A 138,994-nucleotide genomic window follows, 5' to 3' on the forward strand; every position below is an offset into this window, starting at 1 on the left:
GATAAACAATACTCGGCGAGGTTTTCATTGCATTCGTGTTTTCCCTGGATATATTAGTCCAGGTGAGATTGTACGATGATTAGGCCTTACAAATACCGAATTTCCTATCTAAATTTCTAACACATTTTCCATTTAGTTAAACCACAAGCAATTAATTGCATTAAGTAACTACATAACGAATCAAAATCTAGTAACAGATGTATAACCAATTAAACTGCAATTAAACGTATCAAACTACAACGGGTAAGGGATTTCTAATCTGTTGAAACACAAGCAATTAATTATAAATATGAATTCCTAATCAATTAAACTACATAACAATTCAAACTTTAATAACGAATTTATAATCAATCAAACGTATCAAACAGTGATGGGTAAGGATTTTGTAAATTGAAGCACAAAACACGTCATAGTGCAATAGCAATTTGAAGGAAACAGGATTTTTCCGGACATTTGCCATCGTTAAGTGAAACAAGAAAACAGTAACACTACGTTTCGAGATCTGCAATCTGATCTCTTCTTCAGGTAAAGAACTAACCTAATACATAATTACAAACTAGGTTAAAATAAACAAATCTTACTAAAGCGTTGTGGCACGCCTGAGTCAGGAATCACAACCTACATGTTGTATGTCAACTTCACTAACACTAAAGACATGCACTTAATAAAAAACTATACAAAACACCAATCATTAAACTAAACTACGGAATACAGGTCACAATATGTCTTCACTCGTTTACTAACCATTTACGACTGACCAGAGGGGGTAGCCAATGGTAATCGTGACGGCCGGCTAAAACAAGATGGCGGAAATACAAGGGAAGGGGAACAGGAATGGGCCCTTTTCGTTATTATTGGTTCATGCGAGATGAACTTCTTAAAACCATATTGTGACTCCGCATTGGTTTATTGCAAATATCCGATCCGTTGATACTTTTGGTATTCTCTTTAGTTCATTTTTTTAGAAATTGGCAACCAAAGCGGCCTAATCTCGACTGATGGTTGACTGATTGGTTGGTCTGCCAATTTAATGTATGTTGCCTCAATTAATTTCCTTTTGAAGAAATGTGGTTCCCGATGTATTATGTGGGCTTCATCCCAATTTTCATATGATGGGTCTTCGGACCAACAATGGTGTGCAATTTTTGACTTTTCTGTGAACCCTTTCTCGTGTTTTCTTTGTGTTCTTTTATTCCTTATGTTTAGTGGTCTTTTTGTCTCGCCTATGTATTCCCTATTGCAGCTACATTTTATACTGTAAACACAGTTTTTGGAATCCTGTGTGCCATTTTTTGGTTTTGTTTTTACGAGACTTTGTCTAAGAGTGTTGTGTTGTTTTAAACGCGGTTCTAATGTTGTACTTTCTACCTACTCTTCTAATTTTCTCCGATAATCCCGGCACATAAGGGATTGACATAAACGCAAATTTATCACAATTCTGTTTTTTTCTGACTCAGGAATGATTCTTCTGGTTCGTTTGCACTTATTAATTACTAATTGAGGGTATCCATTGCTTCTGAGATCCGATTCAATTTTCTTAAATTCTTCTTTTAGTCCATCTTTATCTGAGCACAAGCTCTTTGCTCTATCAAACAACGAGTAGGCTACTCCTTCTTTGACAGATTTTTGATGGTTGGATTGATAATTTAAATATTTTCCTGTGTGTGTTATCTTTCGAAAAACAGTTTGTCTTAAGGACATCCCTATCTCTTAATACACACACATCCAAAAAGGGAAGCTTGTTTTGGACTTCCACTTCCATTGTGAGGCGGATGGAAGGAGAAATACTATTAATGTGATTCAAAAAATTATTTAATTCAATGTCTCCATGAGAAAAAATAACAAAAGGTATCATCCACATACCTCCAACCAAATCTTCGGTTTGAACTGAGCTGAAGCCAAAGCTTTTCGCTCGAATTCCTCCATAAAGATATTGGCGAAAATAGGAGACAGTGGAGAACCCATTGCCATCCCCTCATCTTGACGGTAAATTTTACCCTCTAACTCAAAATAATTGCATTGAGTGCATAGTTCTAACAGTTCCATAATTACTGGCACGGGAAGTTTAGTTCTATCCTTTAATGTTTGGTCTTCTTTGAGACGTGATTTAATAATTCCGAGAGTTTCTGGAACTGGTACATTTGTAAATAGACTTTCGACATCAAAACTTACCAGTTTGTCAGTTTCAGTCAACTTTAGGGATTTTGACTTCTCTACGAAATCCCTGGAATTTTTGATGAAAGAGTCAGTTTTTTTCCTACCAATGGTGTTAAGATGTCCAAGAGGACTTTAGACAATTCCCTGCAAGGTGAATCACGAGAACTAATGATGGGCCGGAGAGGGATGGTAGGTTTGTGGATTTTGGGAAGGCCATACATATGGGGGATTTTGGAGTGGTTTAGTTCCGTAGTTTAGTTTAATGATTGGTGTTTTGTATAGTTTTTTTATTAAGTGCATGTCTTTAGTGTTAGTGAAGTTGACATAACAACATGTAGGTTGTGATTCCTGACTCAGGCGTGCCACAACGCTTTAGTAAGATTTGTTTATTTTAACCTAGTTTGTAATTATGTATTAGGTTAGTTCTTTACCTGAAGAAGAGATCAGATTGCAGATCTCGAAACGTAGTGTTACTGTTTTCTTGTTTCACTTAACGATGGCAAATGTCCGGAAAAATCCTGTTTCCTTCACAATCCTTCCATCGTCAAAAATAACCTTCAAACAAAGAATAGCAATTTTCTAACGATTAAAGCATGATATGAATAAAACAGCAAAAATGACTCCATATTCAATTAAACCACAAAAAGAATCAAACTGCAGTAACGAATTTACGGTCAGGTAAATCACATAACAAATTAAATTGCAATCGCGAATTTATAAATCAGATAAGCCACTTGCAGAAATCGAACTGCAAGGCACAGCACTAGCGAAACTGTGGGTACCAGCTAACCTTTTTATATAAACCTCTGTTCGTTATCAAGCAACGTTATTTTTAATCTGCATAATACGTATGACGTACTCGTACCCATAAATTACTTCAAGCACGTGAACTCAACGATTAAAAATATTTAACGACCTACGGGGTTTTCAATTAACCGGTCACGTGATGCCGAGGCTGTATGCATGGACATTCTCGGTATAGGACTGAGGAGAAGCAAAAACAAACCAATGACAAAGACAAAGTGCATTGATGGGCTGATGTCACTAATTTTTACGTATGAGTTGTTTTGATTACGGTGCATTTTAAGTGATTGATTATATTTTAATCGTGACTGGAAAGATTCAAACTAGAAAACTTGATTAGCTGCATAGATCTCGACATTTAGTTAGTTTGAACGGTAACCTATTTACAAATATAGTAACAAAATGTCACATATAAAACTTAGATTTTAGAATCTTTATATCCTAATGCCTCACATACACTCTCACGTGGACTTCAGGTTATAATATATATTTAACTCTGGAAGATGTTCTGGTTTTTTTGTGATACAATAAATCTAGCTACTTTCTTTTGAGATGTTATAATATTCATAATTTTACTGTAGTCGGTTTTAATATGCACTCACATCAGGATTGTACATAGGCTACATTGTGTTTACCAAAACTCCATACATAATCAAGTTTAGACAGATTGCAAGCAAGTTTAAAAACTAATTCCTTCTGTTACCTATTTTACTTTGACGATCATTAAATAATGGACATTTATGTCACAAACTTATAACCTCCACACGATAGACATAATCAAGGACGTAGCTAGCGAGGGGGTCCAAGGGGGTGCGGACCCCTCTCAAATTTACAAATTTTTCAACGACATTTTTGGTAAACGATTATTATTATTTCAATAATTCAGTATTACTTACGTGTACTGCTGAAAGACCGTTCTCAACAACGAAACTGGTCAAAAACTTTTTCAGGAACAAAATGGGGCCTTACTGTCTGTCCACTACCGGAAAATATCAGTTGTCTGGACCCGCAACAAAATTTTCCTGGCTACTTTCTTGGATATAATTGTATTTCGTCCACCAGGCATCATTTATACACCACCGGGCATCATTTAGACACCACCAGGCATCATTTAGACACCACCAGGCATCATTTAGACACCAACAGGCATTTCCCATAACGTGCCATAATTGTTTAAATGACATTTTTATCTAGATAGATTTATTTCAATGTATTTTATTATTTACACTGAATATACTATACATAGTGATAGATAATAAAACCAATTCCAGTAAGCATATTGTGTCTTTGGTAGCTTGTAGTGCAATTTCGCACGTTAAGAATAAAATAATAAAATTAGTCTTTGAATAAATAACAACATTTAAGGATTACACCAAAGATAATTATACTCAAACAGGCATCACGTTTAGAGCAATGTTTTCTAATTGTAACTTCCTGACTTAATCGTGTACGCGTGTTAAATTTAGGCAAACAAGGTCTAATTTACAAAGGTTCGTCATAAGCAAATAGTCAAGACTGTCGTAATTCAGACAACACTATGATATATATTTCTGACATTGTTTCTTAGATGAAAAACTCAAGGTCAATTTACTATAGCCGACTCTTAACAGACTACCGGTGGAAATCGCCTCAGTTGAGGTTGGTCGTACGTTGAAGAGTAAATTGAGGAGTTAACTACTTCAAAAGGTGTACTACTCTTTGGAGGAGTTCATTACTGATTCCTAAATATATCAGCTTCGATTTTATATGTTCCCACAGTAACTTTTTGTATTTAATAGCATTGTGCTGTAATGATGAAAATTATTATGATTAACATGATAAATCTGTGTATCCTAAATCCAAAATTATTTATATAGGTCTTTAAATATGGTTTCCCTGGGGAAAATAGCAAACTCCAATATGGTGGAAATATAGTTAATTGGACTAAGAAATGTTCTGAAAAGCGGAAAACCTGAAATAAGAAATACTTGTCATTCGCATAATATCTGATCTTCTTAACCATGAACACTGAAAAATGGGTACCTGGTGAATGATATATGACTAATTCCATTTCAAAAATCATAGGACACTATCGTATTACATCATAAGTGCTTTCAATAAGAAAATGAAGTTCAACTTAGGAGTTACTCCACACTGGTCTCAAATAGGTCTAATAGTGTTATTAAAATCGTGGGAGCTAATCAATATAAAAACACGGAATGTTGCATAGAAATTGCGGACGAAGACGTGGGTATGTGCTAGGAATATAGAACTATTATAGCTTATGATAGACGAGTGATGTTAATCATGCATTACCTTTTGAACCGTACATGGCGTGTATCCGAGCTCGCTTTGCTTGTTCGCTTTTTACTTGCCATTTCTATAATACACATAATATAATACCTTGTGGTGAATAATTGTTTGGAAGGAGTATGCTAATTTAATATAAACACTTAACTAACTAAATTACGAGAGCCGAGGCTGGCCAATGAATGGAGTATGGATGTCTTAAAGGATGTTTTAAAGTATCCGTATAGCATTAATTAATTGTCCTGACGCACATAATGTTTGATAATTTGTGAAATAGACCGTAGATAATATAGCGTTGTAAAAGTAGACATGCAAAGATAATTAATTGGTCTGACACAAATATACCAACCAACTCTATCGGCATCTCTTCGAGTTCCTTGTACCAAGCATAGCCTTATGGCCAACAACCAGCACGATCTAGGATTGACAAGCCGAACCCACTCGGTTAGATCCAAACATGTCACAGTTATATCTATACATAGCAAGGCGACACTGTCCATAACGAAATTTACATATTATAGAGTATTTACGAACTTTGCGGTAGTAGTTTGCAATCACGGCAAACAAATGTGTAATATAAAATGGGTCAGAAATGTTACTTTATCATCTGCCTGTCTATAGCCTATGTTTTTTTTTTTTTTTTTTTTTTTTTTTTTTTTTTTTTTTTTTTTTTTTTTTTTTTTTTAATTTTAGGGTTTACTTCATAAGCAAGCAAGGATCACAATTCAAATTTGACAGTTATTGTTTTTACAATATAACATTAAGAGACAAATTACTATGTATTATCTTATTACATTCCAAGATGGCGGACAGTTGAACTTTTTATAGTGTAATGCCTTAAAACAATTGAGATTAAGAACATGGTTTTTAACGATAAAAGTTACTCAATATAAATATACAAATTTACTCTTAGATCATAAAAATCGAATAGTAAATAATGAATATATAAGCTCTATGTTGTAACGTACGGCTAATGATGCTGTAAACACGTACTGTAATCATTGAACAACTTTTCGTGCTTAAAAACGGCTAAAAGAAAAGTTTACAAAGTTTTTATTTCGTGACCGATTTTTTGGTTAAGATGTGAACACTTTTGTATTTAAATTGAGCAACTTTTATTATTCTTACAAGCTTCTATAATATTATGAGTTTTACAGACACACATACGATAAAGTAAGCATGTCTGACCCACGATTATGTTAAATGTTTTTACTGTCTTGGCACAATAACCACCACAATAATACCGTGAGATTTCGTGAGCACTCAGTATATTTAATGCTATATTATACATTTAAAGAATACAATGCAAATTAAATTTGGAGAGTAATTTAACATTTGAAATAATAAACCCCCATCGTGACGCTGTTGGTGGGGCAGTCCAGGTGAGACAATCAAGGTTGTAATGACACCAGACCGTGGCAGTGGTTACATTTACATCAAGGTGTAATTTGTTGTAATCTCTGTCTTATGACGACATCACTGCCAGTTACTTCAGACCCGGATCGTTCGAGAATGTCAAAACAGTCAAGACTAATGTAATAAAGTCAGTAGAAACTTGTTTGTTTGTTTTACAAATGAAATTCTTCATTTTCCGACCATAGTAGGCCTATACGTATTCTAGTTTTACCATTTACGTTTTGTTTTAAATAATTTCTTGTTACTCATTTTAAATCGTCATTTAATATATTTTCTCTAATGAAAAATAATAAGAAAATACAATTTAAATTAAAACATATGTACAAGTTATAGGTTGCATTAATTACTTCCACCTAACATTAAGGCCATATTTATGCACGCGTTTTATCTTACATCACATTTATCAAATTAAAATGTTCAAAAACGCGTACATTATTACATCAGACGTTTGTTGTATTACCAACAGTATATCCCACCTCCACGGCATCCTAGAAAATGCATAAGCGTTAAGTAAATTATTATTTTCCGCAATGAGTCGACCAATTCCAAAACTCACTAACTCCACTTTCCTAAATTTTACAGGATGAGCAAAAAACTATAGTGGTTAAAGTATAACACTCAAAGTAATTATTTTTATTGTTATGAATAATAAATCCTACAACTAATTGGTTAAACAGTAAGAAATTAAATGTATTTCTTTGTTGAACTAGAAAACAACAGTTAAATATTGGAGTTAGAGAGTTTTGGAAATGGAGATTGGTATTAGACAGTTTTGTTGCAGTACGGTTTTGATTTAGGGTAGTTTTGTTGCAACATTGTGTTTTAGGGGCAACAAGGTTGGGTAAATATTATAAAACTTGTAATAATGAAAAAATATGTATTTAAATTAAACAATTTTGTATGCAATTAAACTTAAATACATTTTTGTTGTTTTAAATTCATTTTTTACAATGCAAAGTTGCCCTCTAAGATTAAAAACTTCATCCTCCATTGGATCTTCATGTTCATTAGGATCATCTTGATTAAGTTCCAGGTTTTCCCCATCATTGGTAGTAAATAGATCAGCGTAGTACCTAAGAAACTCCAGTTGATCCCATTGTTTCCCCATAATGTTTTCGTAGTAGTGTTTTTTACATCCTTAACTTTTGCAGGATTAACCTGAACAGAATTTGGTTTCATCTGGGGTTTATGTTTCTCAGACTACAGCCTTTCTTGGCTATTTCCTCTGGACGCTCCTATATCGTTTTTATAGGCTACTTCACCCCTTACTAATCCATTTCCTTTTTTGCCTCTTGTTAATATGAATCGTTTACAAGTGGAAAACTTAAAGTGCCATTGACCTGGCTTCTTTACTGTTGATCTGCATACTTCCATCCAGTTTTCAACATCAAAGTCCCAAACCTAATCTATTGACCGTTCCACTTTCTCTAAAAATGTCAAAGTATGTGTTTGGATGGGTGATGCTTTCAACTTTTCTGACTTTTCTCTCTATTACCCCAAAAACTCTATCGGGTGGGATGTAAGAATGTCCCTGGAACCGGATAGTGAATTACAATTGTCTTAATGTGCTGAGGTGCTTTAGTCAATAACCAGTTTAGTAAAGCTGTAATAAGAATGGTATTTTTATTTTGTCCCTCCAGCACCATCTGCAAACAATCTAATTGTATGTACATTTTCTGGATAGACTGTTTCTGATAATCGATGGCGAACACAAGAAGCTATTTCGCTTGAACCTTTCGCACCTTCCATTTCAAGCCCAAGCATAAATGAAAGTGTTTTCAACTGTCTGCTTTGACAGAGAAGAACCGAGACACATTGTAAAATTATATACATAAAACTGTCGTAAGAAATAAGCAGCTTGATCAGTCAACTTAGGAAAAATTAGATTTTTTTGGCAGTCGAATGAAAACGTGATTGTCCCAGCCTCTTCAGATTGCAATAGCTCAAAAAACATCTTACCTCTTTTTTTGTGAACTTGTAATTCTATTTTCAGTTTCCCCTTTTCTTCAAAATCTACCACAGATAGAATCTTCTCTTTCAGCTTAAGACATTGAGAACACTGGTCTGTTGCTGGTGACCCAAACCCTACATTATAATTCTCTACAAATATTTTCCTAAAGTACTCATACTTGACTTTAAACTCATTTTCAGTAGTGTTTGTTGTACGATTTCCACAGACTAGAGATACTTAAATGACTTGCTAGGTACTGCCGTCTGGATTTCCCTCGGCAATAATGTGACTCTACAGGTTGTAGAGCCTCAATAAAGGTTTTTTACTTTGGATAGTTTTTCCTCAGACTTTTTAGAACAATGGTCTCCACCTCGAAGTTCTTTTGGCGATTCGCCAGTTTTGAAAACACAAGACGGCACAATCTTTGTACTCTAAATTTTGAAATATTTAAAATATCTAAAAAAAGCCTTTTGGCAAACTTTTACCAATTCACTTCCTCCTTCATTGCGGTATGATGGTATGAAATATTCAATAGCCATACCTCTTTTCAGAAGAATGAGGACCTTGAAGCCGATGTCTTTTTGGAACTTTTCCTTTGGCGTACCTCAGTATAAATTTGATCTTGGTCAATTTTATTGCAAGATTTGTAGAACCCCTGATGAAAAACGTCTTATGTCCTGCATATTAAGACGGGAACAGTCATAACAGTGCTTGGATCCGTTAGCTCTTTCACGATGTCCACAAGTTGGAATATTTGGGAATCCTTGAGCGGAGTGTCTGAAACAAATCATATTCCGTAAGCTAATTAAATAACCAGTATTTAAAACAGAAATAAAATACAAGCCGATATCATAAAAACAATCAATGCTGTGAAAATGTTTAGTGTACAGTTAAAGGGTTTTAGGTTATGTCATCATTGGATAAACATACAAATTTTAATTATGTTGTCCTGTAATAAAATATAGTTTAGCTTACCTCTTCTTTTTGTCCTTGGTTTTCTTCCAGTTATCTACTCTTCTTTTTCTCTTTCTCGTGGAATTGTCAGGCATTGGTTCAACATTACCGCTTTGTAATAAGGTTACCTCTGGATCAGCCATATTGTACAAAACAGAAATAACTAATGAAGTAAACAAACAATTTCCCAAGATGCACTGCTGCTGTACAGTGTAGCCAATATATAAACACAAAATAATAACTATTTTGAAGGAACTGCCCACTTTCTGTTTGAAGAATATGTTGCCAATGACTATCATATGATTAGGAATTAGTCAGTTTTGTTGCAGTACTGCCTTGAAGTGTGCTAGTTGAAGCCTGGAGTTAGAGAGTTTTGAAAACAGTAATGGAGGAAGATGAATTAGCGAGTTTTATTTCAGTAAAGGGATTGGATTTAGAGAGTTTTGTTGCAGTTGCAGTTTTTTACATTGATATTTCCATAAGAATTAGAGAGTTTTTGGAACAAGATCTTTTGCTACCTTATAAAACTCCCCAAATACTGCCAAATACTATAAAAACCTCAATTTCAAAAATTTTGGAGTTAGTGAGTTTTGGAATTGGTCGACTCGAAATGTTGATATAAATGTTCTCTGAACAATTCCCAAACTAAAGTCAATTGAATTTTTGCTCCATATTTATTTATTTATTTCACAGTCCCAATTTAATTTTTATTCTTGATGCATAGATTCTTCAAGTTTGAAGGAATCCATTACAGGCAAAAGGATTTACAGAATCGAATACTCACACAGCATTAACACGAATGATCATCAAGGTCTGACAAATTAATATGCAACAAGACTATTGGCTCAAGCAAGGATGGAGCATTGTCTCATCAGGAGCACAACTAAGTGCATGAAGATATTTTAAAAACAATCAACAAATGTAGAGGAATCTCTCATGCTTATGGAAATACATTTAACCATTTCTTGAAATTTTCGTTAACATTTTCTAAACATACAGCAGCTTTAAAAAATATTATTCAAAAACATGAATGATCTATTAACCCTATCATGCATTCCCAATGAAATATGAGATAATTGGTTTGACTCACTACCCCAAAACTTACACCCTGGATGCCCAATGCGCTATCGATTTAAACATGGTCCATAACCAATTTTAACAAGCATGACACCTTAATTCCGCTTTCCTAAAGGAACCCTAGAAAGCGAGAAATTATTTAATACCCATACGATTTGTGTAGTTGATGTCTTTTGTGGTATGCCACAGGGATCCATTCTTGGATCTCTGTTATTCTTCATTCGTTATTACGAATAACCATTATAATAACCATTATTATGGTTATCTTACTGTAATGTATGCCATTACCTTACCAATGCCATTACCTTAATAATAAGGCCTAATAGTAATTTAAGCAGAACTTGAAATAAATCTACTTCAAAAATATTGCATTACTATCTGCACAAAATAAACTGGCCTGAAATGTATTATTCTAATTTAGGTATTAATGATAAGTTTAAACTTTTTTATTACTTGTTGTGGGCTGTAGATTTTTCGATCCCCCTGAAACGTAGCTGAATAAAAAAAAGAAATCCTAATTCAAAATGGTATCATGAGGGTCTGGTCTTAATAAAATATGATCTTGATAAGCTTTATTATCTTCTTAAACAACTCTAGTGATCCAAATGGAATGATTAGAGAATTGTATAAGTCATCAAAAACACAGTATAGGTTAGAGATTCAAAGAGCCAAGCTGGCTTTCAACAATGAAATTGTAAATAGTTCAAATAATAAAACCAAAGCTGCTTGGTCAATTATAAATGAAAACAGAGGGTCAAATAGTAGGCTTCTTACTCTGCCAAGCATATTATCTCCTGACACGTTGAATAATATTATTTTGTTGAATCTGTGCAGGAGATCAGTAATAAATAATGTTACTGTAAGTACTATTGACCATAAGTTTTACTTAAATAGATTTAACTTAAAAAGTGAGATAAATTATTTTTTGTCTAAGCATAGTTTTACCATTAGAAAATCCTCAGTAGAAGCATTGTATAAAGCTATTAACAATTTAAGCAGTAGTTCATCTCTTGATTTTTATGGTTTAAATTCTAAGATTTTAAAACTTTGTTCTGTGTATATTTGTGAGGTTTTAACTTGTCTTTTAAATATGTGTGTTGCTCAAGGGGTATTTCCTGATATTTTAAAAATTATTAAGGTTGTGCCTATTCATAAGAGAGGTCCAAAACATGTTTGTGCTAATTATAGGCCTATTTCAATTATTCCTATAGTGTCAAAGGTCTTTGAACGCCTGATTCATATACAATTAACTGATTACCTTGAATTAAATGGACTCTTGTCTAAAAGTCAATTTGGTTTTCGACCAAAACACAGCACAGTTAATGCAATTTCGTCTTTGATTAGTGATTGTTACAAAGGCTTGGAACGTCATGAAAAAGTAGTTTTTAGATCTTTTGATATGTCCAAGGCCTTTGACACTGTAGACCACTGTGTTTTAGTAAATAAGCTGGATTTTTATTTGTCTGAAAACTTAGCTGTTAATTTTTTAATTCTACCTAGAGGGTAGACATCAGGCTGTATGTACTGATGGAACATTTTCTAAGACTCTCTCAGTCCCTCGTCGTGTACCACAGGGATCTATCTTGGGGCCTACGCTGTTTATTTTATATATTAATGACTTTCCTAGCAACTTAGCTAATTCCAATGTAAATGGTTTTTTTATTCGCAGATGACTTCGGTTTAAATGTTAGGGAAATTAGTACTATGGAGGCCCATAACACCCTAAAAGATAAGACAAAAATAGTTGTAGACTGGTGCTGTGCTAATAAGTTAAGTCTGAATGCTGGGAAGGTGCAGGACTTAGCACTTAGTTTGTCACCAAAAAGGAAAGAAATCTGTGCTTTGAAGTTCCTGGGCATATTTTTACAAACTGACTTAAAATGGGGTAATCATATTGACAATGTAGCCACCAAACTAGCAAAGGGGTTCTTTTTGTTGAGATCTCTAAAGAGCAGTGTTACTCCTGACATCCTTATGAGCATATACTACTATGCTTATATTCAAAGCCATCTTAGCTACGGTATCTCCTTATGGGATAATTCCGGATGGTGTAAAACAGTTTTTACGTTACAGAAGAGGGCAGTCAGGTTAATATGTGGCGCTCCGGATCAAACCCATTGTAAACCTTTATTCATACGCCTAGGAGTAATTTCATTGCCATCACTGTACGTCTTATCAACCTTGTTGCATATTAAAGAAAGTATTAATATTAATAGATAGATAGATATCTTTATTGATCTTTAAACATTTACATGCAATGGATCTCGTCACAATATGATGCAATTACAACTTGCAAGTTGCAAGTAAAACAGATCAAGAATTACAGTCAAATAAATATACATTACATATAAACAATGGTAATCAATCGTGCCGTAAATTCATAGTTAAATCACGGGCATAATACCGTTGAATCAAAGCGATAGCTAAAAGCAATAGTTAATAAGTTAAAAAGTGGTTTATAATAATATTAAGTTAAAAAGTTAAGTAGACTAATAGCAATGTAAAAAACAAACAAAAAGTGCAACCCAGTGCAAGAAATTAATTTAACTTAACATGTGAACGTACGTAACATGGAAAAATTATAATTTTAAAATTGTAACATAGGCAAAGGGATAATCAAAATAAGCTACAGTTTAGGTAAAAATTAAAATACACATGTAACTTATATCTACTCAAACATTAACATGCTAATGTCAGAACTGTAAAATTCATCAAGTTTGTAAAAAGGGTTTTCAATAAGCCAGTCATGCATGACTTTCTTAAATCGTTTTTACACTGACATTCTGAGCACTTAATTAGTGAGCAAATAAATTTAATGACTCAACCAGTATTCACGGCTTTAACACAAGATATAAAAATAATTTAAACACGAAATGATGTATGTATACTAGTACACAAAATAGTTTTGAATATATGAGTATAAAAATGTACAATGTTTTACCAAATAATATCAAGATATTGCCGTACAATAAATTTAAATCAGCAGTTAAGAGCCTCCTAGTCGAAAACTGTTTCTATGAGGTCTGTGAGTATTTTGACGTAGTTAAATCTAACTTTAACTGGAAAATATTCTAGCCTTAGTGACTTTTGACCACTGTTATGCTGTACAGTCTACAATAAAACATAAAACATAACAATAAAAATATTGAATCTTGAATGTTGATGTCGATGAAACCAATTTAATCGTCCCACAAAACAATATTTATTAAAAAGTTAAAATTAAAAGTTTCTGACTTGAAACCTTTTTGAGCTAAACATTTTTGGTCCAAAATAAATAGGCTAAGTTAAGGTTGCTGTAAAGATACGTACACAATTTATATATCTATAGTTTTAGATCGTCAAAGAAATCTAAGTAAATCGAATATAAAAACATCATCTAACTTGCAATTTAGCAAATTCGTACTGGTCAAGGAACATTCACTATAACCTGGGATAGGCTACTATTTGCTGCACGCCTTTATGCTATTACGGAAGCCAAATATTAGGTGCACAAGGAGCAAGAGACGGGATGAGTTCGGTGTTTAGTCAGGGCGGGGCAGCAGAGATGGGCTCTGAGAGAAAGTAAGGACGTACTTCCCAGTTCCGTTTAAATTCGGCGGCATCGGGCGGATCTGAAGGCGTGTGACGCATGTCGTAATCGAGGCCTTGGGTCAGTCAAGGCTGGTCTGTGACTCGAAGAATGATCGCGCGTGCAAGGTGCATCTTGGACATCTCGCCGCTACGCCGCGCCGCAACCGCGCCGCGCCCGCACCGCACCGCTACTTCACCATTGTCAACTGCCGCTGCAGCAGCACAGTGCCTGCGTCTGCCCCCGCATTGATAAACGTGAGTACATCACTGTCGCCACATCCTTGTCCAGCCGTTCATAGCGTTGCGTTTGTTATCTAATTTTTATTTTTTCTAGATTTAAGTGATATACTGATACATACAGTTTCTTTATAAAAGCTAAAAGGTGTGGGAGGTTTGACATAAAGAATGAATCCTACTAGAATTTCAATTCTTAACCAAGAATACATTGAAAAATGGTATATTTCTAACAAGGAATATTTTTTTCTGTGAATCAGGTTCATTTACAACTCAATGTAGATAAACTTATTGGTTGAATATTAATCAATATAAAGTTTCTGAAATGCGTGTTTTTGTCCTTATAAATAATTATGTTATAAGATAAAACTAAAATATCCCCCTCTCTATAAATTCTCTTTGTTCCTTTAACTAATAATTTTCATGAAAAGACTATACACAGTTTGTTTCGAAGTATTTTTTTTTATTTGCCGTTTTCTTAAAGTAGAGAGCCCTCTACCGTTTGTAAAGCACTCAAATAAAAAACTTGTACCAATCCATAGCATTAATTGAAAAATTAAGTATACATTAAAAATACTGCCATTTAAAGATTTTAAATTTCAAATTTGTGTGTTTTTTTTAATATTTTGGCTATTAATTTAGGACTCATAAAACTATTGACATTTTTATAATAGCAAAAGTATCGTTTTACCAAGTAATTTATCATAAAGTACGGGCCAACTCAATAAAATTGATTTCTGAGCTATTAATAATGGCTGCTCCCACATCTATTTCATCATTTAAATGTTAACACTATAATATGTTGTACAGGTAAATATTGGTATTATGGCAATAACTCTCAGAGAACCGGTGTTGGGTATTCGATAACACATTATGTAGGCCTGCAATAGACATAATAATTATTCATTTTAGAAAGCTAATAATACAAAATATAAAAAATACTGCAATATATTCTACACAATACATTTTTGAAATACAAACTTTTAGAATTTTAGCTTTTTATTTTCATTCTTAAAACCAATATGTATGCCGAGTATTTGTTTTAAATATTCTTAGCTTTAATTCAGTGTAATATGTATTTATCAGTATGTGGTTAACTAAGAAATATCAAAAAACCTTATTATTCTAAACTTGATAGACAGTGTAACTTATTTTTAATAATTCAACTTGTTAAAGTATAGTAAAAATCAAATTTTTGATGTTTCATATGATATGTTATAATACAGAAATAAATAGAAAAGAAAAACTATAGTAAAAATGTTTTGGATAAATCTGCCAACATAGTGGTAATTTAAACTGTTTGGCTGTTAAATAAACCAACTTGTGTTATTTATGTAATAAAAATGGCATTACAATAATTGTACTAGCTAATTTGAATCTATAAGATCAAATAATACATTTTTGGTATCCCTTGCACTTTTATCCTCCATTATGCTTAATTGATTTTTAGTCCGTTTTTGTGAACCTGAAGAATGAATTATAATGGATCCATATAATCACCAGTATTACGCAAAATACCATATAAGTAACTTTACATTTACGTAAATGTTATCAGAATTAACAAAATGTCATGTTTATATCATTATTAACATTGTTTAATCAAAACCTTAAAAATGATGTTCAACTCTACCTGCACTTAAATTTCAGATTTCCCTCTTAACTTCTCTTTGGCTATCCCGTGAAGAGATAAACATTTCATAATAAAATAGAGTTTTGTCTACTATTGGTCTTCATATTTATTAGTTGTACTGATCTCTGATATTCATGCAAACTGAGAAATACTTATAGGCAAATACGCGAAATTGATTGACAAACTTGATAAATTTCATGGTATCGGAGGTGTCTCTCCAATGGCTTAGTTCATTTCCTAACCATAGAACACAGGTCGTCCAAATTCCAGGTAAATTTTCTAGACCGATTCATCTGAGTTATGGGGTCCTTCAAGGATCAATACTCAGTACAATTATTTTCATGTGACTGTGTGACCGCTCAATTAGAAAACACAACCGGGACTGGAAGTGGGATATTGGTAAGAACAAACGTGGTATGAGTTGGATTGCTGTATAGATGTGACGTGTTTATTCAGTATTTCAAACTGTAATCTTGATGAGTGCTGTATATTTTGTAATGTTCTGGCAATAACATATTTTATTCGATCTGGTTTGAAAATTTAATCAGTGATTCTTCAGTTACCCTGAGGAAAGACAACCAATAATAGTGAACATATTTCTAAAAGTTAGATAAACCGTAAGTATTAATTTTAAATGCCATTATAAGACAGATAGCCTACATTCTCATAACAAAATGAAATTTTGATAAAAAAATAAATTGATCATATTTATTGGCTAAATTGCTCTGGCCCTTGAAACAAAACACTCCCCGATCCAGGCGCTCTACTGTACATTCACTCCTTTTAACCATCGAATTTGTTCTCGATGTGCAATAGCCAGTTTGATTAATTTTCACTTAATTCAGATTTTTATTAATATTTAATCTTCATACCAAAGTAAATAAAACAAGTACAAACACGACGTAAACTTATGAAATATAAAAGATGTTTAGGGCTACATTAAAATCATAATTTCACTGCCAAAATACATCACATTTATGATGTGTTGAAACTTTTATAAAATCATTTCAGTACGTTAGAAAATTAAAAAGATGTTTTTGTACAGCGTGCATATAGCGTTGCGAATCAGTGAGGGAGTGTGTGTTTAGTGTGAGAGTTATAATCCTTTAGGACCAAAGCCCGCCGCCGCGTTGCATAGTATAGCCTATTATAGGCCTAAGGCGTATTAATACCACATTTTTTGTTATGGTTTTGGCAAACAAATTATACAAAATGCTACGTTATGTATGCTATTTTTTGAAATTTTAAGACAAATCCTGAGATTTCCATGACATTGTCGTAACAAAAAGTACGTTATTTAATATGTTTTGTTTTAATAATATGTGCTTTTTCACGGTCAATAATCAATTTATCTATTTACAAATCAATAATCAAGGGTGCAACTCATCTTTAATGTTATGGATTCATTAAGACCTTCAAACCTGCATACAATAATATGCTCATGTCTCGTATCTAGACTTGCATTTAAATATTTTTTACAATATCTTGGTATCATAAATAGACATTTAGACTCCATATGATTATGTATAGCTACACATTGTTAGTTATATTATCACGAAAATGTTAGGCTACTAAATATTTTATCATTTATTCTTAAACAAAACTATTACTATGGCACGTGCCATGTATAGATAATTGTCATTATTTTCTTCAATTCTAGACCACACAATGAAAACATTTTAATTTTTCATTTGTTTTGTAGAAAGCTGTTGCATGTTGACTCTTTCCTAGAACTCCATTAATCACATACTGAGTCAGTAAAGTGAAAGTAAGGTGTGTCCTATAGTACTCACTCTAACACACAGCTCATAATGGACCACAAAGAGTGGCTAAACAATAACACTCTCTAGAATGACTGTTAGGTAACATCCTCATTCATATTTTCAAATCAAAACTCATAACCAGCAGTGCAGATCTGTGTGGGCGGAGCCGGCTCCAAGAACTTTTACTTTCTTGGTAACAAAACATAGTACCCGATCTTGTTAATCGTATACTTTTACTTTTACACAATCTTTTTTTAATTAAAAATGGCAATCAGAGATAACTCTTTAACAACAAGGTTAGATTTCAACATTTATAAAAAATAACACAGTACCTATTTGGGTAAGGTGTAAAGGGTACTTTGTTATTAACCTATACGGATGGCACTATTATACAACGCGCTTTGGTGCATAAGTTAGATTAGGCTATCGTAAATATGTTACAAGTTGTACCAAAGTTAAAGTTAACCTTTACGAGCGCTCACGTGATCCAAGCTTTGATTACTATCAGGGATGGTTTTTTCACCACCAGAAGTGCGGGATGGCGCCGAACACCGATGTCCGCACTGGTGGGTGGTCTCCACGGGCATTTCCGATCGGTATTTTCCAGACCTCAGATCACGTGCCGGGTCGTCCAACGTGATCTGATGTAGAAAAAAGTACCAATCGGAAATACCGGTGGCCATCCATCAGTGTAGGCTTCGGTTGTGCCTTCGGCGAGACTTCTAACTTCTAACGAAAGAATAAAAACATCGTTCGAGATAGTGCTTAAATTGAAGCTCAGATCACGTGAGCGTTCGTAAATATTAACGTTAACTTTTTTTTATAACACGTACAAATTTATTTATCTATTTATAACGCGTAACAACAAATAGTACTGTGTTTAAAAATTTGTTTTTGACAAAGGAAGGATTGTGAAGGAAACAGAATTTTTTCGGACATTTCCCATCGTTTAGTGACACAAAACAATCAGTAACACTTATTGTTATATTGGCAAATGTCCGGAAAAATCCTGTTTCCTCAAGAAGTAGTAGATAGGGATAGAGTATAGTAGTGACCTCTGTATAACACCGTGTACACGAAATTACAAAAAAATACACGCCTTGTAGGCTTACACACTGTATTTTCATAGTGGCGTAGATCTTATAGGTGGCGTTCAAAGTTTCTATCGCTCTTTTCCTTTCTCCGTAAATATGAGAGATTTGTAAGTATGATGTTGTTATATTAATGCAATGTATCTGGGTGGAATCGAATTCTATTTCACTTCCTAGGACTCATTCAGACAGAAGCAGCTAGAAAAATTCTGAATGTGCAAAAAAAAAGAGTAGATGGTAATATAGATGGAGAACATTAGACCAAATCAAGAGAAAATTAACTTAATGAAAATTACGTACACACTGTTTTTTTTTATGGGCCACCATTACCATCTTGGAAACTATAAATCTGAAAGCAAAATTTAGAAAGGAAACCTTTCTTTGTTTTTGGAGACAAAACAAATTTTGTATTTCAAATATGAATTTAAAAACAGCTGTTATTTCTTTTTTTCTTATGAAACACCTACTTTTCTTATACAGAACAAGCAATTTTAATACTCTTACTGTATATGGCATTTTTTTAAAATTTCCATTAATAACGAGATATGTGAGCTCAGAGTGTTGAGATTCTTATGGAGTTTAACATTAAAAAAACTTAAATAGGGGTCCAATTGAATATTCTAAACTGTAAATTTAAATTTTAAATTTGGTAATTTGCCCTTTTTTAAATATCTTTAAATGTGCATTCAAAAATTTATTTTTTGTCTAACACAACCTTATAGTAGCTGTATATGTTTAGTATAAATAAAAAGCTTTAATTCAGCATAGAATCAATTTCTACTTAGACACTTTGAACAAAAATTTGCTCTAACCATGAATAAATCTCCTTTCCCGTTTAAACACTTAGACGGACAAAAATCCAAAAAAAGTAAAATTTCCTAATTTAATATCTTAGATTTGCAGTTTAGAACATTCACATGGACCCCTAACATTAAAACACAACAAGGAGCCTGGGATGAAAATAAATTATAGTAACTAGACAATTTTTACAAAATATGTACCTTAAATATAACAAACTTTCAGTCCTTGTTGGTTTTTAAGTTAAATCTACAAACCGAAAAGGATATGTACTTATTTGAATGTTTGATACTTTTATTACATTACTTTAAGAACACTGCTTGACAATAAATTTATTCTTTGCATCAGAAAATTCTGTGAAAATAAATAAAATATTAAATACAGTTTAGATTAAAGTAAACATATCGTAATTTTATTAGCATATCTATCTAATATGAAAATGGAAGTAAAACATATTTTATTAGTTCAAAACTTTAATGAAATAATACTAGCAAAATTAACTTTCAGATCAGAATATTATTACGTTTTATACAAAAAATCACTGTTAATGTAAATAATGGTACCTATCTAAAATATTTTATTTATTAAATCAACTTTCTTTTTTTATAATAATGATTTTAGATGGAACTCAGACACTATTTGACATTACTATGTAATTTCTATTCCATTCTAACATTAAAACTGAATTTATAAATGAGATAAAATAAGCTATTTTTTGTACTATATCGAGTTTTGACAAATTTGGTGCTGAAATTTCTTAACTACTCCTATTTTGCTCAGCAAAACAAATTGAAATTAACAACTAAGAAAATAAATATAAATAGGCAACATTTCTTGTTTGATAATTATGGAATCACATGGACTTCAGGAATAATAAAAAATGATTGATCATTGTTATTTTCATTTTAATATAAGGATTTAAGTTATTTCGTAAATATGATTAATTTAATAAATCTCTTAATTATTCATCCTGTAATAAATAGGAGTTTGATAAATTTGGTGCTGAAGTTTGTTAATAAGGTACTCCATAATACCAAATTAAATGAATTTTTATGGATTTTCATCCAAGCTAATCTACTAAAACATATAAGGAAAATTACTCTCCCTATTAAAAAAAAGCGTTAATCAGATTGTTTTTGAGACATTGTTTGGAAAAGACAGGTTCACACAGAGAAAACTGAACGTTTTGGTGACCTAATCCTATGAAGTTTTGGACCACTGAAACAAATATCATATATAATTCAGTATTAATGTTACAGCATACAGTTAATGTTTAATTGTTCTTTCCAGGTCAACTAACAACGATGGAATTATTCCTTTGGGTGCTTACGGTCATTAAAATTGCGCTGTGTAGAATTTTGGATCCATTCTATTGGCTTCTTTCGAAATTGGAGACCACAGTTCCTCTTCAGCCGATAAGGAACAACATTCTGACTATGAGTGCTTCACAGTTAGCTGCGAAAATACGGACCGGTGAGGTAATCAGTTTATTACAAACACTTATTGTTGTTTATTACATTGTTAACATATAGATCAAATCATAATGAGTCCTGCAACATGATGACTAAGTGATAATGGAATTTTTAATAAGGAAAACCCCGACTATAATACATGATTAGCAATTCATATGACATATGGCAATGCACGTTGTGATAACCTTGTTGTTGTTGCTTGGCTGATGTTAACTAATACTAAAATGATGTACCTATTACAATTAATGGAGAATGTCCAATGACACCTAATATTTAACTCATTCATAAAATGAAAATCCTTTCCCTTATGATAAAGTAAGCAAAATGGTAAGGTGTCTAAATTTTGTTAAGGACAGTAGTAAATAATAGTAATAATGTTACCAAAGTGGTAATAATTTTATTAATAAATAATTTTAAGATTAAATCCTGAAAAATACACTTTTTCCTTAACTTTTTAGATTTATTGTCCATGGAGTTTCAAATAATACCACTTTTCAATATTTCCCTCATCATTTCCAAGTAAGTTAAATAACATAACTGTTACCAATAAGGTTTTAACTGTCTCTTGCAATTTAATATTTTGTCTAGAAAAGTAAAGTTTTCATGGAAGATGTAAATTTAAATTGGATATAATTCCATTTTTTAGGATTCTTATGTAGGCTTTTCTTTTGGCGTTTTACCACCTTTGGCTCCTTTAAATTACCACAAAACTAAATATATTGAAATGTGAATGCATTATTGTTTCGTTTTAATTGGGTGCAAGCAAAATATAAATTCTGCACAATCACGAGAAATACAAGAAATGGCAATAAATAGATTAGTCAGTATTTCAAGGTATAACAACTTCATTATAACACAGATGTCAAATTTCAGATCAGCTGTGAAGAAGTGATGCAGCTTTATATTTTCCGATGCAGAAGAGTAGATATGAAGTTGAATGCAGTTGTCGAGAACAGATATGCTGCAGCAGTAGAAGAGGCTGAGAAAGTCGATGCTCTGATTGCTTCAAATACAAAGACCATTAAGGAATTGGAAGAAGAACTGCCTTTACTTGGTGTGCCAATATCAGTTAAGGAGTGCTGTAAACTGAAAGGTATATAAAATTTTGTTGACAACTTTCTTATTGTAATCAACTCAACTGACCTATATATACCTAATCAATTCACTGAGTGTTGAGAGTGATAATGGCTCACCAATGCCAAGACATGTGACAGGCTGGTCCACATGTGATCATCAGCAGCGTCAACTCAACTGCTTGAGCCTTAACATAGTTAATAAGCGTTTCATCACGGTTCTGAATGGTGGATCGCTTATAATAACCTCCTCAATATAAATCAACCTCTTCCACCATGCCTGGGTTCACTCTTTTTATAAGAAAAAGAACAAAACTAAAGTAACCAGCTGTGATCTAGATGCACCAAATTTTTGGGAATCTGCAAGATCACATGGACTTGCCCAGCTTTCTCTCCTCAATTCATTACAACCTCAGAGGCTCTTTATGCTGTGAGTGTTGAGCTGGTCTATTCATCACGCTCAACACTTGATGAATAGACTGCAATTTAATCTGATCTTTAATGTAGTATTCATAGGGTTAGAGAGTATTAGTAACATTTAGAGTTTATTAAAGTAAACTAACTTTGTATGTCTAATTGATTTTAAATTATCGACAGGTATGAGCTATTCAGTGGGATGCCGGATCAGGGTTGGAAAGAAAGCAGATAAGGATGGAACAGCAGTAGAGCTGCTGCGGAAATCAGGAGCGATCCCTATAGCTGTGACCAACCAGTCGGAGATGTGCCTCTCCACGGAGACATACAACTCTGTCTGTGGCCTTACGAGAAACCCTTACAACATACAGCGTACTGTGGGTGGTGCTTCGGGTGGAGAGGTAAACAAATATGTAGTTTGTGTAACAACAAATAAGTTTTTAGCAGAAACACTTTTTTACTGATTATGTGCTTTAATGTCTCACTGAGAGAGAAAACAAGAATTGTGGATATTAGCAATGGTAATAAGACCTACAATAAACATGATCATGTTTCAGAGTAGTAAAATTAGGTCAGAGTTGTTACTCTAATAAAAATTACAAATTACACCAAATCCTATTAGCAAGTCTGTTGTAAGTGAGTGCATTGAGATTGATGGTGATTTATGTAAATTCGTTGTTCCAATTGGGTATTGTTGTTTGTGAATTAATTCACAACTTGTTGTTATGTAATGTTTGAATGCTATATGCCTTGTCCTTCCAACTCAATATTACTATTACTAGTAATATTATTTTTAACTTGAAACAATTATATTATTACAAAACATGATTACTGATATGAATAATGTGATAAAAAAGGTCAACATATAAGGATAATTACTGTATAAAATATTGGAATAGCAGATAATGATACCAATGATTTTAGAGTGACTTTATAATTATAATTATGATTGTAATCTTCTTTAAGAAGCACTGTCCTTTGGAGTGGAAGTATTCCTAGAGATTCAATTTGATTTGTTCAAATTTAAATTAAATTTACTTTACTAATAGCGGAGATCTGAGTAAAAGATTAATCAGTTTTATAAGAGTTCCTGAACTACTTTAATAAATTTCTTGTCATTTGTTTTGCTCTTTCTGGTACATAACTATATAATTATTCACAGGTTACATATAACGTAATGTGAAATTTAAAGTATACTCATTTTTTAAGTTTTCAAAATGAACTAGAATATACCTGTTGTAATGATAGGTATGTTATTGGTGGTATTATTAGTATGTTATACTTTAACAATGCATCAGTGTGTTTTACAGTATTCATCATGTGAAACTTTTGTCCAATAAAGAAGTAACATGTTATTAATTGATTCTCTAGGGATTTACATGTAGCCTACTCAATACCTCAAAAACAATATTTGAGTAATTGCAGTTACTCAAATTGTGTTACTTCATTCTAAAGCAGTAAAGAACTTTGTTAGAAGTTTGAAGTTTGTTAATGGTAAAACTGAGCTACTCCTATATATAGAACAGTACTCCTGTATTTTAACAACAATACTTTATTTTTACTTCATTCAACACCTTATAATACTCATAAACTGGAATAAAGTAATGAAGGTCATCTGCAACGTGTGTGAATGTATAGTACTGTTTAAGGCAGCCCTGGTGAGCTCAGCAGGAACGGTGGCTGGGATTGGTTGTGACCTGTTTGGTTCTGTCCGCTGCCCTGCCATGTTCACCAGCATCTACGGCCACAGGCCTACACCAGGTGAGTGCACAATCAATACGAGTCATCTGTTACACAAAAGGCAGCAACGGTAGGGTGATTTCTGATTCGATCCAGATGTGAGTTTTAGCTTTCCATCCTCAATAAATCTCTTTCCAGAATTTCAAGATTACTTTGGTATTTTTGTAATTGTTTTGTGTTGTTGGATTTACTGACATTTGCCATCAGTATATGTAACAAAAATATAGAAATTGTTACCCTTAATGATTTAATGGTAAATATATAACATTCCTGTTAGTTTTTCTAATCATCCTTTTATAAATGATAAACTTTGAAAAAAATTACATTATTTATTATATTACGGTAATTATTTTTATGATAATATACAGTTTCTGTTCTAGGCTGTAAGAATATGAATAGCTCCGGCAAACTTGTTATAGAGAGCAAAACTAAATTCCACTTAACATGACGAATTTGATGTTTTTTTTTTATTTTGGAATACATCAAGCTCAATAGCATTGATACTTGATATTTTCAAGAGTCTTAAATATATAGTGTTATCAGTGTACACAAAATCTATTATACACTTTTTAGCTCACCATTAATGTAGTATTGTCCCGTTACAATGTGTTCATTCTCCTCCTTGCTCATCTCTTTTGATTTAAATTTTAAACTATATCATGTTTAGGTATTTTTTGTCAAAAACAAAGATAAACATACAGTTTTTTGCTTTCTACAGGTTTTCACCAACACCCCCAATTTCTCACAATGTACTGTCTCAGAGCTGTATACTTTAAAATATATACTTTCCAAAATGTAACAAAGGATACAACTGATGAAATGAATGGCCTAATATGATTTTTAAACTCTGTAGAACTTCAAATAATGTATGTTTTGGTTTGTAACTATTCAATATTAATTTGTTTAATCGATTTTGAAGATGTGTATTTGTGTAGCTGCTACAACAGTTTCTCTGATCAAACTTGGATGTAAAATTACAAAAAGAATGCTACAGAGCATGAACCATTTGTCACTTACAAGTAACTTATAATTTTGAAGTTACAAAATGTCAATACAAATTCCAATATGTATTGAATGTCATGCTCAGAGTGATATCTGTATTCAAATGGTTTATCATTTAAGGGCTGATAATACTATTATTCTCTGTAATGAATCGTACTCACTGTACAATGTCCAGGGATCGTATCTGTGGAGGGTCATTACCCAGAAGAGAGCAGTGAACAGCTGACAGACCACCTTGTGTTGGGCCCCATCACTCGGTACTCAGAAGACTTGCCACTGATGATGACAGTGATGGCTGGCAACCAAGCAGCCAAACTTAAACTTCATCAAAAGGTTACTGACAATGCCACTGATAATTTATCTATTTTATTCAATACATTAAAATCTATATTATTACCTAAATATTTTAATTATTTTGCAATAGAAGTTTTGTATAGAAAGTTTAATTTCTGTTTAATTCTTTAACACTTGAGAAAATATAAAAAACATATCAAAAAATTAAAAAATTAACGTTTTAAAAATTAAATTTGTTTACAAAAAAACCATATTGAATTATTTTTAAGTTTATACTAGGAGTAAAAGTCATTTGATTTTGTAAAATATTTTCATATATATTTGTAAAAAAGCTTTTATTTTTTATATAAAGGGCAAATGGTCATTCTTAAAATCGTGTCCAAGTCTGTGTCTGTCTGTCTTTACGATAACTCTGGATAGAAAGGTCCAAGATGCTTGAAACTTGGTAGATAGATTCCTTTTGGTACAAAGAAGAACTTGGTCAAAATGTCAAAGGGTAGCAAAATTTACAAATAATTCTGTAAAACATGTTGTCAAGACTTTGAAATGTTTTTGTTGCGTACTTTGGTACTTATTTGTATCAGTTTAATTGGAATTCAATTGGCATATTGAGGACACAATATTGTGATATACAATACCGTAATATACTGTTATTTTACATACTAATCTAAAACCACCTCTAAGATTTAGCAAAATATAGATAGGATTACACCTATATCAGGATCATACCCAAGCAGATATGGGAATAACTTCACTCTCTATTTGGAGATAATTTAATTATGTTGAAGAATTAATTAGTATACATTTTATAGATATGCTTTTAGTTTGCAATAATATTTATTAGTGCATGGATTTCCTAGGTAATAATACGAACTAACAATATACACTGCAATCTATGTACACAAGTGAGTATGCCTCTGGCGTGTACAGAATATAACTGAGCCAAGAAAAAACCTTCTATGATTACAACTTTTGGGTGTAAAACTTTTTTCCAAAAGACGTATCGTTTGTAGATAGAACTTGTGTATGTTTTAAAATTGACTACTTTTCACCCAGCCCAACAGTAACAGGCTAAAAACCCCACCTTCAAACTCAATTTTCTTGAACAGTGAAAAATGGTGAGAAATCAAATTTGTACACTCTTATCATGTAATCAAAATATTTGTTGTTAAATATTTGTTGCCCATCTTAATAAATGGGGATTAATCACACTCCACTCCATTGCAATTCTTAGGTAACTATTGTAGGTTCAGAAATAACTGGTGTACTGAAAATACAGAGTAATTTATGGCGTTGGTACCTAACCATTTAACTAATTGAAAAGCTGCCTTTGAACATTATTTGTATGCATACTTTAAGAACTTTACAATGCAAACTCTACTTCCTAAAAGTTTTTCTCATTGGTTAGATACATTTTGAATTCCTTGAAATATATTAAGAATTAAAAAATGTGAAAGAATTGCATAGAAATTTTATTGAGGATTTAATTACAATATTTTGCTGCTTTACACAGTACTATTATTATCTATATTTTACAATACTAATTTTGATCAGAACTTTCTATATTCCTATTTTGTTGATAATGTTTCAAAATTCTTGGGTGAGCTGTCATGAATTCATAGTTGATTGGGCTCTATTGGGTTCTGTCTTAAAAAATATGAAGCTAGTACACTGAATTACCGATAAATTGTTTTCTTTTTCAGGTCAACCTGAAGGATCTGAAAGTATTTTACATGACAGAAGCAGGATCTTCCCTGAATCTCCCATCTGTGGATGAGGAGATCAAACTTGCCATACAAAAAGCTGTCGACTACTTACAGACAACGTGCAAATGTGGTGTTCAAAAGGTGAAATTAATCAGAAGTAAAAAACTGAACTACTGTACTTATTTATGCTATCCTTTGTAGCTGGGTGGTTAAAGTATCAACTTATCACTATGGCGGTCCCCAGTGTTACACCTAAATGATGCAGCTATTTAACACTATGAATACTTTATTTAAATAATTTTTCACCGCAGTTGTTAACAAAACCAAAAATAATCCGACAATTAAATAACCCACACTCAATCTTGAGTTGGTACAAGTTGTTTATTGAAAAGATAGTGTCATTTCCATTTACAAGCAAAGGGCATAAAACATTAAACAGAACTATTACAGATTACCATCATAATATTGTCGCAGGAGCAGATTAAGCAGCCATTATAACAATCGAGCATGAAATTCAAACCTTAAATTTAGAATTTTTATACTTAACTCTTGTGCAATTATAAAAGTATAAAAACATATAGGAAACATTTTAAAATCATTCAATATAAACTATTATACATTAAAGTATTGTTTTTTGAAGTGAAAACTTCTTTAGGCGCGTTGAGCGTTTTGGTAGAGGGTAAAATCCTCGGTTCGCGTCACCGACATGCTAATGATACTAACCTGCATGAAAAAGTCAGTCTCGCTGTGTTTTTTAACCGTAGACTTGGCCGCGGACTACTAACCTGCATGAAAAAGTCAGTCTCGCTGTGTTAAAACTGTCCCGGCGGAGTATGAAAACAGACTGCGAAAATCAGTGACCTTTACGGCTTCCTCTCGCGATTTAAAAGTGAAGCCAATGTCGTACAATTCTGTAAGATGCGTCAAATTAAAGCTCTTAATATTGGCAATCTATTGGTTACATTTTTAAATATTAAAAAAATTTCAAAATAATTTTGATTATTGTTTACATTTTACATAGCGTTTACAATGACAAGAAAAAAGTAGTAAGCGAGGATTTTTTTTATTTTTTGGTCAGACAAAATTTGTTAGCGAGAAAGTTGTGTGAAAATAGATGAATATTTTTTTTGTAATTTATCATTTTTTTATTGGAAGTTTAGTTTAGCCTGTAGTAGCGTATGAAGTGATGAGTGAACGTTTCTGCCGGAACTGTAGTTGGCGCATTGGCTCACTGATACCGTATTAACTCAATAAATTAGTTTATTGTGCAATAAAAATACCTTTACGAAAGAACCAAGTTAATTTAACTAATTTATTAGTTTTAAAAATATTGTGGGTTTAATTGTTATTGCAATTATATACTTTATCCGTAGCAATAACTGTATTATTTACAACGGTGTTCAACTCACTGTTGTTCACTCGGTGTTTACTCACTTGTATTCTATGTTTAACTAACTATTAATTTTTTTCAAATCTTAGATCAAACTTGTACGTTTTATCACATGATTTGTTTCATTTAAAACTATACAGCGTACAGTAAGTTATTTTTCATAATATGATAATTGAAACAAGTTAAAATATTACGTAAACAAATGTTAAAAATTGGTGTATATTTTTTTAAAGAGGATGTACAGTTTTTGTTTATGACATGAACAATATAGGGATAGCAATATAAGATAATCAATGTTATGATTATTTAAACACTCTTGTCCAATAAAAGTGTTTTGTTTTAATTAAGTTAATTGTTTATTTTTTTATTCCAGGCCGAATTCACCGAATTCAAGAACTCACAAGAAATTAGTAGAGCTGTATTGTTTAATTTAAAGAACATTCCAGATGTCTTAAATGAGAACAAAAGTATATATTACAAGGTATAGTTTAAAGTATGTTTTAATATATATTTACATTCATTTTAGTGGTCAAAGTTAGAAATATAAAATAAATACTATCTCTGTAACTTTTAACCAAAAGGTTATTGGATCTTGTTATAAATACAGTATAACTCTTTTGTTATTATTTGAATAGAGTTATTTTAATAATATATTTCTTCTGATTTTAAAACCTCAGGGTTGGTCAAAATAACTGTTCAAGAATTAATATTTAATAAAGTACAAACATTTTATGTTAGAACTTATTAATTTCTTTAAACTCATCAAGCCCCTTAAATTCACTGCAATTTATCAAATACTTTAAATTTTATTTTAACTTATTCTCAACAAAATACTGTAAATTACCAATCTAATCGTCATTGTGGTTTTTGTTACAATTGCAAGTTAAGCCAGTGCCAAAAATTGTAACATTCTTTCTTTTTAGAAAAGCCAAGATTTGTGGAATGAAATATTGAAAAGTTTTATTGGACAATCTGCATTTTCCTTGATGGCTCTCACACACAGTTTTATGAATATGATCTACAAAAAGATACCTGCAGAAAAAACTCAGTTATACATTCGGCAAAACGAAAATCTCAAGGAAAAACTTATTGTAAGTATCAATTTACTTTAACTGTCAATAATTGAAGAGCTCTCTTTCATACCCATTTTGGTACATTGTGACCAGTACTTTAGGTTTTAGTCAAAACAATGATGAAAATAGTATTTCTCATTATTTTTGCAACCATCTCATGGTTAGATTTAGATAATGTTAAGATTATAGCATTGCTAAGCTAGCCAAATGAGCAAGAAACCAACTTGAGTAAACATAGGTTTATGAAAATAAGCATGATCCAGGAAAATTGAATAGATAATTTTAAATCTTTAAATACATTGAGAATTTTTCCAAACATATAAATGTGTGTCCAAAGTAAATAACATACTCAAAATTATCACTAGTCCTCTACTCCTATTAATGTAAAATTTAACTTGTCTGTCAGGAGGATTGGCTAAAACAGATTCCTTGTTTCATTCCAGGATGATAACTGGCCAATTAATAGATACAACTTTTTATATGGCCACAACATTATTTTCCCTAACATTTATGTTTACCATGTTTTAAAGAGAATTAAAATGTGTGCGTGCATGTTTTATTACATTTTAGGGAGAAAATAAATTGTTTAATCCTGATTCATGCCAATGAAATAAGACTAACATCATGATATAATCCAATCACTTCAATCAATTTCTTTTGAAAATAAATTATGATCATACAACCAATACAAATCTTTTATTCTATTGCCTCTTTGAAATCTATAATTATTTTTCTACTCATCCTCTCTGACAAAACATAGCCAATTTATTAGGACCTCCATCTTTAGACCATCATAGGATCTCCATGCTGTAGTTTATCTTTGAGAGATAAACTACAGCATCTCTCATAACTGAAAGATCCTATATGGATATTGTTCTTCCTCATATTCCTCTTCACAGCCAAACAAAAAATGTTTGACTACATTGTTCCCAAAATTATTAAACTACAATAGTTAATAAAAACTTTTTGGATATTGTATGGAAAGATTTCCCAAAGAAAATAGTGTTTTCAAGATAACATTCCAATATGATCTTTAGTTGTTGTAGTAAGAGACATAACATTGCAAACCTGGCCATGTAAATTTGCTGACCTCACCCCACCACCCCCCCACCACCTTGTGGCGTGTCACATTGTCATATTAGCTGGTTCTCAGTATGAGGTGACACGATGACATCTCGAGTCATTCCATTTGTTTACATCTGTTTTGCATTCTATTATTCTGCATGTTTTTATTTTAGTATTATTTTTCCTCATGTTATGTGTCATAGTGTAAACACATGTTGATTTAAATTGTGAAAGTAAAGGATTCATGATGAGAAGTACAGATGAATAGTAACGATCACTCGATTGTTGAATTCAATTGATTATCTTGTTGCATATAATATATTATTGATATGTCTCGTACTATAGTATCAATTTAAATTTATTGTGTATTATTATATTATTAATAAACTTTAAAGTAATAAAATCTCAATTAATACAAATAATGTCATACTTACAAGAATGTATTACTATTTATCAGAATAATTTCATACTTTAATTTTTGTAACAAACTTTAAATTTTTTATTTTCACTATACAGTCTTAAAATAATAATCATTATGTTTGAACCCTCTATAACATAATTCATCATTAGTCATATTCTTGCTTGGGCCTCATCCAGAATATCCTGACACTCCGGAAGTAGCGCAAAGGTTCTCTTAGGATGAATTTTTCACCTTGACCTAAGAGAACGAAAAAAAACCCCTTTGCACCACAGGATCATGTATTGCAGGGGGAGGGAGAATCTGAAAGCAGAAAGAGAGCTGGAGGGACTGGTAGTCTTCCTAGCATCGCATGATTGGGGATTCTTCTACCTGAAAAAAACGAAATGTCTAGCACTTCTAGTGAAAGTGAGACATCCCAAAGCTAAATACTAACCGGAGGGAGGACTAGGTTGTAGAAGTTATGCTTTCTCAACCAAGCATCTGCAACTTGGTTCTAAAGGTAACAGAGTTGGCAACTGGTGTACAATGATGGTTTCATATTTGTCAATTGTTTATGAAAAATATGTAATTTGGCAACCCTTTCCAGATTTCTTCTTTCCTGTTTCCCATTCTTCAGGCTTTGCAGACAACTCAATACCCAGTAACGTCCATGATAATCTTTTATTTCCAAAGGGCATAATACTTTAAATGCTAAATTAAGAAAATCCTTGTTAGTTATTAAAAATTAGTACTTGCATTTGTTTACAGTAAGAATTTTTGGAATGTTATAAACTGGAAAACTGATATGTGTTACTGGTAGGAAGCCCTTGGAGAAGATGGAGTACTTATTTTACCCACGTATCCTACAGCAGCACACTATCACTACCAGTCACTCATACGGAAGCCAGGTGACTGTTACTGTACGATCATCACTAGTCTCGGCTTACCGGCAACCAATATTCCGATGGGTCTTAATAAAAAGGGATTACCTATTGGATTTCAGGTATACATAGTCTTATCCATGTAACATAGGTTATTATCTAACAACAGGAAATAAGAACTAAACCATCCTTAAATTTCCATGATTTTTGAACCCTTTAGCAAGATCTGAGATTCTGGATGCTGTAAAACTATTCTTATACTAAAAACATCCAAAGTTTTGAATTAAAAAATTAATCTTTCAGTGCCCAAAATTTAGTAAATATTAAATCAATGAAATACAACTATAAAAATATACATAAATGCTTTAATTGTGAAGGATGCGTTTAGAACAAAATAAATAACATGTAACATATAAAAAGTAATATTCCACAAGTAGGAAGTTGATTTTATCAGCCAGTAGAATTCATTCCTTGTTTGTAATGAATAATTCAAAACTTGTATAACATTTTTGTTCTTTCACATTGATATGGATTTTTTATTTCTTTGAATAGAATTTATTCAGAAAATAAACTCTTTTTTTATAGGATACTAGCGGGCCCGGCGCGCTTTGCTGCGCATTTCAATAATTTTTTGCAAAAGTTGCCCGCGGCTTCGCACGCAATTTCCCGTTGAAAACAGTACACTATATTCACTTATTCTTTTTCTATCACATTCTAAACATTGCTGAGATAATTGATAGTCGTTCCATCGTGAGCCTCTTGGGCGTATTATGAAGGTATGTACCATATTCCTGCCTCTATCTAGCTGTTACCCACGGCTTCGCACGCAAATCCTAAGAACCGAAGTCCTTATATTACTTAGTAATTTTTTTTTTTTTACTATAATAAATTTTAGATTAAATTAGTTATATCTCCGATGCCACGATTGAGCTTGCTTTGTTGTCTCGATCGAGAGAATATGTACACACGGAGTTTTGAGAACCATACTTCTGTCAAAAAAAACAACTAAGGTTGATTTTATAACATTCTTTATATTTGTAGCCAACGTAAGATAGTAATTATGATATCTGCATTACTCTTCTGATCAAGCATGAGCATGGTTTATATTAAATAAATATTGCAGTTAAAGGTGAATTTTTACGTCAAATTTGAATTGTATTATCTGGATAGTAAAGTCTATGTTTAACAGTGATTGCAAAAACAGTTTAAACAAAATTTGTCGTTTCTCTTAAGCTTACTCTATGCTTTAAAACTATAAGTGTAATATATGTTTACAAAGAACAGCTGATTAAAAATTTGAAAAGACGTTAACATATGTTTGCTGCAATGCATTTCTTATGGGTATTTCTGTAACCAGTGGGGCGGAATCCTGAATAGGGAAAGGGATGGGCATAGCTTATAAACCTTCTCCGTGGAAAAATACATATACGTACAAATTTTCATCATGATCGGTCCAATAGTTCACGATTCCATAAAGGACAAACATACAAACATTCATTTTTATATATATAGATTTGTTAGTGGGGTTTTCAACTTTGTAAATTAAATGAAAGAAAGAAACAATTTACAAACGTAAATTACAAGTAGTTGTATACAATTTTAAAAGAGCAAATTTTTACTTTATTACTTTCTTTTAAGGAACCTTATTTTAGCTTTCATAAATAATACCTAAGTTATAAATTGCTATGTCGAAAAATGGGCTGGTAGTCTACTTGTGCTCAACAGGCTGACAACTGCATATGTTGTAAACTTATTGCAGTGAAAGAGCTAAATTTTTTATTTGTTTTTTATTAAGTACAAATTGAAAATTGCAGAACATAACTCCCTTTTATTATTATAACATTTTTGAAAATAGATGAAAACTTTGATTAAAAAAAGTAATATTATTTTATTTTGCTTAACAATGGGTCAGTCAGATGTAAATTAAGTAATGTTTCTATGGTTGAAGTACGAGTATTTGTGAAGCACGTATCCCACCTCATATAAATGAAAGAAATTTTGGAAGATAATGAATGCAGTAGAGTTGAGTTGTGTATAATCGTTCTGGTTACAGTGATTGTAACAAGTTAACAACAACTGTGGGATGTTCTTTTTCTATTTTCCATTGGAATGGAACATATATTCAATTTGAGATTCAGAATAAAACCCAAAACTTATTGCGGATTTGTTGCAACCAGAATGGAAGCCAGAAAAGTCTGTCTGTTTAAATTGCAGCATGTTTGTATTGTAGCAGTAGGAATTGTTTGAGTGAATTTTCACTTAACTGCTACAGACTGGTGTTCCACAAGATGTATACTGTTACAAAAATGTCAAGTTAAACTGTCCATTATTTTGCTGCAGTTACGAAACCGATTTGCGTACAATTTACAAAAGATACCTTCATTTAATAAAGAACTGAAGGAAAATAAATATTGCTTTTCAAATTTGATCAGATGAGAATGTTTGTAACTTATAATCATTGTGCTTCACATGTTTTGTTCTTTTAAATCTGAATGAAAAGTAGGAGTCTCTTGGATAGGGTCAGATCCTGCCTGGAGAGGAGTACTCATTATCAAAGCTGTTCGGTTTGTACTGAACTAAATCCTCCATTCTTTGCTTATTAAGTTCCCAAGACAGAGCAATAGTCTTTGTGGAATGGGTTGAACAAGGTTAAAAGGGGGAATGTCCTTGCCTTAAATAAATAATAGAATAGTCAACAACCGGTGCAATCTCTTCCTTTACTGTGCTGGTGATGTGTGTGTGTTTTAATACAACCAGAGAATTTGAAGAGCAGGTTACTCTTACTATATGAAGCTCTATTTCTCTTCTTGACATTAAAATAGAAAGCTCTCGATTGGGAAAGTGCCCAGTGAGCATAAAACAAATTAGTATTTGTGTTCTCTTTAATATCTTAATGTTAAGAAGAATATAAATAAATATGTTTCGTCTTATAAAAGTCTTACTTATACATTTTTATGCCTGCAAAATAGAAGTGATAATCGAAATAAAAAATGAAAAATTTTAGTAAGTATCTCAGTTAATTAATCAATACACAACTATTTTGTCCTAACTGTGATATTTTGTATTATTCAGTACAATTTTATATCTACAGGTAGTAATAAATGGGGAAACACTTAAATAAATCAATTATGATCTGTAATTGAGAATTATTTACAGGACAATAAGTCAAGGAAGATAGTATAGAAGTTTTTAACATTACTTTCTTTTGTTGCAAAAATAACTAGTAACTTCTACTAATGTAAAAAAATGTTATCAATTGTTTCAGTATATGATTATAATTTGTATAGAGAATGTGTAATGTATTTGTATGCTCCAGGTGATTGCTGCTCCATACCAAGATCGTTTGTGTTTTGCTGTTGCCCAAGAGTTGGAGAGAGCGTTTGGTGGTTGGGTCCAGCCACCTTGCCTGCAGACACCCACAGACAGCTGATAATGTGCCACTGCTATATTCTTATTTACCTGTCTCCTACAACATCATTTCCATACTGGAAAATAATAAAAATATAATGATAACAACCTGAATTTTAATGAAAATCCAGTTTTTATACAATCATTTGTACAAACTAGTTAAAATATGATGTTTGAATTCAACTAGTTTTAAACAAGGCATTAACATCAGCTGGACAAATGCAATATGACATTACTTGTTCAACAAAATTTCTTTGTCAAGTAAAATTCTAGATCTGCTTACATAACTTCTACTTATTATTAGTTATAAATACATAGATTCTACTTATAAAAGGTACTAGTTTTTTGGTGCTTTTCAAGTAAATTTTAACTTTTAAATTCGTACCTCAGAAACTTGAGATCTGATTAGGACCAAATTGTCATAAAAGACAGTTACAAGTGTAGTTTTGATAGTATGTAATTTTGTAAACCACCATTACAAACTTTTAACGCCGGTTTCATTGAATAGATTTTTTAAATTTACTGCAGCCGGCCTTGTACCTATGTTGAAACGTGTAAATCGTAAGACTGCCGTAGGCAGTTTTGCAACAATCGTGCATGACCTGCTCGTGCCTTGGACACATGAAGTCATGATAACTGTTGTTTTAATTTATTTGACCATTTCTTATGAGGGCTTTGGACCTATAGTGGCAGGTTTAAAAATAATTACTTGCTAAGAAGCAGTTTTCAAATATTTATGACATTTGCATTGAATCAGACGTAACAAACAGTCTGTTTGGAGGAAGTAATTGACAATTTTGCCCTTAGGGAAACTAAGAGAATAGGTAAAAAATATATTTTTTCTATTTTCATATTTTTTTAGCTTAGTTTTAAAGAAAAATCACATAGAACTTTTAATTGCTTAACAATTTTGGTTTCATGTAATGAGGCATGTAGTCATTGGTCCTAATTAAAAAAAAACAGCTCTTATAGAGATGGATCACTATTGCATTAAATTCTGTAAGTGGAAAATATACCGGTTTTGCAATAGGTATATTGCATTCATGGTATAATTTTTATAAAGCATTAGATATTATATATTTTAAGTTTTAACATTGCCATTGTGAATCCGATATTTTATCTCTAAATGTCTTAAAGATCAAAATAAAATTTTGAAAAAGATAGTGGACACCTAGGGATTTTTTCAACTCATTAACAAGTTTTAGTATAATTTTTTACTTATAGTGTAATATTCAGGCATGAGTTCACTGAAGAGAAAACTTATTTTTCTGCAGTATGCAATTTTGCAATTACTACTATTACAGTAAATTATATTAAAATAAATTAACATCCGTAATAGTTGAGATAAATAATTTTTTATATAGATAACCGATGACAGTCTGAATATTACTTAAGTGCCTGAATGACAGGATTTATTGCCATGATATAATTTTCTTGCAACTGTTTCTCCTCTTACAATTGCTTTTTATTCAAATAAAATATATTTCTTTAGACAGCCAAGATGTATTTTTATCATTTCATTAATTGCCTCAAATGTCAATAGAACATGAATAACTGTAATAACATGTGTAGGAAACAGGATGCTTTAATACATTACTAGAGCATGAAAATCTGACTACAAAATATCTTTAACTAAGTGTTACAGCAGTGGACAAGTAAGTGAATGGTTCTAGATTATATATTGTGTTATCTGCCATGAGAATGAGAATATCTTTATTATTATAAAATTTAGATGAGATTATAAATAGTGTCAAAAAAGAAAAATTAAGTATTTAAAGTTTTTTGAAGAAACTCCTCCAGCGAATAGAATGGTCCATTTAGAAGCCATTTGTGTAGAGCAGTCTTCAGCTCCTTTCTTCTTTTGGATAGCAGGTTGCACAGCTCCATTCCCAAGTATGAAGGTTACCGCTTGTATGGCTTCAGACAATGTGCTGAGAGGTTGTAGAGTGCAACATTTCTGGTGTTGTAGGGTTGTACATCACAAGAATGTAGCCAGGATAAAATTTGGAAGGGATCCAGACAACTGATATTTTTCCGTAGTGGTCAGAGAGTAGGGCCCCATTTTGTTCCTTAAAAAGTTCTTGTCCCGTTTCTTTGTTGAGAACGATCTCTCAGCAGTATGTGTCAGAAGTACTGAATTATTTAAATAATAATAATAGTTTACTAAAAAAGTAATTGAAAAATTGAACATTTGACAGGGAAGGTCTGGACCCCTTGGACTCCTTCGCTGGCTACGTCCTTGGTACATCGGTGTCCCTTTGAAAATTTTCCCTATCAGCATACAATATCACTTCTTGAATGTAAAGTGAAATAATAGTGAGAATCTTCAGAGATATGAAGGCTTCTCTACAGGTTTTAAGAGTTTGGAAGCCAAAAAGTATCATAATACATTTTTTTTGTATGATAAGTATTTGAAGTAGCAGTAAAACCATATCACAGGTGGGATTTGAAAAGGTTATTTTTGCTGTTTCTAGGTTACTGAGGGAAATTATTTTTTATAGCAAAGCAATTAGTGTTAATTCCATTCGTAGGCCAGAACATTGTTATGTTGGCCAGAACTTTTAAGGCTGGCCGTCGCTTATAGGTTGACCAGATATTGTCACTGGTTTTTTTTTACTTTTTCATAACTATTGCTGTTCGACATTTGAGTTATTCGACACTTCGGACTTCTATTTTTGTAAAGTGCATACTACTTTGATCTTTACTTATAATACAAAAGGCACTCACTATCCATGATATTTTGGTCTATTGTTTATATGTGTGGAATAAAAATTACTTTTCATCAGTTAGATATTTTATTTTATATTCTACAAATTATTACCTATAAACATAAACAAAATATTTTAAAAGAATATATAGTGTCTTTTGGAATTATTAACTTTCCTTTGCAAAAATAAAAAATATTGTAGAAAAATGTATTGAAAACATTTGGTTTGTATAATATAAAAAAAACATAGCAGAAAATAAATACGACTTGGGTGTGATTTTTAATGAGACCTCAAAGGGTTAACAACTTTTTGTAAACCTGCTACAAATAGCAAACACCGACCCCCACTGTAGACAAACACATATGTGATACATACATATGTGATATGAACATCTGTATGTGTGTGACACTGCTACTCAGTTTTTAGATAAAAATACTGACTGGAAGACTGATTTTAATTTGGCCCAGCCTAGCTGAAATATTGTTTATCCAGAATAGGCTTGGTTCCATCGACTCCAAATACAGTAACTGTATCCATAGTGTGAACTTATTTATGCTCACTGTTTATATATTTGGGTCAGGAATACTCACCTCGTCTATCTAGAGGCTTCTATGGTTTAATTTTAACCTAGGTTAAGAGTAGTTGGAAACTCAAAAATGGTACTATAAAATGGACAAATAACATAATTTTTTCATAAACCATTGATGTTGCCTAAACCCATTAATTCATATTTCGTGAAGAGATTTTATCTACTAGGAAGCAATCTGATAACTTTTTCAACCAAAATTGACTGGTAGAAAATTACTGTTTTTATTAGTTGTAAATTAAGTTTACTATTTAATAACTATATATTGACGATTTACTGTCCGATAAAATTTTATACTTCTGAGGATACTCTTCAAAAATTAAAACTGTTATCAAACCAAAATGTATATTTAAACAATTTCACAACTACTACAGTGTAAATATAGGAATATTAAAGAAAAAAACATCACTAAAATGATCAATAAAAGTAATATATAAACTAAAACATTGCTTAAACATAAGGAAAATGTCTAATTACAACAAACGTCGAAAAGAAAAACACTACATTTTATTGCACAAACTGAAACATCTTCAATAAGTTCTCAACTTTCATGTTCTAAGGCTAACTTAAATAAAGTATATTACTCAAATTTGAGTATAAAATTTAAATTAAAACTTAATAAAGTGAATATAAATAAATACAATTATATTTATCACAGTGAGTTTAACATAAGATATAGGACATCCTCACTTTATCTGGTCTTACAAATATACGGAGTGTTACAAAAATACTATTTTATGCCTGTATTTAAAAAATATTATTTAATGTACCCTCAGTTACAGAAATATATAGTATAATATAATACTTAGTATACTTATTTTTGTAGTAGTTTTATGTTTGTGTTGTGTGTTATAATAGAAAATATGTTACTTGTTGTCTATAAATTTGAATGTAAGATTCAGGGTGCTATGATTGAGAATGTAACGAAAACAGATAAATTAATATATACAAATAATTCTACATTGAATAAGCACACATCTTTGGAATAAATTAATTTAAAAATAGAAGAAACAATGTAAACATATAATTTTTTTTTAATTAGTGAGAATTGAAAAAATTAATTTACTGCGTAATAATGAAACACAGAAATTGATAACTTAAAATTTGTGATTGAAATGTGAATTTAATTGCATTAAACATATCACAATCAATAAATTTGAAACATCTCCTTATAAAAGACAATTTTATCATGGAGTTATGTATTTAATTACATAAATAGGCAACTTATTCAACACACTTCCTTATTACAATGTATAGACCGTACTGGAAAAATCAATACCAAGAAGGGTAAGTAGCAACTAATTTTAGCTACAACTAAAATTATTAGTAGATAGACCACTGAATGCTCTTTGGTATATGCAACCAAAGATTAAATCAAAATAATACTTTTTATGGAATATTAGAATGAAAATGGAATGTTTTTCCTACAAAATACGCACACTGGGCAATTTATCTGGCTGGTTTGTCTGGTCCCGTTTTATTCTATTCAGTTAACAATGGACAGAATAAAATTTCCCTTAATATTAACAGTATGTATAATATACTACTAAAATTTAAAATATAAGAGTTTTGAAAACTACAAAAATATTCTATTTATATATACCGTATATTTTTTCTGACATTAACAATAGTGTTAAAGAAAAATATTACCCCAATAAAAAAGAAATAAGGGGTAGACCAACAAATTCAAAATTAATATTTCTATATCAATTGGCATAACCATAGATAACCACTGGTTTATATGACTGAAGTTTTCTCTCATAGAATAGTTACCACTTTGTTCCTAAAAGACTGATGAGACATAACCTTATGCTTGATGTAAGAAACTTAATGATCAAAGACTTCTTGGGTGAATTACTGTTTGATATGGAGTCAATCTTTAGGAGGGTGTTACTTTTTGGGAAAAGGGTTAAACGGATTGGGAAGGAGTTTCTTTTTTGAGAGAGGTTAAGCTGCTTGGGAAAGAGTTTTTTGGAGAGGAGGTTAAGCTGATTGTATGGGAGTTACTTTTTGGGAAGGGATTTGTTGTTTTTGGTGGGAATCAATACTTTGTTGGCAGTATCTTGATGCAAATGATACTTAAGCTATAGCTTGCAGTTTTTGGTTTCACTACACAGTTTTTGCTACTGAGGTATTATGAAACCTCAGAATATCTTTTAACCTTCTGAAACAAAGCGTTTTTTTGCGTTTTTAACACATAATATCTTGCTTTAGTATATCTACATCATCCAGTATTAATTTTTTAACTCATATTATCACTACATTTAGTTATACTGTAAGAATTATGAATAAAGTGAAGAATATACAATACTATTTATTATCTCTCTTTAGTTAATGCCGACCCTGTCACAATACTTTGTATTTAACTTTCTGATACCATTTTTGAAAAATAAACATCTACTTTAGTAGGCATATTTAAAACATGTATTAACATTTTATCACGTAATATTCTGCTTTAATGTATGTACATAAATCCAGTTTTAATTGTTTAACTCATATTGATTTATCACTACATTTATGTTGTTTAATTATACTGCAAGAATTATGAATAAAGTGAAGAATATACAATACTATTTATTATCTCTCTTTAGTTAAAGCCAACCCTGTCACAATACTTTGTATTCAACTTTCTGATACCATTTTTGAAAAATAACATCTACTTTAGTAGTGCATATTTCAAAATTGCATTAACATTTTAATCATTAGCTCTGTATGATATATTTATGTTATCACTTTGGACACGATGCGCTCTGAGGGGCGTTTGTAAGGCTTCCCTCCATGCCTCTCCCATTCCCGGGCAAACTCGTGTTCCAGGATCTCTGCTCCTCGCTTCCGGGTAAGTCCAGTCTCCTCCAAGCTCAACTCACACATCTGCATGTCGTCTATACCTGTTTAACATTAAGCATTATTGTTTACTGAAACTTGCACTTGTAATGGTACATTACATTTTGCTTTCAAGCTATTCTTAACAGTTATTGTTATTAATTTACCAACACACTCATGCAGTTTCCATTGACTGTTCAAACCCATTATTGACTATTGTCAGGCTTATGATATTTTCAATTGTTATACAGCAGAATTGTTAGTATATTTAAAATTGACTAATTTTATAACAATCTGTAAATGAATTGCCATCAAGAAGCTTCATAAAACGTTTCAGAGTTTCAAGTCAATATATAGCTTAACCCTAGAATGGTAACGCGTAGTCTCTCAGACGACGCAAGCTACAAAAACCGGTCCAGGTGGCATGTGCATGACGTGACCAACCCCCCATCACCAATACCTTCCCCCTGCCAGCCAAGGTTAATGCTGGATAGGGTTCCATTTTGTTTCATTCACTCAGTTCATTTCAGTGAGCCCATAGTCGTCTGGTAGACTACGCGTTACCGTTTATGTTACTTTTTTGTTCCTGAGTAAATATATGAAAAGTTATTTTGTGCGAATGTAGTGTTAGTTTTTCTGATAATTTTTACCGTGGATGGTCAAGTAACCATGGCTGATCCACTGAACACTAGTTTTGAAATAAGAGGAATACTATCTGAACTTGAACGAAGTGATTGTGATGAACAAGAAAGTGATCATGATGAAACGGGTTTTTGATCAACACATTTGTTATTTATGTCCATCAGGCATTGTCAACAAAAATTAAACCTATGACAAGAAGGGCATTTGCTAAAGAAATATGTGTTGAACTAACAACTCCGCACATTCAGGGAAGACAAAAACTGCCAAATTTATCAAGGAATCTCAAACGAAACATTGAAGATGTCGTTGGCCCATCAACATCTGAGGCTCAAAATGTTATTGAAGAAGCAGGAACAAGGAAGATTTGTGCAGTTTGCCCAGCGATAAAAAGGAGAATGACTCGATTCCAGTGCACAAAATGTCATAAGCATATTTGCTTGGAGCACCGAGGAATGCTGTGTGTAAAGTGTTCCAATAAAGACTGAAATCAACAAAAATCAGGAAACATGACCTCTAAGATGTAAATAACGTCATTTGTAAATAAATTTAATTTAAATTATATTTTTATAAATTTTTATTCATTTTTCCCTAAAGTAGTCTGAGAGACTACGCGTTACCATTTATGTGTGGCAAATAGGCGTTACCATTCTAGGGTTAATACTTATATATATATATATATATATATATTTTTTTTTTTGGAAAATATCGAATTCTGTGTTTCATTCTGGACACTTTAATAGACAATAGACAATATCTTTATTTGCATAATCTTGGAGATCAGTATGGCGTCACAACTGTTACAGAGAAATGAGAAAGTAGTATAGTATCGTCCGTGGGCTGTGGAACGAAGTCAGGTATAGTGTGGGAAGTCCTTCCATCTTAAATATTCTTCTATGGAGTAGAAAGGTCTTTTCAGCAGCCAGTCCTTTAGATGCCGTTTCAGCTGTTGGGGGTTGTGGTTTTTCATGTCATCTGGCAATAGGTTGAAGAACTTGGCTCCGGCGTAAGTGGGTTTCTTGCTGTAGAGTGTCAAGTGGTGGGGTGGCAAGACAAAGTCTGTAGAGCTCTTTGTTCCGTACTTGTGGACATCTTGATTTCTGAGCTGCGAAGTTGAGATTGTGTGGAGGATGACTTCTTGTATGTAGATTGCCACAACGGTAAGAATTTTTAGCTCAACAAAGGCCGTTCTGCAGCTGTCCCGGTAGCCAAGTCCTGTTAGGTGTCTGACCGCTTTTTTTTTGTCGGATGACGACCTTTTCTAGGTCAGAGGCAGTTCCCCCCCATGTAGCTATGCCGTATCTCAGATGAGATTCCAGCAGAGCAAAGTAAGCAGTTCATAATACATAATATGATACAATTAGAGTATTGGTTCAGGTTAATACACATTTTTTTAATTAACCACTATAATCAGGCCTAAAATACTACTTCAGTGTAGGAAATGCCCAAACCGGTTCTAGGATTAAATAAAGACTAACTGATCTGCAGTTAAAAATATAACGATAAAATAAAATGCACTTCTGTTCATTCAAAAGAAATGAACTGAAGAAATGACCAGCAGTAGTAAATCTTGTCCACATGAAGACAATAAATGACAAATAAGAATACTTCATAAGAGCTGTTTAGTTTAAACCATTAAACACATACTCTGACCAATTCAATTTGGCAGTAAATTCTCAAAGAATTACAGACAATACTAACCAGCCACCAGCAGTATAGCAGGCTTGTCAGGGTGCAGCTCCATCTGGCGGGCCACGTACTGACCGTCAAAGTGGGCGTACCACCAGCCGCGTCGGTTGTTGTTGTTGTCTGCTAACACGTCTGCATTGCCGTTGCTCATGGCTGCTGGCCGGATGAAGGGGATCCGGAAATACCGTTGGGAGTTCGACGTGATTGATGCTTTCATAGGTATTCTCGGCGTCTTGGATGCTGCAACATTTTAGGCTCAACTAATCATCACTAAAGTGAATGTAAAGAAAACATGGTTTATTGTACATCGTAAAAGACCACAAAAAACATGTGTTATGAATGGGAGTTAGTTATAATTTATTGGGACCGGCTTATTCACAAGCCTTTAAATAAAACTGTAGCAATTCCAGAGCTTTTCAATACCAATAGTGTCATTTTGATTTTGATCATGTATTTTAAGTACCAGTACAGTAATACTTTCTTGTTTCAAAATAATTATTGAAAACGGATAAGTAGAAAGATTAATAAGACTGTTTAGCAAGACACTTACACATCTTTATATAAATATACATTTCGTGTCACAGTGTTAGTTGCCATACTCCTCCGAAACGGCTTAAGTGATTTTGATTAAATTTTATATGTACACTTGGTAGGTTTGAGATAAGTTATCATCTATTTTTCATACCCCTAAGTGATAAGGGTGGTCCATTAATTAAATTTAGAAGATCCTGCACATTGTAAACTGCAATTACGAGACAGATACGTTTATTAAATAGCCGAACACTATTTGAAGGCACTAAGTTAAGATGTATATTTGCATTTAAAATCAGTTTCTGGTTGAACTTAATTCATTTTAAGGTCTGGTTAATTTATTTTTCTGGTATGGTCTAAATGGGTGTTTGGAAAGTCTCACTCCCTCCCACCTTAACTTTTTGAACAGACGAGAATGTTCAAATCTCATTTTGGAATATGGAAGGACATAACTTGGGGCATGGATTTCAAAGTTGCCCCTGACTTCCACAAAATGGTGATAGGGATCGACATAATATAGCATGATAATTTTAATTAGCATAATTGAGTCATCATTAAATTTGAGTGATCATGTAAATTTTAAATAAATTTGGTTTTTGACATTTTTCATTGATTCTCAATGTATTTGATTTATTAAGAATTACTCTCATTTACAATAGTTGTACAAATAAACTAACATAATTTTTACTGCTAGCTATCTTATATCAACTACATCATATCTAAAATCAACTACATTATAGATCTATATAACTTTTTTTATTAATACCTGCATCCATAACAGAACGAGGTGCACGTTCATTTTCCTCCATTGTTGTTCGTCTCCGGTTCTTTGCTTTCCAAGCGTGGTACACCTTCAGTCTTCTGTGGAATTCAATCCTACATGCCTGAAAATGGAGTATATCAATTTGTTTGCTTTTAAAAAGTTACAAAAATTGACAAATTATTATATCACAAATTGTGTTCATCATTTGTTGATATCACATTTGAGCATCTTTCTTATTCAAATTCTTATTTCCTTCAAGAGCGTTAGATTAATATATCTGCATACAATATTTCCTTGGTGAGCGGTGACGAAAATATTTGCTACTCAATTGGAAACCAACAAGCATTGGATGAATTTATCAGCCAAAACTTCTAAACCTAATTTGTTGATATAAAGTTATTTCTGATATGTAAATGTAGTTTTTATTACATGATCTTGAGGAAGCTATACAAATTACAAAACAAGTGTCCACTGATTTGCAAAATGCCTATAAACAAATAGATGCAACACATAATGAGCCTGAACTCATTACTCCTGTGAATATCAGATTAAGACTCATTCTTGGTCCAGGAAGACACACCGCGTGCGGTGGCAGAGTCACCAAGGACAAGCACTCGGCAAAAGACTGCTTGCCGATTCTAGCTCCGGATTCACCAGATGGCTGATGGGGCTGGGCAGGGATCGGGTTAAGCAAGTGATTGCCTTGATCACTGGACACGGCCACTTCAGGAAACACCTAAACACTCTAGGTTTACGAAATGAGGCCTCGGAGTGTAGACTCTGCAATAAGTCTGAAGAGACTGCAAAACACATAATACTGGACTGTGAGAGACTGGGAGCAAGGAGAAGGGCTCTTTTCGGTGACAAACAACCAGGCGACGAACCAGATGCTAGTATCGGGGAAAAGCTTCTTAGCCTAATTAAGGGCACGAAGATAGGCTTACCCCTCTAACATCAAAGGGGCACACAATAAGCTCAGGTTGACGTGTGAGGATCTATGAATCCACCCCAATATCCCAAAGGAAAAAAAAAAAAAAAAAAAGACTCATTCTAAAGATACAAGTTCTCTTTTCATTTCACCAAAAAGTCAAGTTTAGAACACCCTTTGAAGTAAGTATCACAAGGAATACATTGTCAATACACTACAAATAATTTGTTCCATAAAATAATTCTTTTCATTATAACAGCTGAACTGTTCCTCTAACCATCACTATTGATATTAAACAGATATCACAATAAACGTGTTAAAAATGATTTTAGGGCTTACTGTACCTCTAGCAATTCTATATCACACGACGTGTTGATCGTGTCTCGAAGTTCCGAATACTTCCATTTTGACAAATCATATTTAGAGTTGTTAGGAACCGCTTGCTTTCCAGACCTGTACAACAAGACAGATGGAAATTGTAAATCAGTATTTACAAAATTTAAAAAATCTTGGATTCATAATTCATTTTTAGATTCTACACCAAATCTAGATAAAATAAAGTTTAGTATTCTTAGTTGTTAAACTTAACATGGCCTGAGTCATAATTAACACCTGAATTTTCCAGTTCTCACAACATAGAAAGATTGCTTGCACAATTACATTTTAATATTAAAATAATTAAAGATGGTTCTTCTAGAATATTATTTCGAAAATTTAATTAAATGTAATGTTTTTACATTGCGTATATTGAAAAACTTAGGTATTATTAATGTTTTGTATTTTTTTTATACACTTGGTGTAGCAGTTAGTGATCCTATTTATTTTATTATAAGTTATACAATGACATTTATAAGAAGAGAATGGATTGGAATATATCCTCTTCTTTAGGCATAACATTGAGAAGTTATTCACAACATATTGCTTAGTTTTTGTGTATGCTTAATGCTTGTTATGCGTATACTTTTGGTTTTTTTTTATAACTGAAGGAGAGGATAGATTCATATCCATGAAACATAGTGTTCTATTTTTGTAAAATTAACTGTTGCAAGGTCTAAAAAAAATCTGATATCTTTTCAAGTTATGCATCACTAATAAAAAAACTTTAAACAATGAACTAATTTTAACATGCACCTCAAAATCATATTGGAACTATCAATGAAAGAAAAAAACTAGTGATATATATATATATATTAATCATAGTAGTTTATATTTTGTTGTTAAATTCATTAGAATGGATATTTATATTTTAAGTGATTTGATGAGGGTTCCATAATGTAATTTATGTATGCAATAACTTACTGCTTTCATTTAGTAGTAATATAATAATTTATGAATCTTGACATTTACATGACAGAAACATAAGGAAAAGAGTTTGGAAAAAAGATTTTTTCTTCAGAAAGGTTTTTTATAAACGAAAACATTTGTTCAATAACAGTAGACACAGAAAAGTAATTAAACCAACTTTTGAAATATTATAAATAACAGCTCAAAACAAGACAAGACATCATGCACATTTGCAAAATTTGTAGCCACAAAGTAGATTATTTATGTTTTAAGATACCACATGCATTACAAATGCAAATGTGTGAATTCCAAAAATCAAAGTACGAGTAAACATAATGTCAATGGTATTTCGTGAAATAAATATTTATATAATTTGGAACTATCTTATTTGATAAAATTAGTAGTGTAGCATAATCAATTTTCAAGCACATAATTGCTAATGTAACCTAATCGTTTAGTTCTTTGTCACACAATTGTCTAATTGATATTAAAACCCTATAACTACGAGGGTCGTCCATAAAGTAACCGCCGTTTGGGCGTGGCGCGATAAGTAGTGGGGGTAGCGCCGCCATTCTCACATCGGTGTGCGCAGCCGTTCAGTACGCTTCTAACTGTGCAAGGGAGAGCATCGTGCGATCGCGCGTTCTTTTGTTACAATGCAAAAACATGAGCGCCGTGATAGAAAATTCCGCCAAGTGTGAAGTTCGTGGTGTAAAAACATTTCTGTGGTCGAAAAGTTACACAGCAGCTGAAATTCATCGTGAATTGAGTGCGGTGTATGGCCCAAACATTATGAGTGAAGGTGTAGTCCGTCAATGGGTTCGTTTTTTTTAAAATGGTAGAACGAACGTTCACAATGAAGACCGGAGTGGGAGGCCATCTCTCGTCAGTGATGACTTGGTGAACAAAGTGGATGGGAAAATTCGCAAGAACTGTCGCTTCACAATCTCGGAACTTTCGGATCATTTTCCTGAAACCTTAAAATGGCTACGACGATTCAAAACAAGCGTCATGGTCTTCTGACATCTGGTGTTGTGTTTGTCCATGACAACACCCGTCTTCATACAGCTCAAAGAACAACAGAACTTTTGGAAAAGTTCAAATGGGACGTTTTTGACCCACCCCCCCTACAGCCCGGACCTGGCTCCCAGTGATTTCTATCTTTTCCCGTACATGAAGCGGTGGCTTGCATCTCAGAGGTTTGCGAGTGATGAAGAGCTTCAAAACGCTGTGACAGGTTGGCTACGTTCTCAGGCGGCAGATTTTTTTAAAGACGGAATTTCAAAAAACTGTTAAAAGATATGATAAGTGCTTGAATCTGTATGGTGAATATGTAGGAAAAGTAGAGAAAAGCTGTAGTTTTAACATTTATATAATAAACTTTTTGTATCTCAACTGGTTTATTTTTTATTTCAAAACGGAGGTTAATTTGTGGACGACCCTCGTATTATAGAATTAACTCACATAAATTTATTCATAATGAGGATTATTTAAAATTTAGACTAGGTTATATTTTTAAAACAGTTCAGTGATTAAGCCTTGAATTTATATAATTCTTTTATATCATGTGATATGGATTATGAATATACTTGATTAGTCCATATGATGAATATGGATTATGGATATGAAGAAAATGAATGAAATGTGAACAAGTTTTTTTACACTGAGAAATCAAATCATTTTGTACATTATATTTACTGTGATGAACAGAAAATATTGAATTTAAACATACTTTCTGGCATTATTTACGTAAAACAATTAAACCTACAACATTGATCTACAACTATCAAACTAAAACACATATTGAGCATTTTCTATCACTATTTGAGGACTTGTATCACTATTTACACACTAATAGAGTTTTAAATGTTTTTGGTAATCCATGTACTAAAAATGTAATATTGCATATGAATAAAATTTGAATAAACTTTAATAATAGCCTACACACTGATCAGAACAAACAAAAATGGAAAATATGGAAAAATATTGTATTTAAACATTACTGATTCGTCACCTGTTTAGTTTAAAAAAAGAACAACCAAATAAAATAAAAAATAATTGTTAGTAATGAAAAAATGATTTGTCATCTATAAAGTGAATTGGACGGTCTAGCTACGCTGTACCATCAGAAACACTGATGACATCTTGCGGTTCTCCAATTGACATCGCTGAATAACGAGCTGCTGATACAATTTCAATCAAATTTTCGTAGGCCAACTACAATACTGTTAATTTGTTATAATATTGTAGACATTATTCTGAACACTGAGTATATGTTAACAGTAAACAAAATTACGCTGTTAATTCACAAAAACTGTGTATTCTTCAAACATTTGAATCCCTCCACTCCATAACAGTAATCCAGATAAGAGACACAAAATTTAAAACAATTGGATGTTCACATGTTTGCAGCAAACAGGTAAGGGCGGATTCACTCGAATCACGAGATATGGACATATAGTCACCATTGGAAGTAACTACCACGTATAATTGTAAAATGAGTTTAAAATGTATAAAATTAAATAAATTTATATTGAAATGGATTTAAATAATTAAATTATAAAGAATACTAAGAAAATTCGTATTTTATAACGAGATATATTAGATTGTGACCATATTGGTACGGGTTCGAGGTTATAAGGGGAACGAAAAGGGAACTTCTTCCGCCCTGCTCTACCTTCCTTGGACTCATTCTTGATTAGCATCTTGTAATAACTGTTCACTGGATGTGTGGTTGGAAAACCATGTAAATCGTGCTAATTATTTAAACTTTTATAAGTTAAAGTAGGGAAATTATATGTTTGATTCGATATTATAAATAATGAAATAAGCTCAAAATATTGGAGTATTTATCAACTAAATTACAGATTAATAGTGAAGACTGAGTGAAAACGTGTTGCATAAACCTAATTAGAATCATACATAAGTTTATAAACTAAAATTCAATAGTGTGAAGTTTATCATGATGTGAAGGAAATTAATTAAAAATAAATATATAAATGTTTATATAGTTTTTCAATATATAAATGGAGTGAGTGATTTAATGCTCTTGGTATTTTAATTTTAAAAGTACTCTAGTTCTCTTGTATACTCATACAACAAATTTCATTTAAATTCCTTTTCTGGGGAATACTACTCCAATTCCACTTTAGTAGTACTGATATACAAGACATAGTACATAACAATTGAATAAAAAAAATATACAAGGCGATATAGCAATAAATATTATTTATTATAATCTTTTTAAATCAATTATGTACAAAATGTCTATTTTTTTTAAAGTCAGTGACCTTGCTAGTCAGTATCCAAAAGGCCTTGATATCCAATATGCAATAAATGGAGTTTCTGTTATATATTTATTAATACAATATATGCAATATTTAGACCTAAAATTTAAACTGCAAGCAGGAAAATTATTTTATGAATGGTTTGTCTTTCTAAATACTCAATAAATGGTAACGAGTACTTTAGAAAGTATATGGCAAATTGGTTTCTAAGAATATCAATTTATTGTATTTTGTGTCCCGAGTGTTTGTTATATTCAGTTCTAAAAACATTAGTTGTGTTTATTTTCTAAATTAAATGATACATGCCATGCAATACAAAGGAACATAAATTGTAAAGAACTCAAGCATCTATAACATCTCTAACATTGAAGATACCTGGTCAGTTTACTATTGGAGGCAGAATTTATCACCTGCACACCAGTTAACCTGATAAGTCATAAAATACATGAAAATATGTTCATAATACTTACAGATAATCATAAAACTGTATAAATAGAACCAACAAATATGCACATGTCATTAGGAGTGTGTGGACAATGAAACTTAAATATAAATTTTAACTTAGGTTTTTTAACCCAAAAATTAAAAAAAAAAACATAGAAAATTAATCTACAAAAAACACAAAACAGAATTTAGCCCTATTTGAAAACTATACAAATTATTTTTTTTTACCATAAAGACCAAATATACAAGATGCTCCAATGTATGTAAGTTATAAATAAATTGAAAATAATATTTACATTTATTGGTATAACTAATTTCTCAATGTTCTGCAAGCGGTTAATGTTACATAAAGATGCTCATTGCACAGTTCCCACACGAAGTCTGTAGTAAAATTACCATGATTTTTACACCAAACTAACAAAATTAAACTTCAAACACTTTTACACCATTCTTTTTTTTAATGACATCATCATGAACATAAGTATCGTGTCACAGTAATAATGAATTGTTAAAGAGTGTAGTTGTACAAATCGTAGTCAAAGAATTCATTTATGATATAAAAGGGTCGATCTTGTAGTCACTATTCTTTAGGTCTCGGGTAAATTCCTGCTTGTTTCTATCTTTTAGTACATCCAACAAGGTATTTCACATCTTGGCACCGATATAGCTTGTTTTTTGTTTGTTTGCAGAACTAAATCAATACGCAATTAGGCAGTAGTTGTTTGCGTGCCTGGTGTTGTAATGGTGAACGTGCAATCCAATTCTAGTCTCTAAATGTGGACATAAGTTTTGTGTCCATGAAGTCCAAGTTGATAAAATATGAGAATCTTCGATTCTTTAAAGACTCTTCAACACATTTCTCAGGGCTGTAGATTATACAGAACCCCAATTGCTCGTTTTTGTAGAACAAGAAAGCGTTGCATATTTCTAGCTGTACGCTGCCCCAGACTGCGATCCCATATTGAAGGTGTGACTCAAACAACGCTTGATACGCTATTTTAGCTGTCATCATGTCACTTACATCGTTCATTTGCCTTGTTCTTAATTTATTGCGGAGAGAGTTGATGTGTCCTGTCCATAAGAATTTGTCAACCAGTGTTACGCCAAACTGTTCTGTAATTGTGATTTCTTCCGGTACAGGTAATCTTCCAATGTTCTTGGATGGCCTACCTAGGACTAGCAGCTTGGTTTTACTTTCATTAACATCAAGATCATTGTTTTGGCAGTGTTGTATTGCCTTGTTTAAAGCAATGGAGCTGTCTATTTCAAATTTATCAGCTCTTTGTGTACCAAGCAAAAGTACTTTGACATCCACCCACATAAGTGCTTCATTGTAGTCTTGCATGTATGCTGGGAAATCATTTGTAAATAGTACGAAAAGAACAGGTCCCAGGACCAACCCTTGAGGGACTTCTTGTGAGATTTGTTTAGGTTTCAAATTGGTCTTTTCTGTTTTTCCATTCATTATATGTGTACGTTTAACCAGGTGGTTTCTGTTAGATAGGTAGTTGGAGAACCATGACTTTTCCATATATTTTTAGGCAAGGCAATTTTAGTAAGTGATCAAAGCAATGAAAAGCTTTGCTATAGTCTAAGAATACAGCATTTGATATGTACAAGTATTTCCTTCTTCTTGATGATATAATAGAAAGTTCTCAATAGTCTGATTAATATAATAATTGTATGTTTGAAATGTCTATCATACCTTTATGATCAAAAGTTAGGGTGAAAAATGTGTTTGACATTAAGCATTGTTTCAATGGAGTTAAAAACAAGATTTCACAATAAACCAGTTAAAACGAAAAAGTGCAAAATATAGGTTTTACTGTTATTGCTATTATTTATTTCATATTTTATAAAATAAACATTGGAAATGTGACTGATCTTATGTTGAAATATTTAAGTGAACGATTAAAGAATAATATATTAATTAACAGTGAAAAACTCGTTGTTTATTCACATCAAGTATCAATAAACAAATCATATTTTAATAAAAAGAAACTTAAACAACATAGAGACTAAGCAAAAGGGTCATGACTACTTTAAAAATGGATGTTTAAAAGGTTTTTAGAGCAATACATCAAAATAGTTGGAAATTTGGTGAAACATGCATTCTATTTTCATTGATATTAAATAAGAATTTCAACTTACGACATTAATATCTATTCATCGATAACAAAAACCTCATAAACAATGTACATTATGACTGATTGCTTAACTACCATCTCCTTATATGTAACCAAATTCTATTAAAGATCTGGGTTTTTATTTTTTATTAAATATTGATTTTAGTATGTAAAAATGTGTAAATGACCACAACTACATGGATTAAACTAGTAACGATTCCAGACCAAGTTACTTATATTTAAATTTGTATTTACATTCCATTAGATTCATTTACACTGGCAAACATCTCTCAATATATCGTAGTTTAACATCTACATTTGTCATGTCACTCTGCTTGTTAGGTTCACTTCGCAGGTCTGTGGAAATCGATGGAGTAAGGCTAAAAGGAGATCAGCCTATCCTAACGTTTTTTTTAAGTTTACCTGCGAGTGGGAGGAGAAAGATCCTCGACCTGGCCGTTGGTCTCCTGAGCCAACCGTAGTGCTAACTCATGGTCCCGACGCTCCTGCTCCAGTTGTTCCCGGAACTGTGTATTTAACACGGTCTCTTTCTCCATCTGTTCCTGAACAACAATAAAAATATAATTAGTATAATAAAAGTATGATAATAAGGCTTCAAAACTTAAAATGGCGCCCTTAATCTAGCTGTGTCCACCTGCTCCTCTGCCTTGGCGTCCTATAGAGACATAAGCAAATAAATCCGTTGTCTGTCTAGATTATAGGATAATAGAACTTATCTATAAACCCTTAGATAATAAAATGCTCTAATAATTAGTAGTTTATATAATATTTCAGTTTTATTAGATGTACCATGAATTTGAATTTAGGTCAAATTAACAGTATGCTAAATAGTTATTTTTATCAATAAATATGCTAATTTTAACTCAAATGCCCTGTTTTTATATATTTTTTTTTGTTTACCTCTTAATGTGTATGTACAATAATAATTAGCTTGGAACTTAAAAAAATATATATTTTATAGATGTATTGGTGTTAAAGAAAAAATATGGAAATAATTAGCAGCATGAAAAGGGTTAATAAATATGATCTAAAATTGTAAAACTCTGACGAGAACAAAATGCACAACTGACTGCCATTTAGAAACAAAACTAATGTAATAAACCATTTGAACTCATTCTACTAGATAATTATTGTATTACTGTAACAAATTTTAAAAACATCAAATCTAGCTGCAAGCATCCAAATGCAATCTAGTGGAAATGTCAAGAAAAAGAATGGTTATTGCTAAACGCAGAACGGAGGAAATAGCATATGTGCCTTCCAGCCTTATGTCCGCTGAGCGATAGGACATATGCTGTGCTTTTCGCCCACAATAGGTTAGTTTCCAGAATTAAGCTTGGATTCAAAATTGTTCATTTATTCCTGCTGGATCATTGGACATGCTATGAGTTAGCATTTTAAAAATAGTTAATGCGTATTTTGGATACAGTTTTACAGGTGACTCTAGATAAAACTGTATATGTTGTAGATCAATTCATTAGGAATATTGAGTGAGTAAAAAAGCTCCATTACCTGTAATGCCTTTGCAGTTCTTTTATCTTGTTCTTCTTGTCTCTTGCGGATCTCTTCTTCCTGTCTCCTTCTTGCCTCAATTTCCAGTTTCCTGACAAATCAGAATGAATTATATGACTAGGTTCAATAAATCTAATTAATTATAAAATGATAAAGAGGCAAATCTATACCCTGTCCTAAGGTCCGTTGACATGTTGAAGGTCCCAGAAGAATTACACGCCCTAGCCAACCCAAGTGCGTTCACATGCACATTCATAGCCCGAATGGTCAGGTTGCCCTGTGTATATATAAATAATTTAGCTTTATTATGGCATAAGTACATCAAATACAAACTAATTTTCTTTATTTTGTTATGAAGTTTGCGTAATTAATAAAGTAGATTGAATTAATAAGAATAATAATATATATAAAGGCTGTATTAAAATTATCATTCAATCAATTAGCCACTTTTAGCCGTGTTTAGATTTCTTTCTTTTTTTCATGTAGATAATATTTATTTTGCAAAGTAGTTTCTGTACACCATGGTACCAGTCGATGATTCAGGACAAATTTTATCCTTACAATGTATTCGGTTCTGTTTTATCCATTACATAGCACTAAAGGAAAGGCCTTGAGTTTCTAAGCCCCCTCGCTTCGATCCGCTGTAACCTCAATAATGGATCACTGGACTGTCATTTAATGCTATATATGTAATATTCCCCAATGAAATAGCATTATGACAGCAGCTGACAAAATCAAACATCTAGGTGTCATACTTGATGAAAATTTATCCTGGAATAATCAAGTGGACAATCTTTGCCTAAAACTCGGGTCAGCTCTCTATGCCATAAAACGAATCAAGGCAACTAGTACCCCTGAGGCAACAAGGACTGCATACTATGCATTGTTTGAAAGCCATTTACACTATGGTATTACTGTCTGGGGTGGATCCACTATGGGCAATCTCAACCGCGTCCTGGGTATGCAGAAAAGGGCAATCAGAGTAATAGCAGGCTTAAGTCCAAGACAAAGCTGTAGAGATGTTTTCAAGAACCTGAACATCCTGACGGTCACTTCCATCTACATCCTAGATACTGTCCTTTACTGTGTGACCAAAGACCCCCTTAAACAAAGTGACATGCATGAATACAACACCAGATATGCAGGAAACTATGTGCTGCCAGGTCACAGAACAGCCATGTATGAAAGGAAACCATTGTATGCAGGAGTGAAGATGCTAAACAAGATACCAGACCACTTGAAGGCCCTGTGCTGATGAAGAGGAAGCTACAGAGATGGCTGCTAGACAAGGCTTTCTACACCCTAAATGAATTCTTTACTTGGGGAGACCCCACATAACACTGAAGAAGCTTTGTACCTATTATACTAATTTGACTTAAATTTGACGCTGTAACATTTCATGAAGAAATTGTAATAAAGGATATTGTCTATTGTCTATGTGGAGAAAATAATTTAATAGTTCAGCTCCTTTAAATGCATTTTACGGGAATAAAAATCCATTCAAAATATAATCAATGAAAGATTGTTTAAATAGAAATAATTACTGGTATGCTAAAGTGTCCCAGTTGTTTTTTTTTACATTGTTGCATAAAATAGAAAAACTGTAATTTAATGAAAAATTATTACACTTGACATAACAAGTTTTATAATTCATCAGCAGGTAAAATAACATTTCTTAATTCTTTTGAATCATCATTATGAAACTGAAAATCAAAATCTATAACAATTAAAGAAAATCATAAATGTTTCATACTTTCTTTTATTCTCCTCTTCTTCTCTATTTCGCCTTTCTTCTTCTTCTTTCTGTTTTTTCTGCTTCTCCATCTCTAATTGTATTTTCCTGAGCCTCTCCTGTTCCTCAGCATTTTTCTGTGCCTCCAGTTTCTTCTTCAGAGTTCCCATCTGGCTGTTGGCCTTATTCATCAGTTGAGTATACAGAGAGTTGATTTCTTCTACTTTTATTGATTCATTTTTCTGCGAACAAATAAAATGTTAAGTACAGATTTATAAGAGGGAACCTCTGGGTAGGGTACGATAAGCGGACCCTGTTTTTTATATCAAAATTGGCAAACAATATTACTTAATCATAACCACCGATATAATCAATCGATAATGATTAATTATTTCGAACAAATAACTTAAATAATCTATATCAACAACTGTAAATACTTTCAAATAATACGCGTAAGGTAATATTTCAAATTTACATATAAGTAACATTTGATTAATAAAAATGGCAGTCAATTTTAGAAAACTACACAATGTTGCTTTGAAAGATGATAAGACATGTTTTACGTGGCTTCAACATGTTGGACTCATACCGAAAAATCCATTATGTGTAATTTGTGGAAAAGAAACAACTGTAACTGTGAGAGGAGCAAATATGGTCGTCTTCAGTTTTCCTAATATTGCTTATAATAGTTATTTGTTTCATCACTGTAAATATTAAGTCCATATTTTAATTTAAAACATACGATTGTTATTGAGGACTATAGATACTCTTATATCGTCTAGGATTTGAGATGCGAATATTAGGTATCGATGATTACATTTTTCGATATAAAAAAACCGGGTCCGCTTATCGTACTCTACCCGAACCTCTAAATATTTATCATTTATCATCAGTAAAAGAAAATCTAGTGTATTTATAAACTATTTATGTAAAAAATCTCAAATGAAGTTTTTCTCTTTCAAACAAGATAACGGATGGCACAACGTATTTCACACTTGGCAGGAGATTGGATTGACATTTTTCGTGAAAGGTTTTGTCGCGTCGACAAGTTCTCAACGTACTGACCTTGAACTGATCTTGTTGCAGAGGAGAGGAATCAGAAAATTACACAGTGTAGCCAGCATGTCAAAAAATCCCTCTAGTCATGAGAGCCTTAGTACACACTTACTTTCTGGATATGCCTCTTATCAAAGGATGAAGAACTGGCTTCGTGAGAAAATAGTTTTAAACATGTCTCTAACTATAACATCAACTCTATACTTCTTAGGATTTGATGTAAAATTGTATAAAAAGACACATGAATAACATGTTTGTAGAGAACTTTACATAACTTGGATATTTTTAATCCTCCAACTGGCACACAATTTCACCCCAACAGGGAGGCTGTTTTTTGGTTATTCGCATAGTATTTTTATAAAATCCGAATAAAATATTTTTTCAATGTTAAACTATCTAAATATATGTGGTATCATTTTGTTCACAACGAACTAGAACATTTTGATATACAATACTTATCAAAATATAAAAAATGTCTACTATACGTCAAAATTGAAAATTTGTGAAATAAAATAAAAGGTGGGGTGTACCTAGAAAAGATAATTAGGTAAACAAATGCAAAAATTAGAGTTAGCCAAAACGTCTCAAATTTAGTCTAGTTTTATCAAATGTATACGGTAGTTTGTTTATTGGTTAATGGTATTCTCCCCTATTAACAATACAATTGTACATTGACTCGTTTGTTTAGTAGCCTATATGCTATAGTTTTTGTCATTTACAAATTTTCTATTTTCACAAGTACATTCTGATTCAAAAATGTTTGTATACTTGAAGTTACATAATTTACACAACTGACTTGTACCTTTAACTCACCTTTATCTTGCTGACAGCACCTTGCATACTACTCTGCAACGCCCTGACTTCATTGATACTTGCTTCCTTGTCTTTCTTGAGCTGTCCAGTTATGCTTTCCATGCGGCTCAACATTGACTGTTGGAAATCAAAATAAACAGTTCAGATCAATACTACATGTTAGTAAGCAATAAATGTTCAACTTTTTTTTATTTAATTTCCAAACAATTGCAATTGACACCACTGATAATATTTTAAAAACCATATATTGAATGAATTATGAATGTAAAATACGGATTTAATTAATGCATAAGTAATTATGCAGATTTAAAATTATTTTCTTATAACAAAACTTGTCTCTCCTCCTTAATATGTGATGATTAAAATTTCTCAAACTTATCTTTAATTCTATCTTTACTTTAAGAAATATTCATCAGCTCACCTGTAGACTGTTTATCTTTGCTATTCCCTTGTAACGTGGACGGTGTTTCTTTTTAGCCAAGTACATTCTAATATTTTTCTGGATTGTAATGTGGCACTGTCTTCTGTACAAAATTTTGTTGCGCACTGGAAAAATTATTTATAATAATTATTTACTCTTTCAACTCTATAAATACAGTAGTAAATTTCTATACACAATGGACAAGTGATATATCTAAGATTTGAACTTGGAAAGTTCAAATTATGGAGATTATGGCATCTCATAATTCATTATAACAGAGAGGAAAATTGACTTTGTCTGTTTTCTATTTAGTATTATGTATTAACCCTTTAAGGAGTGTGTGTAAACGCTACATAATGAGTAAGGACGTCATATGACATATATTCTTATAGTGGCCCAAAGGAGTACGGACGTCATATGACGTTTAGTCTCTGTTTTTTGTATTATTGTAAATGAATTGCTATTACTGATTGCCTTTAGGTAGATTAGTCTGTAAAGTGTTTCCATCTATCGGCAACATACTTAACTTCCATGTGCTCGCATTCACAATCTCATTTTACCACCAGATCGCAGTAGACACCTGGTAGAAGCCACTGACTCAAGGTCGCGTAGCACGCGCATCGCTTTGCTGTCAGAATATGCCGCCACATTATACTAGCCATTCCTTGTATACTGCATACTGTGGCCATATTTATCTTGTGGGAGTAACATTTGTTAAACAACCATCTAGTTTGTTACTGTTGTCCAAATGGCAGATAATACTGATTGAGTATGCCGTAGCGAGGAAATAAGACATTTGATTTTGAAAAAGTACTGAAATCTTGACAAGTAGAAAACATAGTCCTTTTTTATTAAGCTTTCAGATGTAAATAAACATTTTTTAAGAGATTTTAATTTTTTACTCCTTTTGTATTTTTTTGGATTTCATCCATTACTCATTTTAGACTATCAAAGGAAGACATCATATGACGTCCATACTTCTTAAAGAGTTAATGATATAGTGTGTTTAGAAAATTTGGACCACAACACAGTGAAAAATGTTAATACCAATAAATTTCCAGGAATAGAGTGAACAATGATTACTTAACGTTAATTTTGTTTAATTGACAGGTGTTAGCTGTAATAATACATTTAATTGAATTAAAACATTAAATTAAACAAATGAATTAAAATATTAAATAAATCAAAGAGATTAAAAAAAGTATTAAAATGCATGTTCAAATATATCAGTCAAAATTTATGTTTACAGAATGTAAATTCTGATGATTGTTCAACCATTCGGCTAATTTCTGGAAGTTGCAGATGCGGCTAGCATTCTAGTATTTAAATTATTGAAATAGACAGGCAAAGCCATAAACTGCAATAGTCTACAAGAAATAGAGTGTAAATTACATTACTGATTGGTGGGAGCAGCACCAATCAATAATGTAATTTACACTCTGTTTCTTGTAGATTATTGCAATATATATATATATATATATATATATATATATATATATATATATATATATATATATATAGTATATATATATACTGTTACATAGTCTATATTAAAACTAAAGAACTGTTTACTAAACAAAAGCAGTACACACAACTGGAAATATAAAATTTAAAACTTTAAAATTTGTATATTTTATGACATAAAAAGTCATACACAACCATATTGCTCTCAGCTAGCAATATAAATCATCTTTAAAAATTTAAAGAGAGAAGAAATGTATATTTGTGTTTTTTTTAGTAAAAATTATTTTTTACAAAATGTCTATAGCAGTTTACATAAACAAATGCTTTTCATTCTAAAAAAGTTGTATTTTAAGTTTATCTAATAATCTGTCATCATAAGTAAATCATTTAGGCATAGTTTTAAATTCAGATAATGCAAAGGGGGAGAGGGAGCCACACAAACATTTTGGCCTAGGACCTCAAAATCTGTAAATCCGGCACTGGGTGGGGGGATGATGTTCTATCCCCATAAATACAGCATGCAGTTCACTTTTCACTTAAGAGTTCAGTCCTCAATCTAAACTCATGTAGAGTATTCCCTCATTTCCCACCCAAAATTCTCCCACTGGCTAGTATTCAACCAGTAACGTTCTATAATTACAAATGTGTATAATAGTCTCCTTGGATTATCTGAAGAAGCAACATACGTCCTATTCAGAGATACCTATCTCAATCAGGTGGTAGTTAAGTGGGCAATGTCCAATCAACAGACTAAAGAATAATGTAATGTCCGATCAAGCCAGTCCAAGAATACCTTCGCTCTCTATCGATAGAAGGTTTTGGACTTTTCTAATATGTAGGAGGCATTTCGCAAAGAGAGCTCTCTGCAGCCGCCCATTTCATAACAGCATTTTTAACTTGACATTTAGCCAAGCCATAACAGAGTTCCGGACGTATGATTTGTGACATAGATCCAGATCTCGCTATCCTGTCCACTGTCTCATTCCTTGCAATTATATCATGCCCCAGGAACAAAATTAGTGTTACAATCCCAGACCAACATTACCAGGTTACACAATCCAACAATAAGGATGTTCCCTCAGAGGTTCTCCCAAACATAACGTATAACCTGAATCTCTTAGACCACTATTGTAGCACAACAATAAAAGTAGGATAAATACTTACACTTAATCACTGACAATGCACACCACTGAGTCTTCTTCCAATGAGATTGCAAAAGCCATTTCTTCACCTTGGCCACCATCTTGGCCAGGTTATCAGGATCAGATTTCATAATCGCATCAAACTCTGCAAATTTTCCTGGCCGAAAGAAGACCTTTGAGACACCGAATTTGTAATCATTTTCATTCATGCCTAAAGCTCTGAACAGGGCTTTGCAGAACAGGCGAGGGTCAAGCCGAGCCAGTTCTGGAGGAAGGTATCGTCGGTACATCTCATACAGGTCAATGAATCCGGTCCTAGATGGGAATCCTTGCTGCCATCAGTTCCAGAACACTGGTCATGCCGGAGCATTGCAGCTGCGACAAGATTGAGCCTCCTTCAAACTGGTGATCCACCATCTTCTGGTTGGGCTTTATACACCTCACAAAGTTGGTTCCCTGTACAAGAAGAAAACAAAAATCACATCAATCTCACATTTCTGAGAATAACAAGTACATTCAGGAGAAAACACGCAAACTTTTTGACCAAAACTTTGAGAGAATTTAATTCCGAGAATAACGTAAAATAGGCTAATAATAAAAAATCACAGTTTAAAAACTAATGTTTAATTAAATCAACACTTATGAAAAATAAGAGATAATGCAAAATCTGTTCTTTGTAAACATTTTGTAAACAAAACATTTTAATTGCTGATTATTGCTAATCTTTTATTCCAATTTCCATACCTTATAAATGGTGTTCAAAATGATTTCCTTGATAATTTATGTACAATCTGGTGCGATAACGAAACCATGTGTAGCTTTTCTGATAGCTTGGTCGTTCTTGAGTAGTTCACAAAATTCGGTTCAATAATTATTCTTTGCAATTAACTGATTCTGTGTATACAAGTAGCTTTAAATGACCCCAAAGGTAGCAATCCAAGGGCCAATTAATTGGTCCACCTCAACTGCTCCATCTCTGTCTAGAAAACTTATCTGCAAGTGCTCTCTAACAGTTTGTCAATAATGTGCTGGTGCGCCATCATGTTGGAATATCATTTGATGTCTACTTTCAAATGGTACATCTTCAAGTAGAACTGGCAGTTGATTCTCTAAAGTCTTTGTACAGAAGACCTGTATGGCAGTTTTCAAAAATAAATGGACCAATTAACTGGTCCGTATTTGAATGTTTGACTCTACAACTGCTTTTGGATTTTCAGTTGACTATCAGTGACTACTTTTCAAATTTAGAATTCCGTATCTAGTAAACATTGATTCGTCCGTAGATAAAAGACAAATTACATTATTTCGATTTTCTAACACCCATTGAAAAAATTGTAATCTTAATGCACTGCTTCCTGGATGAAGATTTTGAACTCTTTGTAAATAATATGGATAAAAGTTGTTTTCTTTCAATATTCTCCAGATTGTAGTACGATATATGTTTAATCTATTTGAAAGACTGTGAGTGCTAAGTTGAGGAGTGCGTTGCATCATGTCAATAATATTATCTTGTTTGCGTACAGGCTGTATTACAGGACGTTCTCTCAAACAATTAATGGTTGGAAAAGATCAATTTGTTTGTAAGTTATTGAAAACCGATGCAAATGTTACGTGAGTAGCTGTTCTTCTATTTGGAAATCGTCTTTCATATTCACGTTTAGCTGCACACTATTTCCATTGGCAAAAACATAGACAAAAACAATATCTGCAAATTGTTATAAACTTATAAATATAAACTATAAACTTACTGTACTCTTCAGTTTGTCCATAAGCTCTCCCAGTTGAGTCTTGAACTTGGAGCCCACACTGATGAAGGTCAGTTTGCCCTTCAGTGTGCCTGAGGTGCCAGACGCAAACAGACTCTGCAGGAACGGGTTCTGACTCTCTTGCACCAAACCCTCCAGGGAGGCGTGGAGAGCATCATTGTTTTTTTCGATAAATTGGTCCTGGTACAAAGATAAAACACTTAATTGAATTCTCTGCTCTTCTTCCTCACTGCATCTTGCGTTAGAACTATACTTTTAGTGGTGAAGTTTCACTTGTGTTCCTTTTAAACTTGGCCAGAAGAATGTTAAACACATTGTCTGCAGCGTGGTCCCCGGCGATGGCTACAGACCACCACTGGGAAGTGCATTGGTCACCAGCAACCGTGCGCACCATTGTATGTTTAAGGGTTCAGTGGTTCAGCCATTCTCATATTCGGTAAAGTATTTTTACAGCAGTCAATGTGTTAAAAGAGAAACTTTAAGGTGCATATTTGTTTTTGTGACTTACTATTACTTTGTTATTAATTTTGTTTTACATGTATTCAAGTTTTAGACAACTTGAAGAAGACAAAAAATACCTGTTATTCAAAACACAACAGTTTTTTTAGTATATGACGATTACAAAAGCACATAGTTTTAATATTCGTACATATTAGTTGACATCAACTTACTGATAGGTATATTGCAGCATTCTAAAATATTTACAATAATATAAAATTGTATGGGCATATAGATGTTTTCATAATGATATTTGTGCACTGGAATAATTGCAGAACAAAAACAATTTGAAAGCTATAAAACTGTATAATTTTTATAAGTGCACAAACTTTTAACTTTACCATGTTTATTTATTCTAGAAAATATGGTAACCGATACAAAACCCATATACCACCATAGAGGCATAAGATATTCTAAAGCTGCCGTTTATAGAATTTTTGCATTGTTGGCTATTCGCTGAAAACCTCAAAGTGGGCCGTGTCTTTATCACAGGAAATACGCTGTAAATCAGTTATTTATTATACAATTTAAACAATTTTGATGACAATATATTTTTTTATAAAATCCAAAAAAATGTTATTCTTGTGATTTTGTAAAATTGCTGGTTTTGAAGACGTTCAAACTAAAAAAATTGTAATGGCCGCCATTTTGGAATTATGAAAGATATCATATTTTTTAGTAACTGACCTTGTTACCATAAACCAAACAGGATTTAATTTCATACTTATTAAAAAATTAATTTTTCATGAAAAACACATACAGACAGATAAATGGGAGACACACACACATTTTTACATTGCATCATCTCCATTAATTAATTTAACAATATAGTAAAAATAAGTTAAAAATGTAGAAATAAGTTGTTTTCAAATGAACTAAACATTATAACAGAAAGAAGGATCAACAGATATTATCTACATTTGCCATATTATCTATCTGCATTTGCCTTACATGTGACAACAGTTAATAGGATACTTGCATGTCAATAATTGACAGTACAATTACATTAAACTTACAGTTTGGTAGCACACTGCTCCGGCAAAGTGACGGACAAGAAATCCTTCATCATCTCGGATTTCCCGGTGAGCCTTGAGTCTAGAGTTCCTGGGTAAAGCGAGGCGGAAGTGAGAACTCCAAGTGCGGTGAACCTCTGTCGTGAAGTGAACAGAACTGCTCTGTGGTAGCTTGGACTCCTCGTCCAACAGACTGAATATGCCGTTTCCCTTGGACTCGATCAAATCTATCAATGAGACAACAATCTATCAGTAACATAATTTAATAGAATAAATTAAGTTACTGCTATCAAATAAATTTCATTGTATTATTTTACAATTGAATTAGAAATTAAAAGTAGTTATAAACTCAGTTATGGTCAACCTCCAATACGAATAATCTCAAGAGCTGGATGAATTGGCAGCCTTTTGATTTTAGCCTTATAAGAACAATGATAACTTAAAACACATCTACAACCTTATTCTTAGCAATAGAATTATGGGAAATGTCTTATTATAAATATATAATCAATACACAAATTAAAGCGTTTGTAAATTTTTGTAAATATTTTCAAAACATATTTATTGTTTTTTATTGTTTAAATACTAAAAAAGTTATAAACAAGAATAACACAAAAGCGATTGGATGGTATTAATATACATTCCTTAAACTAAGTGTACTCCCATAGTTCTATAACCAAAAACATGGTTTTATAAGTGTTTGAAGTTTAACATTGTTCTTAAGGAGTAAAACCCAAGGCCATTTCACTACAGCCAGTTCTTCAATTTCCAATTCAGTGTTACCTGCTCCCCTCAACTACTACCTGCCAAAAACAGGCCTTCCTTTTATTCGATACACTTCTTATTCGGCTTTTAGAATAAAAGTGTTTTCAATACACTTACCAATGCAGTCTTGATTGTCCACAAACTCTATCTTCCTCACTGCCAGTCCCTCCCTTTGATATAGTTCTTGTTCATCTTTTAGAATCCTCTCATTGAAAAACTGCTGAAGTTTCTCGTTGCAATAGTTGATGCAAAACTGCTCGAAACTGTTGACTTGGAAGTATTCTGCAAATCATGAACCAATGAAAAATATTTTGAACATTCCATGCAATCCTTGAAGTTAAATAATTGGAATACAAATAACAGCAACACTTTCCAATGGCGTGTTCATCATGTAATGTACAACTCTTTTCAGACAATTTAATTTACATTTACACTGAAGATGTTGGCCTTCCATTAGGCACACTAGGCACAGCCTTTGATCACGGCAGGCCAGCCGGAGGTATTATTTTGCCGGTTAATTTTAAAATCAGTAGTACGCTACACAGTTGAACCAGTATTAACTAAACAGTGAGAGTCGTATTTTTCTGAAATCGAGGTTTATTCCATTTCTTGTTGTCAGCAATGATGAAGAATCACATTCCATCAACATCAGTGATTGTTGAGGACAATCCTGTGATAGCAAAAGTAGTGTATCTGGAATTTACTTTAGCCTACAAGCTAAAGTAGGCTAAAGTAAAGAACCCAACCCAACGCTCTTTACGCTCAATGTGCTGTTGCACGTTTTTTACTTTAATACAAAAAATATATAATTTCTTCACTGGTTCTACAGAACATTGAGAGAAATTAAGGCAGCACCCAGGTACATAACTGTAAAGGGTTAATCTTATAAAAGTGGTATGTGCATGATGACGAACGAAGTGCATAACCAAGCATTATGACCGATAAAATTGTTTCTAAAGTTGATGAGAAGATTAAATAGGACCGCCGATTCACAATAACAGAACTCCCATTTAGATTTTCCCAATTTTCAAGGAGTTTGTTACACGAAAATATTACTCAGAAGTTAGGTTTACCATAAATTTTGTGCAAGATGGGTTCTGAAAATCTTAACAGAAACCCATAATATTTTTATGTGCTGTTTCATTGACATTTTTGTACACTTACAAAAAAGATGGTGACTCGCTGTTTGGTCGAATCATTAAAGGAGACTTGGGTAAAACATATGAATTGCAAAGTCAAATTACAGGCTAGGGAAAGGGGGCACACGCAACCCCCAAAAACTAAGGAAATGCATTCAAACATTGTTGGTATGGAAGATTATGGCAAATTGTTTTGGGACAGGAAAGTTCTTCTTATTGATTTCTAAGGATGTGCCAAAATCATAAATTCTATGAGGCATTTTGAAACCTTGCAAAAGTTAAGAAGAGCAAAACAAAACATATGCAGAGGAAAATTATGTTTTTGCATCTCAACGTCCGACCCACACGTGGTATCGAGAAGGTCTGGATGCTTTTAAGTATGGACCATATCCGCTTTAGAGTCTGGACCTTGCATCCAGCGATTACCACCAGTTGCCAGCAATGAAGACTTGCCTTGTGACGAAGCGCTTTGATGACGACGTGGAACTGCAGGAGGGTGTGACTACCTAGTTCAAGTCGTAGTAGGCAGAATTTTATAACGCTGGGATTTCAAAACTAGCTCACTGCTATGATAAGTCCCTAAATTTTTATGGTGATCATGTTGCAAAATAGTATATTAGTGTCACTTTCAAATGTATATAATACAATTTTTTGTTTATATCAAAACGTAATATACTTTCTAGATAGCCCTCGTGTACAACACAGATTGAAGGTTTACTGAAGCCTTACACATTTTATACTCCCTTCAATATTTTTTTTAATACCACAACAGTGATGTCTATTGTGACATGTTAAGAGGAGATAATTTCTGTAATTAATTGTGAAGTTTAAAAAATGTATATAACACTGTAAAAAATGTCCTAATGGTAAAGTGCCTGATTGCTTGACTAAATATAGTTCAGAATGGCAGTATGACTTACCAAAACCAGCAATGTCCAGGACACCAATGTAATAGCTTGATGCTTGGAAGGGAATACTTTTGTTGATGCGGTGTACCACATGGTCAAACAGCCGGCTGTAGATGGCTTTGGCAAGAGCATCACGGGCATTGTTAGCTTCATACACCTTGAGTGGGACCCTAGAAAATGCAATAACAAATTACGTTGATATTTAAGACATGAAAATTAGTAATTACTTGTAATTATGAAATGTTATTAAATGTACTGGTTCTGTTCGAGCTTCGGGTAAGGTACCAATCAAAATCATATCATATTTATATTTTTTTAATGTATGCCAGAAAAACTTATGTAATTTTTAAATGTAATACTGACAAACACGATGACGATACCAGAAATAAATTGAAGTAGAGGACTGCCTTGCAGCACTGCCCAGAATAGCTTTAGGTACACAGCAATAAAACGGAACCAACTGCCTACCTATTGGTTTTAAGAATTTAGATTTTAATAGTTTACAGTCTAAGGGTCATCTTGTACAATGTTTTTTTTTTACAAAGTAGATGATTTTTATAAATCTAAGGTAGAATAGCTGAACTATATTTTTAAATACATTTTTTTTGAGATAAACTGTACAAATTTTTGTGTATTATTATTATTTATTTGTATATATATATATTGATAATATATATATATATATATATATATATACAGTAGAGTCCCGCCGATCCGAACCCCCCCCGCCAATCCGAAAATCCCGCCTAATCCGAACACGGCTAGGAGAAAATATAAAATTGCTAAAAAAGGCAGGAAAATAAATTAAAACCAGTTATTATAGTAAAACGTAAGTTTTATTTCTCAAAGCATTTACTTACTGACATATAGAAACTGAAATTACATTTGAAACGTTAGATGATACAATACATTGTACGGAATTTATACTGTTAATAATGAAACATAGTACTGTACTGTACTGTATTTATAATGTACAAACCCCTACGCAAGGCTTAGCAATTAATTTGTACTTTAACTTGGACACAATAAGGGATAAAAACGTAAAACAAAACAATGCAAAAACCCAACACTTTCTTAAGACCTAAAGTCAGTGATCTTCTTTTGACGCAACACACTAAAACGACTGGACGATGCAATGTTTCGCCAACGCCGAATGAACATTACGGTCATTGGGAGTAGCAGCGGCATGTTGCTCGACGTACGTAGAGCGAGGTCAAAGGCACTTGCAGCTGCGCTGTGTGGAACAATATCGGTAGTTTGGGCGTCTCCCTCATCCTCACTGCTACATGAGTCATCAGCTGGGACTCCTTGCACCTGTGCCACGATGTCTTCATCTGTGTACTCCTCGAAGCCTTTGTCATCTACAGCCGTCCACTCATCAACACTCTCCTTCTCTACATTTTCGCATCCCGGTATTTTTTTTTTACAAGAGGAAGAAGTTCGCATTCATTTACCGGTGGAACAACCTCTTCAACAAACTGCAGATCAGGCCAAAGATTTTTCCAAGATTTCTGCAGAGCTCCTACGCTTGTGTTCTCCCAAGCCTCCGCCACCCAGAAAATTACATCTTTGATCGTGATTTTCTAAGCTTTTGGAGAAATTGTGAGGTCTTCATTTTCCTCAAGCAGGCTTCGGAGCAGCTTTTTCCGATAATTTTGCTTCAACGCTTGTAGAACTCCTTGGTCCATTGGTTGTATGATCGAAGTAACGTTCGGTGGTAGAAAAATGGCTTTTATATCACCAATAACCAGCTCTAAGTCATCCGGAATGGGACGGAGCGTTATCTATGAGTAACAACGCTCTATCAGGCAGTCCATTTTCTTCATTGTAGGCTCTCACGTTGGGCACAAATTGTTTCTCAAACCATTCTTGAAACAAAGCACGATCCATCCAAGCTTTCTTTTGGTTTTTATAGTAAACCGGCAGAGCGTTCATATTCATGTTTTTAAAACATCGAGGTTTTTTTGGATTTACCGATAACCATCAAAGGTATCTTATTGGTGGCGGAAGCGTTGCTGCTGCATGCTAATACGGTTAGTCGTTGCTTATCCATTTTAAATCCTGGAGCGGCTTTTTCTTCTCTTGAAGCTAGGCTCTTTGTTGGCAACGCTTTGGAATTTAGCCCCGTTTTATCAGCGTGTGTACACTTTGCTGGGGTGAGTAGGAGGATGTAATTTCTTTGAACTCCTGAAGATACTCTGCGGCTGCGTTGCTGTCTGCAGACATCTTTTCGCCAGTTACAGTCAGTTGCCTGATACCGTGCCTTTTTTTCCACTGATCTAAAAAACTGTGCAACTAGCCGAAAATGACGGATCGCCTCCCATAAGGATGTTTAGTAGAAAGCGCCTTTTTCTTTAATAAAGAGGGCCGGTAATGGGAATGCCTTTTTGTCTCTCTTGAGAAAACCACAAGTAAAGTGCTCCATCGAGTTTGTCATACGATGACACAGTAGTATAGTTTGACGTTTTTCTAGAGTGTTTTCACTTGTAACAGAGCAAAATTGTTCGATTTTTGCCCGCTTCTTTTTCCAGTCACTGATCGTCGCTTTAAAAAAACCGACACCAAATTCAATTGAAAGTTGAGTAGCACTTTCACCATTGTCTAGTCTTTTGAGAACTTCGAGTTTTTCTTTTAACGTAACACGAGTTGTGTTTACGTTTACTAGCCATAATGATATCGGATATACGCACAGAGCAGAGCAAAGAACAAACAAAACTGCAAACCACAAACTACAGAATACACAGTAAGAAAACGTGCTGCGCGTATGGAAGATTGCACTAAACTGTCGTCTCGCCACTCGTCACCGGGGTGGGTGGTGGAGGGGGATAGGGGTGAGGTAGTGGCAGTCCAATAGTTTTGCGCGCCACACTGTTTCAAGGTCACCGACCAACTCGCCCCGCCCACCACAGACAGGTGGCTTCTACTAGATTTCATTACGCACAAACAATGGCACTCAGTTTCGACCACGCGATGTTTACCGTACAAAGACAGGAAGCTGTAATATTATTATTAAGTTTAATACGTACTTACTATTGTTTATTGCATTTGATTATTGTATGCATTTAATTGTTTTAAAACCACGTAAATTGCACTTGAAAGTTGATAAATGGTACTATTTAACAAAAATCCGCCTAGTCCGAATTTCCCGTCAATCCGAACAAGGTTCGGTCCCAATTAGTTCGGATTGGCGGGACTCTACTGTATATATAATTTGATATGGATGATATCTCATTTATTTTGTGTAATATCATAAATTTGGCATACTTTTTAACTCTTAAGTATATGCCATTATTCAGTTATAATCAGGTGAAATGCGTAGTAACATTTAATTAACCCTCTCCTAGACACAAAGCATGGACAGGCATGAGTGGCACATTGTCACTGTGATTCAAATAGCACAGATTGCCACGCCCTACTTTCAGGACTTGAAACGATAAGTGCTGTAATCTGGTGGCAATATCTTAAACTACTACGGTACAGGAGACCCTTCTCATTGCCTCAACATTAGTTTCTTAACGTTATTTTGCTATTTATTTTAGTAATATTAAAACAATAATTTTAGTACAGCCTCTAAAATAGATTCTTGTATCTCAATTCCAATTTAGACATAACTCCAAAGGTCAGAATTTACATTATAAACTGATCTGCAATTAATGTTCATTAAGCCAAACCAATTATAGTTCTGAACGCTGTAAAATGAGAAAAATACGCCTACATACATAATATAATTGATATAATAAATATAATTTGGCTAAAATTAGTCCAAAACTGAATCTACTACTTTTTTGTGTGTAAAAACAAGTCTACTTTGCATGATAATGAGAATCCATCACAATGAAGACAGTTTACAAACCAACAGTACCAATAATAGTCATCTGTAACTATGATCTACCGACATTCAGAGACACCAAAATGAACACTTGTAAGCCAAACAATATGGAAAATTTAGAAAACATTGTTCTTGATCTAATTTATCAAGTCATAATAAAATTTCTAATTTATCTGTTACATCACATGAAAAAAATGCATAAACATAGTAATAATGTGAAATCCTTAACAATTTGTTATCCCTTAACACATAGGTAATGGACAATGAATGACTTGTCATGTTGAATCATTTTCAAAGGCTAATAATGATCATGACCAAATACATATAAATGGTAAATAGTATTACTCACAAAATTACAGTTCCCTTGAGTCCTCCACGGTTGGTCATCATGACTTTGGTGACTAGGGCCTGTCGCAGCTCATCGGGATCAACGCCCATGAGTCCTGCTGTGATCTTGAGAGTCGTTTCCGATCCTGGACAAACCTTTGAGCCACCCTTGCTACCCTCCGTGTTCTCCTCGAACTGAACGTTGCCCAGATGTAACACTGTTGCCACTGTTGAGTATAGCTCATATCTCTCCCCGCTTGACAGCCCTAGCCTGTTCAGAGCCTGTCAACATTACAATGGTAAATTTCAAATTAGAATTGTATTATTTCTTTGAATTTCAAGAACGTTCCAAGAAAAAAGGTGGTGAACACGTTAAATTTCTAATCAAAATCTATTAATGTAATGTCTATAGAATAATCTATAGAACACATAAAAGACAATGTTAATCATTTTACAATAATCTGCATAAAAATATCCCACCGTACACCTTATATTAAGGGGGAACGCAAGTTACCTGCCATTTGCACATATTAGGCTCCGTTTTTTTTTAACATGGGATTTAAGTTTAAAACTGCATTATGAATAGAAATTGTCTCAAATCTACAAATGTTTAGCTAAAATCTTAGATTTTAGTGTTTTGATGCTACTGAACTGATAATAATATCATATCTGTTAATAAAACTTACAATCTAACAAACTACATACCTCGTCCATATTTTTGAAATCGGTGACATCATCGAGCATGGGATCCCTTAAGCTCCCCTTTTTCCTGTGCATTTCACTCTTTTGGTTGATATTTAGACTTTTCTCAGTGCTGTTGTTTGTAAAGTACTGTGTGCACCCTTTCCTCAAATACTGAAAACAAGAAATATACAATAGAGAGTAATACTATTCAACGAATACCATCTGTTTCCAATATCACTGATGTGGATTAATTACAAAAACACAATCTTTTTAGTGCTGTTACTAGGAAGGTAGATTTTATGTGGAATCACCATCTTGAAATCTTGGATTATTTTAGATGTTAGTTATGTTATTTTGTCATTTATTTAGTAGTGTAGTGTAAGTAATAATAATTTAATAAATGTTAAGTTGACCTTTCAGCATGGGAATTAACAAGCTCAGCTGCCGGAGTGGGTCAATCTGCCATTAATAACATTGAGTCATTGTTACTACAATTTTTCCAGGTTTATTTTTTAATATATTAAAAATAACTGTCTAAAAATTATATGAAAATTAATTACATGACTATTATTAATTTAAAACAAACACTCCAATAATATATTTTTTTTATTTCTGTGAAAAATATTATTTTCATAGAATAACAAATTTTTATTTTTATTTGCATTTTTTATTTTTAATAAAAAATATATTTATTTATTTCTCCAATTATATATATATATATATATATATATATAATTATTGGAGTGTTTGTTTTAAATTAATAACTAATTTCAATAAGAACAAAGCTTCTAGAAAGTGTACATAACTATCGTTTTACAACGTTTACATTACAAAAGTACAAACAAAGTTCTCATAGTTAGGCACAAAAACAGTTAAACATTTCTTTTCATACAACTTCAATATCTGAATCAGTTTTTTTAGTGGTGAAACGATATAAAACACTTTATTTTTAAGGATTTGATCTGGTAAATTAATTTATTTTATGTAAACAAACACATTGTTCACATCAAGTTCGAAAAAATTATAAATATATAATCATATGTTATATATACTTCAACTATCTAATAAATTATATTCATAAAAAAACTTATTTTATTCAGTTACGCTTATCCAAATATTTAATTCTATGAAGGATTTTGTAAAATGGGACATTTTAAAAACCCATAAGATGTTAGCTGAGTAGTTTAAATTAATCAACAGATTTTCTACATCTATTTCTACACTCATTTTGTTAGGGTTTTCTATTTAGTAGTACAGTACTGATAGCAAAATAATTTCATAATGTGGATATTTGGGACAGTCCCATGGCCATTATGAAACCATTCCACAATAAGACCTCAGTGGGTTAACTTATGAAGAAGCATATTAACAAAAATCCTAACTGAACTAGATCATTTTCAGCAGATTTCTCCTCGTGCCAGACAGAATCAGGTGAATTAGCTGCTTGGTGGCATGTTCTATCAGGTGAAAACTTTTGGTTCTTTACTTTCTGAATGGCCTCATACGATGAGGATTTAAAATTACCTTTTCTCTACAGCAGTTTACAAACATTTAAAGATTAATATATAATATTACACTTCTATGAATGTTTAAAATCACTTTTTAATTTGTTCCTGGATGGATGATAGTCAACATGGGAGATTTAAAAAATATAAACAGCTAATTTAATAATGTCTCTTAGACAAGAATATTGTTTATTGATAACTTGTTACTTACATGATAGTCATCCGGCTTGGAGAGATTCAGTTTTGACCTGAGAGCATCAGGCGCCCCTGCACACAGTAGATAGAACACGTGATAGTTACGCTCCTCCGGTCCCTGCGTGCAGATGCGGGATTTTTCCAGCAGATAATGCGAGATGTAACCACCCACAACTGTGCACTTGGAGTCAAAGTGCACTTCCATAAACTTGCCGAACCTCGAAGAATTGTTGTTCCTCGTGGTCTTTGCATTTCCGAAGGCTTCCAAGACAGGATTGGCTGAATAACATTAAAAATAGTTAACGTACTGTAATAATTGAAGATTATAGAAAAACTATCTGAAAAAACCATCAGATGCTATTTAACTCATGCAGTGAAAGATAAAATTAATTATTCCCTGCACTAATTTGGAGTAAGAATTATTTTATAAACGTACAGTATTCCTAAATCATTAAATCAAGTTGTAGTAATATACAGTACCCAAAATAATTATCTTTCTTTGTGGTAGTATAGCTAGTAATTGTTTCTGTTCATTTTCATGCATCCAAGTATTAATTTACATCATTACCCTATTTATAGTTACCTAACCATATGTACCATTATAATTATTTAAAACCATTATTTTACTGCAAAAAATCTATGATCATGTCCAAAATATTAATCACAGTTTTAACAAAGAAACTAAAAAATGTATTAGTATATATAATAAGATCTTTATTTTTCACAATAATTATTTTATAAACCTATTTTGTGAATATGTAATACAAATGGAAAGCAACTTCCTTTAACACATTACATCTGCTTGCACAATTAATGAAATGAAAAACTATGTCAGCCATTAATAGACAACACAAAAGATAAAGATAAATATACATATTTCATCCAGGCTGACAATATTCTAGACAATCCAATTCAAAAGTTAGATTAGCATAAACTATCACACGTGGCGATAAGTTATCAAAGTCATTGTGAAAGATTAGTCATTACCAGATATCATATGTCATTCCCACTGGTGTATATGCCTTTGGTAATGTAACCTTCAATGTAATATTACCTGAACCACAATTTTTTTAAACTTTTTTTATCCCTACACCTTATGATCCTTAAACAGATACCAGACCACGAGGCTCCAACCCAAGATTGCAACATCTGACAATAATTGATGTCTTATATAAAAAAGGTGAGTATATGACTAAGTCATTACCAAAGCTATAGCTAGATAGTGATTTTTATTTGATATAAATACTGATCAAGTCTCTACACATTTACAATATGGAATACTGTATTTGTCCAAAAAAGCTAAAACTCTGCATTTTACTGCTGGTTGGATTGGAATAATAATTAGTGTCCTTCTAGTACTTTTACCTTCTACAAATATCTTACTGTACATCCTAATCCTAATAATATTATAACTGCTGAAGTGCTATTGTTTGTTTTGATTTGACTGTACACTATCCAACCTATTGTACTGAAATTTTACATGGACATTCTTAGTTAGGGTCATTGGTATGAATATAGACCCATTCTTATTTTGAACATGGGTTAAACCCCACTGGTCTCTAAAGTGTCGAAAAAGCCCATCTTGGTCTCTAAAGTATCGAAAAATCCTATCTTGGTCTCTAAAGTTGCAAAATTTTAACTGAAAGAGCCTGTTGAATATTATCAACTGTTCTGTGTAAACGTTGTTTTATGACTGCACAACAATATGTTCTTTAATTTAACCTCTACTTTCAATTTGTTTACATTTATAGTGTGAAAGCATAGAGTAAGATAGATAGTAACAACACTTATATTCATTTATAGTGTGAAAGCATAGAGTAAGATAGATAGTAACAACACTTCTTAATTAAACATTTTCTATGACAGCTGTTGAGCACACAGTAAGAAAATATTCCAATAAGAAAATGAAAAGCTTTACTAGAAATATACTTTTAACTGTACGTTTCTAGCAAATATTAAGTATTAGATATAAAAGACATAGTTACTAACTTTTACTATGAATTTACTGACTGTTATAAACCCATCTTAGTTGTCTTTTGACAGAAGTATGCTTCTCAGGCCTGTCTATGTATGTATTTATTTTCTTGATCGGGAAAAAAGGCAAAATCAACTATAGAACAAAAAATAATAAGACCGAATTAAATTAAAATAGTCATAAATATACACTTTTCAACATTTGTTCTTGATTGCAGCAACGAGACAAACTCAACATCAGTGTCGGAACTTTAATTCACTTTCGAACGAAATTGCGTGCAAAGCTGCGGGTAACTGCTAGTATACAATATTTGTGTTATACCATCCAGGATCTTCTGCTCGATGGGCCCAGCCGTGTGTCCCCACAGCTCGCAGAGATAGCGCAGTAGGTACTTAGTGGACTCGGTCTTCCCAGCACCGGACTCGCCTGACACAATGATAGATTGTGACTGCTTCAACACCTTCATGTCACGGAAACTCTTGTCAGCTAGAAACAAAAGTCAACAGGAGCACAATTATTAAAAGGTTCTTATTTTGAAACAGTAAACTGATAATGAAAATAACTTACTAAATGAGAGTTAATGAATTTTATACCATGTTGAAATATTAATAAAATAATACATACAGGGTAATAGGGCTTTAAATTTAAAAGGCCTTTCAATATACATTTATTTATTATTAATATACTGTTATGTTATGTTAGTTAATGTAGTATATCATTACTGATCAGTATGAGAAGAATTGTGCAATACGAGGTGGTACCTTAGGTAAAAATAAACCCATTAGAGGAAAACATTCAACTTGTGAAACAGACGAAACATCTAACACTTTGGTGCTAACTTCATAAAAATTTCAATTTGACGCTTAAGAAAAATAATTGTCTTTCTCAAACATTCAGGAAGTAACAAAATAAGTATTGAAAACCCTCAGCATTACAAAAACTTTTAAAATAAATATACAGTAAAAACTTCTATAGAAATTGCAAGCTCTCAAAAGAAATATAAAAGGCTTTCAATGTGTCAAAATGGAAATTCTTACATGAAACATCTATAGAAAAATAATCAGCCAAAATGCTTGGATTTATGCTCCCTATCCAAAGCGAAGTTTTGGTACTTGAATATGGGGTTCTATTCAGAAAGCATCTCCTAAATATCTAACACACCAATGAGTATATAGACCTAAACATTTTCTCCAAGCTATCATTTTTATTTTGTTTCTATTAACATTGCAATATAATTATAAATATTTGTGAAATATAAACATAAATTGAACGTAATTAATTATCATATTAAATCATAAAAGGATAGTAATTAGCAGATGGCAATAAGATATTACATCATCTCACCACGTTATATAGAATACACACATGTACGCATACATCCTCTTCAAACTAAAAATTACATGATAAACTTATTAGAACACTAGATTGATAATAAAACTGTGTTTCATAATATCTATGTTATGACAAAACCTCAGTTTAAATACTATAACAAACAATTTAATAAAACCTAAATTGCTAAATTTTAAACTGAAATTATACCAATAACTAACATACAAACAAGTTTTTGAACACTAAGTAGATTTCTAGCTTTTTTTCTTGATGATAAGATATAAGTAAATAAAAGTATTGCATTTTAATTATTATATTTTTGTTGAATTATTAAGCCCAAAACTATGTTGTAAAATTATTGAAATGGAAAGACTTCAATTACTTGTATGTCTTATCCTATGTATGTCCTTGTTAAAATTATTTTTTTAACTCAGCAGGTAAAACTATAATTTTATTACACTTTTTATGTGACTACTTAAATGTTTCCTTACCTATTGCAAATACATGAGGTGACATTACGCCAAGGGACTTTCCTTGGTAGCTTTTGATAGTTCTTGAAGAGTATAGATCTTTTATTTCAAAATATGGATTTACAGCTATCAAAATGTTAGCCACATAAGTCTGAAACAAGAAAGAAAACATTATAACGGCAATTTGGTCGATTGTTTTAACTACATAATAATAAAGAATAATTTCACTCTGTTACACAATAAAACCCAACTGATAGCACGGAATCTTCTTCTGCAGTAGTTTAATTGTTATATGGCTCATTCACACTTAACATCTTCATTTCTCTCAAATACATAATAATCCCTCCCCCCCCTCAATTGCTACCCTGTCAAGTATTAAATAAGTGATTAGGACAAATACATGATACTTCTCTGAAAGAGAAATTATAGTTTATTAGTATCCTCAGATACTTATAGTTTTAAAACCTTGGAAAAATGTTATACTACTTGTGTAATCTCTGAGAAAAGCTCAATTGCTGACAAGAAAGATTGCATTGCCTTAATTTGCACTATTATTAAGTGTTACACATGACAGATCACTTAACAACTTCTGTGTAAAATATGAATTAGTGGCTCCAAAATGCATTTGCTGAAGTATTACTACATGTCAGCTCTCATTTTTAACTCAACAGTTTTTCTTTGTCACATACAGTTATCAGAATTTAATAAAACACACTAAAACCATGCACTTTAATTTTCCAGTTCTTTGAAATTAAATTTGACTAATTTAAAGTGCTGATATAGCCAAGAGAAATTACAAACACTTACATTTCTATTGACTATAGTAGTAATCAAAGTAGACTTGAGCCAAATTTTGTTTTAAAAAAATTATAACTAACAGGTGACAAAAGAAATTTCCCTGACTGACAAAATATCAGCCCGTAGTAACAAAAAAACATACATTAAAATATTGAGGCAGGAGAGGAGATTCTAGAACTCATATAGAAAATGAAGATTGCAGACTACCAACCCAAATGTGTCCCAACCCATGACATAACACACATTAAAAACACAGGATTAAGGATATTGGTTATGTGTAAGCAAGTAATATTTACCAAGGCTCTTAAATCATTAGTTTTCTTTAGGCAAATCCCATGCCTCTTTGCAGCTTTCTTTATGGGGCAACAAGTACATTTAACTTAAAAAAATGTATGAATAATAGCACTAAGATAATAAACAGAAAAAATATGGAAAAAAGGCTTTCAATGAAAAACAGTTTATTACATTTGTGTGTTTACTCTTTCTTAATAAAAATGTACAGTTATACAAATTATATCCTCATAAATCGTAAAACTAAGGATGTTTGATTCCAATAACAGCTTGAATTAATATTGAGAATTGTGTATTATACATATTATGTACATGCATACTTAAAAGAAATTGAAATACCATTACCCAAAAATCTTTATTTTTTTAACTGCTCAAGAGAGTATGATGCAAGTAGAAACAGGTCATCCTTAAATAATGAGTCATTTGATTGGTCTAAGAAAAATGACAAATTGATCAATTAAATTTAAGCATCGATGGTTGCATAAAATGTGTAATACGTAATGTTCCAATAACAACATAAACAGTATCATTTTTACATTAAAACTAGATAAATTTATAGATATTGCAATACTCACATATATTTTATCTTTTGTGTACCGTATCCTTATATTGTTTAGTAGTGTTGCCTCATTCAGGTACATCAGTGCACCTGCAACATAATATTAATGATGAGAGCTATATGCCTGATTATAACAACTAATTATAATTTTATAATAGTGGTTACTGAATGGTTTTAGTGTAAAATGATAAATATAGAGTTCCCTGGTTATGTAACAAAATTTTTTGGGGAAAAACCAAAATAGCAAAAAGGTACAGAGTTTATTACTTAATAATAAAGAATAATAACACAATGTAAAAATATAAAAAGTGTAAACATATACAAAAAAGTAGCAAATTAAAAAAATGCAATTTGGTTTTTTGATAGGTCAATATAAAAATATTGCTTTACATACAGACATAACAAATGTTATATCATATTTAATTTATCTTATATTAGGTAAAAATAAATTAAGGAAAATACACAAATTTTAAACGTACAAAATTATAACAAGTATGGTAAAAAACTGTTATATTTATTTTGATATTTTTTTAAATTGTTCAAAAATTTTTAATTAGCGTAAAATCTAAGTTTTTTATTGATATATACAAAAAACAAAAATCCTTGCAGTATACATGAAAATATAGGTAGTTTTTTACCCCTCTCACAGCTGTGAGACTGGCACTAAATACACAACTACTTTATAAGTTGTTAAAATCAAGCGATGAGGTTTAATAGAAATGTTAATACCTATTTGGGATAGTTTAGTCAATTAGGAACCCATAGTTATCATATTTGTTGGATGAAAGCCCCATTTGATGGTTATATAAATGGTTTGATGGTCATAGAAGCGGAGATGACACAGCAACTCAATACGAGGTGTTGGGCATTACAAAGTGAACCTAGAGAATCTCAAAAAGAGTTGCTGGCCACTATAAGAGTTAAGTAACATAGTTTTCAGTTCTTTTTAGAGATCCTTTTTTGTTTACTAAGTCTGTCAAAGAAGTATACATTTCTTAAATAAAAGTAAAATGACCAGTTGTATAAGACCAAAATTACTCAAATGACGGATCAACCTTACGTAATAGGCCATGCGCAAGATGAAAGGTTCCATAAAGTAAAAAATATCAATTACGAGCACATCACAAAAACTCAACTATTTGGAAGACGAAAAGTAGCATAATATTAATCTTAATTCAAATAAATGTTTCCAACATACAAACATATATATAAAACACATGTAATTGTTTATGTTGGGTTTCTATACATAAATAATATACAACCACATAATTAGGATGGAAGAAAAGATTACAAATTTATTCTGAGTACTCATCATGGACCTATTTGGTGAGAAGGTTTAGGGACCTCTGTAGCCATTACGGAATCAATCCATGATAAGCGCTGAATGGGATGATTGCCCATTGCCTAATTGCAACCAATAGAAGTTAATAATTCCATATGAGTCCAAATTACAGGGACTCGCACCTTAAATTATTTCTAAACCTGAATTACAAGTACCAGGATTACTGCACCATTGCAACTTGATTGAAAAACCCAATTGAACAGCCTTATGTGTGTTAAAGAATTTCAGGAACTCTGTGTAAGTCTGAAAAATAAAATTACCTGAAATCTCCAAATTGTATCTGTTACTAGTTCCTTTGCACAAATCTATTAATCCTGGATTACTACTTAACAATTTAAAAATGAGTTATGTTCACCAACAATGATTACTGAATCATTTGTTATGTTCTCAACCATAATTTGTACACATAACATAGTTACGGTAGGAAGGGTTGATTCAATTGAATTTTGAGTTTAGCTCCAGTTCACCTTCCTTTTATAGCAGCATTTGTTATCTGACACTGTCTCAGGCTTTACAACTGGAATCTGGAGTCATGTTCATCTGAAGAGATCCAAAGAAAGTCAAGGACGAAGAAGCTCAAAATTAAACATTTACATTGTTTCAACATCAGGGACACCTATTTATAGGTGAAGTGGTACAGTCGACTCTCGATAACTCGAACCTCGATAAGTCAAATTCTTTGATAACTCGAATTTTTTTTCCGTTCCCTTGAGAAAACCTGCCTAAGTCGAAAAAAAAACCATGCGTAACTCGAATTAATTTTGCACCCGAATTTTACCTCTATAACTCGAAGTTCAGTAGATAAGTCGAAGTCTTTAAATACATTACCTCTACAACTCGAAATTTTCAGATCAACCCTCGCTAACTCGAAGCTGTGCTGTGTTTACAGCGAACCTGTGTTAGGTCATAGACCTAGCCGAACAGTTCTGGACATGTCGCTGAATTGCCCGACTGTCTACCAAACGTCAGTGCCGTGTGCAGTCAGTTCCCACGCATTTAGTCAATAGAGTGGCACGTTCTCGTTCCCGGTCTAACCCTGTTTTGCGTTTAGTGAATGTGAGTGACTACAGTATCGGACCAAGACATCATCGCAACTGTAACAAGTGAATACGTCCTCTCTGATGACAATGACGACGGCATGGAGCAGCCACCGGACATCACAACCAAGGAAGCCAAGGCTGCAGTGAACACTTTACATAGCTACTTAGAACAATCGAGTGACGTACCAGACAACGTGTTCTCTGCTGTTGTTTTTATTGAGAACATTATAGACTTAAATTCTGAAAAAAGCCTTAGGCAGAAGAAGATTACGGATTATTTTCAAATTTGAATTGTATGTACGTATGAATTGTAGGCATACATTGCAGTGTGACAATAAGTACAAATGCTGTATGTAGTTACAGTACATACATTAGTTTTGTAAAGGATGTAGGGAATAAAAAACATAGTTTATTTGTACCTCTATAACTTGAATTTTATTTTGTTTACCTCTGTAAGTCGAATTACCTCTGTAAGTCGAATTACCTCTGTAAGTCGAATTACCTCTGTAAGTCGAATTACCTCTGTAAGTCGAATTACCTCTGTAAGTCGAATTTAGTGAAATATTACCTCTATAACTCGAACTATTCTTAAGTCGAACTATACGTAACTCAAAGAAAACAGCCGTTCCCTTGAAATTCGAGTTATCGAGAGTCGACTGTAGTCTCATTGCCTCATCAGGTACACAATCAGACAGGTTTTTTCAGACAATTTTACTGAGGCCCGGACCCTCAGGGGGCCTGGGGCAGCCCCGCCACACTTGTACAGAGACGGGTGGCGGGACATGCCGGGAACCGCCAAAGCTGCGAATGGCTATGGTAATAGCTGGTTGTGTTCATTGCAGTCAATCTGTTAAACTGTGATACCTATGTAGCAATAGATGTTGTTAAATAAATTCTTAGCACAAAATGAATATTTTTGATAGATATCATAGAAATCTGCCTGCTACAATCAATCTCAAATGGAATTTTTTCGAGGGCTTTTTGCATTTTCTCAAATCATGACCCTTAGAATCCAAAAGCTTCAAAACCTGAATATTATATAAATAAATATCAGCAAACAGCTTGGATGAGTTCATTAGTCAGACTTAACAATGTAAACTTTTCAAGATAGTGGGCATTCATATTTGTACAAAAATTCTAACAACAATTAGACCAAAAACAATAATTTTTTAAAGATGTTAGGTAATAACAAACAACTTTTGTTCTTTTACTTTCTTCAACAACTCTTAGAGTTTCAAGATGGTGGCCGTTCAAAGTTTTATAAGTATACAATTGAACCGTTACAAGTAAATATGTTTACAAACATAAATTCACATTAAATAAATCAAGTTCAAGATTTTACAAAAAACTATTATGTACTAAAACGATTTTTGTTTTGTAAGGTTTAAAGATTATGTAGTTTTTAAAATTTTGTAAGTGTTATGATTATACTAACATGTCAACATTGAGAGTTACTTTCCCATCGGTGTTGGACAAATTAAACATCTGAACTAATAATGCATCTTCAGTTTGATATTTCAAAATGACAGCCAGATGTGAAATATACTTTTTTTCCGTTTGAGTCCGTAAAGATATTTTATCTAGTGGTATTAGTAAATGGTACTAATTGTTGACTATTACAATAAAGAAATAATTGTAGCTTATCAAGACATTTTTGTGTTTCATACAAATTTCATTATTAAATTTGAGATAACAATAAATCAAATCTGCTAGTTATGGCAAATAATATGGAGCAAAACACTATAATCTTAAAAGTAGTACTAAAACACACTCACAGTTGTCATCCACATCCTTGTTGTCGTGTTCCTCGGCAGTGTAGAGCCGGTCCAGGCTGCAGGTCTGCTTGTGCTTTCTGCCTTCATTAGGCTGGACAGTGACCTCATCCAGCCCGATGTCGACGATACGTCCCAGGACAAACCCTTCCTCCGGGTCTGGTACCCACACACGTTGCTGCTCCATCTCCTCACCTACAACAATCAAAATGGATTTTTTTCAACAACACAAATGGAAACAATTAAGGAAACATGAGGAGAAAGGAATAATTGGAAGTGTCTTGGTACTCAAAATACTGAACCCTTCCCATGAATAAAGTAGAAGGAAAGATACCCCACAAAGGTCTTTTGCCTCTGGTGGTCACCTTGATTCACCTAAAGAAATTTATAGAGCTGCTTCGTGGAAGCTGAGTCATGAAAACCCCCTGCAGCTAAGACATGAAACCAAATTTATGAATTCTAGTAAAATGTTCCACTGAATTCAAAGCCCTCCAGCAGCTAGAAGAGGATAAGCACATGTCCAAGCAAGATCCTTGCTCAGCCTTACAAAAACACAAATCCTGAGAACAAAGAGCCAGCGTCATTACCTGACTCTGCTTCATTAGTCTCAACAGTGACCCTACATAGCCTGAAGTCAACATCCAGCCCAATCAATCCCTCCTGTCCTTCTGGGAAAAGACTACACTGCTAGATTGGCTTTGTGGCGTCTGAACTTGAATATTTTTTAGTATAACTTTAATATTTTTGATAATATGACCGCTTACTAAACAATTATCGGTTTTACTTAATAGTTTCGATTATTTTGTATATTTCCTTTTTCGGAATTTTAACATTTCTTTATAGCAAAAACTAATGTTTGGTACATATAAACATTCACAGAAGAAAGTCTCTTCATTTCCATAGGTTAAACAAAGAGAAGTGGCACTTTTGGTGTATTTATAAAGTTTTACCCCTCCCATAAAATATGGGTTTTGTATGAGTAAGAGTTTGAAAAAAGTACTGTCACACTATCTAGTGAAAACTTCATTTTAAAGGTTTTGATAAAAGAAGGTGTATAGTGAAAATTAAATCTCTATTTTGACTCCGATCAACATAGTTAAAGCCCAATAGAAGTAAACATTTTATCTTAATTTTAAAACATTACCATTTTGGATACAGTGATGAGAATTCCGGTTTTATATAATTACAATAAAATTAATGGTTTGTCATCTAATAATATCTTTGGATTATCATGCACTTTGGGGACAGACCAGATAATTGAAAATAATCAAAGTGTTCTCATTTCCATGTCACTGAAGGAGATTTTATAATCAACCATTCAAGAATTAAGGTGGATTTTTGGGACACTTGATATACAAAAGGATCTTTAATCCTTACTGTTGCTAGTGAATACCCTACATTCGCTTTGGAATGTTCTGGTTGGCAGATCATACACATAAAACATCAGCAGTAAGCATTATAATTTAGAACCAGTTCACTTTATGCAGTGAGAAAGTAGATTGGCACTGGCCAAGATCAGCTTTCTACTGGACTGTACAACAGGTGGATGTTCATTTAGCCTGATTATACACTGTGTCGTTTATGTCCCTGCTTCGCATTTCACCGCATCAAGACATTACGCTGCAGGCCTACAGTATTCTACATGGTTCCAACTATGTAACAATTGTATGTCCTGGCATATCCTTGGATGTATTAAAAGGCAAACATTCTTGAAGGATGGATAAGTGCAAAAACCGAGTGATGAGCAATCTAGATAAAATAAACTGATCGTAATAAAATTGAAATTACGTCTAAAACAAAAATAAACCTGTGATTGCTTTTTTTCACCTTCAATAGGGTGTAAGGGAGGGAAAGCAAAGGATCTCACATCAGAATAACATTTGAAGGAACTTTTCTTTAACTTATTTCTTACTCTTCATTTTGTTACAATTCCAATATTAGTGTTTTGATTGAAATTGTGTTCTCATAGCAGTGGTATAACTGGAACTTGGTTTTAGGGAGGGAATGAATCTGATTTAAGGGTACTCCACACAGAGGGATATGAAATAAATATGAATAAACGTAAATTTCAATAAACAGCCCTAATTCAAAATAAAACATGTAACTGTTATATTTTAAACAAGTTAGATTGTCATCATATATGTATTTTAACGATTTTAGAGGTTTGGAGGGGGTTGTATCTCTTTCAACCCCCACCACCATAGTACTGTTGTTTAATACAGATGTTTTTAATACACACTTAATATTATTTCCAAATATGAGTTCAGTTTGACCTACTGTTTAAAATTCCATTTATGTAAAATCAATAAAACATGTAATAATTTGTATAAATAAATAAAATCCATCGCATTTAAACTGTCTACATATACAGGGGGAATAGCTTTTTTAATGTACATCTTATAACCAATTTGGTTTTAAATTGGTACTTAACTCTTTTCTTTTTACATAGAGGTGATATTAAATTATTTTGTAAACTAGTTTATCTACAGATGTACAACCCTTACCAATAGATATTTCAACCATTTCATATTTCATATAATGTTTAAATATTATAAAAATAAATATTAAACTGAATAAATAAGGCCCAAGATTTTAATGCTATGTTTAAATTATTTTGAGAAAAACATTACAGCAAGTATATTATATTTTTACATTTCCTTTGGAAAACTCAGCTTAAATGTTGAAATGTTCAATTACAATATAGTTTACCACCAAATAATTTCACTGATAAAAATTTCACTCTGAATAATTGTAAACAATAGTTAGTTGGACTACACTACTTTCACTTAAAATTGGCGAGGAAACATGTGAAACAAATAATGGTAAATAAAACAATAAGCTATTGATGGAAATGAAAATTTATAGAATTAATTATAACTTTCAATGTGAAATGTGTAATAAAATCATTTATATGATCAAAAGAATAGTATTTGCCAACAACGAATCTAACAAAACAATCAAAAAAAGAACAATACAATTTTAACCAATAATTAGTTATTTACATAATAATAATTCATAACATTTTAAAATATACACTAATTGACTATGAGGTTTGTTCGTTTATGCATTAATTGGAGGCGACAATCTGTTATAATTTTACCAGATTCTTGTCTACACTGGAACACTTTATTAGTGCTGATGTGGCTCACAACATATCTGTATCGACTTTGAAACCAAGTACTGAACATTGTTTGATGAGTAGTTAGCATTTCAATGGTGTGGTCAGTGGCTTATTCAGGGGAGTGTCCCTCCTCCTAACCATACGTGAAAACAATAACCAAAATCCTCTAATAACGTTAGTATTAAATCAAATTGCACATTTCTTTACATTTCAGTGTAAAGTCATTTAAATGAAGACAATAATTTGATTTGGGAATGTTAAATTTTCATAAATTAACTATTTTAGGATCTTGACAAAATCTCGATTCAGCTCTTAATTCAATCAAAGTGCACAATTCTCTCCATTTTAGTGTCAGTAATTTTAATGAAAACATGGGAGGGATGAATTTCTATTATTTACCAACTTTAGAATCCTGACAAAATCTCGGCTGGTTCTTAATTACATCAAATTGCACATTTCTTTACATTTTAGGGTCATTAATTTAATTGAAAACATAATGATTTGATTTGAAAGGGATGAATTTCCATTATTTACCAACTTTGGGACCTTGACAAAACTCGGCGACTAACAATCTCGGCGAGGCGCGGCCGGTTTAAATCGCGTGGATATGTGATATCTATAAATTGTCTGAGGGTAACCGTGATGTAGATTTGTATTATACACAGTAGCGTAGCCAGAAATTTCGTTCGGGGGGGGGCCCAAAACCGGGGATCCGGGGGACGTTTTGTGTGTTATTTGTCAATGAGTTCACTGGTGAAAAAAGGTAAATACCAAAAATATGGGCTTTAGTAACTACGCTTTATAGAAAGTGGAAAGATTTAATAGGCAAATTCAACTCTCACAGCAACTCTAGTACCACAAATTTTTTTGTATAGCTACGGAAACTTTACGAAGTTCGATTCTGGCCGAGTAGGAGGCACCAAAGTGATGTTGGATTCACTGGATAGAAAGAAATAGAACAAAACAGAGCTCTTCACTCAAGCGTATAATTAATTGACACAACAATATTCTGTGGAGAAAATTAAATACCCCTTCGGGGACATTAGGCCACTGACGGCCGAAAACCCTTTAGAAAAGGAGGGCAATTTTCGAGCGTTGCTTGGGTACAGACCAAACTAACGGTCGGAAAATCCACCAGAAAAACTACTGATTAGAAGTTCGGCTACTTTGGATTTCACTGATTTAGGTATTTATGAATGAGTTATAATGACGATTTTTTTTGTATCATTACACTGTAGACGAGTATATAATTATCGGGGGGGGGGGGGGGGAAATCACTTTCGGCCAGAAATAAAATACATCTGAAAAACTCTAATGATTAGAACTTCAACTACTTCGGACTTCAGTTATTGATGTAAACGTGGTATTTTTTATTGAGTTAGGACTACGATTTTTTGTTATCATTAAACTGTACTCGACTACCTATATAACTATCGAGAAAGAAATCACTTCCGGTCGGTAAATACCGAAGAAAAGCTCTCTACAGATTCAAGTTTTGACGATTTTGGATTTCACTGGTTGAGTAGTTGAGGTAAAAGTGGTACTTATAATTTTGTTAGGACATTGATTTTAGGTATTAATTCAACGCCGACTAATAAATATATAATTATCGAGAAAAAAAATAAAAATAATCACTTCCGATCGGAATATACTAAGGAAAATGAAATAATACCTCAGTCAGTGAAATCCAAAGAAGTCCGAACTTCTTATCAGTAGAGCTTTTCCTCGGTATTTTCCGACCGGAAGTGATTTTATTGTTTTGTTTCTCGATAATTATATATGTATTAGTCGGCGTTGAATTAATACCTAAAATCAATGCCCTAACAAAATTACAAGTACCACTTTTACCTCAACCACTCAACCAGTGAAATCCAAAATCGTCAAAACTTGAATCTGTAGAGAGCTTTTCTTCAGTATTTACCGACCGGAAGTGATTTTTTTTCTCGATAATTATATAGGTAGTCGAGTAAAGTTTAATGATAACAAAAATCATCGTCCTAACTCAATCGAAAACACCACGTTTACCTCAATCACTGAAGTCCAAATTAGTTGAAGTTCTAATCAGTAGAGTTTTTCAAGTGTATTTTCCGACCGAAAGTGATTTTTTATATTTTTTTTCGATAATTATATACACGTCTACAGTTTAATGACACTAAAATCAACGTCGTAACTTAATTCTAAGCAGTCATTTTAAGTCTCCCAAGACGAATTTGAACGAAGTGGTCGCTACTTTAAACTGTTCGCCGTATTACGGTTCAGGTTACTTTGCGACGTCACGTGACCGCGCCCTATAGAAATACCGTAATTACACTACACTACGTATCCGAAAGGCCGAGCCCAAAAGTATCGTTTGATACTTTATGATTTAAACGAAAGAACAATTATATTTTTAACAACGGTCACTTTAATCAATTAATTTAAGGTTTGTAGACAAGAGTAATGATAACTCTCCTTTTTCTCCTGCTCCATGCTTTATTTTTTAATATGTCTTAAATTTTCGGGGGGGGGGGTGTCTGTTTTTTATACATATCTAACAAGATTTAGTTCGGGAAATTTGTTAAAGACAGGAACTTGATATGGAGGTTTTCCCAGACAATACCATCAGTTACATAAGATGAAGGAAAACAAATATGGCGACTAGACCCAACGCTAAATGGTAGATAAGGACATACCTTAATGTACGTTAACAATCGGCGATGAGGATTATATATGATACTTGCTGTAAACTTCCTCAAACAATAGGATAAATAGTAATAATTAATTAATTTTCATTTCAGTTATATCTCTTTGCAGGAGATTGCTTATCAACTACAATGAGCACTTCAATGAAATCACTGGCATTATCCAACCTGTGTTCTAGGAAGTTGCGATACCTAGTAGGCCTACTAAAGTAAATTGTTAGACTAAATTGGTGATTATTTGTTCTTATAATACAAGTTCTTCGCATATAAGCCATTATCACTTCTGCAATGCTGGTTTAGGTATTTAATAATAGAAGTATTTGAAATCTTTCATTGCCAATTTTTTGGAAAATGGGTTTGATAAAAAATTGTTTTATAGCCATAAATAGAATTAAACAGATCTCATACAAAAGACATTTAGATAGTTTGAGCAGCAACGAATTTATTTCTTCAACCTAATTAGACGCTAAGATTCATAAATATTTGGGATTTGTGTCTTTTTACAATATAACAAACAGGCAGACAAACTCATATATATCTGTTTGTTAAGGACACCACGACACTGATTTTGTTTTAATACCTAAGTTAACTTACATTTTGTGATTAGATATCAGTTCTCATAAATTCAAGAATTATGTACTGTCTTTAGGCTGTACAAAGTGTTTGCTCTGAATATTCTTGGGAAATATGGAAATCAGAGATGGAAACGTGTTGTTACACTAAATTGATATGTGAGAATTAATTTCAAAGACGCCATTATTAAACATTGAACTAACTAATTAGTTATTAGCGAGATAATGTTTAAATACGTCGAACTATGTTGCAACACTGACACAATTCACGGTAAAACGTTATCTACAATAAAATTACATTACACTAATTATTGTTTTATGTAATGCATCACAATGTTTGCGTGTGTACAAGCAAACACGTGTGTGCCGGTGGGCAGTGACTTTTGCGCCTACTGAAGGTCACAAGACGATGACGTCACGATCAGCTGTTCACACGTAGCGCAGTGACAGGCAGCGTCCCGTCTGTCATAACCTTAAAAGTCACTACGCCGAGCGCCCCACTACACTCCCAAATTATAAATCACCATCCTTCTGTTGTTGTTTTAAATTCTGGACTGAACTATACTCTAAAGGCGTACTTGACCTTGTGTAGGTGGGGCGGAACTTCTCCAAACAAGAACGCGTCAACACGGAGAAAGAACCCTGAAAATATTAAATGTTTCCCTGCCATAGGTCCTCCTAAGATAATAGTCTAGACCTTAAGATTATATGGTGCAATCAATTTGAAGTTTAAGAAATATATGTAACGGTAAATTCGTAGCTTTTTAAGATAATTTCCCTGAACACAAGGAAAATGTAAAAAAAAAAAAACTTTTTGACCACTCTGTGTTATTAATTATAGGAATTTTAAGTTTGAAGTTCATTCTATTTTGTAATCAGACCCAAATAAAAGTTGCTCAACATATAGATGTGAATTTATACAGTATATGCATGATTATATAGGAGTGACGATTTTTATTAATTTATGACTTAGGAAATTGTGTTTTTGTTATAAATAAAAATAGTCACTCTATGAAGCTATATATACATATAAATAAGTTATTCATAACTCATGTATTTGCTGTAAAAACTACACATTTTGATATTCAGCCAGTTGTTTTTGTTTTGTACCTGATTACAAAATGCCTAAATTTACTATTGTAAATACCTGTAATTTCACTTGGAGTCTTCAAAAATAATTTCTACTTGTTCTATATTCAGTTATGTACATTTATTCATATTTTCCAATACCAAAATTGATTGCGCCACCTTTAATTAAAACGTCTTCTAATCATATAATACAATACTACGGAATACCTAAAAAAAGGACAATCTTCAAATTACAGCCAATCAATGCATTGTAGGTACTTTTCTATTGTTAGCCATGAGATCATATAAATAGTCTCAAACGATAACGATTATCTGTATAAGCAAATATGAGTACATAAGCCACAGTTTTCATTTTGATAATGATACTTAAACAAAAGAACCTTCTAAATTATGATAACCGAATCTATTTACTGACGTCAACCGAACATAGCGTAATCAAAAAGTCATCTTTCTATTGATATTTTAAAACAGCTGCAGACATGAAATGAAACTGTGGAGTTGACGCCGAGACAATGCGGCTTAGTTATGGTAACTCACTAATACTCTGGACGGTTGTTCTTGAAGAAGAAACGCCCACCACTTCAGCATTTCCAAAAACGCAATAGCATACAGCAACCCTCCCCCTTTTACTAGTTGAATGTCTTTGGAAACGGTGCAAAACAAGAATTTGGTAAACTGTTAGGTAGAATTTATAGACAACTGCTTATTACCTACAATATATAGGTATATAGGCGCGTGTTTGTGAGCGCGCTTATGACGTAATATAACGCGACCTTGAGAACACGATAACGGCTGTAATTTTTAACGATCCAGACTATACTTATTACAAAAACAGTGTTTGCACAGTTCTTGGATAAACAGTGCTCAGATGGGTGTCTTAGCCGTTATCGACCAATACTAAGTCTCAAGATGGCGTTCGTTCGCAATTTTTCTCTCGAGTATTTCCCAACGTAGATCTAAATTAACTATAATATTAGTCGTCATCATTTCAGTCCGAGAATACACAATATCTACTCCACTATAAACGGCCATCGACAAGTATAATTTAAGGAATAGAGTGTATGGATTAATACGAGTGTTTCTCAAAACGTTAAATTTCTTTTGAAACTGAAAACTGAATTAAAATATTTTCCAACTGGATTCAAAAACCTACTTTACAAGTTTGTTTCGGACAAAAGGGAATAAAACATGACATGAAAGCGAGTGCAGAATGCAAGCTATGAGTATTGAAATAGTGATGCACGCACAGACGATGGATGATGAGTCAGACGAAATTAGGACCTGTACAATGAGTAAAGGTGACAATACCGGCACTTATCAGGAGATAACGTTATCAACACTTCAAGGACAACTACGTGTCTTCACGCAAGCTATGTCTGTTACTTGCACTAAATACTGTCAACCCTACTAAAACTTTATGTACAGAGTGTTCCACAACAGGAGACGAATATTTCAGAAATTAAATCAGTGCGCCGAAACATCAAATACGTTTATTATGACATAAAACGGTTTGATTTCCTTAACCTTTTAATCACTGACAAAGTACATATTTTAACTCTGGCCACGTTTATGTGACTTTGTAAAAAAGCTCGTTACTGTTACATATGACATGTGGAAAATACCAGCAAAAATTAGTAACAAATTTGAAAATATATTTTAGAAACAGATTTTTTAAGTACTAAAATGGGCTAGTAAGTTTCTTGTTTCTGTTTGTGAGTATTAGTTTTGTATTTTCGACTGCATCTCTAGCGAATATAACAAAATAAAATCTTACATCTAACATGTCGTTTTAGGACAAATTTATAACGTTCTATTTATACATTTTTTTGACACAATGCGGATTAAAAACGCCTGTTAGTACGTTTGTACGGGTATAAAATATTTTTTATGACATTCACGTAAGATTTTCATAATTTCACAAAACATTTATAACATTATACAATCGAAATCTTGATTCAAGAATATTCTTCGGAAGGAATATCTAGCTTGTCGGCTTAGATCGATGTTTACCAGCACAATTAAAAGATTGTATGGAAGTCAGTATGGATAATGATCGAATAGGCAGAGATTATCAACTTTAAACCGAGATAGATGATCGTTAAAAACTGTTACGACAAGATATTAGTTTTAAAAAATCACAGAATTGTGACTCTGGTAGCCAATTCTTCGTTTTAAGTGTACTTATTACTATGGATAATTTTGGAGGGTTAGAAGATCTCCGGACATTTATAATCGTTATATTTTCACGAAAACAGAGTACTAAGTTTCAAAGATTGCAATCGACTTCTTAAGCATACACAAAACTTAAAAACCGATAAATGGCGATGAACTTGACCAAGTTAAACTTGGCAACAGAACAACCTTGTAAAATGGTCTGATAGTCAATTAGATAGTTGCAAATCTTAAAAAGGAAAATCTTTAAAACATTTTCGGAATAGATTACATTTTTGAAAATTAATAATCAATCTAGACAGTCCCCTAGGACCACGCTGCAGTGATAAGGGAAAAGCTTCATATAGGCAAATTAAACCTTAACTTTCTCTCCTGGTATACTAAGATAAAGTATACATGCACTGATTACCAATTGTTCTCTTGCGTCTTCTTAAAACTGTCTCGTTGTCCGCCCTTCTGTCGGTCTGCGATGGTGTACATGTTGTGCTGATGACTCCCAACATGATTTCTATAAGGCCTTAGTTTTCTCTCCTGGTAAACCAAACTCCCGTATATTTATTTATTGATTATTTTTTAGATTCAAAATTGATTGAAATAAAAATTAGGATATTGTTGTTATTCAAATTTAATAAATTTAAAATATACATATGGGGCCCTATTAAAGTCGTGACGTTGTTCGTCTTCGTTTATTGCACAACTACTGATAGAACAATCCTAGACAATTAAAATTTGCTACGCAGATTCCTCTTGGTCCAAAGAAGAACCACGAGATTGATTTTTTTGTGAAAAGGTCACGGGCCAGTACGAACGTCTGTGAGATAACTCATTCATTACGTTCTGTCAAATCCTTCGATACTCCGTTGTTCACTTTATATTTCACATTTTTACACTTTCCAAGTAACACGTTTTCACAGAGTTTGTTGGGGTCCAGTTTCGTGCGATAAGTTTGTGAACAAGGTCTTTGGTACACTCAAACATATTCCGGTTCACTTTTGGCTGTTTTATATCTTAAAATTTAACCTACGCTTGGCACAGCAAAATCCGATGTGACATTTTCATGTGGACAACGATAAGGGTGTCGAGGAGCGGCACATCACTAACAGCGAGTGCCGAGATACAGGGGTGGAAGGGTGGATCGATATATATGTCTAGTCTGTTGCGGTGGATGACTGCGGTTGGAGTGGGTGGAGCTCCATATGTGTAAAAGGATCTTGCTAGACTAAACAGTGTTGTTCCCTGCCCGCTTTGACTCAAGGAGAGGCTGGAGCAGAGCTGGCCTCCCGTTATTCTAAGGTGATATGACAGATATAGCGTGCCCGCTATCCCTCCTCATTGGGTTCCGACAGGAGGCGGCCCCTGCTATCAATCCTATCCATCCTGAATATCCTGCCACTCCAGAAGCAAGCGCAAAGGACCTCTTAGTACTAAGTGCAATGAAAGTTTTCTCAGCTTCTTGTCCAAACTGAACAAAAATAGCCTCCAAAACAATTATAAAGCAGTGTTAAAGTAAAGAAGCAGATTTAGTACGTCCTGTTTTGAGAGGACGTCAGATAATTTCGGGAGAAACTCCATTTTCAAGCACGATATGTTTCTTTTGCTTTCTTTTCCTGCCGTAATTGCTCGCGCGTGGCCATGTGAGCGTTACCTAACAATAAACTCGGACAAACTGCGCGGCGGTGAGGGATCACAAGACAAAAACAATGGGCGATACGATGCGATGCGACTGGGTGTCGGAAGTGAAAGTGACGTGGACGTGGACGCGAGGTGAGGAGGGTCCGAGTCGTGAGACCCTCGCCACGCCACCGACAGCCGGGGTCGCCGGTCCGGAACTCCGGTCGCCGGTCCGCTATTCGCCATTGTGTTGTGTGTCGACTCACTTCGTTACAGGTTACAGCATCGCGTCGCGGCACGAACTGTCCCTGTGCTGTGTGGTCGTCACGTCTTGTGTATCGGTCCCTGTGCTGTGTGTCGGTCAGCCGCAGGCCTCCCACAGGCGAGACGGTGGAACATGGGACTGTGCTCTGTATAGCGAATCAGATGCCATAACACGTCCACATTTGTGTTTGAAATGCCAATAAATTATAACTATCAAATCATAGATTTGTATCTTTGATTTCCCTATTTTCCTTTATATTCAAAGCACATCTCGGATCTTACAATGAAATTTTCTGCTGATACATCCTGATCACTCAGAGCTCTGAACAAAAATTACGCAGCCAAATTACAACGGTCTAAAACTTAAGGACGGCAAAAGCCTCTTCCGCACTTCACCAACTAGCCGCTAAAAATCTCCAAACCACAAAAACAAAATTTTCTCTCCATCTCTTGAGTGCTTCCTCCTCAACCCATTCCGTGTCTCAAGCATCAAACAAAGGAAAATAATCTGTGTTCGATGGTCTTCAGTAACGGTGATATTCTCAAACATGGATCTGTAAATCTAAGCATCAAACAAGACTTTTCTCTAAAAAAAAAGCAGGCGATCCACATAAGACACCAGGTACTTCTTTATTTGGAACGACGTTGCTTGCTTTGAACTTTTTAATTTTACTCTGGAATTTACTCATCGAAACCGATATGAATACCGTATGTGTGGTTCTGTTTAGGATTTCGGTTTTCGAACCAATTGGAAATTTGTCATTTAAAACATTTCTTAAAATACAATAATTGACAGCTGACCCTACCTATTATGTACACTATGAACTGAACAAGAGGGCCAAATTTCAGGTCTGCAACACATCTGACAGTTCTCAATTTCATGTCAGTAAGCTAGTTACGTTGGGAATCAATGAGCAAGTGGCTACGTTTATTTAGTTCAATTAAAGTATACATATAAATAATCTATTTGTATTTCGGTTCCTTGTAAAGATGTAACATGATATTATCATTGATCACAGTGGCAAGAGATTTATTAACTAAATACACAACAGTGCATTCTAATCAGACATTTAGTGGAACCATTGCACCATATGGAAAAATTTGGAACTTACTGTATACTAGCAGTTTTTTGTTTTTGTTTTTTGCAAAGATTGTAAATAATCATACATACTTCGATTTGGACTATCCATTTTAACACATTAATTGCTTTGTTGGGAGTGTAACAATTTTCCGGTCTGTGCTCACGGTCATTACAAACTGTGCCACGAAACATTACCTCCTCTACCACTCCATCAACAGCAATCCAACATCTCTGTTACCATTCCTCTTCGTCCCCTCTCCACCACCCACCACAGACCACTCCATCAACAGCAATCCAACATCTCTGTTACCATTCCTCTTCGTCCCCTCTCCATCACCCACCACTCCATCAACATCAATCCTACATCTCTGTTACCATTCCTCTTCGCTCCCTCTCCACCACCCACCACAGACCACTCCATCAACAGCAATCCAACATCTCTGTTGTCATTCCTCTTCGCCCCAACTCCATCACCAAAGCGCGTCCTACTGCACTATGCATATTTCCTTATCGCCCTTCAATCGTTTGGTTGCCTTTATCCAACGTCCTAACCTAACACTAACAATGACCACCAAGCTAGGTTATGCTAAATGTTTAGCACTTTTTTTACAAACAGGTGTTGTAGTTTGACTAATTTTTAAATAACACTCTAGCCTGGTTTGACATTCGATCTTAGAACTATTTATTAGTACGTTAAAGATCCGTCCCCAAAACGGTATTCAACTCCGGATTATTTGGAAAGAGCTGCTGCAGTATTGCATCACCATGGAAACCATGACTTCGAATATTTAAACTTCGGACATAACAGCTTGCTTCCGATAAGTAAGTCGCTTTAGTAAATAAAGTAATCTTTTCAGCACTTTTATTATATACATTTAAAAGAACGACACTTAAATAATTTTTAACATAGTTACCATTTACATTTAATCTTAGATCGTATCTACGGGCATGATTTTCAATACATATTGAATGATATTCTGCCGTCTGTGCAAATAACCAAACGTTGACGAAGGCGATTTTCACGGCTGGGGTTTCGCGGCGGCGCGGCACGGCACGGCACGGCGGCGAGGTGTGACCCACTCTGTCATTTTTGTTCAACAGTGACACAAGAAACCCATGTTTCATTAAAAGTCACTGAAATTCGTGAACTTCTTCGTGGTACCGTTACAAGCTGATTCTATTCACTTTGTTTCGAGTTCAACAGTCAAGAACTTGGACACCCAACGGGCACAAAATTTATGACATCTCAGTTTCTGTCACAGTTTTACACAATAGAGTTCTTGCTATATGCGGAAAATACTATGAACAATCTGGAATTGTGATTTTCCATAACCTTATGACTGATTTGTTCGACGTGGGTGATCGGTAACCCCAGACGGTAAGCTACTTCATTTTTCGTCGTGAAAATTAGTTTGTCCTTCAATTGGCACGATTCTTAATTGCAGTGTAGCTCTTAATGTATTCTCTATACACAGAACGCAGTTCATGATGAATTTCTGTCGGTTGCACAGAGTTGCACTTTTTTGCAAAAAGAAATGTAATGGTGCTAGGTACTTCACAGTCGGTGAAAGAGTCGATTGTGGTGATTTTAAACACCAGCGTACAGCGCTTAGAATGGCGTAGCTACCTTCACTATGACACTGCCAGAGCTCAAGCTTCGTTAGAGGAACACATTTGGCGACGCGGTTGCTTGTCGACCAGCAATCTGATTGCTGGTAATCACACCGCCGCGCCGTTGGAAAAGTATCGTTTTGTCCTAGCAATTAAGCAAGCAGTAAACCCACAATTTCTCGTTTGGCATCGTCTGCTTAGTATTTTGCTAGTTCTTGATCAAGCAATATGAATGATAAAGAGCCGGCCACCGGCGTGGTGGTACTAATTCATTGTTTAACAGTAGGGAATAAAGAAGAAAAGACGGAAGAGATTTTGGCGAAATAATTGGTTTGAGAAGAGGAATACGTTTAGTGACATTGCACTTTTGAGAACATTACGACAGACAGCTTCATGAACTACTTAGAATTGCTGATAGTAATTTTCGTCACTTTCTTAGTTTGGTGGAGCCTCTCATTAAGAAGCAAGTTACTCACCTAAAGCAGCCTTGTAGCTACTGTAGAAGTGCATGCGCGGACCTCGGCAATCGTTAAATGACGGACGCTCGACACCACACACTCGGCAATCTGGTCGTCAAGCGATCTCCAGATTGCCGGCAATTTGATGGGTCGCCTGGAAATATCCGCCGAGCGACCTCGAGATTGCTAGCAATGTGATCGAAACGGTACCACACATTGGGCGATTTTCGCGCAATTTGGTCGCCTGCAATCAGATTGCTAGTCAACGAGCGACCGTGTCGCCTAAAGTGTGGGGCGCTAAACAGCGCAACCCGAGTCGTGCCGCTACCCACCCGTGTCGGCGATCAGAAGCCTCGGCAACTAACTTTCCGAACGACCCTCGTATATATGAAGAAAGTATTGTATGTAATGTAAATTTACGCGTGTTTCTATACGATAGTTTAGTTCCTTTAAAGTTGAACAAAATAATTTCGGCTTGAAATTATTCAAAATCACGCTTATAAAAGCAATTGAACCGACCAGGAGTATATTGTTATTGGTCCAAATATCAATGAACTGTTAAAAAATTTCACTGGCCAACATTCTCGAGACTTTCTCGAGTGGAAATTCGTCAAGGACACTGAGACAGAATGATAATGCGGTCCTTTCTTGGGCGTGGCGAGGGCACCATGCGACATTAATTTGCACGCTTTATGAAACTAACGGTCCCTCGTATAACATCTGGTAGGACTATTCTCGCGGGGCTATTACCGCTCTTGCGCCAGCTCCATACCGTCAGGAGCAGGAGATCTGTGCAAGTAACGGACACCAGACTGCCGCTTTCCGTTACAGAGTACTGCGGTACAGGTTCTCTCGACCTGCATTGCTTAGGGCACTCCAGATACAATTCCGGTGTATCGATTCCTGAGATCGGTCGAGAATGTGAGAAGGGCCCGGGGCGGACGTGACCTATGCCTACAACCTGGGGGCCTCATTATCCCAACTGCTAAGACCCGATTCACATAATTCCAAAAATGTATTCTAGAAAACAGTAAACAATACATATGTAACACAATACATTAAATGAGATGTATAACTATTTTTAATAAACTGCAAGAAGTAATGAAATATACAAATAAATTTTACACAAATTTAAATATTGTACGTTCGACTAAAACTGTTTGAAAACAAACAAAATTCGAAATCACTCCATTTTATATTTAGCACAATTCCAGTTTCTAAAAACTAATAATAATAAAAATATTGTATAGGTTCAGAATATACACACATACAGTCTTGAACAAAAACTAATAAATGGAAACAAGTCTTGTATAAAAATTTGCCGCATTGTATTTTTGTATGAGTTCTGATGATGCACGTCCATCCATGGGTTTTGGCTGAGCGCCATTGAAGCCTATCGCTCAGTAGGCTGGCACGACTTCTCTCTTGTCTGTCGGGAGGATTTAAACATTCTTTTTCCGTATAACTGGCTGTCTATTTGTCCGCAGGACATCTCAAGCATGTATGAGCTGTACATTTGAAATTGTGCATGCAACCAAAATAAATCTGTTTCGTAACACGTGATGTGGATAGGACTATTGTCATCTTCAAGATTTTGAAAAAGACGTTTTTGTTAAAATAAAACTTAATCACTCTCGTATAGGTAGTAACCATATAAGCCCCTACACCTCGCAGATAATATGCGATTATGAATGTCTCTCCACAGTTAATTAAATTATTGACTTATTTATAGGTTAATATGCGTAAAAACAAGTATAGCACACTCTATGGTTAACTACAATCAAACTCTGACTGAATTATTCCTGTCAGAATCGGTCCGCGGCAGACCGACTGATAAGATCTGGCCTCCCCCCCCCCCCCCCACCTATCAATGTTGCAACACCTGCACAATTATTATGCTAATCGGCCTGATTACCGTGGCGAGCAAACGGCACACAGTAATAATTCATAGAAACAATCCACTTATATAAGAGCTTTTAAAGTTTATAAACGAAAGAAACCTATCAGATAGCAATAATCCACTTATAGGAGCTTTTAACGCTTAAAAACCAAAGAAACCTATCACAGAGTAATAATCCACTTGTAGGAGCTTTTAACGCTTAAAAACCAAAGAAATCTATCACACAGTAATAATCCACTTGTAGGAGCTTTTCACTCTTAAAAACCAAAGAAACCTATCACACAGTAATAATCCACTTGTAGGAGTTTTTAACTCTTAAAAACCAAAGAAATCTATCACACAGTAATAATCCACTTGTAGGAGCTTTTAACTCTTAAAAACCAAAGAAACCTATCACACAGTAATAATCCACTTGTAGGAGCTTTTAACTCTTAAAAACCAAAGAAACCTATCACACAGTAATAATCCACTTGTAGGAGCTTTTAACGCTTAAAAACCAAAGAAACCTATCACACAGTAATAATCCACTTGTAGGAGCTTTTAACGCTTAAAAACCAAAGAAATCTATCACACAGTAATAATCCACTTGTAGGAGCTTTTAACTCTTAAAAACCAAAGAAACCTATCACACAGTAATAATCCACTTGTAGGAGCTTTTTGATTTACTAGCCTAAACCCCCCCCTCCCAAAAAAGAGATTTAAATTTTTGATGTATTAACTTGTGCGTTCCTCGGTGAAAATGGTTTATGTATTGTAAACACAAGTGCGCATATAATCAAAACGCACACACACGAGTATAGTGGTTTGCAGAAAAAATAAATGTAATGAACCTGACAAAATGGAAGCTAAAAGTCCTATTAGGTTTTTAACTATAAATATCAATTAGAAGTACCTGTGATTTTACAACGGTTTACATTTACAATATTATAAGACCTGCACTAAGGCTATTGACAGTTACGTCCACCAGAGGAAAATACATTTTGTATCTTCAGAAATCCCTTGTAATGGATCCCTTACACCAACACACACGCAAGTACAGGCGTTAGGACCGGCCCGGCCGCATTTCCGCCCTATTAATGACAGTGTATATAGATTGTAAACATTATAACGAGAAAAAAATTATAAACAACTCATAATACTACACTGAAATTGTCACAAAGTATTGCTTACTCATGAGTCTCTACTGACGCTACTGAATAACCCGAGATGGAAAAAATAGGTACAAGCCCCAACCTTCTGCGCTCGTGAGTGAGGGGGTGCGTGCGTGCGAAGCGACCACCTGGCTCTTCAACCGTAATCCCTATTCGCTATTGGTAACATCTTGTTTAAATATATGAATTGTATCAAACATTGCACATTTTGTTTGTTCATTGGGTCATTAAGAGCCGTGTGTACTGAAACGAAAGAGTCTGTACTTTGTTTTACTTCACAAGAACAGTGTTAACAATTTTCTTATCACAATATGTACATTTCTGATAACTATTGCAACGTCTGTGTCAACAAATTCCAATGCACCTATGAATCATCATGATTACGGACGCAATTCCCTTGACGGACCTTTACAAAAATTAACAAGTACATTCTAATGACAAGGTAACGTTCGGTGTAAGGGTCTAATTGGTACAAAGGGAACGGAACCACGCAGCAAAAGCTGTATTTTACACAACTATTTTATACGCCTTTGGTTGGATGGATTTGATCCACAATTTTCCGAGGACAACTCCAAGCAGCTTTGGATTTAAGCCGCTTTGGCTTTGGGAGTGCCGATGGCCGAGCGGTCTAAGTCGTTGGACTTTGGGTCTGAGTTAGAGATAACGCAGGTTCAAATCCTGTCTGTGACCATTGCACTTTTTATCAGTACCATTGACCTTGTATTGTATCGACTCTCCCCCTTATTCTGTTTGATAAGATCCTCGCACAGGCCAGTGGCCCATGAGGGCGGACAGAATAAGGCTTAAAAGGGGATCGGCCTCCCCTTTTTTTTTAAAAAAAAAAGAAAAAGAAAAGATTTAAGGAGGCGGAGCCTCAATTCCAAAATAATTGTACACACAAGAATCCTGGAGTCCTATTTGCCCATGGGTCATAGCCAAACTTTTTATGAACATTCTATCAAGTAAATATGAGAATAGCCATTCAGCATTTTTTTTAGCAAGGACGATTCAGGAGTTGACCTTACACTGAGCCACGAGGGCGCGCTTCAAAGAAATGTTTTTTTTTTTCATAAAACAACCCTATTGTATTAATTTGAACTAATATTGACATGGATACCGAATTGTACAGAACTAGTATTAACCGAGAGTAGTTCATAAACCTCTTTGGAAACAATGAGGTGAAGTCACAGGGTTGAGACAATGTCTTTAAACAACTCTGGCCATCCATCCATTTAGCCAAAATTGGCATGTATATTATTTTGGAGTAGATAGTAACTCTTATTGAGCCAATATGACATAGTTCAAGGGTCAGATAGGAATCTTGTGCATTTACCTCGCACATCTTATAGGTAGATGGTTTTAAACCAAAACTGGTATTGACAATCTCTGGAGTAAATGGTAGCCCAGGATAATTATTCAGTGCCCGTCGAGCCAATGGGGCGGAGCTCATGGGCCACATAGCTTTCTCGTACAATCCATCGGGCATGTTTTATACGCAGATGTTTGGTCATGTACTATATGTGGAATCGTCGACAAGCAAGACTATTGAGTATATAGTCTACGCCTTGCTTGTAGGGTAATTTGAGCCAGCGTAGTTGAGCCGGTGCAGTGTCTGTCTGCATTTCCTAGCCGCAAGTCTGGCGTCACTTGAATGTCGATTGTGTGTACATTATCCGCGGAATTAAAGCTCTCTCTAGCCTTGCAGGTAGATAAAGCAGATATCTTCGCGCTATCCAGTACACGTCACAGCTTCTCTGATTGCATTAGTCTTGCTAACTGAGATAAGTTACAGCTGTCTTATCCTTCCAGGAAGTTCTATTGTTCTCTGAATACTACGCGGTTTTCACGGAATAATTTCAGAAAGCGTTTAGCTAACCAACACTTTCCGAGATTTCATTACCTTTAATATTTGTTTAGATCATTTATTTTAAGAAAAAAGATCTTTTTAAAAAATTATCTTTAAAAACGATTTTTTTTCTAAATAAAATAATCTAACAAATATTAAAGGTAAACCTATTTTACTTTAAGAAACTGACATATCTATGAGGCGTTTCTCAGAATAGAAACTCAGAGGAATGTTCCATGTTAGTAGTATTAACAAAGTAGAATTCACAACACAGACGTGCGAAGTGAAATAAAATGTAACACTATTACAAAGGAAAATTGTTTTTGTTTACTAATTTCAATCTAAATGATATATTATGAGTAGTAAGTCGATAAACATAATACAGGCTAATGTCGTACAGTGATCTGTGTGCTTTTGCGTATATGTAGGATACCGAATAGGTAGTTTATTTTTTATAAATGTGATGTTTCAAACTGACTGTCGCAATATTACCTCCTTCATGAGACGACTAACAAACTAGGACAAAACATTCTAATAGTTTGAAAATTGGTACATTTGTACCTTAAAGTGTCCTAATACACGCATTTAAGTCCCCGGTGGTAAAGAGTGATTTAAGGGGGGGGGGGGTTAAAGGTACAGTTTTGTAGTTAGCGCAAATATCTAAAAAAAACTATTACATTTAGCGTAAAAACTATTCAGTACTAACTTAAATGAAAAGAATACAATTTCGTACAAAAAATACCTTGTGTTTATTTGTTGTAAATTATTCATAATATATGTGTAGGAAACCACCTTAAAGGTGCAGGCTTAATATCTTAACTGATTGATAGTGGTTAGAAACGAAATATGTAAAATTATGTGAGTCTTTTGGGTGTAAAGAGAAGTGATTATGATTACAATGATTATATTCAAGGAATTTATTCCTTTAAAGCAAATATCAAGAATAATATAAATTCTAGGCCAAATATGCAGAGGGCCTTCTTTGAACGAAATTGTAATTTCTTTACTTCAATACTAAGTGGTTATTGCACTAAACGTATTAGTTTTTAGATATTTGAGAAAAACTGTACAACTACTATACCTTTAAATTCCCCTTAGCTTACCACCACAGGGGATTTTAGGGTGTTTATCAAGACCCTCTAATGCAGGAGTTCCCAACCTAAGGGTCGTGAAGACCTCGTCAAGGGTTGTGGAAGAAGAGAAAAACACGTTTTTGTCCAAAAAAATATCGGTTTATCCTTGAGTTTGTGATGTTTAGTTTCCACATGACGTAACACTTTCGATGATTTCATTGTTCAGCGGACAGTAACTTAACCACACATGACACACTGCGGGCTTATTTCCGAGGGAAGTGAACCCAAACTTCAAATAAGTTGTATTTCCTGCATTTTGTGTTGATCTGTCTTGTTATTGACAGAAATTTCTTTAAAATATCCATTACAACGTTTAACTATAACTCAAAACAGAAATTTAAATTCGTGAAGAGTAACAAACTTGCAGATCAAGCAGACAGAAGACGAAATCTTAATATATCGCGCTGGTCAGCAGGTTTATAACGCTAATATTATATTTTTATTTCATTTTTACGTTACGTATCATCGTACTTTTATTAGGGGAGGAATAAATTTATATTCTATTAAATGATTAATGAGAGAATACCATAACATTAAACCAAGCATGTTTTAAAATACTAGTCCTATCTACTGTACGTAGTAGTGTTGAACGCCTCACCCCTCCTCCCCCCCAACAATTTAAAATTTAAGTTCGGAGGCCGTCAAACTTTTAGACACAAAAAGGGGGTCTTAAGTTCAAAAGGGTTTAGATTGTTTCTCCTAATGGATTTTGTTTCGCTGTTTTAATGGACGATTTGACTGGGATAAGACAACAACTGAAAGTCGTGTTCCACAAACTATTTCACTTTTAGCCTTATGGGCGTTGCACGTTCCACGCGTGCACTGAAGGTTAGCATCGGCCCTGCGGCATCTGGTACAGTAACGAAGAGCGCAGTATGCCGCTGTGCGGTGCGGCGTGTCGACACACTTTACTAATAGGGCCTAATGACGAGTCGGGCCAACAAAGCGAGAAACATGCCGTCACCTGCACTTATACACGAGAAGGTAGGGCATGCCGGATCCAGTGTTTGGTCGATACTCGGCTATCAATCTCACCGAACATAGAGATATCGATACTACTGTTGGTGGCGCGACGCTACATGTCGACACACTTTACTAATAGGGCCTAATGACGAGTCGGGCCAACAAAGCGAGAAACATGCCGTCACCTGCACTTATACACGAGAAGGTAGGGCATGCCGGATCCAGTGTTTGGTCGATACTCGGCTATCAATCTCACCGAACATAGAGATATCGATACTACTGTTGGTGGCGCGACGCTACATGTCGACACACTTTACTAATAGGGCCTAATGACGAGTCGGGCCAACAAAGCGAGAAACATGCCGTCACCTGCACTTATACACGAGAAGGTAGGGCATGCCGGGTCCAGTGTTTGGTCAATACCGGGCTAACTATCTCGTCAAACTAAAACCTTAGTATTCATTGATACACGAGAAAGAAGAAGTTAGTCCAGGTCTGGTGTTTAGTCGATACTAGGCCATCGATTGCGCCGCATATAGCGAGATCGATACCACTGCCGGGTATGAACCATTCATCACCACCGGTGCGGTGGCAGCGTGGCATGATAGATATTGGATTGAATTGGACACGCCTCATTACGTTTTCAGCGCTATAAGATTGTAGTGTGCTACACGAATAGTTTCGTCAGACACTCCACGCTTGTTAGTTATATACCTTCAACAACACTCAATTAGTCTCCCTTTCATTAAGTCAAATTTCCTCGTTCAGGGAAAATATAAACCAAACAAACAAATTTACCAGTTGATTGACAATAATAACACATACGAGTTTGTATTGAGTATATTCTCTCCTTTTTATGCATATACCATTAAAAAATGTTACTTATGTCTTCCTATTGTAATTGAATTCAAAATACGATTTTCTAAGGCAAGAAATATACCAAGAACACATCTTAGAAGGCCGTGCAGCCCTAACTTTGTACAAATAAAGAAAGTGTCATTGAATGTTTTTTTCGTTGGAGGGTTCTACTGCTGGATCAGATTTTGGACGTTGGAAGGACTGCTCTTTGCTGCGATGCAGCTTGCCAGTGGCGGTTTTTTTTACTGTTTTAGGCTCCTAGAAAATATATGCGGCCTTAAAAAAACCTGTTTTTTAGTTTTGTAAGTTGTTTTACATACCAAAAGTTTACAGTTACAAAAAATATATACATTCGTAATTTTGCAATACAAATACTATTGAATTTAAAAGAAGACACACTATTTTTTAGAAAAACTACAGTATACGAAGATTAGCCAAATATTATCTAGGATTATTTTTCTTGAGTGCAGTTCGCGGCCGTCACCAAGATGGTTCCGTCTCTTAATTTCCAAATCGATTTTGGCAGACCTATAGAATTTTAAAAAGCTTTGTTTCTGACAAAAGGACTCACCTTAGTTGATGATTTGTCCGCCTCCTTGTGAGTTGCCATTGGATACATATGATTTACAAGTTGGGAATTCGCGTACAGCTAAGAAGACTCGCACGCGGCAACATCGATGTCTAATCAACGCTTCCTGGTCGAAATGACTGGCTTGCACCAGTACACAGTACATGACTTAGGCCTCGGCAGAGACAAAAGTCAGGTTTCTCCGGCACCAGATAGGATTGCCAACGCCGGCTAAAGCGTTTCCAGCAAGCAATGGAAACAATGCACGGTCGAACAAGACTACGAAGAAAAGGGAAAGAAAAAGGCAGAAAAACTACTGGAGAGTTCCAGTGCTGGAAATACAAGAGGGTAGCCAAGATTTACCAGAAACAGAAACAAGAGTGGAACCTCTTTTCGAAAGGAAGTAAAATATAGATCCCACAGAAGTAGCATGTTGCAAGTGGGTGTAATGACATACTATAAGCTAGTGTACCCCGTGGGCGCCATCCACGTACTCATACAGATTATGAGGTCCTGGGGGAGGAAAATAAACCTCGTTCACAAGTTTGTAATACTCACGAAGCAAAAAGAATATTAACTGTAGTAAGAGGCAGGTTTTCTATAACTGTTGTTTGTTCTGGACAATCTGTAATATTACTAGTTCCTAACTGATACAGAGAATTTTAAAAGATGCTCTTCAACATTACTGTCCATCAAGATGGATCCAAGCATCACGAAAATGCTAATTTGTCACGCACACCCCAAAGTGCGAAGGTAATCACGACAGGATCGAGTTACGCAATACGATACGGGTTGTCACTGGCCCTGCGAGGCGAGGAGGCGCCGATGGCGTGACGTATCTTCACTTTACTCGTACTTCCAAACTGTACTAGTCACAGAATTAAAAGTGCGATAAACAACAAACTTGGCTACTTCATGTCCACAGTACTTAGAGCCTCAAGGTACCGCAGTCGCGCCTAGCACGGCATCCGCAACTCCGTCTCCAGATCGATAGACAGGGAACACGCGATCCGCTGCTGGACTTTTCGTACGATTGTAAGGAATTCCGCTGCAGTCACAAGTACGAAATATACTTTTATTCGCGCGAAATGTTACGACTGTCCGTTTCTTTGTGAAATACGCCATGATTTGTGGCTTCGCGACGAGTTAAGACGGAATAGTCGAGTTAAGGTGCTTAAGGAGTTAAGTACAGCCATATAAGGTACCTTCTCTGAAGACAGAAACATTTAAGAAATTGTTTGATCATTCTAAGAGGAATTTTAGGTACGTTAAGTATTAATTTGGGTCATTTATAAATCAATCGGGACAATGAAAATGGCTTAAGCATAGTTAAGATAATAAGATCAACGTTTGTACCACATCTGAGCCTACTTCAAAACTTTCACCGGTTCTTTGTGGTTGTAAGGTTATTACGAAATGTACACGTATAATCTATATATTTTAAACCGTTCTAGATATAACTTGTTTGTAAAGGAAGTTTAAGGAATGTTTATGCATTCCGTAACACTAGTTTACTTTTTCCAAAAGTCCATATACACGCAGTTGTGTAGTTTTTAAACATTGAAAGGCCGCCATATTGAAAATTGGCGTACCAAACTGGACAACGAACTTAGCCGAGATATTTATAACATCAATTTTTGTCTAGCAGCTTTAAATTTATTGGGCTTTTCGGACATTTATCACTTCCAAAAGTCACGTTATAGCATAGATACAGAAACTTTGAACCAGTTTTGAGTTCTGGGATTCATGTTCGGGTAAGTTTTGTAAAAAACTTTCCTTTAGTGGTACCATAAGGATGATTGCAATTGATGATTTTGTATACAAATCTAAAACTTATCGCATCACCTTAATGACTCAATTGTCATAATCAAGCTTTTGCCAAAATGACCGATAAGCAGTTCTTTAACCAAACCCAAACCATAGTAGAGTTAACAGTTTCAACTTTTTGAAAAATTCTTTACAAGACTCTGTGTTTCAACTTTGCGATTAGGCGAATCGCTTGTTTTTTGCAGTCGAAATGCTCTCACGAATTGACTGTCTGCACAAGCTCCATTTAACACAAACCAGCAATAGAGGTGGGGGCAAATCAGGCCGTCATCAAATCCTGAATAGGGCAGAATTTAGCTAAGGATCTCAAAATATAAATCCCTGATGACAGTTTGGAGCACATGATAGATATGATTATTCCAGTTCAATCCTCGATCAAGGTGTATTCCCGGGAATTTTAAACAGTATTCTTCTTCCAGTACGGTGTCTACGATGAAAGTTCGACCATTATTCCTGTCTACTGGTCTCAAAGCAAAATTAAATAAAATTTGATTTAGAACCATGTGTTTCAAAATTGAGGCTGTTTAAATGCTAGATGAAGTTGTTGGTCTGCTATTCCAGAATTCATTTTGATTTGCTAGTGAAACAGAGAGTTGTATTATCAGCGTACTGTACAAGTCTTCCGCGCTGAAGTGATTGACATGTTCATTGATGTCATTGACATAATTATATAAGAACAAGCACTGGACTTAGGATAGCACTCTGTGGGACTCCATACATTAGCTGATTTGGTTCAACTTGTGTTCTGTGGTTTAGAAACGACATGAGCTACTGGAGAGGCACACCTCGGATGCTATGGGATCCCAATTCATCAAGCAGTTCGGCGTGGCCAACACAGTCAAATGCTTAACATAAGTAAAAAAACACACTTAATGTGGATTTACGACGTTCTAACAGCTCTACAACCTTTTACACTAAGGATCGATCCGACCTTCTACTCTGATCGCTACAACAGAAAAATGCGTCATTAAGGAGTCAAATTTCCCTTCCCACGCTCGCTGACCAGCGCTTGAATGACACATCCGTTCTTTCTCCAGTAGTAAACTTACGTTACAATTCTAAAGCGACAATTAGACTTTCGAATAAATTAAGACGAAACTTTACTTTATTTAATTAATTTAACAGATTGACTTGTTTGAGGTTGAGTGATCGATTGTTGTGTATATAATTACTGTGTCAAAGGAAACTTGATGATCAATTCAGCAGGTGAAAACGTTTATATGACGGAAAATAATAACGCATACTCTACAGTAGAGAGGTATACAGTTGAGTTAAAAGTATGGATACACTATGTTTAGTTTTTGATGGATAAAGAAGAAGGGATGGAACTCAGGACGCCTTTCTAAGAAAATAGAAGTCAACTTTTTAGTCACTGTTACAACTTGACTTATTTCCTCAAAATTTGAGGCGGTCCACAATTTTTAAATGTAAGGTCTCATTTGAAAGGTCTTGATAAAAGAAGAAAAACAGTGGAACTAGAGCTTTCTATCTCAACCCAGTACAAAATGGCAGCTCATTGAAATTAATTAAAAGCGTTAATGGATGCAGCTCAACCTTCAAAGGAAAATATAGAAAAATAAAACTCAGGATACCACTTTAGGAAACAAAAGCGAACCATCCACAAAATGGGCTTTTTGAAGGACAGTTTATAATGTTTTAATGTATAGTTACAGTAGCACTAGTAATTAAAATTACGTTCAGCATATAATATCAGATGTTCAGTTTTTTTTTCAAACTGCTGTCCCAGGACAGTTTGACAATGTCCAAGCTGTTGTAGAAACTTGAAACGTTACGCTATATGGATTCACACGGGATTTTTGAATTTCCGCTACTATTCTGTCCTTAAGGTCATTAGTGCACTGTGATTTTGTTTTATAGATGTTGTTTTTAATGTGACCTTAATGGATCTTTACATTTAAAAACTTTGAGCCTTCTCCCAAATCCCATTTTGGGGAAATAGGAAAAGTTGTAATAGTGACTAAAAAGTTCACTTATATTTCCTAAAAAGGTGTCCCGATTTCCATCTCTCCATGTCTATCCATCAAAAACTAAATAGAGTTTATTCATACTTTTAACTCACACTGTATAATATAAAGGGTGCACCGCACAACAGATGACATCTGTCGGGAGACACAGAAATAGGTTGATTTTACTAATGTGTACAATAATGAGTGGTAAAGCAGGTAAGAGTGGCCACAACGAAAGAAAAGATGGTCACGATCATTATCTCCTTAACTACATCCTACATCAATTTTCCATGCCGTCAACTCTGTACTGGTCTGCGAGGAACTGTGCGAAGTAAATGCCAACTAGCAGTTGCATGTTTGGCCAAACAGTGGAGGGAAGAGAGAGGCAGCGATTTAATCACGATGCAGACTGAGGTTGCGGCGGCGAGGGTAACCTTTTCTGGCTTGAGTGGGTCGTGTGGCGCAGCGGCGCAGTGGTGTCTGATGGCTGATTCATCGGCACATTCTACACCGACGCGGCGGTTAGTGTCGCTGCCACCGCAACAGATCATATTATTGGATAACAAAACTGATCTACGTAACCTAGCCGGCTGGATATTTCCAACATATAACACTTTTAACCAGCATTATAATTTGGGGTTTTCGGCTCAAAAAGACAACATCTTAATCAATTGGTAACGCAGTCTTTTCTATACCTACGCAAAATTGAACCAAATAGTACCAAATAATAAATTTCACCATGTTGTTACGGCCACGTTACACAAGCTCTCATGCATAGTTCGCATTTCGGTAATGCCAACCGTTCGAGAATATAAGTACCGCAGAGAAACTTGTTCGCACTATTGAAGGCGCGGAGCGTGGCTAGTACAGACGAACGCAGGTGCTGCACGCAGTTTTCAATAGTGCGCGAACCCTATTCTGATCAGTGCTTTCCGAGCGCATTCAATAGAAAGTCGCAGAACCGTCTTCAATGTGCAGTATAGCCTAAAACATTCATCGTCGGGAATGGAATGACGACGACGAAGCGCTTCAGAGCCATATGGATAATACGATCCCACTGAAGAATAAGTGGCCATCAACGCTACACATTTGTGTCACAAACTAGTTGCTCTATGTCATCGCTATATAAATGATGCCACTAGCAGACTAGCACTAGTATAACTAGGTGATTTGAATTTCATGTCAATGCAAATTTATGTCTCCAGCTTCGTCAAATTTATTTACTCACTTGAAAATCCATACGTTTTACAAACCAAACCCAATCAACTCTCAAGCACTTGGACGAAATACTATTACACAGAGATCCTATAGTAACAAAGCACAGCAAGAAACAACTAGAAAATCTCTTGAAAATGGTATTAGCCGCTCTGAGGCAATTAACTATAAAACTGCTAATGACAACATGCAAAGAACCCAATCAAGGAACGAAACGCAATTATCTTTTAATTGACCACAAGGAAGTGAATGGTAAGAAGAATAGTATTCTGATTCATCAGCCTCTTCACAGCAATAAATTAATACGAGGTATTCAGAAAAGTCCTTCATTTTGCGTTAAGAAACGTCAAAAGGACCAACTCACCATTGTAGAATTTGTGGCTGCAAGAAGTCGATGCCTTTTTCGTCGGTCTGAGCCTCTGCTACAAGCATTGTTAAAAATACAAACTGCCTGTTGATTTGAATATAATGGATCTGTGAAATGTTATTATCATTTGGTCGACGTTTCACAACCGCATTTGACACTTTGAACTACCCAAATCTATTTTCAAGTTATCACTAAAGACCATAACGGGTTAAGCATATGGTCCTAATAGAAAAACTAACTACGAGTATTTGCCTACACATTCTGCTGCATTCTAATGGACGTGCCAGTACACCACACTTATTCAGGGACTGAGGTCTCGCTACAGTCGACTAGACACTAGACAGGTCAATGCCATACCCCAGGTAAACGGCTGTTACATTTGTCATCCATGGCCCATTGTTCGGCTCAACCAGTGATGTTACCAAGCCAAGTTATTTTTCTCAGTCAGTTGGGCAACAAGGTCATTTGTGAGATTCAACATTAGTAACATCCTGAATATAAAAAGTGAACTTGGTATGATGGGTAGGCCTACTAATAGCGTACCAAACCGAATCTTGTACAATCTAGCAACTCGAAAACCTTGTTTTGAAGATTTTAGATTACGTTTGATTACAGTATTCTTATACTTGGTAGATGTTCGCTTGGCATTCCTTGTCAGGACACAACGAGGGAGGTCTGTCTATGGTGCATTATTCGGGACTCAGTAACCATAAGAATTAGGATCGGTCCTATTAACTAGAAAATTTAGTTAAACCAAAGTAATTCGTTCTAGGATCACACTTAACTGGAGTTTATGTGGTTAGTCCAGGTTAGCAGTTACTAATGACCTTTTTTAATTGCCAGACGAGACCTTGTTTGATAAAAAGGCACAAAAGATGTCCAGCAATTTTCTCGTAGTAATATAGACTAGAGAGACACATGCTTGACGCGAAGACGCAATGTTCCCAAGGCATGGGGTACCGAGAGGTATCTAACCAAGAAGGAAGCAAGCAAAATTGTACCTGTTGCAATAAAGACAACAGAGTCACATGTTTGATGTGGATATTAAATAATGTTCTTATGGTAGAAATGTCGAGAGAGGTACCTAACCACGAGGGGCTACAAGGATAGGAGCTTGATGCGGAGCTGCATTGTTCCCATGATAGAGGGAGGCGCATAACCACGAGGGACTACAAGGATAAGAGCTTGATGCGGAGATGCATTGTTCCCATAGATAGAGGAGAGAGGTACATAACCACGAGAGACTAGAAAGGATAAGAGCTTGATGAGATGTAATGTTCCCATGGTAGAAATGGTCGAGAGAGGCGCATATCCAACGAGGGACTAGAAGGATAAGAGCTTGATGCGGAGATGCAATGTTCCCATGGTAGAAATGTCGAGAGAGGTACATAACTACGAGGGACTAGAAGGATAAGAGCATGATGCGGAGATGCAATGTTCCCATGATAGAGGTGTCGAGAGAGGTACATAACTACGAGGGACTAGAAGGATAGGAGCTTGATGCGGAGATGCAATGTTCCCCATGGTAGAGGTGTCGAGAGAGGCGCATAACTACGAGGGACTAGAAGGATAAGAGCTTGATGAGATGTAATGTTCCCATGGTAGAAATGGCGAGAAAGGCGCATATCCACGAGGGACTAGAAGGAATAGGAGCTTGATGCGGAGATGTAATGTTCCCATGGTAGAGGTGTCGAGAGAGGCGCATAACCACGAGTGACTACAAGGATGAGAGCTTGATGCGGAGATGTAATGTTCCCATGGTAGAGGTGTCGAGAGAGGTACATAGCCACGAGGGACTAGAAGGATAAGAGCTTGATGCGGAGATGTAATGTTCCCATGGTAGAGGTGTCGAGAGAGGTACATAACCACGAGGGACTAGAAGGATAAGAGCTTGATGCGGAGCAGAAATGTTCCCATGGTAGAGGTGTCGAGAGAGGTACATAACCACGAGGGACTAGAAGGATAAGAGCTTGATGCGGAGCATGTAATGTTCCCATGGTAGAGGTGTCGAGAGAGGTACATAACCACGAGGGACTAGAAGGATAAGAGCTTGATGCGGAGCAGAAATGTTCCCATGGTAGAGGTGTCGAGAGAGGTACATAACCACGAGGGACTAGAAGGATAAGAGCTTGATGCGGAGCAGAAATGTTCCCATGGTAGAGGTGTCGAGAGAGGTACATAACCACGAGGGACTAGAAGGATAAGAGCTTGATGCGGAGATGCAATGTTCCCATGGTAGAGGTGTCGAGAGAGGTACATAACCACGAGGGACTAGAAGGATAAGAGCTTGATGCGGAGATGCAATGTTCCCATGGTAGAGGTGTCGAGAGAGGTACATAACCAAGAGAGGGAAGGGAGCGAAGGTCACAGCAATTGTCTCGTTGCAGATCCCCACAATGCATTCGCTCCACCAGTCCGCTACTTATATTACTGCAATCTTTCTGTAAAACCGAGTAACAAATATGATATTGACACCCTGGATATAAATGGAACGGTTTGGACGATATGCATTTGACACTCTCTGAAGTCATTGTGGCTCCTACATAATAGAGGTATTTTGCAGGGTGAAGTGCAAGAATGTGGACTGTGGTAAAAATATTTGCTGGAAACTTGTCACAAAAACGACAAAACAGTGATAGGAGATTATGTAAAATGGAGACGTCTACACCCAGGAGTGGAAAGTCCTCTGTTCAAAACCGCTCGATTAACATAACAAAGTTCACTAAGAATCGTACAATTGTACTAATAACTCCAATATTTAATAAAATTATACATTTGTTTGGTTTTCAGTTTTAAAGACTGGAATAGAAACAAATCATGCCTATTGAATTAGAAATGGTCGGTTGGTTAATTCCACCCAATCCTAAGATCAGGACGAAGATTTAAGATGGTTGTGATTGCTTCAATTGCCCGGATTCTTGTGCTAAGTCTTACACTCGAAACAAATATTGGAGCAGTGATAATTTAGACAGTCAATTGAAGTCTGACATAACCCATCGACAGATTCTTATATATATTTATCATAAGCTGTTGCCGGAAAAGGTAGTATATATTGTGTAACCGCTTCATAATGGGTACACATGGATGGCTTCGTGTATTAAGTAATGAGGAGGATGGGTATGCTGTGGTAGAAGAAATGTTTTTATTACGCTAACCTATTTAACCATTTCTCGAAGTGTCTGTCTAAATTTTCCAAAACCTCTGTTCATGATATATTTTGACATCGCCCTCTGATATATACGATGATGAGTTTGGTTCTCCTCCAAACGAATATCCTGGATCCTGTTCTCACAGTTCATGCTCATATTTTCCGTGCTTATTTCTGTTCTATTCGTGAACAAACATTGAAAAAAAAAAACATTTTATAATTAAACTTAAATTATGACATAAAGGTTGTGTCACACATTTTGAGAAAAAATGAAGGAGACAGTTTGTCGGAGATTAACAAATGTTTTCTATATAATTATATATAAAACGCTAACAGTTAAGTGAAATGAATGGAGATATAAGACTAATATACTTAATTTACGTATTTATATTTCTTATTTGCCTTAAATAAGTTTTTTGAGCAAAAATGTAATTTGTACTTTTGATTTCTCATTCTTTTTATCTGTTGTTTTGACTATGACAATTCACATGTTTATTTTAGCTCTGCTAAAGAATGTAAACACGATGTGAAACTTTTATTGAATAAATTAATAATACCAAGAAATGGAAAAACCACCCGTGAAGTCAATTTTGAAGCAATCAATAATAAAACTTACCTCCGCCATACATGTTGATTCTATTGCAACTTCAAAATGAAAAAAAAAAAAAAACACTAAATCGTTGCTATTTTCATTTTTGTTGAATTAAGTATATAATTTTAAATTTAGGGTTATATTTATGTCGACATGGAAAATTTATATCCTTGCGGTTTCATAGCTAATCTAAAAATACAATGATTACGGCAATCCAAAATTAAATCTCTTTAGTAGCATATGTTTACGAACCACTTAAAACACGTGTGTTTCCGAAAACACAAACAAAACTTAAATTTAAAAGCAAAGCTGTCTAAAACAAAATGAATTTGGCAATGAAGTTTGATGCGAACATGAACTGAAGAACATAAAATTGTGAATGCTTCCTCTTACTAAAACTCATTCCGTTTTTTTACTATCTTTTAATACCTATAATAAATCTCTGAGTATGTTTCTACGGCAGTTGGCAGCAGTTTCGGTGGAATCGAAAGGATTTTTGTCATCTAAACATGGACCCATTACTACTTGTTTAAAACAACAGCTTATCAGTAAAAAACATCAGTCTGTTTCTTCAGCCGAAAACTGCTGTTTTGGGAGTCCCTTCTTCCAATATTAGAAACAGTGCAACGCGAAAACTTATGTATTTTATATAGTTATTATAATTATTGCAAAGAAAAACTATTATAACATAAACTAATTTTGTTATCATACAAGTATACTAGCTTAATTCTCTGAAGTGGAAATTGGATTCTGTCACGATCAAAACCGTGCCCTTCAGAAATTGATCCCTCGGATTACAACAAATTTACTCTGATATGAGAAATATGACTGATTGGAACAAGATTTAGTCAAACAAAGATGAAATTGGAAACAAAAAATGCCTATTTCTCAGACTTTGAGTGATTCTATCTCTTGGAAAGTACTCACAACAGGATTATGTTAAAAACATGAATACGGCTTATTCTGGCAAATTAACCATTTGAAATTTGCCCACTTCTTTTTCAAACCATCCTCGTGCGCCCATCTGAATTCAGTACTAAAACAGTAGCATCCGACGAATGTCCACATCCAACCATCGGGAGTGAATGGAAAAAATACATACATCACCAATACTTCGAGTACTCTTTAACGGCTTCAGAAAAGTTACTGCAAATAGTAGGTTGTTGGATTTGCTAAAAGTGTTCAATTCTGTAGTGTTATCTGCTCTCAACCAGTTCCTGTCGACGGATCAGCTCTTATCAGCGGAGGACGACACGAGGAAGTGGAGTGAAAGCCCCACACGATTGTCCTCCATTGTCCCCAGCATGTCCTACATTACGTGTCCGAAGCCTGAAACTTGCCCAAATAATGGACTGGGTCGATTGAATACAGCGCATCAGAAAACGTAATAGAAACGTGTGCATCATTTCATGTACTCCTGATCTTCTCCTAACCCAGTATAGCTCCTACCTTTTAACAGGCCACTGTTGCCGAAAGAGTCAGGTCCTTTATCCGGCTGTGTTTCCAAGAAGAAGTCCCCTTTAACCGGCCTTGTTCTAAGTAAATGGAAGCGGCGATGCTTCACCTGCTTTCTATACACATACGGACCTGTTACACCGTGTTTGACTTTAATCTAGCATATAGAAAGTTGTAATTTACGAGTTGTACGGTACACCGGTTTAACCGGCAAAATCGTTAACCGGCCACGAGGTGACCGGTTACTAGGCCGTTTACCATATTCGTAAACATTGGCACGGCGCAAACGTTCCCAAACATCGAGGATATAATAGAATCTCACACTATAATTTTTCACGTTTGTGTACAATCACTGTTACAGTATTTTAAATAATTATGTAACTAATAGGCCCTGAAAGCGTCTATCGGAAATTGTCAATTGTTCGTTGAGTTTTGTAGGTTTTACAGGGCCCCTTTGTAAACTTCATAAAAATTTTAATTTAGTATGTGTATAGAGAGTTACATATCATATTTATTGCTAAGAATTATGGAATAAAGGTGCATAATTTCAAAGAATATATATATATATATATATATATATATATATATATATATATTACACCATATATTGCATTTAATATTTGACATGTAAAACATATATATATAACATAAAAGTATCTGCATTATAATAAAATACAAGATGTTTCAAGAGTCTGAATTGTAGCGAATTTAGTGGAGGACACAAAAATATACGTGTTTCAGTGTTTGGGATTCAGAAATAAATATGGGAATAATTTTTCTGTTTACGTAGAAAATAACACAGTGGAAAATCTTTACCCATTTTGAGTTGCTAAGCAGCACAATTAAATAACCATAATAAAATTTACTCTCGTGCATTATTATGTTTTTCTACCTTTTTATGAAGTTAGCTGAGATAGAACATTGTATAGGTCAATTTTTACTTCAAAATTTATTAAAAGAGAAGAGAAAAGAAAAAACAAAAATAAAATAGGACGCAACACTACTACTTTACATTCAACAAAGTCAGTCATGTCAGATTACGTCAGATTAGAATGTCACGAATATCACTTGATCTACAAGGATCTCCCATTCAGAGGGATTATATAATTACCATTCATAACTTTTATTCTCGACTGGGCGCTTATAAATATTCGGAATTTCTCTCGTAATGTTGATTTTAAAGTCATTATCTTGGACTTGTAATTTTGAAAGCCACTATTAAAAGGGTTTAATTTTTAGAATCTATTCAATTGATCAGTCTGGGCAATGGGCAGTCTGGCGGTTAACGTACTCATGTGAGCAGGCGCCGACTGCGGTAAATTAACAAACCCTGCTATTAAGTCGTTAATTTAATTGGCTAACAACATTAATTATTTTACATTTTACCAAGCTGCAGTTTGGTTGAATAACCGTCAATATTTCCGTTGTTATCGACATAAGAAATGGAAATTGTTTGTAGATAATAGCTTTACGTATCTAAACGCACAAATAAAAATGCTAAGTTTAAAGTAACTACCATTATTGTTAGGACATTAACTGCGGCCGACGCTTTACGGCGTACAATTAGATTAATACTAACTAGTTGGAGTGAAGATGTTAGTTTGTAGTTAACTTTTAAACTCGGGTATTTTAACAATTTGATCCAAAAGTAGTTGCTTTAGATTCCTCAATACATCCTCTTGAGTCAGAGTATGGTCAACCAGAGCACATGAATAATAGAAGGTATACGTAGTTTTTGAGTTCATCCAATTATTGTAATATATTTTACTGTTTTGTCTATTACAGCAGATTTTTGGTAATAACGATGTAACTGAGTTTTTAATTTCATTCTGACATACCATTTTCTGTTTCTTACATAAAAAAGTCAATATTGGAACTATTGTAAAAGGGATAACATTTTCATTCCTTAAAAATATTAAACTAGCGGATTTTAACTAAAAATTACAGCACTCGTACAACGAATTTTGTACTTATTAGTTTTCGTACTGCGCTGAGAAAATTACGTCCAATGAACTGGATCATTACAGTGACTACAAGTTAAAAGACATTCGAAACCCATAACAATTTTAAGTTACAGAATTTCCGGTACAGTAATTAATCTATCAGATTTGTGTTCGCACTCATTAATCGAATCTTATAATGTAATTCAAATATTTATGGGCAAAATAGTGATAACGCTGAAACAAATAACAGTGGTATAAATGTGCAAACCTCGGGCCAGCAATGGGCTAGCCTATAATTGTTAAGCGGTTTACAAGGATGGCGGTGTCAGTGAAGTAACCGAATTGTAGAGGAATCCTTACCAAGCACGCCGGCAGTATTAAGGTCAATCAATATGTATAGCAGGCATAGTCACTATCAGCGCCTGTCGTATAAATAACTCAACCAGAGTTCGTTTCGATTGAGTTGTTCCTGAATGTAACATTTCTCATCCTTAATGTTGGTTTTAGAGAATATACAATTTGTATATATAAAGGACACCCTATGGTGTGAACTGATTTAGTGTCCTGTGGCTTAGGTTCGGGCTCACATTGTGTCAGGCTTAATAATTTTGCTACGTTCAATATATACAGGGTGTCCCGTAATTCTCTGGACGAAGGTATACCACTTTTTGCTCAGATCAAGACAAACATAATTCGCCATATGAACATGAGTTTTTTATGGTTAAGATTCCAAACTGCCTGTATGTATGTGTTAAAAAAAATATCTTAAAACTAATCAGTTCAATTACAACAAATTTTGTTTAAATGTTTATGATAACAAGACCAATTACCGAACAAATTATCATGACATTATCTTTAGTATTTTAAAAATGGCGGCACATTGAAACTTTTTAACTTTGAATATCTTAAAAACTAGCATTTTTCTCAAGCATTGCAAGAATAACAGTTTTTAGAGGATTTAATCACAAATCCAATGACACCAACATTATTTAAATCGAATAATAAATAACTGATTTAGAGCATGTTTACTATGACAAGACATGGCCCACATTGAGGTTCTCAGCGGCTAGCCAACAATACAAACACTGAATAAACGGCACCTCGAGAGGTTTCTCTTCCATAACCGTCACGGGAAAAAAATCTCACAAGGTTAATTTTTGCTAAAAATAATTTTAATATTCACTCCTGTTCTATTTTTAAAACTAAAAAAAAAACAAATTTGCTGATTTTGGAATAAAAAATGTTAATTGTTATTTCAAAATAAACCTTTAATTTGGACGAAACCCTGTGGCCGCCATACACGTACCGGCAAGCCGGACAGTCGTTCCTGAACAATCCGCCGAAGACCGGCGGCGGACAGAGCGTGTATGGTCTCCGGTTAGCATGTCAGTTTATAATTAGTTTAACCCTCCCTCCTCCGTCACAAGCAGGGGTGATCGAACGAAAATCTACTCGGCCATCCGGATGGCCGGAAGATGATTCAGGCGAGCCGGTGTGTGTGTGGGGGGGGGGGGAGATTTCCGTACCACCTGACTGCGAGCCAGCGTAGTAGTTTACAAACTTATTGTGGAATGTTCAGACAGACAACATGTCGTGAGGAAAGGAAAATCAGTGTCTCCAGGAATTTATTAGTGTTTATGGAAAATAAAATTATCGGAGTATCACGACAGGACGAAGAGAGAAGCAGCTTACGCACGGCTTGTCGAAGTATGGAAACAGAGATTCAAACTGTCCAAAATCTACTGTTTTTAAACAAATTAACAATTTGAGGAGCAGCTACAGAAAAGAACTAAAGAAGGTGAGGGATTCTTCGAGGTCCGGTTCTTCTCGAGACGAGATATACATATACATATTTTTCCTGGTGCTTGCGGTGAGATGATTGTAAAATATTTAAGGTCCTCAAAACTCCCAGTAGGAAAGAATCTGAGGGTTGCTGTTAGACGCTCATGAAGGGATGCACTTCTCAACACAGCATTGTTTCAATTAAAGGAGCATCCAATGACAAAAGGTTTAGGAAAGTACTTTCATCCATTCGAAGGTAGTTGTGCCAATCCTTGGGGATTCCCTTTAATTCACTTATTAAATTTACATGTGAGTACGTACCCCTCTTCCACAACCACTGTTTACACTACACTTCGCCGTTTCCTGTTACCATTAGACTACCCATAAAGCCAAAATGGCATGCGCATCTTCATCACAGGAGGACATTTCAATTACATAACACGCATTGCAAGTAATTCACTACACATAAAAATACAGCTTGCCGGACTGGATTCAACTGAAGGTAGTATGGTGTGATCAGTCCAACAGTCCGCCGGTCTCCTGCCTCCGGCGGACTGTTCAGGCAGGACTGTCCGCCTTGGCGGTACGTGTATGGCGGCATTTTCTTGATATTGCAAACGCGTTATCAGCACATCATATAAATACTTTAAAAAACTATTAGAATTCCCCCAAACCAGTTTAAATCGTTGGCCAATATATCTTGGATGTAGGAATCTAGGAATTGTTATTAGGCACCAGGTATCGTATTTAGGAATTTATCACAGATGACTACTACTCAGACAATTTTTAGACAAGGTGGGACTTACAAAGTTGAAGAAACCGAACACAATCTGTAATAATAGTGGTAACCATTTTTATTTATAACCGTTACAATGTTTAATATAATTGCGACAGCAAAGATTTTGAATTTTATAGAAGTTACAACTATGTATCAATAGTTCCATAAATTCTTCCACAGTGTAAAACACCCTGATCTACAAATACTGGCTAAATTTTCTATTAAGTTAATTTTTAATTTTATGTTCAGGTAGTTTATTGAATAATTCTGCCCCTGCTACTGACGAAGGGGGGAGGGTTAAACTAATTTAATCTGTATTAATGATGTCTAGAAATTGTATATAGTAAATTTAACACTTTCTTAAGAGTAAATCCTGTAACTACGAGAAATAATGTTCAAAACTGGAGGGAATCGAATGTTCTCCCCCTTCTCCCACCAAGTCAAATCATGGATACGCTACCGGTACTGTTGATTCTCAGTGCTGATTTTTCTCTGAAATTTGATACGAATCTCATTACCGTATACCCCCCTCCACCACCTCGGTAATAAGATACGTGCAGCTCGATTAATATTAAAAAGTCCTAGATACTGTTTCCGTTTCCGGTATAATGAGCGGTGCGATGGAACAGGGGGGGAGTGAAGGTGTCGCATCTGCATCTACCGGAAGTGGGGTTCGGGGCGCGGAAGTGACGCAACAACAGTCACGCTCTCGCATCATTACCTTCGCCGATTGTTCTCCCGGCCTGCGGCTCATGCGTTCACATTCACATGGGCTTCATACATCAACTGTGGGATAACATGATAACTAGTAGGATAATACAGCCGAAACCCATGTCTGAACAGCTTTATAACCCTATTATGGTTACATATGTTACTCCTACCAAGTTTGACATCTGGTACATGCCTTGTAAACAAATTTGACATCTGGTACATGCCTTGTAAACACGTTTGACATCTGGTACATGCCTTGTAAACAAGTTCGATAACTGGTACTCGCCTTGTAAACAAGTGTGACATCTGGTAAATATTAACTATTTGAACTGGCATTCTGTCAATGTCACGTTTAAGAAATAAAGAATATTATTCAAAATGCTAAATTCATGAACCTTGGGGGAAAATCTAAAAGCTGAATTTCAAGAAGAATCTTCATAATCTCATAGTATTGTCGGAATGAAAGGTTGGAGAGATAAGAAGAGATTGTTATGTAATCAATGCTCCAAATATAGCCTTGATTTGTGATAAAAGCCTCTAAGAGAAATTGTTGACATGTTGCAATTTATAAATTCCAAATTTCCATTTTTAGGTTTCACAAAATGCGCAAATAACAGAAAATGTTTCTCCAGTACAGACAGCCCCTTATAAGTTTTATTAAAAAAGGGTTGCTGCTACTTTTGAATTAATTAAGATCCTTGAATAAGTAACATGTTCTATTGCATAAGAAACCAAACTTAAAGGTAATGTAGTTCAAAGCAACTTCAATAAATGTTGTCATTTTCCTGATAAGGGGTTAATAAAATCTCTCTAGACATGTCATAGACAATACCTTTGTTCTATACACACCTCTACTTACCTAAAAATATCCAAAGGGATATTTAATCTTAGTGCATCCAGCAGCACAGAATGTATCTATCTTTCCACTCATCAGCTACTTCACATTCTAATGGTTTGTGAGAAACTTATTTAAAATTTAAATATTCACCTTTGTGTTCAAGCATGATTTATTTTTTATTTACTATAAAAACTTAATGCAAAAATAAATGTAAAAACATGTTTATCATTTAAAAAAAAACTACTTTTAAGTAAAATACCAAATTATGTAATTTAAATTTTCTTTTAAATGTGCATAATAGACAAATTCTGACTGAGTAGTATGATGATACTGTCTAGTAATAGTTAAAATATTAATCTTTTTCTAAATGTTCCATTGATAAATAACTCAAAATCTTGTATTTTTTTATATTTTTAAATTGGTTTAATTCATATAATTTTGAAGGCTACATATCCTTTGTTATACTTAAACATGATTAGCATGTCCCACTATAGTAATGAGTTCCCTAAACCAATACCTTGTACATAGGGCCAACTCAAAAAAAACTCAATTAAAAAAACACATGCCTTGTTTCGAACACCATTTTTAATAAACAGTTTGGGTTGGACCCACATTCATTACAATAAAAAAATTAATTTTTCGTTGTTTTGTAAATAAATATTACTGTATGCATCTTACATGTTTCAATTCCTTGCATATAAAATGGACATAGATTAATTATTGATAAGTGGACACATTTTACAATTTAAAAAATTAATTGGTTAATAATAAATAAGCAATCTTTTTCCAGTTCCTAAAACAGCACAGGGTCATGTTTTGTCTGCTTTACATCATAATTTTTTAATTTAATTGTTCAGAATCCATTTTTCGTACTACATTTTTGCACACAATTTTATATATTTTGTAAGATAAATATTTTATATACAGGCATCAAATTTCAATAAGTACTGCAACTTTAATAAATCCATTATTTTAAAATTCAAAAATACATTCTGACAAGTAAAATAGCCTGAGTATAAAACAATAATATAAACCCGAACAAGTTATTTGAGATTTATGTATTTTGAAACGTTAATTTGACCTGATAGTTTTTGAAAATCCTGTTTACCACACTCCTTTGGAAGACAACTACCTACTATAGTAAAGGTTAAAAAATCATTGACTGGGTGTTTGTCTGGTAGAGTGGGTGTTTATTTAGATCTGTTTATATTAAATATGGGTTTCATTATGATATGGCTTGTAAAACTTTCAACCTTAAAAATCGTGAATCTCTGACTAAACACTTTTGATAGAGCACAATAAAAACATTGAAAAGTATAGTTGAAAAACGATTAGGCCTATTGTAAAATAACCCAACAGACATAAAAATATGCAAAGTGTAATTGAAAATAAGTAGACTAATAATAAGATCAGTTACATATTCCTAACAAGTCAAAATGATGGTAGTGAGGACTCTCCTCTTCGTTAAAACTTCTCAACACAGTAATAATTTATAAACACTATTGACAATACGGTTGAAATATTATCATGATTTAACATGTCAATCATTGTTCAAGAAGTAATTTATTTTTCTTCTCACTTTTGAATAGTATATTTTTCGAATTGAAAATTCTCTAAATGTTTTAGACGTAAAACTATATCCTTAAATGTTATTTGTACGGGTATTAAAACAGGCAAGATGCCTATATTTCTGTAATTAGTACAATACAATTATTCGTTTAAATTATAAACAGATAAGAAGCTTGTATGATAAACAACAATTTAAAATGTGTATATATGTTAAAGAGAGTTAAATTTTCAACTTACCGGCAGCTTCACTCTATCTCGCTGACAAAATTCAAATTACAGGATACCCTCACATTCAACAGACACAGCGCTTGTAAATACTTCACAGAAAATACAACATCGCGTATGGGACTAAATTAACACAACACTGTAGTGACTGACTGAACACGAACTTCCAGCTGGGAAGCTGACTGAACGAACGGCTGAACTGAACCACAATTGGCTTAGCTCAACTTCTGCAAATAATGCAAGAAAAAGTAGGAACGTGAGACAGAACCTGCGCTGCAGCTGACGCCAGGCTACAGACCGACCGCCAATCGGCTATAGGAGAAAGAAAACACAGCGCGACAGCGACAGCAGCGCCACAGCTGATTCGGATTGAAGCGGGAAAAGCCGGAACTGAAACCCGTATCGAAAAGTGGGCGGTATGGCGGTAGGCGCCAATATTCAAAGTAGGCAAATCGTGGAACGAGATGTGATACGCCTTTATTATAGCCTAATGTATTTAAAACATAAAAAAATTAAAGTAAATCAGTTAATATTTTAAAATAATACGTTGTATTCAAAATAATGTCACCACAAACATTTACCAAAGTGCTTTTGTGCTGCAAAAAAAGCAAACAAATTTTAAATGAACTCAAATCAAATCAAAATCACATTTATTTCCACAAATTACTGAAAAAATACAAATAGTTATTTTATATCGAAAAAAGAAAACAAATGTAGCATTAGTATATCAAATGGTAATACAATATACGTACAATTATATACAAGTAATACAATTCTAAATAGAAGCTACTTACTTTCAAAACTACTAAATAGTATTAATTTGGACTTTTTAAAGAACACTATAACTGAATCTGCATGTATGAAAAAAATAAATCATTATTTACTGGGTGTATTAAACTTTTTGATTAGACTAAAAGTTTTACTGTTTTAATTTACCTAAAGTGAGACTCAGCACATTGATCTTAGTACTTTTAATTTACCTAACTACATGGCACATTGATAACTGAGACAATAAAACATTTTAAATAAGTATAGGTCAAACAAAGTACAGATAATTTTAAAGACCTTAATAAATCAAAAGCAGACATAAAAATATAGTTAGATTAAAATATTATTAAACCATATTTTAAGTTATTTAAATTTTCTTAGTGCTGGTTTGAATAATATTATCATTGTGTTTGGAATTTACATAAAATTAGACTAAAAACTACTGATTATAGTGACTGTCAAACACATTATGGGTTACCAAAACGTGTCCCTAAAAATGTGTATGTGGTATTATAATGTAGGAACAACAAAAATAATTGGAATTTTGAATTACTATTGTTTTTAGTTTGGGTTGATTACGCCATACAACAATTGATTTCTTTGTTTTAGTGTCTATACCAATATTGTTTCAATTTAGTTTATATTGTAACATTAATATATCCTTTAATGTTGTTAAATAGCACCATAGCATATATAATTTTTAACGCATATTTTATAAAACAACAGATTTGTAAAAACTTCATCACAAGAAACACAGCAATACTGATACAAACATAATATAATCACCACTAACAAAATAAAAATCAAAGTACGACAAGTAAAAAAATGTATCACTTTTGCTCCTTAGCTGTGCAGTGTGTCTAGTATTGGACAGAGCAGTGGCGTGTAACTTGTCTATGCTCTAAAATTGATGTGTTAAATAAAAAAAAGCCAGCTTAGAATAGTTTATTGTAGATTATTAAATAAAATAAACATCTACACTATTTTTGAGTAAAGAAAATGTTCTATACTCCTCATGAAATCTTAAATTTATTGATTTTCAGAATTTCAGGACTAAATAATGTGGAAACATAAAAACCAATGTTTTTAGTTGAAACAAAAAAAAAAAAAACACATATTTAACAGTTTTTTGGTATTTTTTACCAGGGATAATGAATGTTTTATTATTGTATTTATGAAAAGAACAAACTGTTTTGAATATAATACAGTGCGTCCCAAAAAAAACTGAACAACTTTAAAGCCTAATAAAATCCGCAAAGTTAAATTTAGATTATTATAAGCATGACCACATGAAGGTAGAGTTTATAAAGTTTTTTTTAATGTTAGTTGTAAAGATCAGCTGTTTCATTGTTGTTTGCTCAAACTGCTTAACCCCAAAACATAACCTACAATAAAGCAGTCACTATGAATGCACAGGAGAAAGCGCAGTGTGTTGAGTGGTACATTGAAACCAAATCAGATATTGTAGTGCAAAGAAGGTTTAGAACACGCTATGGTCGCCATCCACCATCAAGGAACAGCATTCGAGCCTGGTATGATAAGTTCATGTTAACTGGCAGCATAAAACATTCAAAAAACAATGGTAGGCCTAAACTGCCAAATGAAGCTATTGAGAACGTGCAACAAACATTTCTACGGAGTCCTCAAAAATCTATTCGCACTGCAGCACGTGAGTTAAATTTATCAAAATCCAGTGTTCAAAGAATTTTAAAGAAAAATTTGAAAATGAAACCTTATAAGCTGCAAATTTTGCAGCAAATTACTCCAGATGACAAACTTAAACGTAAACACTTTGCAGTTACTGTGCTTGATCGTTTAACTGCTGATGAGAACTTTCTAAAGAAGGTAGTGTTTTCTGATGAGGCCACGTTCCATGTATGTGGAAAAGTGAATAAACATAACGTGCGTATTTGGGGTACAGAAAGACCATATCAAGTTCGGGAACATGTTCGAGACAGTCCCAAGTTAAATGTGTGGTGTGCTATTTCCTATGACAGACTTATTGGCCCGTTTTTCTTCAATGAAAAAAACAATTAATGGTAACATTTATCTAGACATGCTAGAAAACTACGCTTACCCACAGCTAGAAGACCTACAGCCCAACGTTTTTTTTTTCAACAAGATGGTGCCCCTCCGCACTGGAACTTATTTGTAAGAGAATCACTTGATGACACTTTCCCTCGTCGGTGGATTGGGCGCGGTGGTTCCATAGCCTGGCCCCCACGGTCCCCAGACATAACACCATGTGATTTTTTTGTCTGGGGATTTGTAAAAGACCAGGTTTTCAAGTCTAAAGTGTTAAACATTCAAGAATTGAGACTAAGGATTATCACGGCCTTTTCCAAAATTAATGAGGAAATGCGTCATCGAGTGTGGGCAGAGTTAGATAGCCGAATCGACTATCTTTTTGCCAACAATGGAAACCATGTTGAGGTTCACAAATAAAGGTTGTACCCAAAATAACTTAAGATTATGCGTGTTACTTTAAATCAAAAAATTCTTTTATATGTGTGTTATTAAAATAATTACAATCTAATAAAGTTGTTCAGTTTTTTTTGGGACACGGTGTATATATAAACATAGACTTGTTTATAGTATGAAATGTATTTTGAATTATTTTAGTTCCTTTCAATTACAGTATAGGAGCTAGAGAGCCAATTTTCAATTTATAATCATACAACCTAGTATTTTCTTGAAATGTTAGAGAAATTTCTCATACGAAAGAAATGGGTGCTATTATTGGTGAAGATCAAAATGGCAGGATATCGAAAAGTATAAAATTTTCTCAGAAAATATTTATTCTCTGATTTATAAACTAAAAACAGACCTTGAGACAGAAATATAATAGTTATATTACCATGAGACAACTAGGTAAAGACAGTGAGAGTTGTAACTTTAAGAGTCATGATTAGCTAACTATGAATTTAAACCCATTTTTTTTGTCTGATAGTTCGTTTTAAGAATGTTAAGAAAAACTATGTTGTGTCCATGTACAAGGGAAATTGGGTCTCTAATCATAGACTATTAGCGTTATGTGTAAAATTACTTTATAAGATGTTACTAACCCATTACATTACGGAAAGCACTATTCCTGTACATCTCTCTCCCCTTTAAAGGCTTACATTTATGCAAATATTGTGTTTACCATCAAAGTCAAGGTGGTTAAACAATCTGGACCGCTATACTTACTAGACTTGTTTAAACATCTTTTATAAGACACTTTCTAACTTATTAAAAAAATGTTATTAACATGATGTTAAATTGTTCCAAAATATGGTGCCCCAAGAATGTATAAGGGTTATAGCAGAGACCAAAGAATAACAAAGACAGGGCATTGCATGCACCCATACATTACAAGACGATTTATTTGAAACTACACACAAAATCTGGTACCAAACAATACAGATATTGAGTTTCGTTACACCCAGTGGCGTAGCGAAGGGGGGGGTCCAGGGGGTTCGGACCCCCCCCCCCGAAAATTTTAAGACATATTAAAAAATAAAGCATGGAGCAGGAGAAAAAAGGACAGTTATCATTACTCTTGTCTACAAACATCAAATTGATTGATTTCATTGATTGAAGTGACCGTTGTTTAAAAATATAATTGTCCTTTCGTTTAAATCATAAAGTATTTCGGTCTTTCGGATAGTGTAGTGTAATCACGGTATTTCTTTAGGGCGCGGTCACGTGACGTCGCAAAGTAACCTGAACCGTAACACGGCGAACAGTTTAAATTAGTGACCACTTCGTTCAAATTCGTCGTGGGGACGTAAAGTGAATACATAGAATTAAGTTAAGACGTTGATTTTAGGTGTCATTAAACTGTAAACGTATATATAATTATCGAAAAAATCACTTTCGGTCGGAAAATACACTTGAAAAACTCTAACTGATTAGAAACTTCAACTAATTTGGACTTCAATGATTGAGGTAAACGTGGGGTTTTCGATTGAGTTAGGCGACGATTTTTTTTGTTATCATTAAACTGTACATCGTACCTATATAATTTATCGAGAAAAAAAAATCACTTCCGGTCGGTAAATACCGAAGAAAAACTCTCTACAGATTCAAGTTTTGCCGATTTTGGATTTCATTGGTTGAGTGGTTGAGGTAAAAGTGGTACTTAGGATTATGTTAGGACGGTGATTTTAGGTATGAATTCAACGCCGACTAATACATATATAATTATTGAGAAAAAAACAATTAAATCATTTTAAATATAGCGACTTTCTTCCTATGGAGTCCCACAGGGATCTATACTTGGACCAGTCTTGTTCCTTGTGTACATCAGCAGGCGGAACTCATCGCTCCTGAGAGGGAAAATGGTCCAGTATGTTGAACGATACAACGCTCTGCATTAAAGCTCCAACAAAACATGAATTAGAAATCATTTCCTTTTTAGAACTGAATTCATGTATTCAGTTTTTTTTCTAAATCAAATCTGAGGACCAACAACTCCAAATCAAATGCACTAAATTTCTGTTTGCGGCAAAGAGAGATTGAGGATCGCGCTGCTGTGATGGAGGACGATGTCCTCATAGAGGAAACTGATTCCACCAAGTTCCTCGGAATGTACCTTAATCGAAGTCTGACTTGAGACAATCACATTGAAAGTACCTGCTCAACGGTTTCTTCAGGCATTTATGCTCTAACGGAAACCTTTCAAAATTTTGCTCCCGGAATGTACTAAAAATGGCCTACTTCGGCCCTGTAACACCCCCATCTAATGTACGAGTTGAAGCTATGGGGCAGAGGTTCTAAATAAAAATTTGAGCGAGTATTTAGAAGTCAAAAGAAAGCTGTCCGCATCATTTCAAAATTGAAATCCCGAAATTCATGCAGAGATGCCTTTAGGGAGCTTGGATTGCTAACTTTGCCCTGTCTCTACATCCTCGATGTCGCCCTGTTCTGCCGATTTAAGTGCGGGTTCGTCCGGGGCAGGGACGTATATCAATACGGAAACAAGAGGCAGGGACAACCTTCGGTTACATCCGCACAGAACAGCCGCATTTAAACGTTTGCCATCCGAGGTTGGTGTTAAACTGATCAACAAGCTCCCTGATGAAATCAAAAAATTTGAATGAACCAACAAAATTTTAAAGCTCGATTGAGACACTTTTTTTGGTGTCGAGGGTGTTTTATTCAGTGGAAGAGTTTAAGATGAGCCGCTGGATGAAATTAATTATAAAGTAATTCGATCATCCTCTATTTCTGGTGGTAAAATTTAGAAGATTTTAAAACGTATGGCTGTAAGTATGTATCAGTCTTAGGAATGAGTGTGGGACTGTGTATGAACGGGTATGAATGGGGGCAATTTAAAATAGATACACATATTTCTAAATAATTTAATTTGACGATTGTATGCAATTTGTATTATTGTTGACACAATAAAAAGTATTATTACCTCCGGTCGGAATATACCGAGGAAAAGCTCTACTGATTCAGATTTTGACGATTTTGGGTTTCACTGGTTGAGTCGTTGAGATAAAAGTGGTACTTAGAATTATGTTAGAACATTGATTTTAGGTATCAATTGAACGCCGATATATATAATATCTATATAATTATCAAATAAAAATTCAATTGAAATAAAATACACCTGAAGAACTTCAAACTACTTCGGACTTCGGTTTATTGAGGTAAACGTGGTATTTTTTTATTGAGTTATGACGACGATTTTTTTTATCATTAAACTGTGCTCGACTACCTATATAATTATCGAGAAAAAATCACTTCCGGTCAGATAATACACCGGAAAAACTCTACTGATAAGAAGTTCCGACTACTTTGGATTTCACTGACATGTATTATTTCATTTTCCTTAGTATATATTCCGATCGGAAGTGATTATTTTTAGTTTTTTTTTTTCTCGATAATTATATATTTATTAGTCGGCGTTGAATTAATCTCTAAATTCAATGTCCTAACATAATTATAAGTACTACTTTTACCTTAACCAGTGAAATCCAAAATCGTCAAAACGAATCAGTAGAAAGCTTTTCTTTGGTATTTACCGACCGGAAGTGATTTTTTTCTCGATAATTATATAGGTAGTCGAGTACAGTTTAATGATTAAAAAAATCGTCGTCATAACTCAATAAAAAAATACCACGTTTACCTCAATAACCGAAGTCCGAAGTAGTTGAAGTTCTTCAGGTGTATTTTATTTCCGACCGAAAGTGATTTTTCCCGATAATTATACTCGTCTACAGTGTAATGATACAAAAAATCGTCATTATAACTCATTCATAAATACCCCAATCAGTGAAATCCAAAGTGGCCCGAACTTCTAATCAGTAGAGTTTTTCCGGTGCATTTTCCGACCGTTAGTTTGATCTGTACCCGAGCAACGCTCGAAAATCGCCCTTCTTTTCTAAAGGGTTTTCGGGCGTCATCAGTGGCCCAATGTCCCCGAAGGAGTATTTCATTTTCTCCACAGAATATAGTTGAGTCAATTATACGCTTGAGTGAAGCTCTGTTTTGATCTTTTTATTTCTTATCCAGTGAATCCAACATCACTTTGGTGCCTTCTACTCGGCCAGAATCGAACTTCGTAAAGTTTCTGTAGCTATACAAGAAAATTTGTGGTACTAGAGTTGCTGTGGGAGTTTAATTGCCTATTACTTCTTTCCACTTTCTATAAGGCGTAGTTACTAAAGCTCCATATTTTTGGTATTTACCTTTTACCAGTGAATTCATTGGCAAATAACACACAAAACGTCCCCCGGATCCCCCGGTTTCGGACCCCCCCCTGAACGAAATTTCTGGCTACGCTACTGGTTACACCTTGAGATGGTTGGATTAGCCCCCCTCTGTTTTTATAACTAATCAAACTATGTTTCTGGAGTGGATCAAACTTTTATTCTTGTCATGATACATCGCTCACAGATAGTTTTAGACGCAAGTTATATAACTACTTAACTTGCTACGTACTCTATTACATCACAGGCAATATTATATGTTGACTCTAAATATAAAAAAATATACTTCTTCGCCATCTGCATTAGCTAACTAAATTTCCAGCTCTTCTTGGATTAATGTTCTACATCCTGGTGTATAGAACATTACAAACTACACACACAAATATATATATATATATATGGGAGTTTATATCTTCTATTTCATTCTGCCTGATTTTACCGCAAATGGGTAATTAATTACCACGCAACACTGGGTGTTAGGCACCGGGCGCAGCGCGAGGGACTGGCATGACTCACGCTCTGCCGCCGCCATCTTTGTTCGGTCTACCGTATACAGCCGGCTTCATTCAGTGGCGCACTTGCACTGTCTTTGATATTCTGTGGTCACTGAGTGATACCACCCAGAAATAATTTCTATATACATTACTGTGGCTCTTTATGAAATAGATAATGTATGTCAATATTCAACACTATCAGAGTTATGGACAGTTCATGTCACTCAGACAGTACATTGTTTAGGTGTAGGCTATATCTACACAAAGTGGAATTTAAATCTTTTGTAAATGATAATATGTATGCAAATTTTTTACCACTTAGTGGAGAAAATATATAAAAATTGTAGAGCTCCTATAAAAAAGTTTCTTTTCCAAGGTACCATTTTTTATGTGAATGTTCTGATTTTTTAGACTTTAAAACTCTTAGTAAATCATAAACCGATACAATAGAGTATCAAGGGACCCAACAGAATGTAACGAGTCTTACTTAACAATTGAATACAATAATTAAACACATGTGTTACTGTGCCTCATGATAAAACGTTATATAATTGTATTTGGTTTGTTTAAAAAGTTGTTTATTTTGCGCTTTTCCCATTCTCATCATAGTTAGCAGACCAACGTTAAAATGGGACAATTTTATTTGTACTTTTAATGCTTATCAGACAGACAGATGGACGGATGACTACACTATTTTAAGATGGACCTATCGGGACTTTAATGATTATAAACACATAAGATATGATAATATTGCTGAGGATTATTTTCTCTTTGGTAGTGTATAAATTATAGAAAGAAATCTAGTACAGTACGAATAGATTTATTAAATTTGTCCTTAATAAAAAAGTATGCTTCTCTCATCGCAAATCATATTATTTACAATCGATCATAATGGAGTGGTATTAATTTGACTGAACATGCATAATGGTAATTAAAATTTAAGTTTTAGCGTACCAGTCCGCCACGATTGTAAGCATTTTTCTTGTGCGTAAAGTAGCGCCCGTGTTGAAGTGGCCGTGATGTTTTATCGCACTTGTTAAGCAGATTGCGTCTAGGCTACAACAGGTGGCCTGGAGATAACGTTCTGTTAGATAAGGTATATTATCTCTGCTATTATTTATTGGAGATGCGAGCGTTGAATCATAGCCACTTTACGTTTTTACTTTTCAACGACGTAAAAATACTAAATACGTACATTGAATTAATTATGCTGCAAGATAGCAGTTTTGAGGCTATTCTAAAAAAGTAAAGTCACAAAAATGTTTTATTTTAATTTGCTCGTTTCTTTTACGTGTTTGTTATTATATAAGTCTCATTTTTTGTAAAATCCTACATCAGTTTATCTGTATACTCTCTCATTATTTTATTTTATGCGCTAAGCTTGATATAATGTATGATTAGAATATCATTTTCCTTTTTTTACCAAAATAGAAATTACCATTAAACCAAAAAAAGTCTTGGAATTTGGATACCACGTGTAGTTATAATTCTGCAAATACACTCAGCAAATGAAAAATGCTGCAGATTATTTTGAACTCAAAGAATCATTTAAATGCCACGATTATAGTATTAGTTCAAAAGCTTACCTAACTTGATGTTTTATTTCTCAACGAGCGTTTGTGTCTTGCAGAGCTAAGTATAAATTGTGTAATGCGTGTGAAAAGATGACAAATCAGTACGACAGGACAAGGATAGTAATGATAATGCTATACAACTTTACATCGAGCATGACTTCATTTCCTGTTTGTGGGTTTTGTCATCTCATGACGCCCATTTATAAGAAAGCTCGGAAGAACGTGAGATTATAACTCATTACTATTAAATCGACAGTCAACGATCAAGGAGTTACAGTTGGTGTAGTGATGTTTAGTACATTTTTATCTCCTAGGGTTCGAAAGGGTGGAGTTGAAAAGTCAATTAGTCTGATAACCTTTAATTACTATCTTTTATTTTGACAAATTGGTTCACGATCCTTATCTATTAATAGTGTTCTTGTTTAGACAACACGGGATCGCCGTTCACGTGGATAACAGACACTAATCTCCCGAGGGTCGAAAGAAGGGATTTCATTAAGCCGGTGAAAACCTGAAGGTGTCGTATGATAGTCTGGAGAAGGCAAAATGAGCCTAAATGTACGTGTTCTGTAGGGTGAGAATGGCTTGGAAGTTTGGACACGAGGGTTGGTACGTGTCCTGGCACGAGCACGCGGCTCCGACACGCCGCATTTATATTTGCAGGGCTTCGCTCCCCTGGTCTTTGATTTGGTCTGGACTTCTCAGTGGCATTTACGCTCCTGCAGTCGACCCCAGCTAAGGTGCGTTCTTTCAGCTTTTACTACAATTCTTTACTAATTATTTTAAAAATAACTTTCCTCATGGAAAAGCAAACTACTAATAATAAAGCAGTATCAGTAATGGAAATTTATTAAGTACACAAAAACCAATGATTTAAGATATTTAAGATTTTCACAAAAGTGATATAGCCTAATGTGTAAAAGATTTGGAATCTACAGAATGGTATCACATTATTAACACATAATATTTTTATTATAACATTAAATTTATAATGGTCTAGCCTAAATTATTATTTATAAAAAATCAAGAATAGCAATATTTTTAATATCATGTTTTTGTGTCATGAAACATTAAATTGGATAATAAAATATAATGTATTTGTTATTTCTAGAATTTTACTTAAAAATTACAATAACAATTTATGATTAAAATCTTTTCTATTTTTTACACAAAAGATTTCATATAAATTTAGGTTATTTAAATAAATCACAATGAAGATATTATAAATAGTTTATGTTTGATGAAATTTACCATGTATTTGTGCATTGTATATATTTACATCCAGAGAACATTTCTATTTTTTTAATACAATGAATTGCAGTTTTTAAGAATAATTATTGCAGTCCAAAAACATAGTTTCATAAAATTACATCTCATATTCTGTTTAAAACTAGTCAAAGTAATCACAATTAATAGGCCATAAGGAGATTATAAAATTTATTTTACAAAATGGCAATTCAAACTATGGGAACTTCTACTCAATCTAGATTTTCTGTCTTTAATACTGTACAAATTGCAAAATCCAATGACTATAACGTGTTGAGAAAGGATTTGGCTCAATGAAATTTTTTGGCAACATTTATTTATAAAAGTGACAAAAACATAACAAGCTTAAAACAAAATGAAACTGTTTAGACCTTTTGTTTTGTTAAATCTTTCAAAAATTCTAAGCAGAATAAGACTTTTAACAGGATATATTTTTTATTGTGTTAGTTTAATTAATTGTATATTTGTTTGTTTTTTTATTGATTATTACAGCTCTGAGAAATTGTGAGTGTCTATAAATCAAGTAAATTTATTTAGTTTTCTATGCATAGATAGACAGACATGGTGTCCCAATAGCTGAGTGGATAGGACCTTAGGGATACGATATGGTTTTGAATCCCAGTTTGGACACAGCTTTCCACATATAAAAAATAAAAATATCAATCTAGCCTGAAGTAACGTAAACATTGTTCTAGTTTACAATATCTTAGTATGTGAGAATGTTCCTCGAATCATCAAAATATATTATTGGAAATCTGTAATATGTAAATTAGAATTGTTTGAAAACCTTTGTTTAAAACCTTAGATCTATAAAAAATAGTAACACAACATAGTTTTGTAACAACTGTCTACTTAGACCCAAGTTAATTGAGTGTTTTTATTAAATCAATAATTGGACATGATAATGAATAAATAAACATAATAATAATGGTAAAAATATTATAAATACAGTATTATGCTAAAGAGTAAAGAGTGGTTTGCTTTTTTTATTTAGATACAATCTAATTTTTCTGAAGATTCTACACAGTACTAGTAACAAAATTGTTTAAAGCATTTAAGAACTTACAATCACAATGTCAACCTTACCGATAGGAAACTAATCAGTAATAATGCAAATGTATAACTGTTGTTCTTTTATAAATATTCTCGGATATCTGTAAGAAATAATTTATCATTGTTGAGTAATAAATTTTTATTTTTACACAATTGATCTACCATGCTGGAACTCTCATGTTATCAAATGTAAATTCAATTTTATAATGATTTAGGACTATTACTTTTTTGTGGTAGACAAATAACCACAAGTTGTTTTCATTTTCCCTGGTCCTTTTTTAAAATACTCGTAGTATTGAGAATTTTTAAATTAATGAAAACCCTATGTTGCTGTGTTAGTATTACTTAATAAAGTAATATTCCATTATGTATATACCACACATTATAGTGTTCTTAATTAATATAAAACAAATCTTATCAACTATAAACAAGATGGGTAACTATTATCTCAACTAATATTTAGATGTGCAGTGATTGTTACTTTCAGTCAAGTTCATCGAAAATGGGGAAAATATGTATAACAAAAATTATGCTTACAAACTTAATAAAACAGAACAAAGTTGTTTTAATCATTATTACAAAATTCCATCTTTGGGGGCAACAAAATAAATCAAAACTTGTGTTTTAAAAAATTTGCTAAAAATGTGAAACATCTTAAAATGCAGTATTTATTACTTATTACAATTAATTACCATATATGGTCTACATCTCATTCTAAGCATTATAAGAATCTTGCTAATAAATATAAATAATATTTGCAAATATATTTTCATTTGCTAAGGAGTTTTATTCCTTAGTTTTCTTGCTGGATTCCAATATTTGAATGTTTTATTCCTCTCAAACATGACTTAATGGCTTAAAATTTTACTACTTTTAATATAACACTTTCATATAAATTTAAAAAATATCAGTCAAATATTTTGAAATGATTAAAAAAATGTTACTTTAATAAAGTTTAGAACAATTATATAAGAACTCCCTTTAAGCAAATGTTTGTTTATAGCCATAAATAAGAGATTCCTCAACATAGGTTATATATTTTGATGTATGTAAATTTTGGTTTAGTACGTAGGCATATGAATTTGGAATTAAATTTAATGATTTCTGTCCAGGAAGATGCAGCTGATGGGAGTAAAGTTCGCTCCGCTCAACGTTTCACTGGAGCGCAGACTCCAGACTCTCGCGGCGGGGTCATGGTTTGTAGCACTGGCGTTCGGCCCGTTCATCTGCTTCTTTGTCACAGTATATTTCATACTGTTTACTAGATACTGGTACCTGACGATGCTGTACGTGGCGTGGCTCGTGTACGACAGGAACATAGCTCACAAAGGTGGTCGAAGGTGCGCACTTACAGAGTCAATAAGTCAAACAGAGATGATAAGAATAAACAAAAGACATAAAAGGTTGTGGAAGGAAATTATCTCTTATGGCATTCTGCTATAGAACTATTAGCCATTTCAAAACACCAACGTAAAATGAATTTATGTTGCTTAGAGATATATTTGATAAATAGTATACTTTTTATATTTTTTTAATTACTACAAGTCAATAGTCACAACCTTACTGAACATCCAACGTTTGCTGTGGTTGTTATATTATTTGTATATATAAACAGGTATATGGTCAAAATGTTATTCTAAGGTTAATAAAATCTAAACACATGGTTTTACAGTTTATTTTGTCTATCAATCAACACCATACAACTTGTTTTTTTAATTATATGTTTAAATATTATTATTAATAACTCACAGTGTATAAGAAGCCTTTTCTCATAGATGGTAATCAAATTTAGAAACAAATTTCACTAATGGAAGTT

The 138,994-nt window shown here is 33.9% G+C and overlaps 3 protein-coding genes across 3 annotated transcripts in view; 2 read left to right on the forward strand and 1 right to left on the reverse strand.

The window, feature by feature from the left end:
* The first annotated feature begins 14,331 nt into the window (after positions 1–14,331).
* LOC124362939 (fatty-acid amide hydrolase 2-A-like) lies at positions 14,332–35,766 on the forward strand. The gene is made up of 11 exons (XM_046817838.1): positions 14,332–14,473; positions 21,025–21,212; positions 22,080–22,299; positions 22,877–23,094; positions 24,343–24,454; positions 25,611–25,768; positions 27,433–27,576; positions 29,199–29,306; positions 29,749–29,916; positions 32,184–32,366; positions 35,561–35,766. Exons 2-11 carry the CDS (start codon positions 21,039–21,041, stop codon positions 35,672–35,674), a joined length of 1,599 nt encoding a protein of 532 aa, XP_046673794.1. The 5' UTR covers positions 14,332–14,473; positions 21,025–21,038; the 3' UTR covers positions 35,675–35,766.
* Positions 35,767–39,274: 3,508 nt separating this feature from the next.
* On the reverse strand, positions 39,275–116,192 carry LOC124362940 (myosin heavy chain 95F-like). Its single transcript, XM_046817839.1, is given in 24 exon segments — positions 39,275–41,834; positions 44,110–44,337; positions 45,395–45,512; positions 46,664–46,772; positions 51,266–51,316; positions 53,884–54,023; positions 54,994–55,084; positions 56,747–56,967; positions 58,595–58,711; positions 59,016–59,140; positions 61,644–61,956; positions 61,958–62,077; positions 63,370–63,567; positions 64,902–65,125; positions 65,781–65,945; positions 67,723–67,880; positions 71,889–72,148; positions 72,572–72,721; positions 74,267–74,529; positions 76,547–76,711; positions 78,046–78,175; positions 79,689–79,762; positions 83,830–84,021; positions 116,046–116,192. Coding segments are annotated over 24 exon segments (3,792 nt in total). The 5' UTR covers positions 116,059–116,192; the 3' UTR covers positions 39,275–41,667.
* Positions 116,193–135,442: 19,250 nt separating this feature from the next.
* The window catches only part of LOC124362942 (2-acylglycerol O-acyltransferase 2-like), a 17,872-nt gene continuing 14,320 nt past the window's right edge, over positions 135,443–138,994 (forward strand). Inside the window, exons 1-2 of the mRNA XM_046817840.1 lie at positions 135,443–135,599; positions 138,291–138,518. Coding sequence (XP_046673796.1) covers positions 138,295–138,518 — 224 coding nt within the window. The 5' untranslated portion in view covers positions 135,443–135,599; positions 138,291–138,294. The remainder of the gene's footprint in view (positions 135,600–138,290; positions 138,519–138,994) is intronic.

The sequence above is a fragment of the Homalodisca vitripennis genome, chromosome 5 (assembly GCF_021130785.1).
Source record: "Homalodisca vitripennis isolate AUS2020 chromosome 5, UT_GWSS_2.1, whole genome shotgun sequence".
Lineage (NCBI taxonomy): Eukaryota > Metazoa > Arthropoda > Insecta > Hemiptera > Cicadellidae > Homalodisca > Homalodisca vitripennis.

Bases quoted from the DNA above. Each gene is read 5' to 3' on its own strand.
- LOC124362939 (XM_046817838.1), top strand. From the start codon at position 21,039: ATGGAATTATTCCTTTGGGTGCTTACGGTCATTAAAATTGCGCTGTGT. The intron at 25,769-27,432 runs GTTACTGACAAT...TTTCTTTTTCAG, and splicing joins AACTTAAACTTCATCAAAAG to GTCAACCTGAAGGATCTGAA. The intron at 29,917-32,183 runs GTAAGTATCAAT...TGTTACTGGTAG, and splicing joins ATCTCAAGGAAAAACTTATT to GAAGCCCTTGGAGAAGATGG.